The sequence below is a fragment of the Ovis aries genome, chromosome 15, assembly GCF_016772045.2.
Source record: "Ovis aries strain OAR_USU_Benz2616 breed Rambouillet chromosome 15, ARS-UI_Ramb_v3.0, whole genome shotgun sequence".
NCBI classification, from domain to species: Eukaryota; Metazoa; Chordata; class Mammalia; order Artiodactyla; family Bovidae; genus Ovis; species Ovis aries.
Genome location: NC_056068.1, coordinates 24,147,324 through 24,266,369, shown reverse-complemented (window position 1 = coordinate 24,266,369; position 119,046 = coordinate 24,147,324). Strand labels below are relative to the sequence as shown.

Below are 119,046 nucleotides of genomic sequence, written 5' to 3'. Positions count from 1 at the left end.
CTCAAAAATATATGGTAACTGAATGAATTCATGAGTGATAAGACAGGGAAAGTTTTACAGTTGGGCAATACTGTGGAAAGAGCATTGGAATTAGAGAGAACCAGGTTCAAACTCTGAACCTACTCCTTCTCATGTGCCCTAGGGCAGGTAATGTGACCTCTCTCAGCTTTAGTTTTTCTCACTAAGAAAAACAAAGATGAATAGCTCCACTCTTCAGTGCAATGGTGAAGACAACAGGTTATGTGTATGCAAGACCATACACATAGATCAGTGGATTAAAAATAGTAGCAACTTTTATGATTATTATTTGGTAACATGGACCACTCAAACTCAGAAGGTTATGGAGAACATTATCAAAAAGAATGGACAGTTCTCTCTTAGGATTATCTGATAACTGTCCTGCCTAGAGGCAAACGGATGGATAGACAAAGATGTAAGTTGCTTGCCTGCCCTGGCATCCTAGGATTCTGGATTCCCATTGCCTCTGAAATGTGGTTGTTACCTGATGTCTGGGAGAGCCAGGGGTGTGTGTGTGCTAAGTCGCTTCAGTCATGTCCGACTCTTTGCGACCCCATGGACTGTGGCCCACCAGGCTCCTCTGTCTGTGGGATTCTCCAGGCAAGAGTACTGGAGTGGGTTGCCATGCCCTTCTCTGGGGGATCTTCCTGACCCAGGGATCAAACCTGCAGCCTTTGAGTCTCCTGCATTGGCAGGCGGGTTCTTTACCACTAGCACCAGGTACTGAAGCATAAGAGAAACAGACGTCACATGGTCTTCCAGGAGAGGTGGGGTCTGCACCCACTCCCTTCTCTCCTCCTCTCTCTCACTTTCTTTCTCACAGATACATAAAGACAGTCCCGCAGGACCACACCCAACCCAACAGACACTCTGTGGCCAGTGCAGCTTCTGGTAAGGGCTACGGGTCCTCTTAGATGCCAGAACATATTTTTCTTCTGAAGTTACTAGACAAGTAATCCCTTAGAGGGCAGAGAACATGTCATCTCCCTTAAAAAATACCTCGTTGGCATCCTGCATAGAGAAGATGCTTAGTAAGCACTTTCCTGATGACAAAGATGGGGAGCAGGGTCTTTCAACCCAGCAGCAGGCAACATGGGAGACTGTGGCAGGATGGGGTACACGCTGGGTTGTGTGAAGGCAATGATACACGAGGCCTTGCTCCTTGGCGACAACTCTAGGACCACAAGTGTTTTCCTTTTTCTTTTCTAAAAATTTATTTTATTGGCTGAGCCAGGTCTTAGTTGCAGCACACAGGATAATGGATGGTCATTGCAGCATTCAGGAGCTTTAACTGTGGCATGTGGGATCCAGTTCACTGACCAGGAATCGAACCCAGGGTGCCTGCATTGGGAGTGCAGAGTCTTAGCCACTGGACCACCAGGGAAGTTCCCCACAAGTATTTTGCCACATGAGTGACCACTGGCACCAAAGCCAACCAAATGAGTGTGACACCTCACATTCACCAGCACAGCTTCTCTTTCTCACTCGCGCCTTCTCTTGTTCTCTTGATCTCTAACTCCATTGTGCCTCTTCTTCTCCCTTCGTGTTCCTTCCAGCCTGTAACTTTGGTGTCACCCACTCACTCAGTCCCGCTGATGGTTTGTGAGATGAGGTCTGACTTGAGAATCCCTCAGAGCCGAGGGCAAGTGAGAGGCAGCCTCCTGCATCGAGTGTGGATGGGGGCTCGGATGCCAGCAATATTCCGCATCCCCAGCCCTCCAGCAGCAATGCTTGCGGGCGTCTTCTCTGTGACAAGGTGACGCTTGTCTGTCATGTCCTATAATCTCATTAAATACAACACCTGGAAACCGTATGTCTTCTTCCCATCTTCCAGACTAGGAAAGTGAGTCTCAGACAAGGGAAATGAGTTAAGACAGTGGTTGGAGCTTCAGCGAGTACCGGCGTCACTTGGAGGGCTTGTTAAAACTCGGGTGGCGGGACTCCAGCTTAAGTTTCTGACCCAGTGGGTCTGGAGTGGGGTCTGTGGACTGGTTGGTGTTTCAGGAGGTTCCTAAGCGATGCAGATGCTGCTGCTCAGGCACCAGCGTTTGAAGACCATTGATTTCCTGGGTCATGGCCGGGAGGCAGCAGGCCCGGGATTGAAACCTATGGCTTCAATCCCAAGGGTGTCCTTTCCTGTCCACCTCAGCTGGCTTTTCTCTGCCCATTGTCTGGGTAGGATCTCCATCAGCACCCTGAGATCGCTCTACCTGAGAGTCAAGTAGACCAGCTGGGCCACCATAAATATACAAGGCTCCCGGGGAATGGGGTGAAGCAAAAGCAAGCTCCGGTGAAAGCCAGAAGGTGTTCGGGCAGGACATGGCCCCGGTCGTGGTCCTGGCCCACTGGCCCCTGAGGCTTCTTTTACAGGGTGTTCTGTGAGTCAGTTTCCACTGCCAGTATCAGGCTGGGTGGGGAGCCCAGGCCCGCCAGAGCCAACAGCAGCCTGGGCAAGCAGGCGGGGTGGTTTTAAACTGCTACTGTATTCAACTGTTAGCTACGCTCTTCCACTGGCTGAGTGATGGAGAAGGGGGAGGCGGGCAGGGCCCAGAATGAGCTGTGAGAAGTTGTATTTCTCTCCATTTGGGGCTCACTGGGGATTCCACACAGAGCAGCGCCTTGGGGCTCAGCCCTGGAGTTTATGTCAACCCCTGTGCTTGATGGGTTCGAGGTTCGTGCCTCGCGGTTAGTGGGACCCAGGAGGCTGGGGAACCCAGCTGCTTCCCGCACGCGTCTTGTCATTCCTGCAGGCAGGGATTGACTTTGACCTTTGTGGGTCCCGAAATAGAAGTCACAGCTAGTATGAGGCACCATAAAGCTTCTTGGCAGCCACACGCTGTCACCCAGCTCTTCAAGGCCTCGTCCTAGCAGAGGATATACAAAAGGGCTGCCTGGAGGCAGAGGGATGGCCACAGAGATCTCTGCAGACACTGCCAGCTGGAAACCCCAAGGCCTTTGTGTCTCCTGCCTCTAAGGTGAGGGCAAGTGTCATTACGCCTGAGATCAGGGCGTAATCCAGACGCCCATCCATCTCAGCCTCTGCTTTCCCTCCCATAAGCCTCCAACAGGAATCCAGGCCCACTCCTGCCTCAGAGCAATGTCGCTCAGCAGAACATGGAGAATACCAGACTGAGGAAACCTCATCCCTAGAAAATGATAGTCACGATCATCATTGCTGTCACTCATTCGCAGCACGCTAAGTGCTGGCTGCTGTTCACATATTGACTCATCTAACTGACTTAGTAAACGATGATGTGGGTACGGTTATTATCACCATTTTACAGATGGGAAAACTGAGGCACTGAGGGGTTGAGTAACTTGGCCGAGACCACAGGGTCAGAGAGTGAGTGAACCTGGATTTGAACCTAGGTGGTTTGGCTCCAAGATCCGGACCCTTGGCCTCTCCTTTACCCTGCAGCCTCACCTCCACTCCTGCCAACCACTGCGGCTGCCTAGACTGGCCTCAGAACTCCAGATCCCAGGCCCTCCAGTTATGCAGCCCTGACCGCCGGTGTTCACGCGGCACAGAGAGATATGTGACTTTGTAGGAAATGAAACGGTGGGGAAATAATAGTGGGGACAGAGGGCTCTTAGGAGGCCCAGGGAGCAGAGGCTGTGGGTGGAACAGAAATCAGCAGGACTTGGGGTCAGAAGACCTTACTCCTCAACCTGCTGCCTGAGTGGCCATAGCAAGTGCTTTAGACCGTGACCCCCAAATTCATATGCTGAAGCCTAGCTTGCTTTTTGGAAGCGGGGCCTTCAGGAGGTAATTAGATGGTAGAGGGTGGAGACCTCATGAATGGGACTAGCGCCCTTATAAGAAGAAGCATGAGACACGGCCCCTCTCTTGGCCCTGTGAGGACACTGAGAAAGCAGCTCTCTACAAGCCAGGAAGCAGGCTCTCTTCAGACATGTGTCTGCAGATGACTTGATCTTGAACTTCCCAAGCTTCCAGAACTCTGAAAAATGACTTATTGTTGTTGAAACCACCCAGTCTATGCTAGCTCTGTTATAGCAGCTCGCACAGTAACAGAGAGTTACTTAATCCCTTTGGGTATCAGTTTCCTTATACATAAAATGAAGAAAACTCTGTTACGTGGCAGAATAATGCCCCTCCCACCAAAGTCATATGTTGAATTCTTAATCCCTAGGAGAAGGAAATGGCAACCCACTCCAGTGTTCTTGCCTGGAGAATCCCAGAGACGGCGGAGCCTGGTGGCCTGCTATCTATGGGGTCGCACAGAGTCGGACACGACTGAAGTGACTTAGCAGCAGCAGCAGCAGCAGCAGTACCTCAGAATGTTACTTTACTTGATGGGTTTGTAAATGGGGGCCTTTAAAGAGATAATTATAGTAAAATGAGCCCTAAGCCGGTATGATGGTATCTTTATATGAAGAGAGATTAAGACACGGAGATGCAGAGGGAGGAGCATGTGAAGACATAGGGAGGAGAACTCGCCATCCGTAAGCCAAGTTCAGAGGCCTCAGAAGAAATCAGCCTTGCTGACATCTTGACCTTGAACTTCTAGTCTCCAGAACTGTAAATAAGCTGCAGTTGTTTGGGTCATCCTATCTGTGGCACTTGGTTCTGGCAACTCTAGCAAACAAACACAGCTCTAGCAAAAACATAAAAACACCTCATGGAGGTGCTGGGCAACCTGGACGGCAGACCGGAAGTGAAGTCTCTTGCCACAGTTAAGTGCCTAGGCCAGGAGCTGTAAGAAAGGAGATCAGGTATGAAAACAGAAAAAGAAAAACCCATCTTTGTCTGGAGGCATCAGGAATGGGAGATTCAGGATGCTGGGCAAGGAGCAATCCAGGAAGCAGAGGAACAGGGGCATTGCTGGACATGGAAGGCCTGGATTCCATAGAAGCCGACCAAAAAGGACGTATTTTTCTAGGGCCAGAGAGGGATCAGTTGGTGGATCAGCTTCATTCATTCATTCATTCATTCATTCGTCTAACCATTACTGAAGGTCTGCAGTAAGTGGGCACCCAGCCTACCCTGAGAGCATCAGGGAAAGCTCCCAGGGGACAGCGGCTCCTGATCTGAATCCGAAAGAACGAGAAGGAGGAAGCCAGATGAAAGAAGTGGGTGACAACTGTGTCCACGTTAGGTTTGGACTGAGAGGAAGACCAGGTGCAGACCCCACTTGGGTAGGCAAATCAAACAGAGTGTCCCTACTTATCAGCTAGGAAGGAAGTCAGGACGCACGGCAGAGACACCAAAAGCCTTCCATAGGACAGTGGCCCAGAGTTACAGGGGAGGGACTGTGTAAATAAGGTTCCATTGGATTTTCTGGAAGCCTGTCTCCTTCTAGACAAGTATATATCTCTAGGTTTCATGGGTTTGAAATGTGGAAGTTTGGAAGAGCTCTCTTTGAGAAAAATAATGCAATTATAAATACATGATCGGAGAAGGCAATGGCACCCCACTCCAGTACTCTTGCCTGGAAAATCCCATGGACAGAGGGGCCTGCTGGGCTGCAGTCCATGGGGTTGCTAGGAGTTGGACACGACTGAGGGACTTCACTTTCACTTTTCACTTTCATGCATCGGAGAAGGAAATGGCAACCCACTCCAGCGTTCTTGCCTGGAGAATCCCAGGGACGGGGGAGCCTGGTGGGCTGCCCTCTATGGGGTCACACAGAGTCTGACACGACTGAAGCGACTTAGTAGTAGTAGTATAAATACATGATTAAGTGCACAGTGAATATTAGAATGAAAAAAATCAGAGGAAAGTATGCATTTTAAAAAGTTAGCATATTAAGCAAATATTAATCTTTGCCTGGTTCTTGTGCGAAAGTGAAGTCCTGGAATTCAGCTTCCAGTAAGTCACATATCCGTATCTAGACCCAAGACTAGAGCATCGGCTTGTAACCTACACAGCATTCTCACAGGAGATTCCCTTTGCCTGGACCAAGTGCCTCTCAAACAGTGGCTACTACATGTACATAGTACATTGAGGCACAATCTACACTTGATTCAGATTCTCCGGCATAGCCTGGTCATGTGTATTCCTGGGCTCTGTGCATGGAACTGGAACATGGAACTAGCAGGCCCCGAATGAGCTAGCAAGCTTTAGACCTGCAGGGCATTTGGGGAAGTTTGTGCAAAGACCTAGGGAGGTGGTAGCACAGACTTTTGAAGGACAACCTGGGCAAAGAGGTAAGAGAAGTTATGACAAAGTAGCGGAGGGGTTAATTGTAAAGGATTTTGAATAAATACTAAAGAGTTTTAATTTTATCCTGAAGACAATGGGAAGTTATTGAAGAAAGCTAAACATGTAAAGTGAAGTGAAGTCGCTCAGTCGTGTCCGACTCTTTGCAACCCCGTGGACTGTAGCCTACCATGCTCCTCTGTCCATAGGATTTTCCAGGCAAGAGTACTGGAGTGGGTTGCCATTTCCTTCTCCATGTAAAACATGTAAAAAACATACTCAAATTATGTTTTGGGAAAATGACTCAGAAAGTCTTATGGAAGGTCAAGGAAGTAATCAAAGTTCTCCAGATAACTCTCCTTCTATCTATAAACTATTTCTGTGTAAAGAGGTGTATCTTAAAGTGTTGGTTGATAGGATTAGAGAGGCTGAGAACTTCTAACATCTACAGTTGCCATGCTGGGGATCCAGAAGAGTCAGTGTGTAGATCTGATTGGAAAGCCAGCAGGCTTGCGATCCAGGAAGAGCTGATGTTTCAGTCTGAGTTCTGAAGACCAGACAAAACAATATCCCAGCTCATGCACTCAGGCAGGAGGAGTTCCCCTTTACCCATGGAAGTGTCAGCCTTTTGGTCTATTCAAACCTTCAACTGATTGGAGGAAGCTCACCCACAGTAGGGAACGCAATCCACTTTACTCAAATGAAAGTGGAGAGTGAAAAAATTGACTTAAAGCTCAACATTCAGAGAACGAAGATTATGGCATCTGGTCCCATCACTTCATGGGAAATAGATGGGGAAACAGAGGAAACAGTGGTAGACTTTATATTTTGGGGCTCCAAAATCACTGCAGATGGTGATTGCAGCCATGAAATTAAAAGACGCTTACTCCTTGGAAGAAAAGTTATGACCAACCTAGATAGCATATTGAAAAGCAGAGACTACTTTGCCAACAAAGGTCCGTCTAGTCAAGCTATGGTTTTTCCAGTGGTCATGTATGGATGTGAGAGTTGGACTGTGAGGAAAGCTGAGCATTGAAGAATTGATGCTTTTGAACTGTGTTGTTGGAGAAGACTCTTGAGAGTTCCTTGGACTGCAAGGAGATCCAACCAGTCCATTCTGAAGATCAGTCCTGGGTGTTCTTTGGAAGGAATGATGCTAAAGCTGAAACTCCAGTACTTTGGCCACCCCATGCGAAGAGTTGATTCATTGGAAAAGACTCTGATGCTGGGAGGGATTGGGGGCAGAAGGAAAAGGGGATGACAGAGGATGAGACGGCTGGATGGCATCATGGACTCAATGGACGTGAGTCTGAGTGAACTCCGGGAGTTGGTGGTGGACAGGGAGGCCTGGTGTGCTGCGATTCATGGGGTCGCAAAGAGTCGGATGTGACTGAGTGACTGAACTGAACTGACTAAACAATTCAAAAGTTAATCTCATCCAGAAGCACCTTCACAGACACATCCAGAATAGTATTTGCCCAAATGTATAGGTACTCTGTGATCCAGTTCACTGGCACATGACAGTGGCTTGGATGAGAACAGTGGCTACAGCAATACAGAGGAAATTACGGATCAGAAAACTGTTAACAAGTTGAATGGGATTTGGTGGCCAGTTGGTTTTGAAAGATGGAGGAGAGGGTCTGTGATAACACCTGGGTATTGGTTTGGGGAGACTAAGTGAAAGGTAGTTCTGTTTACTGTGATAATGTCATCTGGTTGTCCCTTAGCTTCACCAGTTCATGGGGACAAACGCTATCACATTAACAGGATAATTATCAATTTCCCTAACTCAAAGCCCCACCTACAGATGGTTGCAAAGTTTTCCCAAAGAACTCCTGGCCTCTTAAAAAGTCTGACCCACATTCATGAATCCATCTGAGTCACTAGACATGGGCGCTACCTCTGCAGGACAGAGATCCATTGTGCCTGCCCTCTCATTGGCACCAGCAGCCTCATGGAGCTCTGCCCAGGTACGCAGAAGCTGTAGGGGGTTCACATCCATGTGGCCACCTGCTGGGAGGTCAGAGGAGAGAGCTCCTTCCCCTTCGGCGATGAGATTGTCATAGACCATACAGCTTTCACAGGGAGATTCTTTTTTTTTTAAAAAAAAAAAAAAGGACTTCGTGGCAGATTTATTCATAGCTCAGAGTGGATAAAGCCCAACGTTCATCACCAGAAGAATGGAGAAGCAAATCATGGCGTATCCTTCCAATGGAATACAATGTTTTACATACAAAAGTACACATTGCGGGGTGTCCCTGGTAGTCTAGTGGTTAAGATTCCAGGCTTTCACTGCCATGGCCTGGGTTCAATCCCTGGTCAGAGGTCTGAGATCCTGTGAGCTGTGTGGTGCTAGTGGCATAAGGGAAAAAAGTGCAAGCTGCCGACACACGTGATGCTATAGATTACAGTCACATATGGTATGTGGACTGAAAGAGTCAGACAGCTCATATTGTATGATTCCATTCATAGAATTTCAAGGGCAGGCAAAACTAATCTATGGTTCTAGAAATCAGAATAGCAGTCACCTGCGTCAGAGGGGGCAAACAGGTGGATAGGAGAGAGGGACTTTTCTGGGATGCTAGAAAAGGTCTGTGTATCTCAGTCTGGTTGGTGATTACATGGGTAAAAATTCAAGCTGTGCCTGAAGATTAAAGAATTTTACGTACTTCATGTATGTTATACCCTGAGAAAAATAACAATGTCACCCTTGAAGCCCTTGTTCCCCAGGAACATACCTACCATCCCCTAGCTTCTGGGGGCTCCTCCAAACCAGCTGCCCTGCATCACCCAGATCAGTACCTAGATCACTCCCTTCCTATGACCACTGGGCACTTTTGGCAGATGTCCCACTTTTGACATCATACTAGGTGTCTCCATATGTGGTGAATTCTCTCCCAGAGGCCCAGAAGTTCTTCTAATTTGGCGTCTGCTAGCTGCCCTCAACCTCTCACCCCGCCCCACCCCACTGCGCCTGACACGCCTCTATGTGGCTGGAATCCAAATGTGGGTGGATTCTCTGTCCACACACACAAGCGGTCCTCAACCGAGTGGGTCAGTGCACGGAGGGAGAGGCTCAAAGACACGAGTCTTGTTCAAATCTTAGGGTGGTACTTTTAGGATCTGGACTTTTTGTTTGCTTGCTTGCTTTGTTGTGCTTGTTTACCCTTTGATTTTGCTTTGGGATCCGTAGATGTGGGGGCTCGAGGTGACCACAATCCTCATTCTGTGTTACCACCACCAAATCTGCATACAATCTCACTCTTATTTATTTCTTCCCCTTAATTCCATACCTAGAGTGACCGTTTATCACACAAGCAAGAACACTTTCGAGAGAGACTTTAAACACTTAAAGAGAGACTTTAATAATCATTATGCTGGGACCTCAGGGGTAAATCAGGATGGCTGCAGGCAAACCAGGACATGTGGTCTATGCTTATTCCTGTGTCCATTCTTGTATGCCTCTAACAACCATTCTATTTTGTTTAGTTTATGTTTTGCTTTGGTATGTTTCTATACAATTGTGTATTTTTGTTTTGTGAGCAGGCGTCTTTAATGTACATAACTGATACTTTGCGATAGATCTATTTCTGTTTCTTACCTTTTTCACTGAGCACCGTTCATGTCTACCTCGACGCTGTTGCTTCTAGTGAATGCAATAATCCTCTGTGTCGTGCGGCCTCCACAGGTACCCATGCACACACCTGGTGGTGGACGCCCACGTGCCCAACCTCACCCCACCACAGGACACACCGTCATGATTCCCCTCATTCAGGAAACCTCAAGGGCTGCTGGGAGAATTACTTTGGGATCTCAGGAACAGAATTGCCAGGTTGTTATTTAAGTAAGTAATACCAGATTGCTTTCCAAAATTTGCCTGGCTCCTCGTGACTGACGTACATGTTTCAGCTCCAGCCCAGCTGGGACGCCCCTGGGGAGAGAAGGCTGAGAACAGAAACCAAAGAAGCACCAGAATTTGGGGAGTGAGCAGAGGGGGTGGATATGATGGTGAAGACTGTGACTGAAGTGGTCACAGAGGAAGGAGGGAAAGCAGAAAATGAGATGGGGAGTCATGGTGACGCCGTGGCATGGTGGCCTGGAACGCTGGCTCTGAGGGCAGACATGCTTGCCTTTGACCTCAGCTCAGCCACCAACTGGTTATACAACTTTGGTTTTCTCATATGCACTCACCCTTGGTTTCCCCACAAGTCAACTGGGTACGACAAGTCCCTGCTTGGACAGGTTGTAACTTAGCTCTGTATCTGGCACATAAGCATCCAGGAGACGCTAGGAATGTGATCTTCTAACAGTTTCTCATCCGAGCACTTTTCAGAGTTTGTGGCTATGTTGTCATTTGTAGGATTATTTGACTAATATCTGTATCTTCCACCAAGTTGTATGCTGCCTTGGGACTGGAGCCCTGTCTATTTGATGATGACTTTATCGTTAGTACCACAGTAGCTGGTGGGGTTTCCCCAGTGGGTCAGCAGTAAAGAATCCACCTGCCAATGCAGGGGACGCAGGTTCAATCCCTGGGTTGGGAAGATCTCCTGGATGAGGAAATGGCAAGCCAGTCCAGTATTTGTCCCTGGAAAACTCCATGAACAGAGGAGTCTGGTGGGCTACAGTCTATGGAGTCGCAAAGAGCTGGACGTGGCTGAGTGACAGTCAACAACAGACAGTGCCTGGCACAGAGGAGACAGGACAGAGATTTATTGCATCAATGACCTGATGTAAGTAGAATACGGAGGTTAATCACTGGTTGTGGTAAGTGCCATGAAGGAAAAGACATCATGAATACTGGAGAATAATTGGACTAAGGGAAGAACACAGATAGGGTAAGGAAATCTCCTCTGCGGAGATGACATGAGCTGAGGGAGACAGGCAGAGAATGGATGGTCCACCTGGGGAGTTGAGGGAAGAGCATTTGAGGCCAAAGGTCTCAAAGCATGCTCAAAGGTCCTGAGGCAGGTCAGGGCTTGCCATGTGTTCTGAAGTCAGTGAGGGATCTTTTCCAAGCCAGACTTCAGCAATACGTGAACCGTGAACTCCCTGATGTTCAAGCTGGTTTTAGAAAAGGCAGAGGAACCAGAGATCAAATTGCCAACATCCGCTGGATCATGGAAAAGAAAGAGAGTTCCAGAAAAACATCTCTTTCTGCTTTATTGACTATGCCAAAGACTTTGACTGTGTAGATCACAATCAACTGTGGAAAATTCTGAGAGAGACTGGAATACCAGACCACCTAACCTGTCTCTTGAGAAACCTGTATGCAGGTCAGGAAGCAACAGTTAGAACTGGACATGGAACAACAGACTGGTTCCAAATAGGAAAAGGAGTACATCAAGGCTGTATATTGTCACCATGTTTATTTAACTTATATGCAGAGTACATCATGAGAAACACTGGACTGGAAGAAACACAACTGGAATCAAGATTGCTGGGAGAAATATCAATAACCTCACATATAGAGATGACACCACCCTTTATGGCAGAAAGTGAAGAGGAACTAAAAAGCCTCTTGATAAAAGTGAAAGAGGAGAGTGAAGATGTTGGCTTAAAGCTCAAGATTCAGAAAACGAAGATCATGGCATCTGGTCCCATCACTTCATGGGAAATAGATGGGGAAACAGTGGAAACAGTGTCAGACTTTATTTTGGGGGCTCCAAAATCACTGCAGATGGTGACTGCAGCCATGAAATTAAAAGATGCTTACTCCTTGGAAGAAAAGTTATGACCAACCTGGATAGTATATTCAAAAGCAGAGACATTACTTTGCTGACTAAGGTCCATCTAGTCAAGGCTATGGTTTTCCAGTGGTCACGTATGGATGTGAGAGTTGGACTGTGAAGAAGGCTGAGCGCCGAAGAACTGATGCTTTTGAACTGTGGTGTTGGAGTCCCTTGGACTGCAAGGAGATCCAACCAGTCCATTCTGAAGGAGATCAGCCCTGGGATTTCTTTGGAAGGAATGATGCTAAAGCTGAAACTCCAGTACTTTGGCCACCTCATGCGAAGAGTTGACTCACTGGAAAAGACTCTGATGCTGGGAGGGATTGGGGGCAGGAGGAGAAGGGGACAATAGAGGATGAAATGGCTGGATGGCATCACGGACTCGATGGACGTGAGTGTGAGTGAACTCCGGAAGTTGGTGATGGACAGAGAGGCCTGGCGTGCTGCGATTCATGGGGTCGCAAAGAGTCAGACACGACTGAGCGACTGAACTGAACTGAACATTGAGTGAGCACGCAGAGAAGTTAGGAAACCGTTGCCATGGAAAGATTATGATGACTTGTAGGGTGAATAGATGAAAAAGAGTGGGTGTGGTTTGGGTGCATTTTGGAAGTGGAAGATGATGAGTGATCAGGTATAGGGCAGGAGGAAAATACATATATTAAGGTTGACTTGAGCAATTGTGTGACTGGTAGTGTCAGTTACTGGGACTAGAAAACCTGGAGGAAATAGGATTAGTGGTGGAGTGGGAAACTGAGAATATGAAGCTTATATCTCAACATACTAAACTTGAGATAACTTCAGATCACCAAAGGGAAATAGTGAAAAATCAGTTAGAGAAATCTGGGGAGAGGCTCTGATTTATTTGGAGTCATCAGCCAATGAGATGGCATTTAAAGTCATGGGAGAGACCTCCCTGGTGGTCCAGTGGTTAAGATTCTGTGCTTCCAAGGCAGGGGTCGCAGGCTCCTTCCCAGGTCGGAAAACTAAGATCCCACATGCTGCGAGGCTTGACCAAAAAGTTAAAATTAATAAAATAAAACAAATTTATGGGAGAGGATTGAATAAACTCCAAAAGGAATAAAGTATCAATGGAGATGGTACGAACGCCCTACGCAAAGCCTTGGGCCTCCAGCATTCAGAGGCTGGTGGAGGAGCTAGCGAAGCAGACTGAGCAGGCGTGCTGAGCGACACCAGAGAACCGGAGCAGGTGATGTCATGAAAGGCAAGAGGAGGGGATGGGCAGTTGGCAGGCTGCTGAGAAGCCAAGGAGGAAGGGGAGAGGGAACAGCGGCCTTTGGAGTTGGCGCCTTGAAGGCTGACAATAGGTTTTGCAGCATGCGGGACCTTTAGTTCCTCGACCAGGTGGAGTCTTAACCACTGAACTGCCAGAGAAGTCCCTGAAATAAGGTTTTCCAGTTCAGTTCAGTTCAGTCGCTCAGTCACGTCCAACTGTTTGTGACCCCATGAATCACAGCACACCAAGCCTCCCTGTCCATCACCAACTCCCGGACTTCACTCAAACTCATGTCCATCGAGTCGGTGATGCCATCCAGCCATCTCATCCTCTGTCGTCCCCTTCTCTTCCTGCCCCCAATCCCTCCCACCATCAAGGTCTTTTCCAATGAGTCAACTCTTCACATCAGGTGGCCAAAGTATTGGAGTTTCACCTTCAGCATCAGTCCTTCCAAAGAACACCCAGGACTGATCTCCTTTAGGATGGACTGGTTGGATCTCCTTGCAGTCCAAGGGACTCTCAAGAGTCTTCTCCAACACCACAGTTCAGAAGCATCAATTCTTCGGCGCTCAGCTTTCTTCAAAGTCCAACTCTCACATCTATACATGACCACTGGAAAAACCGTAGCCTTGACTAGACGGACCTTTGTTGGCAAAGTAATGTCTCTGCTTTGCAATATGCTATCTAGGTTGGTCATAATTTTCCTTCCAAGGAGTAAGCGTCTTTTAATTTCATGGCTGCGATCACCATCTGCAGTGATTTTGGAGCCCCCCCAAATAAAGTCTGACACTGTTTCCACTGTTTCCCCATCTTTTTGCCATGAAGTGATGGGACCAGATGCCATGATCTTTATTTTCTGAATGTTGAGCTTTAAGTCAATTGTTTCACTCTCCTCTTTCACTTTCATCAAGAGGCTCTTTAGTTCTTCTTCACTTTCTGCCATAAGGGTGGTGTCATCTGCATATCTGAGGTTGTTGATATTTCTCCCAGCAATCTTGATTCCAGCTTGTGCTTCTTCCAGTCCAGCGTTTCTCATGATGTACTCTGCATAGAAGTTAAATAAGCAGGGTGACAATATACAGCCTTGACGTACTCCTTTTCCTATTTGGAACCAGTCTGTTGTTCCATGTCCAGTTCTAACTGTTGCTTCCTGACCTGCATACAGGTTTCTCAAGAGGCAGGTCAGGTGGTCTGGTATTCCCATCTCTTTCAGAATTTTCCGCAGTTTCTTGTGATCCACACAGTCAAAGGCTTTGGCATAGTCAATAACGCACAAATAGATATTTCCTGGAACTCTCTTGCTTTTTCCAAGATCCAGCAGATGTTGGCAATTTGATCTCTGGTTCCTCTACCTTTTCCAAAACCAGCTTGAGCATCTGGAAGTTCACGATTCACGTACTGCTGAAGCCTGGCTTGGAGAATTTTGAGCATTACTTTACTAGCGTGTGAGATGAGTGCAATTGTGTGGCAGTTTGAACATTCTTTGGTATTGCCTTTCTTTGGGATTGGAATGAAAACTGACCTTTTCTAGTCCTGTGGCCACTGCTGAGTTTTCCCAATTTGCTGGCATATTGAGTACAGCACTTTCACAGCATCATATTTCAGGATTTGAAATAGCTCAACTGGAATTCCATCACCTCCACTAGCTTTGTTCGTAGTGATGCTACCTAAGGCCCACTTGACTTCACATTCCAGGATGTCTGGCTATAGGTGAGTGATCACACCATCATGATTATCTGGGTCATGAAGGTCTTTTTTGTACAGTTCTTCTGTGTATTCTTGCCACCTCTTCTTAATATCTTCTTCTGTTAGGTCCATACAATTTCTGTCCTTTATTGAGCCCATCTGTGCATGAAATGTTCCGTTGGTATCTCTACTTTTCTTGAAGAGATCTCTAGTTCCCATTCTATTGTTTTCCTCTATTTCTTTGCATTGATTGCTGAAGAAGGCTTTCTTATCTCTCCTTGCTCTTCTTTGGAACTCTGCATTCAGATGCTTATATCTTTCCTTTTCTCCTTTGCTTTTCACTTCTCTTTTCACAGCTATTTGTAAGGCCTCCTCAGACAGCCATTTTGCTTTTTTGCATTTCTTTTCCATGGGGATGGTCTTGATCCCTGTCTCCTGTACAGTGTCACGAACCTCCATCCATAAGTTCATCAGGCTATCAGTTCATCTGTCTATCAGATCTAGTCCCTTAAATCTATTTCTCACTGCCACTGTATAATCATAAGGGATTTGATTTAGGTCATACCTGAATGGTCTAGTGGTTTTCCCCACTTTCTTCAATATCAGTCTGAATTTGGCAATAAGGAGTTCATGATCTGAGCCACAGTCAGCTCCCGGTCTTGTTTTTGCTGACTGTATAGAGCTTCTCCATCTTTGGCTGCAAAGAATATAATCAATCTGATTTTGGTGTTGACCATCTGGTGATGTCCATGTGTAGAGTCTTCTCTTGTGTTGTTGGAAGAGGGTGTTTGCTATGACCAGTGCATTTTCTTGGCAAAACTCTATTAGCCTTTGCCCTGCTTCATTCCATACTCCATGGCCAAATTTGCCTGTTACTCCAGGTGTTTCTTGACTTCCTACTTTTGCATTCCAGTCCCCTATAATGAAAAGGACATCTTTTTTGAGCGTTAGTTCTAAAAGGTCTTGTAGGTCCTCATAGAACCATTCAACTTCAGCTTCTTCAGTGTTACTGGTTTGGGCATAGGCTTGGATTACCATGATATTGAATGGTTTGCCTTGGAAACGAACAGAGATCATTCTGTCATTTTTGAGATTGCATCCAAGTACTGCATTTCGGACTCTTTTGTTGACCGTGATGGCTACTCCATTTCTTCTAAGGGATTCCTGCCCACAGTAGTAGATATAATGGTCATCTGAGTTAAATTCACCCATTCTGGTCCATTTTAGTTCACCGATTCCTAGAATGTGGATGTTCACTCTTGCCATCTCCTATTTGACCACTTCCAATTTGCCTTGATTCATGGACCTGACATTCCAGGTTCCTATGCAATACTGCTCTTTACAGCATCAGACCTTGCTTCTGTCACCAGTCACATCCACAACTGGGTATTGTTTTTACTTTGGCTCCATCCCTTCATTCTTTCTGGAGTTATTTCTCCACTGATCTCCAGTAGCATATTGGGCACCTAATGACCTGGGGCGTTCCTCTTTTGGTATCCTATCATTTTGCCTTTTCATACTGTTCATGGGGTTCTCAAGGCAAGAATACTGAAGTGGTTTGCCATTCCCTTCTCCAGTGGACCACATTCTGTCAGACCTCTCCACCATGACCCTCCCATCTTGGATGGCCCCACACGGCATGGCTTAGTTTCACTGAGTTAGACAAGGCTGTGGTCCATGTGATCAGATTGACTAGTTTTTTGTGATTATGGTTTCAGTGTGTCTGCCCTCTGATGCCCTCTTGCAACACATACCTTCTTGCTTGGGTTTCTCTTACCTTGGACGTTGGGTACTCTTCATGGCTGCTCCAGAAAGTGCAACCGCTGCTCTTTACCTTGGACGAGGGGTATCTCCTCACTGCCGCCTCTCCTGACCTTGAAGGTGGAGTAGCTCCTCTTGGCCCTCTTGTGCCTGCGCAGCCGCAGCTCCTTGGACGTGGGGTTTCTCCTCTCGGCCGCCATTTTTTAAAAAAAAAACGAAACAAAACAAAAACAGGTTTATTGAGATACCGTTCACGTGCCACAGAAATTGTCCCATTTTCAGTATACAGTTCAGATTTTTCCAACAGTCACAGAATCGAGCAGCCACCACCATGATCTAATTTTCGAACTCTTCCCTCACACCTGTTAGCAGTTGCTTTTCTTTCCCCTTCCCAATCCTACTTCTCCTACCCCCTACCCAATCCTAACTCCAAGCAGCGACTAACCTACTTTCTGTCTATAGATTTGTCCGTCTGGATATTTCATGGAAATAGAATAAAACAAATGCAGTCTTTGTTTGTTTTGCTTAGTGGAACGTTTCCAAGTTTCACCTATGTCACAGCATGTGTCAATACTTACTCCCTTTTTTTTGGCCGCCCCATGAAGCATATGGGATCTTAGTTCCCTGACCAGGGATCGAACCAGTGCCCTCTGCAGGGGAAGCACAGTGGTCTTAACCACTGGACCACCAGGGAAGTCCTCCATACATCATTCCTTTTATGACTAACATTCATATTATCCGCTTGTATGGATATGCCACCTTTACTGATCATGCATCGGTTGGTTGAAATTTGGGTTGTTTCCACTTTTTAGCTATTATAAATAAGGCTGCTGTGAACATTGTGTACTAATTTTGCTAAGAACATATATTTTCATCTCTCTTGGGTATATACCTAGGGTGGAATTTCTAGGTCATGTTAAACCTAAGTCATACTATGTTTAACATGTTGAGAAGCTTCCAAACAGTTTTCCAAAGTGGCTTCCAAACCGTTTTATATCCTCACCAATACTGTCTGAGGGCTCTCATTTAGTCACATCCTCACCATAACTTGCTACTGTCTTTCTTTCATTTTAGCCATCCTGGTGGAGGTAACATGGCATTTCATTGCGGCTTTTTGAACATTTGTTTTATTGACGTATAGCTGATTTATTGTTGCTGTTCATTTGCCCAGTCATGTCCCATTCTCTGCGACCCCACGGACTGCAGCACACCGGGCCTCCCTGTGCCTCACCATATCCTGGAGTTGGCCCAAGTTCGTGTTCATTGCATAGGTGATGTCGTCCAGCCATCTCATCCTCTCACACCCTCTTCTCCTCTGCCCTCAATCTTTCCCAGCATCAAGGACCTTTCCAATGAGTCATCTGTTTGCATCAGATGACCGAAATACTGGAGCTTCAGCTTCAGCATCAGTCCTTCCAGTGAATATTCAGGGTTGATCTCCCTTAAGATTGACTGGTTGCTCTTGCTGTCCAAGGGACTTTCAGGGCTCTTCTCCAGCACCACAGTTCAAAGTTGATTTATAATGCTGTGTTAATTTCTGCTCTACAGCAAAATGATTCAGCTATACTTGTATGTATACATTTTTCTTCATATTTTTTCCATTATGATTTATCACAGGATATTGACTATAGTTCCCTGTGCCATACAGTAGACTCTTGTTGTTTATCCATCCTGCATATAATATAGGTTTGCTTTTGCTAACCCCAAAGTTCCAATCCACTCCTCCCCTCCCCCTTGGCAACCACAAAGATCCGTCTTTAACCATTTGCTTTGCACTGTCATCGTTGTCATAAACCAAGTATCCATATATATTTGTGTTTATTTCTGGAGTTTCTATTTTGTTCCGTTAGTCTATGTACCTATGGTTGCCCTAATCTGTCTTTATTACTGTAATTATGTAAGAAATCTTAGGAAATAAAAACAGTATTGGAAATCTTCCAATTTTGTTATTCTTGTAAGATTTTCTTCACCTTTAGCATTTTTTACAAGTGCATTAAAATATAATCAGATAATAAAAGGATAGGGACGTCCCTGGTGATCCCTTAACACTCTGTTGCTGCCAGTGCAGGGGGCGCAGGTTCAGTTCCCAGCTGGGGAACTCAGATCCCACATGCCGTGCAGCTCAGCCAGAAAATGTTTTAAAAAGTAAAATAAAAATAATAAAAGGATAATTAGTCTGCTGTGGATTGAATTATGCCCTCCGCCAATTATATGTAGAAGTTCTAACTCCCAGTGCCTCAGAATCTGACCGTATTTAGAAATAGAGTCTTTGCAGATGTAATCAGGTTAAGATAGGGTGACGCTGGAGTAGGGTGCGCCAGTATGTTGGGTGGGGTTCTATTCCAATATGAACAGGGTTCTTATAAGAAGAGGAGAAAGGAGACACACAGAAAGAGATGGTCATGTGGCAATGGAGGCAGAGACTAGAGTGATGCGGTGGCAAGTCAAGGGATACGAAAGGGCGATGACCACCACCAGAAGCTAGGAAGGGTAAGACAGGAGTCTCCTCTATGGGTTTCAGAGGAGCATGGACCTGCTGACACCTTGATTTCCAACTTCCAGCCTCCAGACTGCGAGACAGTAAATTCTGCTGTTTTAAGCCACCCAGTTTGTGAGATTTTGGTAAAGCAGCCCCAGGAAACTAATACAAAGATGTTATAACAAACAATTTTATTCTAATACATTCAAAAATTTACATGAAATAGACAAATACCTAGGGAAACACACTTGGAAGATTGACTAAAAACGAAATAAATATTTTGAAATCTTCATATCCATTAAAGAAATTGAATCTATAACTTAAAAAACTTTTCTCCACACACAAAAAACTATAGCCCTATAGCCCCAGATGACTTCACTAGGGATTTTACCAAACTTTCAAAGATGCAATTTTAAACCCTTGGTAATGTAGAGAATTGGCCAACATCATAAATAGATGTTATAAGATCCCAGGGGAAAATGATGGAAACTTAGCATTTTTTCAGTGAAAATGGGATGGCAAAGAGAGGATGGATAGAAGAGATTTTAGGGAGAAAAGGCAGAATCAACAGAATTTGTGGATGTTCTAGACGTGAAGGAAAGATGCTGGACTGACATCCTTGCTCAGGTGTCCTCCATGGACATCTGAGTCAACAGTTGTAATATTCACTGAAATATTACAGAGAATATGGAAGAGAATATTACAGAGAAATATTCAGAGAATATGGAAGGCACAGCTGAAGGAGGGGGTTGGTAGGGATTCAAATTTGACCCACTGGGTTTGAGGGGAATGTTCGAGGATGAATGTTAGCTAGAAACTGGATATGTAGTTTAGGAGTGCAGTGTGGCTTGGAGGATACAGCGTTAGGAGCCCACTGTGTGATATTTGAAGCTGTGAGCGTGGCTGAGATCTCCCCAGGAAGGAGTGTTATCCGGAGAAGAGGTTAAGGACAGCAGCCTGAGGAATATAAAGACCTAACAGTTGTCAGTCCAGAAACTATTGCAATTAAAAACAAAGCCAGGACTTCCCAGGTGGTGCAGTGGATACTAATCCACCTGCCAGTGTAGGGGACGTGGGTTCAGTCCTGGGCTGGGGAGATCCCACATGCCACGGGGCAACTGAGCCCCAGCACCACAGCTTCTGAGCCCGTGCTCTAGAGCCTGTGCTCTGCAAGAGGAGACGCTGCAATGAGACCCTGCGTGCCACAACTAGAGAGCAACCACCGCTCACCACAACTGGAGAAAGCCCGCGTGCAGCAGCGAAGACCCAGAGCCACCAAAACTAAATAAATAAAATGTAAAAGGCCAGAAACAAAACAAAAAGCCCTCTCCAACTAGGTGGAATGATTAAGAAAAAATGCAGTTATGTATAACGCATAACAAGTGGTCTCAAGATAGGGTTGGTGGATAGATGGAAAGACCTGGATTCATTTCCTAGGGCTGTCATTTAAAAATCGCACCCATTGGATGGCTCCAAAGAATAGAAACTTATTGTCTACAGTTCTGGAGGCTAGAAGTCCAAAATCAGTTGTCAGCAGGCCCACGTTCCCACTGAGGCCACGGGAGAGACTCCAGTCTCTGCCTCCATCGCCACGTGGCCATCTTCTTTCCGTGTCTCCTCTTCCTACAAGGATACCAGTCAGATTGGATCAAGGGCGCATCCTGCTTGAGTATGACCTTAGCTAGCTACGTCTGCAGCCCAGGACAGAGCCTTTCCATCTTTCTGCCCTGCCTTTCTCAACCTACTGGCTTGGCTTGAGTCTGCTTTTCTCACGATCAAACCTGTCAACGACAGTCCCAGGCCCCACCTCCAGCACAATAGTCAGTTCCTAGAATTGGCTGGTTTTCCTGGAATCCAGGTAACTGGGTGAGTGGTAAGAGGGGGCAGTGGATTTTGATTTACTGCTGAGCAGTGAAAACAGGTTTACCGAGACAGAACTCAGAGTTCCGAGCTCAAGTTCAAACCTAGCCACATCCTGAGCTCTGAGTTACAGATAAGAGGTCGTGACTGCGGGGGAAGGCTTAGTACATCCTCATGTATTTGCTGGTCCGCACATCTGTCTCCCCATATGTTAAGATGCGCCTATGGGCCATCCCTTTCCACCTACTTCTCTCTCTGCACATTTATTGTAGAGCTTCACGTACACGCATAGCGATCTAGAGGCAAGTCCACGTTCTGGCGTTTATTAGTGGAAGACCTCTCTTGGCCCCCATTGTCACAGTCGTGAAACAGAGATAGCAATTGCACCTCTCACAGGATTGTTGTGAGACTTGAGATCATTGTATAAATAAAAACGGGCATATGGAACTGTTATTATGGCTACACTCTCTCTACACATCACATCGTCGGGCCAACTGACCGCTGATTCCCAAGTGTTGGATGAGTACAGTTTTAAAGGTATATTTATATTGTATGATTCCATCTATATGACCTTCTGGAAAAGGCAAAACTATGGACGCATTAAAATATCAGTGATTGCCAGGGCTTGTGGAGGGATGGGGGTGCGGGGAAGGAACAGGCAGAGCGCTGAGGGTTTTTAGGACAGTGAATCTACTCTGTAGGACATTTAGTGATGGATACATCTGTCCAAACCCATAGAAGGTGCAACAGCAAGAGGGAAGCCTGATGCAAACTACGTGCTGTGGGCATGGGATGTGCCAGTGTGAGTTCATCATTTGTAACAAACATAACAATCTGATGGGGGTTGTTGATCATGGGGAGGGCTACGTAAGGAGGTGGTTAGAGGGGTACATGGAAAATCTGTGCTTTTCACTTAATTTCATCATGAATCTAAAACTGCTCTAAAATGTCTTAAAAAAAAGTATATTTATAGCCTTCAACTTATACCCACCTACATGCGTCTATACCTAGAGAAACACTTGCTTCTAGCATTGCATATAAACATACACACAGCTTTCCACTTGTCTACCTGTCTTCCCAGGAGCTACTGCATAAACAAGAGGTTCTGCACAGAATCTCCATCGGCGACACTGATATATACAACTTTCTCTCCTTATGCAAATGCGAGGTGTGCCAGTCCTGGGCCTCTGAGAATCAGATGCCCATGTGGGATTAAATGTGCAACATTTTACTAAGAGGAATGCCTGTGATGGGGTCTGGAGAGGGAGACAGGGAAGGCAAAGAGAGCTGTCAGACTGCTTGGTGGGAAGTCTGGTCTGAAGTGAAAGAGAGAGAAGGAACAAGGGAAGGAGTCTTCCTGGACTGCCATGCAGTGAAGAAAAGCTGTGGCGAGGCTGTCGGGGAGTCCTATAGCTGATTGTTCATCAGAGGGGTCCCCGTCTCCCAGAAACAGGTCCTTCTTAGCATCCCTGCCAGGATCAGCGCCTGGTCTGGAGCAGTCCTTGGGAGGTGTGGCCTCAACACCAGCCTCCTCCTCCCCTCACCCACCCCTGGGGATTTCAGAGCTGCATCTGGAGCCCTTGATCAATTACCCTCGGTGCAGCCCAGGGACAGGGCATTCTCACGGCCGCCCTAGGAGGTGCCATTTATTTTTGTAGTTGATCCAAACACTCCAGAATTTAAAACAAAACAAAACAAAAAACAGATTAAACAGTTCAAACGTGGAGAATTCACCTGGGGACAGTATCAGCTGTGTGGTCCTCTCTGCCACCACGGCTTTTCTAGTTGGAGTCTCTGCTCAGAGAGGCTCTTCAGGCTGGCCTCCAGAGGGCCAGGGCTGTCCAAGAACTAGGTGTGCGCTCTGCTCCAGGCGTGCCTTGGGGAGCTGTGACTGAGCTGCCTGTGCTGCTTCCTGGCTGCCTTCAGGGAGGATTCCTCACTCAGGGCAGAGGCCAGGACACCCTTGGCTGGTTTCTTCCAGGACCCAAACCTCAGATCAGGAACAGGGGGAATGGGTAGCATCCCCTAAGAGATCCCATCATGTCTCCCGCTCCCTGGGGTCCGTGCCCTCCTTTGAGGCCACTGCCCATCCAGCCCTGATTAGAGGACAAGGGACCAGGGCGGGCCAACCAGGCCAGTGACGTGGTGAACCACCTTGCGTCCAAGGCTGGGTCCCACTGATGAAGGTGCAGAGCCGCAGAGGCCCAAGCCCAGTACTGTACAGATGAAAGTCTTATTTATGTGAAAGATATATCTACAGAGGGAGCAATAAACTGCAAAGCAAAGTATGAAGGTTTGCAGCAAATGCTGTAAAGTTTTATATTCCTGAAAACTAGGGATAAAAGATATAACCATTTAAAGCAAAGTGGATGAAAGGGGCTTCCATGCGATTGTAAAGCATCCTTATAATAGTTAATTGCTAGTTTCTTATTACAGCGGAGAGAGTCAAAATAACCTTTAAAATAGCCGTTGTTGGAAAGTGAGAGGGAGAGGGGTCAAGGACAGGAGGGAGTGCTCTGTCAGAAAGAGGGTTGGGGCCCTAAGTGGTCTCAGGGGAAGGACCACTATCATTCCTGCAAGGCGGTCCTGCCCCCAGTACTAAGGGACTGGTCGCTGCTCACTCACTGCTGCAGAGAACTTGAGTCATTTCGCCACCCTGTACCACAGCATGCTTTTCAGAAGGGAAAGAGTGCATAGTGACCTCCCGGGTCCTCCCAGCTCCAGCACTGTCCACCAGTGCCCCCATATTCCAGGCACTGTGTTAGGAAGGTGGAGGGAGGAAGGCTAAGATCCTGAGAATGGTGGCGATCACTGCCATTCCCATGTAATATGCTGTGGAACAGGGGTATGCAAGGGTGTTATGGACACTCAGAACTCTCAGAGAAGATGGCATCTGAGCTGCATCTTGGGTTGGGTAGGGACTTGCCAGAATGACATCCTAGCGGGGGGACTAGCATGTGTAAAAGGCCCAGGATCAGAGCTTCCTGAGTGGTTCTTGAGGTCTGTGTAACTGCTCCTTCTGTGGTTGTACAGCCACCCCATAGACTGGGGCCCAACAGCAGACCTTCGGGGTTGGCTCTCTCACCTCCACCCCCTTTTCCCACCTGTTCCCTGACATCAGGCCCCTTCAGGGTGCTACTGCTTAAATGTGGGCTGGCCCCAGGGGATTTCTGCTTTACTCCCAAACTCTTGGGGAAGCCCCAGGGAAGTGTCAGGAAGCTAGGGAAAGGCCCAAATCCATTTTCCCCTTTAGCAATACAATTGCCCTTTCTCTCTACTCTGCGGGAGGGCATATGGGTTTCCTCCTCCGCAAAAGGGATTACTAACAAAAAATAAACTGTTAAGACAGTGGTCTGCCTTGGGATTCCTTGTCAATCCAGCCCCAACTTTCAACCCCAAGGGGCACATCTCCTGCTAGCAGTGCCCGCTCCACAGTGCACCCCACCCCCACGTTCAAGCTCAAGCATCTCTGAGGGGGAGGGACCCCAGGACCACGTCCTCTGGATAGTGGGGCAGGGAATGGGAGCCTCAGAGCCCCTCCCTGCCTGCCCTCCCACCCCCAGCACCACTTCCTGCTCCAGAATCAGCCCATCCTTCTTCCTGGGGGCAGGGGGGCAGAGGCCCAGGGAGGACTCCGTGCAGCTAGCTCTACTGAGGACCTGCGGCATTTGACCTGTGACCCCACAGGAAATCCTTCCAACCTCTGAGACCAACCTCAGGAGGGAAACCATGACCCCGGAATGGACAGAGGGCAGCGCGGAGGCCTCTCCTCCCCTCCCCCAGCCCACAATGGCTCAACTCTCGAAACTACAGGCATGGAGGCTCTCACAGCCAACCAGCCTGCTTAGGTCTCAGCCTTGGCAGGGGACCAGGGGACCAAGAAAAGGGGAGTAAGTTGCCTGCACGCCGCCTGCTCGGGACAGCCCATGTGTAATTATTAATGTCATGGTCTGTGCGCAGGTTGGAAAAGAATTCCCAGACATGAGGCAGAATAAGAGGAGAATAAAGTTTATTAGAGAGGGAGATGCTGTTAGAATATCGAGCTGGCTCAAGGGAGAGCCAAACCCTTTCACAGCCCAGTAGCCAATTTTTATAGCTTCAAGACAGAGACAATTCCTATTGGAACAGTGGCATTAAGTGGTGGTTAGGATGCTATAGGGTGGGCATATTACCTAATATGGGGTCAGGGAACTGGCTGGTTTAGATCCGAGACTCATGGCAACAGTTGCTATGGGGCTTGGTCAGTTCCAGAGACTTTATCCTGTGACCTTGGTACAGGACTCCACATCGTGACCTTGATACGCGTGCTGTGCTTAGTCGCTCAGTCGTGTCCAACTCTTTGTGACCCCATGGACGGTAGCCCACCAGAGGCTCCATAATTAATTGTGCTTCCATTTCCAGTACAGAAACACTCTGGTCTGGCTGGTAATTACAAGATCATCCTGGCGGAAGGGGACTCACATGGAATCCACATCACCAACCCCTTCATTCATTCGAATACTGAGCTCCCGCCCTGAGCCTGGCACAGGTCTGGTCCTGGAGACACAGAGCTGAGTAACAGGCAGACAGTCCTGATCTCGGGTGCCCTCAGCCTGCAACAGCTTGGAGCCGGGCTTGGGTTTCCAGTTGGAGATTGAGGCCCAGTTAACGGCAGTGAAAGCACCAGATCCCAGCCCCTAGACCAGTGGTCAGTGACAAGGGCCTGGCCCTTTGGCTTTGCAAAAGAGAATTTCCACAAAGATAGAAAGTAGTGAAGCAGGCAAAGTATTTATTAAGAGGAAAAAAGAGTACAGTACCTGTGGATAGGCACACAGGCAGACTCAGACGGAGAGTCCCTGAGTCGCGCCCTAGTGATAGTTTAAATCACTTACATTAGGCATTTCTTCTGGTTTTTCTTTGGCCAATCATTTTGATTTCCCTGGGTCACAGTCCATATTTGGTATATCTCAGGATCCTTCCAATTGTGTGCGCCCATCTCTTAGCCAAGATGGAGCCCACAGCTAAAGTCTGTGGGTAGCTCACCTTTCACCTCTAAGGAGCCTTTCCGCACATGTGTGGTCAGAGAGGTCTCCTGACTTTGAGAATGAGAAATATGTGGTCTGGGCAGGGCCCAGCCTCCTCCCTTAGTTGTCTTGCTGTTCTCACCTTGGAGTTTCTCGTCATAGGGAACGAATCTCCAATTGCTTTACCCTAGGGGGGCCCACCTGCCTTCTGCCTGAGTCCCGGCTACGGGAGCGCACAGATTTTGGCTGCTGCAGCCCCAAACCAACTACGGCACAGCGTGGGGGTGCTGGGGGAAAGCGCGTCATTCTCTTCATTCCCTGCCTCCCGATTCCCCAGTGGTGTTCTGGCTGCCTGGTTCTCTCTTTCACCTTACTTCCTGCTCCTTACCCCAACTGGCATCGGAGGGGAAGAGTAGATTAGAGAAGGGGTTGCGGATAAGGGCTCCCCTTTGCACACCAGGTGTCTCTTTCTCCAACCATAGCTCATTCACTCTTTTGCCCACTAAATGCCAAGCATGGACAATGTGCCAGCCCTGTGTGAGTGGTGAACAAAATGAGAGATAACCTGCCTTGGGCATCTAATGGGCTGGGAGTCAGGATAAATGCTAAAGAAATCACCCGACAATAAATAAATGAATCACAGTCCTGGAGAGAGTAAAGAAACAGGGTGGGTGTTGAAATTTGAGACATGCTGAATGAGGCCAAAGCAGCGAGAGGAACACATCGCTCACCTTCACGTGACTTTCGAAGAGGGGACTTCTCGTGGGAATTTGAAGCCCAGCGACACACCCATCTGGTGGCTAGATTCAAGATTCATGGGTGAGAGCAGAAAGATGAGTCCTTGGGTGGAAAGGGCAGGGGGTGGATACGCCAGCAAAGAGAAAAGGACAGAGCACAGAGCTGGCACCTCGGGCCGTGATGAAGGGTCACCTAGCGGAAAGGCACCATTTCCTGGACCCTAACCTCGGAAGGTCCTCCAGGGGTTGTTCTACCCATCCGCCTTGCCTGTACTACCGTCTCAAAGAGGGTGAATCAGGAGAAGGATGTGTTTGTCTCTATGAAAGTCTTAGTAGGGAGGTGATTTTTCACCCCATGCTATGTTTAACATCTTTTGCCTCCAGAAGCCCTAAGGTGACAACCTTGGTGGTCCAATGGTTAAGACTTCCCCTTCCAATGATGGGGGTGTAGGTTCGATTCCTGGTCGGGAAACTAAGATCCCACTTTTCTCGGCCATAAAACCAAAACATAAAACAGAAACAATATTGTAACAGATTCAATAAAGACTTTAAAAATGGCAGAATGATGCCCCTCTCCCCAGATAACTTCTCCCTAACACCCAGAACCTGTGATTATGTTGCATTACAAGTCAAAGGGTCTTTGCAGATGTGATTAATTTAAAGATCTTGAGGGTGGGACTTAATTCTGGATCATCTGGGTGAGCCCACCAGATTCACAAAGGTCATTATAAGTGAAGAGGGAGGTAAAACAGAGAGAGACACGTAAGAAAGAGAGATCTGAAAGATATTATACTCCTGGCTTTGAGACGGGGGGAAGGGGCCATCAGACAAGGAATAGAGGCAACCTCTAGACTACAGAAAAGGCAAGGAAACACAGTGTCTCCTGGAACTTCCAGCAAGAGCAGAGCCCTGCCAATCCACTTTGGACTGCAAGATAAGGAATTTGTGTTTTCAAATTGGCAATTTGTTATTTGCAAAACAGAAACAGCGATACAGACATGGAGAATAACTGTATTGACACCAAGTGGAGGAAACGGAGTGGGATGAATTTGGAGATGGGGGCTGACATATATACACTATTAGATAACTAACGGGAACCTATGGTACAGCTCAGGGAACTCTAGTGCTCTGTGGCGACCTAAATGGAAAGGAAATCCAAAAAAGAAGAGATATATGTACATGCGTAGGGGATCCACTTTGCTGTACAGCAGAAACTAACAGCATTGTAAAGCAACTATATTACAATAAAAATTAATTTTAAAAAGAATCAACAGGGGAAATGAATGAATAAATTGGTAATTTGTTACAGCAGCAGCGGCAGACTAATACATACAGCCAGCACGCTGCAAGAGCAAAAGGTTGTGGTTGTTGCCCTGGGATGGGCGAAGAAATCATGCCATTAACTCTGCTCAGGACCAACATCAGCTCTGGTCCTCACCCCAGAGGCACTGGATGAGTGTCTCCCAGGACGCACCTTCTCTAACTACTGACCTCCACCCCCACCCACACCTTCCCGGCTCCTGCTCTGGGCAGCCCCTTCCCAGGACCATCGAGGATCATCTCAAAGCGTGTGTCATGTGGGCTGGAATTGGGGCCCTAGAGACACCGGCAGCAGAGAAACGTGGGGAGTCTTCCATGGACCTGTGTGTGTACCGGTTTTAGCTAAAACGGCTCCTTTCACCATTAGGCATTGATATCTTCATCACACAAGCAGAAAGGGGGAAATAAACTAGGTGTGCAGCTTGGTGTGGGCTCGAGGCCCGAGTACGGAAACAAAAGAGGCTGCCGCGGAGGGATCAGCATGGGCACAGCCTCTGCCCAGAGTCAAAACAGGGCACCGAGCTCTCTGAAACATGATCCTTGGTGCTGGCCAAAAGGAAGGGGCTTGCCTTGAGAAGAGGGGACTCAGAGACTCCCGAGGGGGTGGGGCATTTGGGGGGAAGCGGGGTGAGGTGAGGGCAAAAAGTGCTTCGTAGGCCCCTCCATAGAACTTCTGGACTTTGCCGCCACCTTGTGGACAGAGTCTAGAAGGACAGGGTTATGGCTGCCCTTGGCTGAAGTCTCACGCCAGGCCCTTAGGATGGTACTTCTTCCTGAGCTTTGAATCGGGGGTTCTTCAGGGCACATGGAAATGAATCCTACGCTCCTATGATTCCGAATGTCATGCTTATGGTGTGTCCTTCTGCCAAGAATCTATTTTTGCAGACAGGGACACAGGAGGTGGAATTGAAGGGAAGAGATCCAACTCGAATCAGGATAATCCACCCAAGCGTTGCCCAGTAGCCACAGGCTTTCCCGGAGAACTTGAAGCTGTGGTTTTACGAAGGAACTCTGTACAAAGGAGCCTGGGAGTGCTCAAGGGCAGGGCAGAGGGGGTAACAGTAGGAGAAAAAGGGACAGGAAGGAACAGGACATAGAGATGTGGGTTCAGCCTGATGTGGACAGAGCTGGCCTTATAGGGAGCGAGTGACCAGCTCACTTTCTCCTGCCCATTTCTAAAACGGAGACAAGGAAATGGGAGAAGTTCTCACCCATTCAGAATGTGATGTGAGCAGATCGAGGAAGGGTCCATATGCCACTCAACATCCCTGTACTCCAGCCTCACGACCTCCCTAGGCTTTTGCACCAAGCTGGGAGTGTGAAAATCAGCTTTCTCCACAGACCCTATGAGCTGGTACTAATGTGTACCCATTTTTCAGATGAGAAGATTGAGGCACGGAGGACTGAAGTGCTTGTCCAAGGTTTCACAGTGAGCATGTGATGGGGCCAAAATTCCACTGTGGGGGAGTCCACTCCACACAGCATGCTCATACTGTACCAAGTAAATATACTGCAAAAGGAATTGGGTGACCACACTTCTGGTGTCCTAGCTCTGGGTCTCTCCCAACTTGAGCTCTGGCAGGAGAATGATGCGGTTTTCTCCATGGTTTGCCCCTTCCCAACCTAGATAAAGGTCTCTCTTCAAAGGCTTCTAGGAAACGAGGTTCCATTCTTCCCTTTCAGACTCCCAGTCTCATGCACGTCAGGAATATGGCTCTCAGGAGGTTTCTCCTGCAGTCTAACCTTCACCCATCTTCCTTCAGGTCAAGTCCAGATAGAAGGTCTCAGATAGGAGAGAGAGAGCGTGTGGACAGGCTTCTGTCTCAGAGAAGGGTATTCTTGGTCTCTAAAAGCAGGGTTTAATTCTCTACCAGTGACAGTCAAGGCCAGCCAATCACAGGCCTTAATGGGAGAGCTTAAATTATAGAGGACCAAGTTAGACGAAAGAAAAAAAAATCAACAAAACCCACCCAACTCCCAGCCCCTGGTACTGCAGCTGATAGGTAATTATCTGCTGTTTGTGTGCGCTGTTTGGGCTCCAGCCCTAACTGCTCGGGATGGACAGTGTGGGGACCAGGCCACTGGGCTGGTGTCAGGCCAAGCCAATTGAGAGGGGCCCCGGCCAGACCCTTCTCGACGTCATCCCCCCCTCCCACCCCTCTACGCCCCTCCAATCAGGGGAGAAGCTGCCCTCTCTTGCCCAACACCCTCCCTGCAAACCCCGGGAGGAGAGAGGGAGTGATTAGCATGGGGCATTGTCCCCAGATAATGGGCCCCAGCTGCCGCTTGCAAGAAGAGACAAAGCGCCCGGCCGCTCCACAAGCATTATCCCCTCGTTAAATCTCTGTTATTAGATTAGATTCAAAATGTATTGATTCAGAGTCTGGCAGGGGGGAGGGGGCGCGGAGGACGGCGATGTGGCTGTGGAGTGCGGAACCACACCTCTCCGAGGGCGCGCCCTCCCCCTCCCCCTCCCCGCAGCAGGCAACTCTCCTTCCCGGTCTCTGAGCGGAATCTCCCCTAAGCCCAAACCCTGACTCTGAGTTCTGCTGCTCGCCTGGACCCTCGCCAGAGCTGCGGAATGTCCACTCTTGCGGGGTGGGGGGGCGGGGTGCGGGGGCTGGGGTCGTGGAGCGCAGATAAACCCGCCGCTCGGGACAGGCAGCCTCGCTGAGATGCAGGCGGTGAGCTCCACAGCTGGGAGCCCTATGCAGGGCTGGGTCGCCCAGGCTGGGCGCTTTCAAGTCCTTTAAGGCAGTCTTCTGAGTAGAAATGACAGGTTTGGGAAGCAGTGCGGATAGGAAAGGAGGTGAGAACTGGGACTGTTCGTAGATGAGTGGAGAAGGCTTCAGAAGAGTGGAGATGAGCTATAGAGAACCTGTCTGGTCAAGGCTATGGTTTTCCCAGTGGCCATGTATGGATGTGAGAGTTGGACTGTAAAGAAAGCTGAGCGCCCAAGAACTGATGCTTTTGAACTGTGGTGTTGAAGGAGACTTTTGAGAGTCCCTTGCACTGCAAGGAGATCCAACCAGTCCATCCTAAAGGAAATCAGTCCTGAATATTCATTGAAAGGACTGATGCTGAAGCTGAAACTCCAATACTTTGGCCACCTGATTCAGAGAACTGACTCATTTGAAAAGAGTTACTGGGAAAGATTGAAGGCAGGAGAAGGGGATAACAGAGGATGAGATGGTTGGATGGCATCACTGACTCAATGGACGTGAGTTTGAGTAATCTCCGGGAGTTGATGATGGCCAGGGAGGCCTGGCGTGCTACAGTCCATGGGGTTGCAGAGTGGGGCACAACTGAGCAACTGAACTGAATAGAACTGGGCTCTTCTCAGAAGCACTTGTTTTTAAAGACTTGGGTGGAGAATGAGAAATATCATATGATATCAAATATCATATGATATCACTTATATGTGGAATCTAGAAAGAAATGATACAAATGAACTTATTTATAAAACAGAAACAGACTCACAGACTTAAGAGAAGGAACATTGAGGTTACCAGGGGAAGAGACAGTTAGGGATTTGGGGACGGACATGTACATGCTGCTATATTTAAAAATGGATAAACACCAGGGACCTACTGAATAGCACAGGGAACTCTGCTCAATGTTATGCGGTAGCCAATGGCACCCCACTCCAGTACGTCCTGGCAAATCCCATGGACGGAGGAGCCTGGTGGGCTGCCATCCATGGGGTCGCAAAGAGTCGGACACGACTGAGCGACTACACTTTCACGTTTCACTTTCATGCGTTGGAGAAGGAAATGGCAACCCACTCCAGTGTTCTTGCTTGGAGAATCCCAGGGGTGGCAGAGCCTGGTGGGCTGCCTTCTATGGGGTCGCACAGAGTCAGACATGACTGAAGTGACTTAGCAGCAGCAGCAGCCTGGATGGGAGAAGAGTTTGGGGGAGAATGGATACATGCATATGTATGGCTGAGTCCCTTTGCTGTCCACCTGAAACTATCACACCATTGTTGACTACACTGCAATATAAAATTAAAAGTTTAAAAAAAGACAATTGGCTTAAATAAGAAAAAAATAAATTAAAAATAAAAATAGAAAGATAAAAGACATGGGTAGTTTCTGGTTTTCTCTCTCTGCCTAGGACAGAAAAAGAGGGAAGGAGCAGAAGTGGCTGAGGAAGGAAAAAAAGGAAGTTCTGGAAGAGACAGAGGTGGAGGGAGATTCCACGTGTTCTCATATCCCAGGCAGGGTAAAGGCCTGCTTGGGCGGCACCCAAGATCGATACTGATGGACAGGAGTGAGTAAACCAGGGGCTTCTCGGCCCCGGGCCTCAGTTTCCCATCCCTGGGCAGCACAGCCTGGTTGCTGGATCGATGAGCTGATTGGCTGTGGCCAGTGGAGCCGACGATGTTACACGTGGCGGCTCATTCTCTAGGTGGTTAATTGGCTGCCTCAATGCTGGGCTCTGTTGCTCCATTGATTGTGGGTGGAAAGTGGGGAGGGGGAGATGGGGAATCAATAGGTTGATGAGTGTCTTACTAGCTGTTTGGTTGGACACTTTGTCAATAGCCACCCACTTACTGATCAGCGGTGCATGGACAGTGCCAGACCATCCAGCTTGCTTTCTCTCTCTCTCTGGCCTGAGACATGAGACCCATGACTGGCCCATGACTGTATGACTTGGCCCAGCAAGTCCAAGTGGAAAGTGCAGTGGAACAGCTTTGATCCCAAGATCAGGCTCCCAAGCATAGGCTGCCAGGATCATCCTGAGAAAGTCAGGATAAACAGGATAAGCAGGATCAAGATAAACATCTTTAGCCCAGTCTTTGCTCAGCAGAAGGCAACTATTGTGTGCTTGTGGGTGTGCTTAGTCGGTCAGTCATGTCCCACTCTTTGCCACCCCTTGGACTGTAGCCCACCAGGCTTCTCTGCCCATGGAATTCTCCAGGCAAGAATATTGGAGCGGGTCGTCATTTCCTCCTGCAGGGGATCTTCCTGACCCAGGGATCCAACCAGCGTCTCTTAAGTCTCCTGCATTGGCAGGCGGATTCTTAACCCCTGCGCCACCGGGAAGCCCATTGTGAATGGGAGCCATTCTCCAGCCCCGCAGTCTCCTGTTTTTTTTTTTTTTTTCCTGGAAAACCTACGCATCAACAGAACAAAGTAAAATCCTTTACTAATATCAACAGCACATATGTCTGAGGTGGAAGCAGCAAATGAAACTCATCCCAGCTTATATTAGGAACCAGCAACCAGTTAGATAATATTTCATGAGTTTCTTCTGCTGGGGAAGCTGGGTGAGAAGCAGCTCCAGAAATCTAAACCAGACAAGCCTGCTTTCTCAGCCTCTAGGCTTTTTCAGGCAGGAAGTTCTCAAGGCTCTGCCTTCCATCCAGCCTCCTTGGATGGTCTGAAAATTGGAGATGCAAGAGCTTGGGGTCAAGGGAAGGTGTCGGCTAAGGTATTCTGCAATGAACCCCTTATAGTTGGGCAGCTTGGAGTAGCTCAGCCTAGATATTTTAAGAAGTCCTTTTCATTTAGCCTGGAAGACTTCAGTTCCTAAGAGACAGGCAGCCCAAGACAGGGAGACTGATAAGAGTGGAATGAGAAAGGAAGAACCAGAGAAAGTCTCAGGCAAACACAGCAGACTCTAAGCCATCATTCTTAGTGGGTTCTAGCATTCCTCTCCTCTGAATACTTGTTAGGTGGAGGGAGTGATGGAGTTTGGATGTTCCTTGTGCACGCCTGCATGCTCAGCTGCTTCAGTCGTGTCCACCACTTTGCGAGTAGCCCGCCAGGCTCCTTGGTCCATGGGATTCTCCAGGCAAGAATACTGGAGTGGGTTACCATGCCCTTCTCCAGGGGATCTTCCTCACCCAGTGATCGAACCTGTGTCTTCTGCATTACAGGCAGTTTCTTTACAGCTGAGCCACTGAGGAAGCCTGTGATGTTCCTTAGCGTATCTTTAAACCCTGATGTGTGAGACAGGGGCCAGGATCTGTTATGCAAGATTGCAGACCATGCCTTGGACTCTCCCTCGCTCGTGGTCCTGCTTTCTGGTGGCTATGCCAGGGGCTGGCTGCTAAGAGTTCCCAAAGGACCCAGGTAAGTGCAAGACTTAGCATTCTCTGCTTTCAAACACCAAACCGGTGGGTGCTGGCCGTGGTGCTGATGTTCTTGCTAAAGGAGGGCGGGCTCCCAGCTTCCCCAAGAGGCCATGAGCCCACAATAATAACAGGACTATGTAGACCCATCCATCATCTTTCCAGGGGATTACAGAACTGAGCATCGTTCTCCCCACCTCCCCACTGCTAAGTGTTCCTGGTTCTGATCCTCACACCTTGAATCCCACCTCCAATTGTCTCCTTCAGAACAGCCACCATTTGGTCACCTCTTAATTCCTTGGGCCAGAAAGCACCAAACATCTGAAACCACAGATAATTCCCCAACCTCATTACCACCGGTAACTTCAGACCTCATCTTCCATCTGCTCGGATGCTGACAAAGGGTCAATAAGAGAGTTTAGGGATTCATCACATTTTATTATCTCCTTCATCTGATGGGTGTTCAGGGAAGTGGCCACTGGTGAGCAGGGAGACCTTAGGGTTGGATGAACCTAATGCAGAGTAATGAGGCCCAGGTGGCAGAGAGCTGGCTTACCTTCCACCTCAAAACAAGGCTGAGGGGGTGAGCAGAATTCCAAATTGCCAGTTCAGGGAAATGCCCGTGGGGAAACTGAGGCTTGATGTTTAGACAGAGTGAAGTCAGGCCATGTGTGTGTTTCTTCTGATCCAAGAGTGTGTTTTAAAGCCATAATGGGCCTGTAGGGGAGTGGATGAGCATGGAAGAATCTTAGACACCAAGTTTGGGGGAGGGAGAGTGAAGGCCCTGGTTTGGGACTGCTGAGATGCATTGGCACTGGAAACAGGCAGGAACTGTATATGTGCTTTGAGAACATCACTGGTGCCCCTCGGCTCTGAAATTCCCCCATTCGCACCCTAACAAGCGCCATCACCCCCCACTCCCCCCGTGGCTGGGCGCTGGGCTGGACCCACTCGGGAATACTGCCAAATGGACCAGAGTGTGACCAGGGTGACGCTGTAGGCCAGCACCGCCAGCAGGTAGATGCGGAAGAGCAGCCGGTCCAGCACGGAGCCCACACGCAGCCAGTCCCGGGCCACCTCTCGGCTCCCCTCCCGCTTTTCCAGGAAGTGCCGGATCGAGGTTAGCTCCTGCAGCAGCCCGCGCACCGCCAGCGAGGCCTCCCGAGGCGGCGGGGGAGGGCTGCCTCTGCCCCTCGGGGTCTTCTCCAAGTCCCGGGGTCCGCCCAGATGGCTGCAGTGGTTTCCCATGTCTAGAAGAAGGACAGAGCATTGGCAAAGGAGGGAGGCCCAGCAGGCTCGTGTGAACACTGGCCTTTACACTTCTAAGGCCTCGGACATTTTTACAGTGTATGATTTCAGACCTAAAGGGTACGGAGAGTAACTTACATCTTTGGGTACCCACCGTCCAACTTAAGCAAATAAAGAAAGCCAATGCAGTTGAAGACCACTGTCTGTCCTTCTTCCTCAGTCACGGCCTTCATCCCTCCCCAGGTCAGCAAGACCGTGAATTCGATGTTTATCCTTCTTGCACGCATTTTTTTTTTAACCCAAGGGATTTCCCCAGCCATTTGATATCCGTTATATCATTTGAGAGCTTCCCTGGTGGCTCAGATGGTAAAGCGTCTGCCTGCAATGCGGGAGACCCGGGTTCAATTCCTGGGTCAGGAAGATCCCTTGGAGAAGGAAATGGCAATCCACTCCAGCACTCTTGCCTGGAAAATCCCATGGACGGAGGAACCTGATAGGCTACAATCTATGGGGTCGCCAAAGAGTCGGACACGACTGAGTGAACCTCCTGGCAGCCCCATGGAGAGGCAGACTTAGAGTGATTACTAACCACACTCTTCACATTAAGATGTGAAAGCTCAGAGAGGTTAAATGACTAGCCTGCGGTGACAGAGCCAGAGCATCATTTATCGGTGAGGCCACCGAGGTCCAGGTATCCGGACTCCAAATCCACTGCTTTGTCCACTACATCATATCACCTCCCTGCACTCCTCTCCATGACTTTGAATCCTTCTGGACCAGAAAATACACCTTCGGATCACTGCCTTCACCAGGCGAGCAGTAGGATTAGGCATTAGTTTATCGCACAAGCTCATGATGAGATGGTCTTAGGTTAACCAAACATCTACAAAAAGCCAGGCCCCAGCCAGGAGGAGGACTCAAAGGAGGGGAGAAAGGTGGAGGGTTTAAAACACCAGCTTGGAATCAGATGAGCCTGGGTTCAAATCATGCCTTCGCCAGGTCCTGGCTCTGTGACTTAGGGCAAGCTGTTTGGCTCTCTAGGCTTCTGTTCCCTCATTTGAAAAATGGAAATGAGGATCCTATTGGGTCACGGTGAGAATGACCTGTGATAATGCACAGAAAATGCTTTGCACACACCTGGTAAAGTGCTCAAGAAATCAACAAACCAATCACTACCACCACCACCGACAGAAGCATGAGGAACTTAGGATCCCTCTGTCCCTTGTCTCTCTGCCTCACAGGTGTTTGAAATGCTAAAGGGCCAGGTCTTTGGCTGATTCTAATGAGACAGTGTTAGGAACCAGGCTGCAGTGTTGAACTACAGGAGGGTAGTTGTCCCATGAGTGCCTGTTGTTGTCACTGTTTAGTTGCTAAGTCATGTCTAACTCTTTTGGTACCCGAGGGACTGTAGCCCACCAGCCTCCTCTGCAGACCCCATGGACTATGCCAGGTAAGAATACTGGAGTGGGTTGCCATGTCCTTCTCCAGAGAGTCTTCCCGACCCAGGGATCAGACTCGCATCTCCTGCATTGCAGGTAGATTCTTCACTGCTGAGCCACCAGGAAAGCTCTATAAGTGCCTGGGGCATCCACTTGACCTCCTTTGGGATCCATCTCAGGCGAGGTCACCCTCAGCCCAGAGGTCTTAAGTCCTGACACGCTCAGTCTCTGGGACTCCTAAACCCTCTTCCCCTCCAACCAGGCTGCTGCTGCTGTTGCTGTTAAGTCGTGTCAGTCGTGTCCGACTCTACGCAACCCCATAGACGGCAGCCCACCAGGCTCCCCTGTCCCTGGGGTTCTCCAGGCAAGAACACTGGAGTAGGTTGCCATTTCCTTCTCCAATGCATAAAAGTGAAAAGTGAAAGTGAAGTCGCTCAGTTGTGTCTGACTCTTAGCGACTCCATGGACTGCAGCCTACCAGGCTCCTCCATCCATGGGACTTTCCAGGCAAGAGTACTGGAGTGGGTCACCAGTGCCTTCTCCACCCAGGCTGATGAGTGAATACAAAGTGAGGAAGGGGTTTGATTGATGCCTTTGGCTGAAGTCTGCCATGAATTCTCTGTGCAGGACGGTACCCAGTTCACAGCCCTGCCCAGGCTCTCTGGCCCGGTGACCCCTCCAGAGCCTCCCCCACAGCCAAGTCCCTGCCTCCAGGTCAGAAGTTCCCCTCCACGTGGGACTCTCCCATTCCTGTCTCACCTGAGCAGTCATCGGTCTTGGTGGCTTGGGAGGTGGCTGGGGGCCTCCGGGCCGTCGACTGCTCCTCTAGGCAGAGGAGCAGGGTGACTCTCTCAAGAACCAGGTGGCGCAGCCAGGCGGGCACTGGCTGCTGCAGGTCCTGTTTGTGTACCAGCCGCACGATGAGGATCGTCTCGGCCAAGCTGATCACCAGGAGGGCCATGCACACGACGAAGTAGACACCTATGTGCCCCGGGACGGGGCGGGGCGGGCGACACACACGGGAGGTAGGAGAGGCACGGGCCCCTCGGCCCCGGGGAGCTCTCCCCCAGGAGCCGGCCTTACCGATGAGCGGCGTGCCGATGGCCGTGGCGGGCAGCGTGTCGGACACGATGATCAGGAAGACCGAATACCCCAGGAGGAGTGTGATCTTGAAGGAAACTCTCTCACCGCTGTCCGGAGGCAGGTAGAAGCCCACGATGTCCACGACCATGAGGAAGATACTGGGCAGAAGCAGGCTGACCGCATAGAAGAGGGGCCGTCGGCGGATGACCACCTGGATCGAGAGAGGAGCTCAGGCGAGTCGGGGCAGACAGGTTCTGGGCCCAGGAACCCCCCTCCCCATCCCAGATCCTCTTGCTTCATGGAGCTTTCAGCCTGGACTGCTGAAAGATGTAGACAAACCCCAGATAGTGTCTCTGGATCAAAGCTTGTGGCTGTTCAGGGCAAGTTAAGAGACAAGGCAGCTGTTTCCCCAACCACTTTGTTGAGGCTGCAGGGCACCCTGGCGTTGGGAAAGGGCCATGGAGGTTTTTCCCCATATGCCTCCTGAAGTATGCCGGGATGTGCCCCACTCACATAGAACTTCATCTCTGCGTAGCTGTCACTGCTTTCTATGCTGAACTCCTGAAACTGGGTCAGCACCCCCAGCAGCTCCCACTCGCCCTGGTTCATGAAGACGCTCCTGTCGAACTTCACCTTCTCAGGCAGGCGCCACAGGGAGATGTTGATGTCCTGGACTGAGACAGGAGAAACAGGGCAGTTTTGGAGCCCAGGCCAGGGGCATGCCAGGCCCTGTAAGGGTGGGGCAGCACCCACAGGGCATGGCTCAAGTCTCTAGCTCGTAATCTTCAGCCTGTTTCTTGGCTGTAAGGTGAGGTCATAGTGCACCCTGTACCTGTCTGTGCAGTGGGACTGTACAGAGGGGACAGGTCTTGGATGGAGACACAGCAAAATGCAAACAGCCAGGCAAACTATTTATTAGAATGCCTTCTCCTCTTTCTGTCTCTGTCTCCCTCTCCCTCTCCCTCTCTCTGTCTCCCTCTCTCTCTCTCTCTCTCTCTCTCTCTCTCACACACACACACACACACACACACACACACACACACACACACACACACACACACACTCATACCTTCAAGCACTCCTCTAGGTTACCTGTTAGACTTTCTCACGTAGGCAATGAGCAAGAGGCAGCTTTCCTCATCTTTGCCTTGACAGAGCTGGCTGCCTTCATATTTATTTATTTATGCAGCTACGTCGTGTCTTTGTTTTGGCATGTGAGAGAGCTTACATATGGTTGTGGCATGCAGGATCTAGTTCCCTGATCAGGGATCAAACCCAGGCCTCCTGCTTTGGGAGTGTGAAGTCTTAGCCACTGGCCCACCAGAGAAGTCCCTGAGCTGCCTGTCTTTAAAGGTGAATCAGGAAAATAAGCAAAATCCTCCCTTACAGAATAGCAGTTACACCGCTCCGCATCTATACTAGCGAAACAGATATACATGCGCAGCAGAAGACAGCAGTATCCGTTGCAGCAAAATACTGCAAACGATCTAAATTCCCACCAATCAGGGAAATGCTTAATAAAGTTTATGCAGTCCAAACCATGAACTCATCTACAGCAGTCAACATTGATGAGGAAGAGCTAAACCTGCGCTACCTGGAAAAATGCCCCAGACTGGTTGTTAAGTAAAAAGACTCAGGTACAAACATATTGGAACACAAAATATTTTACATTTATGTAAAATAAAAATCCATAAAACAATGTCTGTACACTTTCCATAGATGTGTATGTATGTGTATGTATTCAAAGGCTGGAGAAGGTTCTGGAAGAACATATTATATAAAATATATATCAGTATATCTATGTATATCATGATACTGATAAAAATTAAGTCTCGGTGTAGGGAGTTGTTGGTAAGAGTTCGGGGTTGAGTATAGAGGTCAAAAGTCAAAGATTATTTGCAATTATGACTTTTGTTCAAGGGAGTTACGTATTATGTTTGTCATTTACAATTAATAAAATCAGGATAGCACTGGAGGATGCCTTTATGCAGTAGAGGGATGCTCACTTCACTAGACTTTGAAGGCACCTAGGGTGCGTCCACTCAGTGGAAGTTTGCCAGGCATCTTCCTTTGTGCTAGGCACTGCCCTGGGGAGCTAGTCATGGCCAGAAATCCTGTCCCTGCCCTCTCTAAGTTTCCATCTGGTGGAGGAGTAGACGTTGAAATAAGTCTTTACAAATGAACAGAAGTAGAGAGAAAACAGGAGCCTATAACATTGGGTGATGGAGGTGCCTTGTTTGGGGGACAGATGGGGGTATACTGAGTAACTGACATGGACACTATGATTAGAAGTTGCGTGGAGGGACTTTGGGCTTCTCTGTGGTTCAGATGGTAAAGAATCTACCTGTAATGCAGGAGACCTGGGTTCAATCCCTGGACTGGGCAGATCCTCTGGAGAAAGGAATGGACAGAAGGGAATGGTTCCCTACTCCAGGACTCTTGCCTGGAGAATTCCATGGACAGAGGAGCCTGGTGGGCTGCAGTTCATGGGATTGCAAAGAGTCGGACTCGACTGAGCGACTACACTTTCACTTTCTTTCACTGAGGGACTTCACTGGAGGTCCAGTGGTTACAACACCAGGCTTCCAATGCAGGGGCCGTGAGTTCCATCCCTAGTCGGGGAACCATCCCTAGTCCTGCCGCAGGTGTCAGAGGGCAGGAGTGGCGCCAGAAGGAGAAAAGGAAAGGGAGGGGCAAGGGGTCCCAGGAGAAGCAGCAGCATGTGAGTAAGGGAAAAACAAGGGGTGCTGGGGCCGGGAAGGCAGGCAGCTGGGCTGGGCACTGAGTAGCAGGGGAAGCCGGAGTGGTGTCTGCGCAGAGGACTGGATCATGTCTCAGGAGTGCTGGTGAAACACTGAGCGTTTTACGTAGATAGAGACATGATCAGATCTGCATGACTTTTCAATTAAAAAGACGGGGGGGGGGAGGGGGGCCACACACATGGGGTATTATTTCCCCAATAAGGGATGGAACCTGAGTTCCCTGCATTGGAAGCTCTGGGCTTTAACCACTGGACTGCCAGGGAAGTCTCCAGATTTGCGTTTGCATAAGATCTCTCTGGGATGTCAGAAGGTCTCTGAGCAGTTCGGCAGGGGAAGAGATGCAGAGAGGGTCCAGACAACAGGACAGCCTGGCAGTTTTGTCTGGGCTCGGCGTGTCCAAGCTTCTTATCTTAGGCTTCCTTACCTGCCATCGCCAAGGCCACTTTTCAAGCAGTTAAAGAGCATTTCTCCTTTATTCTCCTGGCAACCTAACCACAAAATGCAAGCCAGGAGTCCATGGACCTCAAAGCCCCAGAGCATAAGGAGAACACCTAGCTGTCCCCCACGTGCTACCCACCCGGCCTAGGCAGAGCTCAGCTCCCAGGATCGACAGCCTGGTGGCAACAGGCAGGCTTGGTGGCAGAGCAGACCCTTGGGTTCCATCCCTAGGAATCCTTGAAATGAAAACAATCATTTCCAGGGGTAGGGGGTGAGGACAGAACTGGAGAAATCATTGAGAAGAATTAGGGCAAGTAACGAAGTCCTGTAAGAGCTCATTCCACTCTCTTTGGGCAGACCCCAGGCCAAGCTCCCCCAAGGGAGCCCTGGAGCTAAGCCTGGGGTCCTGAGTCTGTGGCCTTCTGTGGCGTCAGGCTGAGAGACAAGAAGTCAAAGCCAAGGCTACTTCAGTGTTGAAAATGGAGATCCAGCCTGAAACTGGAGATCCTCAGTCCCTCCAGCCTCAGCTCTGCAGGGAGTGAGGCTCTCAGTCAGCTGCCTCCCTGAATTGTGAGCGTCACCCCCTGGACATGGGCGATGCAGTGGGTACTGGGTGGAGGACAACTGGCCCCCACCACCTTCTCCTTCCATCTATCTCCCCAGCTATCTTCCTAGCCCTTGGATTCAGAAGCCCAGGCAGTGGAGCCTGAAGGATGGGGAGAAGGAATGTTGGCTGCTGGGAATAAAGGCTGGTGGGACCCACTTCATCCCCGGGTGCAATCTGTGCCCACGCAGGCACATGTGTGGCTTGAAAGTTTGAGTGTCTCCTGGCCCCAAGTCTCCTCTGCCAACCATCGCTGGCACTTTAGTCCTTTCAGAAATATTCCTGCCCCCTTTAAAAATACTGCTCCTAAAAAAAAAATAAATAAATAAAATAAATAAAATAAAAAATAAAAACACTGCTCCTCACTAGACTATTGTGACAATGTGGATTCTTTCACTGGCCTCCTTTCTCCCTGGAAAGGGATCCTTGGGTTAAGGAGAAGAACTAAGTTTCAGCATCAGACATAGAAAAAGGGGAGTTTTTAAAAGAAAAGAAAGGGAGAAAAAGATAAAGGGGAATGAGGGCCCCATGCAACTTTACCTCCATTTCTGCAGGTCTGGTGGAGCATCTCAAATGCAGCAGCAGTGATCTTGTCTCCTGCCCCCCTGCTGTCCCCAGCCCCCACGCCTCTGGCTGCCAAGCGTCCGATGACAGTACTCACAACTCATTGATAAGGATGTCTGGGACCCAGATGCTGTCTGTGGGGATGGACAGTTTGGTGATGTTGTCAAAGTCCTCTGGGTTCCACTGGAGAAACTCATCGGTCCAGTACTAGGGGAGGAGCAGAAACGATCACGGGTGACCCAGGCCATCATGGGCCAACTTCACCGCTCAGAGCCCAAGCAACAGGGTGGGGGGCATCTTCTTGGGAGAATCTGGGTGTCGGTGGCACCCAGGTTACTCAGTGGTACCCAAGAATCCCTTCCCCCCTGCACTCACACATCCCTACATGCGAATATATGCAACACAGACAGACGCAGCCTCTCCCTGGGGAAGGCATCCAGTCGTTTCTAACGTTATAAACCACCTAGCCATCAACTGACGTACGTGTGCTAAGTCACTTCAGTCATGTCCGACTCCTTGCAACCCTATGGACCGTAACCAACCATACTCCTCCGTCCATGGGGTTCTCCAGGCAAGAATACTGGAGTGGGTTGTCATTTTCTCTTAGACAAATCCCTTCTTGGGTCTTGATGTGCACACACATAGACAGGGATAATGGTGTGCACCTCACAGGGTAAGATATGGCTATTGTTAAACTTTGATCAATGCCTTCCCCACTATCTTGCCAGAATGACTGGTCTAAAATGTAAATGCCACCGTGTCGCTCCTTTGCCTCTGAGTCCTCCTTGTACCTTGCCTGAGCGGCGCCCATCAGAAGCTGGAGGAGCGGGGAAATGGCTGGGGATAGGAAGACTAAGTGATGGGATCATCCTGTTTCAATCACCCAGTTTGGGCATCATCCAATTTGGCTTTAATAGAGGGAAGAACTTTCTAGCAATTAGAGCTGTTTGAAAGCGAAGTGGCTGCCTTCTGAGCTGCCAGTCACCGAGGTGTTTGATCAGCAGAAGCGGGACAAACACTTGTTAGAGATGCTGTGAAAAACCTTGGAAACTAGAGGGGAGGTTGGGGGATTTCTCCTCTGCTTGATCTTTAAGCCGCCTCCCATTCCCAGTCCTGAGGTTAGAGGGGCCCAGATCCAGGAGACCCCAGATCTCATGAGCATGCCTCTCCCCTCCTCTCCTCTCCCCTTTCTTCCCTTCCTTCCCTTGCCCAAGACCTCTGAGACTCCCAGCTCCTCTGAGATAGAGCAGTGCCCTCAGGAAGGGTTGCCCGCCCCCCAGTCCCAGGAAATGGGGGTGGGGAGGGGCTGGTTGGCTCACCTGCCGATACCAGATGTAGGTGGTCAGGACCTGATTCTTCTCATCCTGTGGGAGGAATGGGAGCTCAGCAAAGGTGGCCCTGTGGGCTGGGAGCCCACCTTGCACACGTCAACCCCAGTAGGAGCTGCTGCTCTGTGTGCCTGATCCCTTGAGAATGAGGAAATGGGGTGGGGAAAGGGGCCAGCTGGGAAAAAATCGGCCTTTTACTAGGAGACACCTAGGAAGAAGTTCAAGGATTTCTTTTTTAACATATGTGTGTGTGTGTTCACACGTATATGTCTTCTAGTATCTTCTATTCTGTTGTGTATATTTCACATAAACATAAATAATAACATAATAAAAGATTAATAGAAGACATAATAACAACCGCAGAGAAGGCTGAGTGCCAAAGAATCGAGGCTTTTGGATTGTGATGCTGGAGAAGACTTCTGAGAGTCCCTTGGACTGCACGGAGATCAAAGAAGTCACTCTTAAAGGAAATCAACCCTAAATATTCACTGGAAGGACTGATGCTGAAGCTGAAACTCCAATACTTTGGCCACCTGATGCAAATAGCTGACTCATTGGAAAAGACCCCGATGCTGGGAAAGACTGAGGGCAGAAGGGCATGACAGAAGATGAGACGGTTGGATGGCATCACCGACTCAATGGACGTGAGTTTGAGCAAACTCTGAGAGGTGGTGAAGGACAGGGAAGCCTGGTGTGCTGCGGTCCATAGGGTTGCAAAGTCGGACACGACTTAGCTACTAAACATCATATATATGTATATCTGTACAGTTATATCTGTATGTACGTATCTACACCTATTTCCTACCTTAGCATGAAGTCAAAAGGTACAGACCCACATAAAATGAAAAATTCATCACTCTCCGTCCCTTTCATCCAATTCCCAATCTCCCTTCCTGAAACAGCCTGCTGACTCTAGTAGAGATGCCCAGAGAAGTCAGTTCTGCCCACCCTACCCCAGCGTAGCACCTGCATCTCTGCAGTTGCCTTCTTCTTTATCTCAGCCCAGCATCCAACGCCCTCTGCTGGGCAGTGCACCCCACCCCACTTCAGCAATTGATTAATTGCTTTATTTATGAGTAATTCTTCAACCATGATTTAGTAACACCCGCCATTTAGTAACACCAGGGACGTGTGTAGACAGTGAGGGTGTAGAGGTGAAAAGGATGGTCTGCACGCTCACCCAGCTCACCCCGGGAGGTGCAATGTGTGAAGAGCCACACGTATGCACAACCGTAGGGAGCGTAGGGTGTGGGAGAGGCAGCCATGCAGGTGACCCCAGTTTTCAGTTTGGGGAGCATCCTGAGCTGTGGTATCAGGGCTCAGGGGCTATGGGCACCCAGAAGCCCGCCATGGACTGGGTCTCACATGGTCTCCCACTCCGAAGGTCCACCCTGGAGCAGGGCAGTGGGGCCGGGCGCTCACCACGCTGAGGATGGCATAGACAATGACATCGATGGACACGGTGGTCGGTGTCCTCCAGTCCCGCACGGGCCGCACGCCCTTCTTGTAGTTGGCCAGCAGGTGATCTGACAGCCGCAGCAGAGCCGGCCTGGAGGCGTTGGGGGGCTGGGGGTCCCCCCTGTGCTCGGCTGGGAAGGACAGACAGCGCAGCCTGAGTCTGCGCCAGATCTCTGGCCCTGGTTTCAAAGTTAGTAAATGTGTCCCCACTTAATCCCACCTCCCAGAACTCCCAGATACCCCCACAGACTGAAATTCCCATCTCCAGAGCATTTTTTGCCTACAGAGGTTCCTGCCAAAACCCAAAGGTATTCATAAGGGTAGCCCCAGCCCCCGTTTATATAAGAAAGGAAGCTGGGCTGTGAGAGCAGGTGGCACGAGGCAGGTGAGGTCTCAAGTCAGCCAAGGATGAGAAGGGTTGAGAGAGTCGCTGCCCGTCCAGAGGAGGTGGGCCTCTGGGGCCTGGACGAGGGGCTCTGGGAGCCGAGGGAAGCTGGCCTTGGCAGGAGAGCCTAGAGAGTGTGGCCCCAAGTGCACAGATTCTAAGCCCAGCGGTCTGCAAAGTGTCAGCCTCCGCGGAGGTCAGAGCTCAGCGTCTGCACAGCTCACGGTCCCCAGGACCCCAGCCCTCAGCTGACGAGGAGAGAAGGGTGGGCACCCATCGAAAGTGGACATTCCCTCTCTGACCTGCAAAGCCCACCCCAGGGAGAGCCCTCCCCATCTCCACGCTCACGCGAACTCCCGAGGAGTCCTTGCCGGGCCTCCTCCTTAGTCTAGCTCTCTGGGATAGTTTGATGGGGTTGGGAAGAGGGCTGGTGTGGGATCTGGAGGAAGCCAGTAGAAACCAAGCTGCTCCCAGAGCCAGAGGCCTGCAAGGATAAAATCGTGAAACCCCACACCTAGGCCCTCGCCCCACTCTGTGGGGATTTCACAGAAGCGCCTCAGCTATCCCTCTGGGAAACAGTAAGAGCGTCTCCTGAAAGATGCCAGAAACACAAAGGGGAAAGATAGGGTGAGGAGGGGCACCCTGGAGGACACAGGGCACTGCTGGGGGCAGGTGGGTGGGGGCAGGGCCTTTCACAGCCCAGGGCCCTGCAGGCTGGGCTTTCCCTGGACAGAGCTGCCTCTTCTCCCACCTCATCTACCGTGTGCGCAATCCCTACAGCAAATCGTCCTGCAGGTTCCCTTCCTGCCCCTCCCCTGCCCCTCCCCCGCTCCCCAATAAACTTTCAGAAAAACAACAACAGCAGAGAGAGAGAGGAAGATGAGAGGATGTTTACTGAGCGTCCCCTTTGGGAATAATACCAATGAGCATATTGTTCATTTCAGTATCAGCCCCCTGGGCTGGCTGTTACCAGAGCCCACATTACAGATAAAGATGCCCAAGGCTCAGACAGGCGAGTACTGTGCCCTGCAGGTAAGGGAGCTGGGATTCAGACCCAGGTCCCTGTGTGTCTTCACTGCACCAGCAACAGCCCAGGTCTTATCGTCTGGGATTCTGACCAGACTGGGCGCCTCAGACCTCAGGGCCAAGGACCAGTGCTGGGAGAGACAGAGCTCCCCCTCAACCAGAGAAGCCCCAGACCACAGTCTTAACTCACAGCCCGGGACTGCTCGTCCCACTGAGCTACCCTCAACGACACGAGGAAAACCATCGTGCCCCTAAGCCCCTCAATGCTGTGCATTTAAGTACATCCTAACTGTGCCCGCCCTGGCTTCAACGAGCTCTGGCCTTAGAGAAAACCTTCCCATGAGGGCTGGGGGTGGGGGATGAATATTGTCTGCAACAAAGGAAATGGATTCTTTTGTGGCTAAAACTCCTTGTATCCCAGGGAGGCAGGAAAGGATGGGTGAGGGAATGCAGAGAGAAGTTTGGTGCTATCTGAGCTGAGCCCTGGAAGGAAATTTTCTAGACAACCAAGGCCCAGAGAGCTCGTGCAATGAAAGCAGAGAAGTCCGGGAAGATGACATCTGTCCTGGTCTCTACTGCTGCAGACCTGTGTGACCCTGGGTAAAATTTACCCACCCTGGACCGCAGCATTCCCGTTTATAACAAGAGAGAGGGGATCAAGAGAGCTCCAACTTCCCTTACAGCTGCCCTTTGATGAGTCTGGGGGCCGAGCAAGGAGGAGAGGAGCCCGCTAAGCATTTCCCACCCAGCAGGCTGTGCCACGCCTCACTCTGTGAGCTCTGCTCTCACTCTTCGCTCCAGAAGCCCAACTTTCTAGCTGTATCCCAGGGGCGTGGAAATCCCCTCTTGCCCACATGCAGTAAGGTCCCTGACTTTCCTGTTGCCTCACCCGCTCCAAAACCCTCCTTCCTTCAAATTTTGGAGGCGCTAAGCATCCCCTGCTTCGCCTCTGTCCGCTGCCGCCCAGGTGCTACGTGCTGTCCCGCCGTGTCCTTACCTTCTCCCCGTGGTGCCAGCAGCGTGGGCAGAAGCAAGCCGAGCAGCGCCCGTGGCACCCAGGGCAGCATAGTCGCTTCTCTCGGAGCAGCCTTCAGGGTGAGCGCTCCGGAGGACCAGCCTGCCCGCTGCGCTCCACCAGCCTCATATCAGCCAGCCTCCCGTACCTCCTGAGGCTGCAGCCTTACGCTGCCCCTGGCCACCAGGGCTGGGAAGCCGCCAAGTTTTCCTGCAATCAATCCTTCCGCTGGATCAGGTTTCAGGGCGGGGGAGGGAAGGGGAGGAAGCCGGCCAGGCTGATGTCACGGGGCCAATGGAGCTTAGTTCTCCCGTTCAGCCAGGTGGCCTGGCCAAGTTCCCCAAGGAGTAACTCAGGGACAGAGGGCTGCAGGAGCCCCTGGAGCAAGGGGGCAGCCTGCCTGTTGAGAGGTGCTCTGGGCTGCTGCCTTCACTTATACCCCTCGCTCGCATTGAGCCGGGGCATTTCTGGTGGCTCGGCTGTAAAGAATCCACCTACAATGCAGGAGACCGGGGTTCAATCCCTGAGTCCAGAAGATCCCCTGGAGGAGAGCATGGCAACCCACTCCAGTATTCTTGCCTGGGAAATCCCATGGACAGAGAAGCCTGGTGGGCTACAGTCCATAGGGTCGCACAGAGTCGGACAGGACTGAAGTGACTTAGCAGCGCAGCATTGAACTGGGGCAGAATGGGTTGAGGCAGAAAAAGCAGGAGGACCATGCTCTTCCTCCACAGGTGACACCGTTTCCCCAGCTAAACAGGTGACTGCGCATCATCAGTAAAGAGCAAATACACATTTAACTGCTCACCAGACACACCTAACCATTGCCCCTAAATGTCCCATTCTGTGTCCTTGGGGCTCCCTGTATGAATCCGTGAGGCGCCCCCCCCACTTCCCTGTTTCTTGCCCCAAGTCCTGGCCTGTGTGGCCTGGGGGCCCATGCCTTCCACCGAGCCAGGCGCTCCCTGGAGACAGAGCCGGGAAGGTAGGGGCATCAAACACTAAACTTATCCTACAAGGGGCAGTGCCGAAGCAGGAGGGAAAATACGGCAAGAGGAAGATGAAAAGAAGCAGAAGGTAAACCTGTAGAGAAGACCTGGAGAAGAAGGGGGAAAAGGAAGGAGAAAAGGAAAAGATGGGAAAATTTGTAGGAAACAGAAGGAAGAGGAAAATAGAATTAAAAGGCAAGAAGGAGGGGGACAAAAAGAGGACAAGAAAAAAAGAAGGAGGAGGAGGAATCAGACGCAGCAGGAAGATGCTGAGCCCTGAGCCCGGGGGGCCTGAGTGTGGCTGTTCCTTTTGGAATGGGACCCTGGCTCGTGGCGGGGTGGTGGATCACCTCGGGACAGTGAGGAAGCCTGGAGACCCCGTCCCATGAGCCCGCATTGCTGCAGTGAGCTCCTGGGACCCTCTGAGACTGCCCGATTGTGTTGGGGGCGGGGGAGAGCATGTCATGGGCACAGTGTGTGCATTTGAAAATTAGCTTCTTAGGTAACAGGATTAGAGCGAGCTGGGCAGGCCACAGCCTTCGATGGAGATGTATTGCCCGTGCGTCTCTCTCTGATGGAGCAGCAATCAGGTTTCCCCTGAAGAAATTTCCTATTAATGGATTTGATGGTGCACCAGACAAAGGGAGTTGGAGCCGTGGCCAGTGGCGGGGTGTAAATTGCCTCCGATGAAACTGTGGAGTCACTTTTGCCCCTTTTAAACAAGATAAGAATTAGTGCGAGGCCTTGATGAACTCTCCTTGGCCAGGGGGATGAGGGAAAAGCAGAGGCCTGGCTAATTTGATTCCTGAGCTCTGCCTGTAGACGGCCAGGCTCCTCCGAGGGAGCGGAGGCAGACACGCAGATGGCAGCCGGCCAGCGTGGGTCATGAAAAGCTCGGAGGCTGCAGGGCCCAAAGCCCCAGGCTTCCTTTGAGTCCGGCAGCTCCAGGTGCCGTGGGAAGGAGGACTGTTTGCACACGTGTCTGAAGCTTCCTACCCTTTGTGGTGCTGTTTCATGACATACCCTGATCTCTTTTCTTGCTCTCATTTTCCAGGTTCAAACACTCCAGAGCCCAGAGCGCCTCCAGGACTTGCCTCAACCCCTAAAGCTAGTTACGGATGGAGCTGAGATTCTCCAGAATCCTGGCTCCAGCTTTTCCCATTACAGCTGCATGTTTCCCATCTTCCCCAGTAGATTTTTTACTGGTCTGTAAAACTTTTACCACCAAAGAGCCTGATCTTTTAACGCCTATAAACCTATAAGAATTCTGCAACCCACCATAACATCTGGCCCCATTAGGGGCCCACCTGCTAGAGAAGGGCTGGGGGAACCGTGTGGCTTCTCACCATCATCCTAAGTGGGAGATACAGCTTCTTACTCCCCGTAGCCTGAGGAGAGGGATTCAGGAAGCCCCGCGGTTGGTTGGACACTCAGGTTTGGCACTTGCTCACCGAGTCCCTACGAGACCCACCCCTCTCTCCTCTGGGGGAGCACTGAAACGAGCGGGAACCCTATGGGCCTTGCCCGCCACGTCTTCAGCCTATGTTTTGACTGTGAAAAAGCTTCAGCCGGAGAATAAATTTAATCAAAAAAGCGAGAAAATGCAGAAACAGGGGAAAATAGTCCAACAAGACTAAGTAGTCATAGCTTAGTCGTTAAGCATCGTCAGTGACCTTTAGTTCCTCCTCGAGGGCTATAGCTGCTGAACAACAATAACAAGGGCTACAGAGGATGATCTGAGCCATATCCCTGAGCTGTCTTATAGATACTGAAACCCCCACTAGCTGGAAGAAGTTAACTGCACGATGACCAGACTGTTAGCTGTACTGCCACAGCTCTGAGAACTGGCCTCAGGGAAATGGGAACAGACAGACCCTGGAACTGAAGATTAACTGTACTTAAAACAATCAAGATGACATGGGTCAGACTACCGATGACCAATTTCAAGATGACTGTCAGAGCTGGCTGTGCGGTTTCTACATGTAGCCCCCACCCCAGCCTATAAAAACTCTTGCCCATTGGTTGTGGTGGTTGGGGTGGGGTGGTCAGCCTTTGAACAGAAGTCTGCCCTTCTCCCCAGGTGCCACATCCAAAATAAAGCAAATTTGCCTCTCCACCAGTCTTGCCTCTTTATCGGCTTTCGAGCAGTGAACAGCTGGATCCCATTTTTGGTTATAGCATGGGGGCAGCCTTTCTGCTACCCAGTTCTGGGGGCCTGACACACTTTGGCATGGAGGCTGGGCCACTTAGGGGTTGTGTGCTCATGAGAAGGGGGGGAAGATGCCTGCCTCAGTTTCCCTAGTCCCCCTGCCCAAAGAGGCAGCAGTGGCCTTTATAGGGAGGAGAGTAGAGGAATCGTATCCTCAGACACTGAAGGGTCTCTTCTGTCTTGATCTTTCTCTCTTTGATGTTCCATCCCCTCCCACCGTGACCTGTTCCCTAGTAAGGACCCGGTCTGATCCTTGGAATGGCCTGGGCCTGGCCGCCACCAACAATACCTGCTATTTATCAAGCATTCTATGTGCTAGGCACTTTATCATATTTAATCCTTACTTCCTGTGAAGAAGATATTACTCCCATACTGCAGGTGAGGAAACTGAGGCACAGAGAAGTTAAGCAACCTTATATAGCGATTAAGTGGAGAGTGTGGTATTAAGTCTTATAGACTCAAAAGCCTGAGCGTTTAACCACCTGCTTGCACAGGGTCCCAGAGCATCTCTGAGATCCAGGCTGATGGGACTCTGGCTCCAATCCCTGTAATGGATGAGGGTCCTCATTCTTACCTTGATGAGTTTTGTTGAAAAGCTAAGCTCCAGAGTCTACTAATTAAAGATATTTTTTATTGAGAAGTATCATAAGAATATATGATGACTTAATGGACTGTGAAGTGTACCATTTTCCCCACTACAAAATAGATTCAGAAATATCACACTCTACCATTCAGGTCCCGGCAAAGCCCATTTCTGCAAATGTCAGGTATGGGCTGCACAGTGAATGTGGGACCAGTGACTTCTGCAGTCCCTCCTCACGGTATGAATGTGATGCTAGAGAATTTTACATATACATCGTTTTAGTTATTTTGGCTGTGCTGGGTCTTCCTTGCTGCTCCGGCTTTTCTCCGGGTGTGGCGAGCCGGGGCTACTGTCTAGTTGCGGTGTGTGGGTTTCTCATTGTGGTGGCTTCTCCTGGTGTGGAGCATGGGCTCTGGGGCTTGTGGGGCTCCGTAGTTGGGGCACACGGTCTCAGTACCTGCAGCTCCCTAGCTCTGGAGCACAAGCTCCACAGTTGTGGTGCGTGGGCTTAGCTGCTCTGCAGCACGGGGGATCTTCCCGGATCAGGGATTGAACCCATGTCTCCTGCATTGGCAGGCAGATTCTTTACCACTGAGCCTCCCAGGAAGCCCAGTGCTAGAGTTTTTAAATTTATTTTGACTTATTTATTTGGTCAAGCCACATGGCATGGGGGAGTTTAGTTCCCTGACCAGGGGTCAAACCTGTGCCCCCTTCAGTAGAAGCACAGATTCATAACCACTGGACCTCCAGGGAAGTCTCTAGAATTCTTAGAGCCTAATATTATTCTGTGGAGGATGGGCACATGGGAGTGAGGCTTCATTAGAGGATGCGGTTATTACTTGGGTCCTGCCACCTGGGGAAGAGGCTTTTTATAGCCCTCCAATAAGACAGGGTGGAGATACTGAAGTAAATGACACACTGGGGATTTTTTCTGTCTTGAGAGGTGGCCGCTGATATTTGCCACCTTCCACATGCAGACGGGCAAGAAATAGGAATGAAGAAACCAGGCAAGGGGCTGATGAAGTTTAGCGTCTCTCTGGGACTCTGTGAAACTACCACGGGACACCAGGTCTGGGAGCACTGAGCACCCTACGCCCCACAGCAGAGTGTCTCAGCTTTCACGCACCCCTCTGCTCACCTCCCTCACCCCTTCCCTTAATATGCATGCATCTGGGATTCCAGGCTTCACGCACCCCTCTGCTCACCTCCCTCATCCCTTCCCTTAATACGCACTCATCTGGGATTCCAGGCTTCACGCACCCCTCTGCTCACCTCCCTCACCCCTTCCCTTAATACGCACTCATCTGGGATTCCAGGCTTCACGCACCCCCCTGCTCACCTCCCTCACCCCTTCCCCTAATATGCACTCATCTGGGATTCCAGGCTTCACGCACCCCCCTGCTCACCTCCCTCATCCCTTCCCTTAATACGCACTCATCTGGGATTCCAGGCTTCACGCACCCCCCTGCTCACCTCCCTCACCCCTTCCCTTAATACGCACTCATCTGGGATTCCAGGCTTCACGCACCCCCCTGCTCACCTCCCTCACCCCTTCCCCTAATACGCACTCATCTGGGATTCCAGGCTTCACGCACCCCCCCTGCTCACCTCCCTCACCCCTTCCCCTAATACGCACTCATCTGGGATTCCTCCAAGAAGGAAGGCACTTTGCTCCGTGTGCGTGGTGGCAGCAGCAATGGCCTGAGAAGGAAGCACCCAGTGCAGTTGAAGCCCAAGGGACCACAATGGACTGCTTGAGTCCCCTGCCTGGAGATCCCTCTGCTTCTCATCTTCGGAGATCAGTGACTCGTTTTCACAAGGGAGCTGGTAACCCTTCCCACAAGCCATGGCCGGGGAGTGGGTCGTGGGTGTGAGAAACAGCAGAGCAGGCAGGGTCAACTGGCACAGAAGGATGGAGGTCTCACTCAAGTCCTTGTGAGGATCCAAGAGGGGGATGGCCCAGCCTCTTGAATATGTCTCCTTCCTAAAGATGAAACTTTGCCACTTCTCCTCTCCCCAAACCTCCATCAAATTCCAGCCTTTTCACTTCCTTGAGATCAACGCTTGTCTTCTTGTCTTCTGTACCCGCCACCCCCCGCCCCCCGGCAAATAAAGTCAGTTCTAGGGTGGTCTCCAGGGTAGAAGGCCATCCTGAAAAGGGCATCTAGGATTAGCAACCTGGTAGCAAGGGCAAGCCTTAATGGGGATGGTGATGGGTCATTAGTCCAGCTGGCCACCCCAGAACCAGACCTGGGGACAGAGGCTTAAGTTCGGCTTCAATTTCCCTCTAACTCAAAAGAAGGAATAATTCCAGGGAGGAAGGAACCAGAGAGCACATCTTATTCCTAGTGAATGGCCATTCATCCATCTGGCCACCCCAGAGCTGGACCTGGGAACAAAAGATGGTTTGGCTTAAACTTCTCCCTTATTTGAATTCCTATCCAGGTAGGAATTTGATAGGAGTGGCCAGGAGTGGCCTTTTTATCCATGCCTTTGTTTTGGGAAAATTGGAGTCTTAATATGTTGTTATTAGTATTTTCTGAGAAATTTTCAAAGAAATCTCGCAAACCCCTTAGGGATTCCGAAACTTAGTTTCTTTCAATATCTTAACTTTAATTGCACTTTGTACAGTTGGTATCATTTCCTTCCATCCTGTAGAAATGAGTTGCATCTCTAGCCATCCTCTCCATTGTTTCTGAGAGGTGGTGAGAACACAGTGGTCATTTCCGGACTCTTCCAGAGAAAAGAAAGCAGAGGCAGAGAATACCAGCCTTTGTACCACACTGCATGGATCACAACGCACTTTCACACACAATCTCATTCCCTTTGAAACGCACTCGATCTCTCTGAAGTAGGTGACATTATCCCCATTTAATAAATGGAGAACTACCATACCAAGATATTTAGTAATTTGTCCAAGATCACTCAGCTAATAGGCAGCCAGTCCTGCTTGGGAACCTAAGCCAAGCTAGGGTGACGCTCTTGAAAAATGGATGCTGTCTTGTACCTTTTCTACTGAGATAAGAAGCAAAGAAAGAACCCCAATACACTGTAATGCTTGTCGCCTCTTGGGCAAGCAGAATGTGGATCTAGAAATAGGATAGGCTGGGTGGGCTGGTAGGTTTTTCTGTATCTACCTGTTGTGCCGTTAAATTTTGTACTATGTAAATATATTACCTATTAAAAATGTGGTTTTACAAAGAAGCTATGGGAAGAACGGAACATAAGCTGGGTAGTCGTGGCTCCATCATAACCTCTCTGTGTGACCTTGGGTAAGCCAGCTAAACCGTCTATACTTCAGTTTCAGCGCCTGTCAATGAGGATAAGGAATAATCGTCCTGACTGCTACATTCACCAGTCTATCGAGTTCACAGGCTTTTCTTATTGGAGTATAGTTGCTTTACAATGTTGCATTAGTTTCTGCTGTGCAGCTGAGGGAATCAGCCACACGCATACATGTATCCCCTCTTCCTTGGATTTCCTTCCCAGTTAGATCCCCACTGAGCACTGAGTAGAGTTCCCTGGGTTATAGAGAAGGTCCTCATTAGCTATCTATTTTATACACAGTAGTGTGTACATGTCATTCCCAACCGCCCAACCCATCCCACTCCCCCTTCCCCGGCCTTGGTTCTGTATGAATGTGACTCTGTTTCTGCTTTGCAAATAAGTTCATCTATACAGGTTTTCTAGATTCCACATATATGCATTAATTCATAATATTTTTCTCTCTCTGACTTACTTCGCTGTATGCGACAGTCTCTAGATCCATCCACCTCTCTGCAAATGACACAACTGTGCTCCTTCTTATGGCTGAGCAAAATTTCAGTGCATCTATGTACCACAAGTTCTGTATCCACTCCTCTCTTGATGGACATTTAGTTGCTTCCATGTCCACACAGGACTCTTTTGGAGAATAACAGAGTTCAGTAACTGTTAATCTGGAATGGGAAAGGCAGTATCAGCATCACCTGGCTGAAACTGTGCCTGCCTCCTCTTCCAGATATTCTGATACCTCCTCCCCCTTCCCCATTACACAATCAGGAAAACCATAATTTATAACCAGTCTGAGTTAGAAAAACCACGGATGCTGAAGGCAGGCTAATCTTGAGCTCAGATGTCGGTTGTTCAGCTGACTAGTTGTATGAACCTGGCCAAGATACCTAATCCTCATTTTTCTCATATCTAACTTAGGCACAACCATACTTATCCTCATAGGTGGTTGTGAGCATTAAACGAGATGGTGGATGTAAAGCGTGTCACACACTGCCCAGGACCTAGTATGTACTCAAAAGCTGCAGAGTTTCCTTCTCATTACAAATAAAAGGGATCAATAGAATTAATAGCCACCATCCATTCTACTCTCTGTTTATATGAGTTCAACTTTTTAAAAAAGATGATTCTACCTATAGGTGACACCATAGAGTATTTATCTTTCTCTTATGGCTTATTTCACTACACATGATGGTTTCAAGTTCATCCATGCTGTCACAAATGGCAGGATTTCCTCATTTACGGGTGAACAATAAATACTCCGTGTGTCTATATGCCTCATACTGGTTCCATGTTGGCTGTTTCCATATCTTGGTTATTAGACATGGGAGTGGAGATATCTTTCTGAGGGTCTGATTTCGTTTTCTTTGGATACATAACCCAGAAGTGGGATTGCCAGATCTTACCACGTGTGTGTGCGTGCTAAGTCATTCAGTCATGTCTAACTCTGCGACCCTACGGACCGTAGCCGACCAGGCCCCTCTCTCCATGGGATTCTCCAGGCAAGATCCTGGAGTGGGTTGCCATGCGCTCCTCCAGGGGATCTTCCCGACCCAGGGATCAAAGCTGCGTCTCTCAGCCCTCCTGCATTGGCCGGCAGGTTCTTTACCACTAGTGCCGCCTGGGAAGCCCCAGATCTTACCGTTCAGTGCAGTTCAGTTCAGTCGCTCAGTCACGTCCAACTCTTTGCGACCCCATAGACTGCAGCTCACCAGGCTTCCCTGTCCATCACCAGTTCCCGGAGCTCACTCAAACTCGTGTCCACTGAGTCAGTGATGCCATCCAACCATCTCATCCTCTGTCGACCCCTTCTCCTCCTGCCCTCAATCTTTCCCAGCATCAGGGTCTTCTCAAATGAGTCAGCTCTTCGCATCAGGTGGCCAGAGTGTTGGAATTTCAGCTTCAGCATCACTCCTTCCAATGAATATTCAGGACTGATATCCTTTAGGATGGACTGGCTGGATCTCCTTGCTGTCCAAGGTTTACCATAGTTGTTTTAATTTTTTTTCCCCCATGGACTATAGCAGGCCAGGCTTCCCTGTCCTTCACCGTCTCCCAGAGCTTGCTCAATCTCATGTTCATTGAGTCAGTGGTGCCATGGACATGAGTTTGAGCAAGCTGTCCTAATTTTTAAAAGAACCTCCATAATGTTTTCTATAGTGACTGTAACAGTGTACAAGCGTTCCCTTCTCTCTACATCCTCACCAACACTTCATTCTTATCTTTTGATAGTAGCCATCTTAACAGGTATGTTGTGAAGTGATGTCTCATTGTGGTTTGATTTGCATTTCCTTGATGGTTAGTCAGGTTGAGCACCTTCTCATGGACCTATTAGCCATCTTCTTTTGAAAAATGTCCACTCAAGACCTTTCCCCATTTTTCATCAGATTGTTTGTTGTTTTACCAAGTTCTATCTGTTTCTCACATTTTAGATGTGAATCCCTTATCAGATATGAGGCTTGCAGATATTCTCTCCCATTTCATTTTGTTGTTTCCTTTGCTGTGCAGAATATTTTTACTTTGATGTAGTCCCACTTGTTCATTTCTGCTTTTGTTAATTGTGCTTTTGGTGTCATATCAAAAAAAAAAAAAAATCAAGACCAAGACCAACGTCCAGGAGCTTTTGCCCTGGGAGTTTTATGATTTCAAGCCTTATACTTAAGTCTTTAATTTTAGGTTAATTTTTGTGAGTGGTATGAGATAGGAGTCCAATTTCAACCTTTTGCATGTAAGTATCCAGTTTTCCCAACACCATTTATTGAAGATACTGTCTTTTACAGGTGCTTCCCAGGTGACTGACTTCCCAGGTGGCCCAGCAGTAAAGAACACACCTTCCAATGCAGGAGACCTGGGTTTGATCCCTGGGTCAGGAGGATCCCCTGGAGGAGGAAATGGCAACCCACTCCAGTATTCTTGCCTGGGAAATCCCACTGACAGAGGAGCCCGGCAGGCTACAGTCTATGGGGTCACAAAAAGTTGGACATGACTGAGCAACTAAATTACAGTCCTTTACAGGCAGAGATTTTTTCCCCATCTGTTCTGTTGGCTGTTGAATTTCCAGAACCTGGAGGGCTGCCTGTAACATAGTAGGTGCTCAATAAATATTTGTTGGGTGAATGAGTGAATGGCATTAGCAGAAGGGAAGAAAAGTGGGACTATCTAGGAAACCCCTCCAGTGCTCGTCAGCCCTCCTGGCCTTCTTGGATGGGAGGGTGGGGCCTGCCAGCTGAGGCAGGAGTGTGTCACCAGCCCTGGAGCTGGGGTCTTGGCGGCCCCCTCTGGTTCTGGGGATGTTCTGTGCAGACTGTCACGGTCTAGCTGTTGCCATGACTCTGGTCTGCTCCTCCCTTGGACACATGGGACTCAGCTGGCTACTGAGCAACTTGTATTGACACAATAATGCATTTCTTGGAATGGAGAATGATTTGGTACCCCTGAGCTGCCATTACCTGGAAGAAGGAAACACTCTGGGCCCCAGAGCCTGGAGTCCTGTGTGAGAACGCAGAGAGGTGGACAGTGGGGCGAGGCCAGGCCCAGAGCAACCCCAGCCTCAGCCCCGACAAGGGGAGGCAGTGAGGCCTTGAAGCAAACTCGGTTAAGGAACATTCAGCCCACAGCACCCGGTGAAGAGGTATGGCCCACCAAGAAGCCTGCATGCCCCCTGCTTCAGAGGCCACCATCTTATTCACCTCGGTGCTCATGGGAGAGCAGTCTAACCCTCAGACCAAAGCAAGACTCTCAACACAACCCAACAGCCTCAACCTGCCTTTGTACCACCGTCTTCCAGAGTGGCAGATACCTGAGAAAATTCCCTTGGGCCTTAAAAACCATCTAATCCAGCCTCCATCCAGCACCCAAATCTCTATAACATCTCCAGCAAATGGTCTTCCAGCCTTTGCTTGAAGACACCCAGTGAGCAGAGCCCATCGCATTTTTGCAGAAGCCTTCCTTCTCTTGTCTCCCAGATCTGTTTCGCAAAACATTCCACCCATTCAGTGCCTTCCTTTGGGACTACTCAGAGGAAGCCGAATTCCATTTCAAGGTCAGAGTCGTCCCATCATCACGCCATCTCTAGGCCCCTCCCCTCACTTCTTTCAGCAGTGTAGAGCAGGAAGGACCCAGCACAGGGAGGGCTGAGGCCGTGCGTGACCCAGCTTAGAGTCTGCAGCGCTGTGCCATGCCGTGTGCCTGGGGCCCCATGCGTACCTGACAGTGTCCCTTGAATAAGTGGATGAGGCAAAGAATTGGTGCAAGTGTCTAAATGTAAGAGCAAGGAAATGCATCTTAGCAAGAATGTGACGTCAGCAAGGCCAACAATCGTTCACACCAGAACTAGTGCTAGTTCAGGACTTTCAGTCTTATCAGAGAGACCCCAGCAAGGCCCCAACCGGTCCACCCTGAGGCTCTACTGCCCACTTGGCACAATAAGGGCTTAATCTTACCTGCTTGGTGACCAATATTTTCACTCAATAGTTGGATCTGATTGATATACATTGACTTATGCTTTGTTCTGTCTCCACTGAGTTACATTGAAGCTGGGTTTGCAGCTGAAGCAAAACAGTACAGTGCCTACACAGGCTCTAAATGCAGTCACCACAGAGGTTGCCTCCACGGCTGCGGGTGCCTGATTGATTGCATGACTGTGCAGTGAAGCAAGACTGCCTCTCCTGGTTTGCCTCCACTTTGCCTTGCCAACCCATCTCACATCCTCCACGTGGCAAACTGAATAATGGCCCCCAAGATACTCAGCGATTAATCCCTGAATCTTTTGAATGTTACTTTATATGGCAAAGGAAGTTTGCAGGTATGATTAAAGATCTTGAGAGGGTGAGAGTCTCCTAGATCATCCCAGTCTGCCTCAAATGTAATTACAAGTGTCCTTGTAAGAGGGAGGCAGAAGGAGACGTGATGACAGGAAAGGAGGAGGCCGTGTGATGTCAGAGGCAGAAACCAGAGTGGTGAGCCTTGAAGGAGGAGGAAAGGGATGCAAGCTGAGGAATGCAGGCAGCCATAAGAAGCTGAAAAAGGCGAGGAAACAGATCCCTCCCTCAGAGCCTCTAGAGGAGCCAGTCCTGCCCAGACACCTTGACTTTAACCCTGTGAAACTGATTCTGGATTTCTGACCTCCAGAGCTGTAAGAGCACATACCTGCATGGTCTTAAGCCACTAAATTTTTGGTAACGTGTTACAACAGCCATAGGAAACTACTACAGGTCAGTCCACAGGCAGTTTCCCTTCACAACCACTAGCACAGGTATGTTTTCTCACGACACATAGAACCTCAGACTCTCACAGACTCATGTTTGGGCAGGAGGATGCTGCAATGTCCTGGGTGATGGCAGCCCAGATAGCATTGTGTTGCTCCCAGTTGATCCATCTCATCCCTTATCTCTCCTCCTCTGGAGCTTTCCAAATGCTGTCCAAAGGTTTTGCTGCTCTGGAGCAGCGTCCCTGAGAAGACCTTCTCCATCTTCCTGCTTTGAGTATCTAATTAGTCCTAAATGAAGAGTCTTCCAAAAATGTACAGCACTTTGCACATTTGATGATATAATCACATTTATATGCTTGCTGTTGCTGGTGATCGTCAGCCTGGAGACTTTCCTCCCCTCTGGGTCCCCATAGGTGATTTCAGGCACATAGAGAGCATAGCATGTCCCCTCATTTCCTGGGAACCTTCCAAATTCTAAAGCTCCACTTGTCATTTCACCAAACCAAGGTTGAGCGGACCAGCCCCTGAGTATTGATTCCCCCATGGACACAGATCACTATGAGGCAGGGTTCCCAGGACAGGGCTCTTTATACAGTAGTCAGCACAACAGTCCTGAAAGGTAGAATTATTATTCCCTCCTTACAGGTGAGGAAACTGAGGTTCAGGATACTGTGGAATGTGATTAGAAACCAGATATGGTGACCATTCATACTATGATCCAAATATTCCAACTGTCTCCTTTTCTGGGCACTTGGAAGAACCAATGAGTCAGTTCTTCCCATCAGGTGGCCAAAGTATTGAAGCTTCAGCATCAGGCTTTCCAATGAGTGTTCGGGACTCATTTCCTTTAGGATGGACTGGTTGGATCTCCTTGCAGTCCAAGGGACTCTCAAGAGTCTTCTCCAACACCACAGTTTGAAAACATCAAGTCTTTGGCGCTCAGCCTTTTTAATGGTCCAACTCTCACATCCATACATGAGTACTAGAAAAACCATAGCTTTAACTATACAGACCTTTATAGGCAAAGTAATGTCTCTGCTTTTTAATACACTGTTTAGGTTTGTCACAGCTTTTCTTCCAGGGAGCGTCTTTTAATTTCATGGCTGCAGTCACCATCCACAATTTGAGTGACCTCCCCCTCAAACACACACACACACACATACCCTCTACTGTTCAAAAGAAGCGGTGCAGGTGACTGCAAACCTACATAGGAAAAAGCCGGAGCTCTGCTCAGTGGCCTTCAGTCTCCAAGTTCAGGGAGCAGGGAGAAGCGGCTGATAGACAACAGGGCAGAGGGGCTAGGGGAGACAGGCCAAATGATCAAAAGGATCAGCAGGCTGTTGGGAGCCCTAAAGGCCTGGATTGCAGTCCCAGAGCCATCTCCTGCAGCCCCAGAAGCAGTGCCCCATAAAACCGAATGGGTGTTTGAAGCCAGAGAAAGTCTGGGAGACAAGAGAGCTCTCATCTCTCCCGGGACTGGGCCGGAGACATGGTGGCGCGAGGCGCGGGTGGGGAGACAGAGCGTCGCCTCCACTTAAGTGCCTCCTCCCAGCACTGGCACCTCTGGAAGGCAGGCAGTGAGGGGGCAACGGTGGCACGGCGTACCCTCTCACCTGGGTTCTTCTTCTCCCCAACCCCAATACCCAGAGCTTTGATCAGGGGTGGCAGCAAAGCTCTTGTCCCCTGCAGCTTGCCAGGCGGCCTTCTGGGGAAACTGGAGCGCAGATTAGCGTCCTCATCCTGAACTCCCAGTGCGCATGCTCCGTGCAGGCTTGCGCTACACGCCCGCACCCACGCTCGCCTCTCAGGGGTGCCGCCACCGGATGTTCTGATGCGCCAAATTCTGGGGAGTGGCGAGGATGTGGGTGAACAACCTTGCTACCTGCGTCAGAAGGCCAGTCCCTTAGAGGAAGCCCGTCCCATGAGGGAAGGGATTCACACTATGGAGGAGCATGGAGACACGGTGACCTGGCTGGCGGGAGGGCTCAGGAGTTTGCTGCACTGAGTTTGCTCCAGCTCAAGTGTGCTCTGGAGGAAAAGGGGGACGCCTGATGGCTGGTGCTGGCAGACTGGTTCTCCAAAAACGAGGATGTCTGCTGTCAGGGGAAGGAGGACAGTGGCAGGGGCTTCACTCCCCTCTCCCTTTGGACGGCACACACAGAGCCATCTCCGCCATCTGCCCACAGCCTATAATTCAGCCACCCAGCTGCACTGCTCTGATTGTGGGGAGGGCAGATTACCGAGTGGAGCGCGATGATTGGCAGGTGCCCGGGGCCCCAGCTGTCCTGGTAGCAAAAACAGGCTCCACGTGACACTGTACAGCCCGAGAAGGCCCAGCTCCCAGGACTCCCGTGCGTCTCCTTCCCAAAACGCAGACTGGCCCGCTTTGCCTTCATCGTTCTTTAGACCCAGGCTTCTCCAGCTGTCGAGTGCAAGTGAATGGTCCAGGATCTGGTTAGAATTCAGATCCCAGTTTAGAGCCTAAGATTTTGTATTTCTAGCTCGTTTCCCCATGCCCCTGCTGCTGCTGATCCAGGTACCACGTTTTGAGTAGGAAGCCTTTAGAGTTTACACAGCTTTTTTATGTATATGATCTCTGGGCTCACCTAACAACGCTGTGGAAAGATGGTGATACTATTTATTAATTGCTATCATTCTCAGTGCCTCCAATGCACAGCACTGAGCTCAGCACTTCATAAACCCTACCTCAGTCCTCACAGCACCTCAGCAAAAGAGTTCTTTCTCAGAATTTGCAGATGAGAAAAAAACTGACATTTTGAGATAATCCATAACCTACCCAGAATCATAAACCCCATGAGGGGTAGAATTAGAATTCAAATTCCCATCTTCTAATGCTGGGTCCCTCCTCTAATTATATATAATGTTGGCAAGTTTAAGCTTCTTTTAAAAACTAATGGTCAAGGATGTAAGCTCTGGAGCCAGTGTGCCTGTGTTTAGCAGAGATCCCGAGTCTGGACCCAACTCAGATTTCAATGCTAGCTTTGTTACTTGCTGGCCTGGTGGCTCAGACAGTAGAGAATCAGCCTGCAGTGCAGCAGAGCTGGGTTCGACCCCTTGGTTGGGAAGATTCCCTGGAGAAGGGAAAGGCTACCCATTCCAGTATTCTTACCTAGAGAATTCCACGGACAGAGGAGCCTGGTGGACCATAATCCATGGAGTAACAGAGTTGAACACAGCTGAGTGACTAACACTTTCACTTTTCACTTTTTTTCTTTGTTAACTTGCTACCTGGGTGATTTTAGGCAACCTACTTAACCACTCTATTCCTGTTTCCTTCACTGAAATGGGGATGATAATCCTAGTTACTATGAGGATTATGTAGTCAGCTTTCTGTCTCTGTGGGTGTGGAACCTGCAGAAATGGAGGGCTGACTAAGAATCTTGAGTATTTACAGAGTTTGGTATCCATGGGAGGGGTCCGGAAGCCAATCCTTTTTAGATACCATGGGACAGCTGTATATACCATGATACCTCATATATATGTATAATCTTTGTAATAACCATAGTATTATCTATCTATTGTTGACCTTAAACAAATAGTTACTTCTTCAGCAGTGATGGACTTATTCAGGATCAGCAAAGAATTGCAATCTGGGGTCTGCAACCATGGCGAGTGCAAATCCCATGCAGCAAGGAGAAAAGAACTCTTTCATAGAGCGGAAGAGGAAGCTGCAGGGGCTATAGTGAGCAGAGAGTCCACTTCGGGAACTGAGAAGTCTAAGCAGAGTGGCTTTTCATTGGTTGAGCTCTTGCCAGGCTAGAAGAGAATGATCTTCCTTCTTCCTGTTGGACTCTGCTGTCATCTCGGGTGTGAGAACTCCCCCTTCTGACCTCCCTATTTTAATTGAGGTTCCTGTTTATTAATGTTTATATTATCTATCTAAAGAGATTACAGAGAGAGAGCACTTAGAGAAGTATCTGGCACTGAAATCAGTGATATTAATTACTTGCAAAATGGCAATATGGATACTAAGGATAAAAATTATCATTTAATCATGGCCTTAGCTTGTGTCAGACACTTTTCTAAGCATATTAATGTAGTAACTAATTTAATTCTCGTAATAACCCTATAATCTAGGCATAATATTCATCATACTGTATTGAAGAGAAAACTGAGGCCCAGAGCTTTCATGACTTGCCCCAAATCACACAGCTAATAAGTGATGGAGCTGGAATTTGAACCCATTGGGGTTCACACAACACATCTTGACAGTGATTGTTTCCAGTGTGCCAGGCACTGAAAATACAGCAGTGAACACAATAAGCCCCCTGCTCTCCCAGGACTGACATGCTAGGGGTCCTAGAATAATACCCGCTGAGCACTCAGCATAGTAATTGGCACGTGGCAGAATTAGCTCTGCTTGCTCTCGTCCTCTTTTCTTGCCTGTGGCAGACATCACTAATTGATCACAGCACAGCTGTGATTCTTCCCCGCAGAGCTGGCCTGTGGCCCAAAATTTGTCTCAAGACAGCCCTCCAGGCAGCCTCTGCCTAACCCTCAGGTCTGCACTGAGACCAGAGCTATGCGAATCCTGAGTGACTGTGCCGCAGTGGGACAAATGAGCGTTTCTGCCCCCAGAGCCCGTGGTGTCAGCACCGGGAGGAGGCAGTTAGGACAGAGATAGACAGGGAGGCGCTTATGGGGAAGAGCAGAGAAGCCAAGATTGACCAGGGTGGGGGGTAAAAAGAATGGCCCACAGCCCTCAATCCCTGGTTCTTGGCCTGGAGCTCTCCAAAGAGGGTGAGCAGGGTGACAAGGGTGGACTCTGATCAAGGGCTGGTCATCTACCTGAGGTCTGTCCCTCGTGGCACCAATTAGGACTGAAAATCCAACAAGGCTCAAGTGGGCCCCGGGTCTTGGGAGCCTGGTCAGCACCTCCTCCTGGTGCTGACACCACGGGCTTTGGGGGCAGAAACGCTCATTTGTCCCACCGCAGCACAGTGACTCAGAACTGTGCTAGGCTCGGGGAGAAGTAGAAGGCGAGGCAAGGGGTGAGTAAGGGGCTCCCCCACCCAGGCTCTGGCGTCTGTTGCCTGCCACCCAGCCCGCCCACTGCCCAGCAGTCGCTTCCCAGCCAGCAGAAAGCCGGGCTGCAATCCCCACTTTATGGTCTCTGCTAAATGAAGCACGAACTTAACTACATCACCCCTCTCCAACCCTGATAGGATGGGGAGGGGCTGGAGTGGCATGCTGGGCTGCTTCAGCCCCTAATCTAATCACCGGTGTGGGTCATTTCAATTCCACACACCGGAGTGCGCTGGGGGCATGGCAGCTCATAAAAGCCTCCATGCTGGTGCTCAGCTAATTGTGAAGTGCTTACTGTCTTACAGGTGAATAACTCAGGACTGAGAGCTTCCAGCTGCTGAGATGGCATGTGAGCCGGGAAATGGGACAGGGAGAAGCCTGGGATGGGCCCTGTGGCAGGGAGAGAGGCATCGCCTTCTTGGAGGGGACACAGTAAGTTGGGTCTCTGCCCTGGGGTGACCACTCACCACCTGGGAGTTGGCAGAGAAGCTCTTTACCTTAAACTCGAAGACCTGAAGTTTTCTGGAACCTGAGAACCACAGACTAGGGTAAAAATTTAAACACTGCCCCTTTCTACTAACCTTGCCTTTAGATATATAATTAGATCCCTGAGAAGTGAGAGGGCCTGGGAGCCCTTAGGGCTGTACCCAGGGGAAGGCTGATGCCTTCGGGGGCAGCTTTGTACTGGTGGCTCACAGGGCCACTCTTTGGTTCACTTGAGGACCTAAACCATCCAGCTTCAAGCTGACCCCTGGGAGACTGGCTGAGTCATGAAGATCTAAGAGACCAAGGGCTCAGCATCCTTAACTACAGGGCTCCTCTCCTGTAGGACAACTGAGGGGAGAGGTGGGGATGTCCTGGGGGAAAAGTGAGACCCCTGTGGAGGCTGTGGGAGATCATAGCAGAAACCCTTGCAAGTTCTCCTGAGATAGAATGGCAAATGGAGGGCTGCCTGCCTAGCCAGGGGCTGTGCTCCACCAACTCTTTATTCTAGACATCAGTGAAGTCTCCAAGAGCTGGAGCTGTGATTTCTTGGTGAGTGCTGAAAAGACTTGAGATTCTGGGAAACAGCAGATGGTAGGAGCAATCACAGCTGGGAAAATCCCATTCTTGTTCTGTTCCTCAGTTTCCTTCCTCTGTGAACCAGGAATCATGAGATTGATAAGCACTTGGAGAGGCTGAGCCAACAATGCTTTGGAAGTAAGGGCTGTTGGTGCCCTGTCTTCCTCCCATTGCAGAGGGGCCCTCTTCCAGGAGCGGGGCTCTAGTGCCATTTGCTAATGACGGCTTTGCTTCCGGATGCTGACCTGACCCAGGGCTTAGCGTGTGTCCCCGGCTGCCATGTTGCGATCAGGGCCACTTGGCAATTGGACAGAGGAGATCCACACACTGGGGCCACACTCAGCATCCATCCAGGCTTCACTCCCGAAGGGCTTTTTCTTAGAGGCTGACTTTGAGAACCTGGGAGTTATTCCCTGGGCAGGGGAAGCCAAGGGAACTGCGTGGGAAATAGGAAATCCCTTGGGCAGTACCCCCCCTCCCACCAACCCGAGTTGCCCACAAGGAGGTATATAGTGGCTTCAGTCCTTGGCCTTTGGATTCTGGAACAAGGACACTTCTGTGGAATCCAGCCTATAACTGTATTCTGATAGAGATTGCTAGAACAGAACCTCATGCTGAAGACTCAAGATTGGAATCCATCTGCTGATAGCAGGCAAGCCTTTTTATTTCATAATATATGACTTAGCTTTCAAAGTGTGCTTAAGTACATTGCCTCATTGTCATCCTCAAAATTCTGTGATATGGGCAGAATAAATATACGCAGTTCTGATGTCAAACAGGGTAGGCTGAAGCTCGGAGAGGTCATTCTCAAGGTCCCCTGGCTAGGTAGTGATGGAGCCAGGAGCAAAGTCAGGTGCTTTCTCCAAGACAGGTGGAAAGGATGGAGACCCCATAGTGGGGACTTACTGCAAACCTTTGCCTCCTCTAATAACCAAGGAAGTGAAGAGAGATTTAGGGATCAATTCAGAGGCTAACTGAGCAGGTCAAGGCAGAGGAGGCCAGGAATAGGAAGTAGGAATCGAGGAGAGAAACAGGTGGAGGTTTGCATGGACACTTCCTGTTCACAAACTTCTTCTGCTCCTCATTTCATTAACAGCAGCAGTGGAATTTCATGGACAATTGGCGTTGAGCACTAACTGGGAGGTAATGAGAGAGGGAGGAGGCAGGTAAAGGCTGTTTGAATTTAAATTCTCTTTCTTCTGGGGGATGGGGGGCAGATTTTTTTTTAAGGCAATTTCAGTGCTGGAAAAAGTTGCAAGCAAACAGGAGTCCTCTGTAAGCAGTGTTGGGAGTGATGCCTGTCTCTCAGTCCCTCTGTGTTCTACCCACCAGCTCCTAGTGGCTGTTCTGAGTGAGGGATGCCGAGGGCCTGGGTGTCTGACCCTTGGCAGATTCAGTCCCTCAGACTTGCGGAAACAAACTAGAAATCTGTCCTCCATCAGTGGTGAGCTAGAATGTGTATCTCTGCCATAGTTACGGCAGAATTACCATGAAAAAAAAAATACTATGGACCTGGGCCAAGATGGGAATGAGTTAGAAATAGAAAAGATTTCTGTTCTAGGAGTGTGTGATTGATCTGACAAGTGATGCATGCACACACACACACACACGCGCACACACACACACACTAGGCCATGAAATATCCAAGGAGAGGAGGATGAGATTAGGTACATCTAAAGTTAGAGGAGAGGGGACAGAGTCATGGGGCAATCAGGTGGGAAGGGTGGGAGAAGGAGGCTGGAGTTTGAGCAGCATCTTCACACAGGGACATACAGATGGATGAAACAGAAGACTAGAAGTACAGGCTTGGGTGGCAGTAAACCCTTTCCTGAGGAGGCTGGCAGGCAGGCTGGCTTGGCTAGATTGACGACTGTAATAAAAAACAACAAGAGGGACTGGCTGTCCGGTGATTAAGACTCCATGCATCCACTGCAGGGGGGCATGTGTTTGATCCCTAGTTGGGGAACAAAGATCCCACGTGCCATGTGATGTGGCCAAAAAATAATAAAAATTATTAAAAAAAAAAAAAAAGGCAATGAGAAACGAAGAAAGTCAAACATTGTGGAAGGCTTGAGTTCTAATCTTAGTGTTCAGGTTATGAGGTCATAGGAAATGGCATAAGATCGGTTCATCAATCCAGAATTGACTACTGAGGAGACTGAACCAGAAATTGGTTAGTTACCCAAGTGCAAGGTGATCAGGGCTCGTCTATCTAGACAAGAGGCTGTGGGCACAGATGGGAAGCTAAGGGGCCATCAAGACTCTGATGGCTAATTTTAAGTGTCACCTTACCTGGCCAACTGATATTTGTTCAAAGCTTATTCTTAATGTTTGTTTGAAGGTGTATCTTAGATGTTTAAAGTCTTAAACCAGTAGACTTGGAGTAAAACAGATTAACCATCTGAATGTGGGTGGGCATCATCCAGTCACTTGAAAGCCTTATAGAAAAAGACCAACCTCCCCAGAAGCAGAGAGAATCCTGCTAGAAGACCAGCTTGGGACTCCAACTGCAATTCTTGCTTGGGTCTCTAGCCTGCCAGAATACCTGCTGGATTATGGACCTGGCAAGTCTCCACAGTCAAGTGAGGGTTATGGGCTGAACTGTGTCTCACTCAGATCCATGTGTTGAAGTCCTAATTCCCAGCACCTCACAAATGGGTGTGCATATAGAAAAAAGGGGCTTTTAAAGTAGTTAGGATTAAGTGAGTTCCTTAGGGTGGGCCACTCCAATATGACTGGTGTCCTTAGAAGAAGAGGAAGCTTGGACACATTTGTGCACACACAGGAAGAAAGACCAGATGGGAACCCAGGGAGAAGGCAGCCACCTACAAGCCCAGGAAGAGGCCTCAGAAGACACTAAGCCTGTCAACACCTCGACCTTGGACTTCTAGCCTCCAGAAGTGTGAGAAAATCCATCTGTTTAAGCTCCCACGGGTCTGTGGTATTTTGCTATGACAGTTAGAGCAGGCTAATGCAAGGATAGTGGATTATAAACTTCCTGAAACTCCCAAGGGCCATGCATTAAGCTTGTCCCCCCAGCTCAGCGCCTCACGCATAGTGTGTGTTTATGAGATGTGCTAGGTCTGGATCCCTTCCAATAGGAACGCACAGGGGAGATGGGCTCCCCTGGGATGGTGGGAACCAGAGCTCTGGGAGACAGACATGGCTCCAGGATACAGAACTTTGTGTTCTGGTTGGAACAAGGTTCTTCAGAAAGCAAGTCAAGTGAAGAATGATCTGAAATGGACTTATTCTGTATTCTCTGGTATGCCTAACATAATGCCTGGGGCTTCGTGGCCACTCAATACAAGTTTCGCTGAATGACTAACTGAATAAGTAACCACGACAGGACTGGAGATGGAGTGCATTCTTAACACCTTTTAAAAACCAGTTTAAACATACACGTATGTTTGCATGTGCTTAGAAATTTTTTGAAAGAGGCTGCTAATGGTGGTCCCTTCTGGGGAGTGAACTGGGTAAGAAGCCAGGCTTACTTTTCCCTGGATACGTCACACTGTTTATGCATTTTCATCATGAGCGTATTACTCCTGGGTCATTCAATAGCTCATTAGATGTGTGTTCTGGGGGCTGGAGAGCTTTTTAACTCACCGTTCCTCTCCTTCCAATATTCCCCGAAAAACTGTTCAGCCTTCCCCAAGTGCCAGGAGAGCCCATGGATGGACACTAGCAACCCTGGGTCTTCCTAGCCACTCCACGACACCCAGAGGGAGCTCAGGGTGACGGCATAGAGCCCCAGCAGAACAAGGTAGCTATGGAAGAGCAGGCGGTCAAAGCGCTGCAGGAGGGCCAGCCACCCAAGCTCCTGTCGGTCCACCTGCTCCTGGGTTTGGAAGTAGCTGCCGATGGATCGAAGCTGGGACCAGACTTCCATCAGGGTCCCTGATGGGGCCTGGTACTCTTGACAGACGGAGGACTCTGCGTGAGAGGAAGATACTGTAGGTGAGCCAGGAGACACCATAGCTCCCCCTGCCTTTCCACTGAAGCCAATGGCCTTATCCTTCAAGGAAGGTTGAGGGCAAGTGGCCAGTGGGCTGGAAGATTGGGGATTCTCTCCCTACCCACTGAGGGGAGGCAAGGCCGTGCTGAAGGAGCCCTGGAGAACACGGCAAGCAGGATGATGAGTCTAGGTTACATCCTTCTGGGAGATTTTTCTGAGGTAGCACAGCCCTTGTTGACTTAGAGCCTTAGGGCAGGAATGGTTCTTCTTTAAACTGAGGTATAATTGATATGTATCATCATATTAGTTTCAAGCATACAACATAATGATTCAATACTTGTATATATTGTGAGATGATCACCATGATAAGCCTAGGTAATACCCATCATCTCACACAGTTACAGATTTTTGTTCTTGCAATGAGAACTTTTGGACTATAGTGTCTTGTTGATTTTCAAGAATGCAGTAAAGTTAATGGGAAGTTGCTGTATAACAGGGAGCTCAACCTGGTGCTCTGTGACAACCTAGAGGAGTGGGATGGGGTGGGAGGTGGGAGGGAGGTTCGAGAGGGAGGGGGCATGTGTGTACTTATGGCTGATTCACATTGTTGTATGGCAGAAACCAACACAGCATTGTAAAGCAATTATTCTCCTTAAAAATAAATGATTTTAAAAAGCACAGTAAAAATAGGTACCACTTCATGCCTTTGCATGTCATCCTTGCCCAGGGGCCATACTCATCTTTGTATTACTCCCGTTCTAGTGTAAGTTCTGCCAAAGGGGGCACTGGGATGACCTGTACATTTCTGCACATTTGGCAACTAGAACCCAAATGTATACAAACTATTTGTGCACGTGTGTGTGTGTGCGTGTGTGTGCAGGCATTCTGCTATTCTGAGGTCGGTGGCTCCAAACTGGTAAATAAAACTAGCTAAGGGGACTGAGGGGCTGATCTCTAGGCTAACATGAGGCTTTCCATAGAGCCAGCAGAAGACTGTCTTGTCTCCACAGAGTTGATGTAAAATGCAGGGCAGAGGCTAAGAAGCAGATGTTTCCATTTTTTCACACAGTGATGCTTGGCCTACTGCTCCACCTGTGGGCACTGGGGCTGAGTGATCAAGTGAGACAAACAGGGACCTCAAGGCTTCTCACAAACCTGCTACCCCAGCAAGCTGGGCCCTGGGATCCATTCGAGGCTGGTCGGTTTCTGTGTCCCCTCGAAGACACAGGAGGGTCTGCTCCTGCTGGCTGCACTGCTCATCATAGAGGAATTTGACCAGCAGGATGGACTTGGATAAGCTGAGAACCAAGAAGGCCATGCAGACCGTGAAGAAGACCCCTGAGGGAAGGAGACAGTGGAGGTGGGGTTAGCAGGAGTCTCTGGGCCCCTTGCTTCCCTGTCTGAAAGGCAACATCAGATCTTGGACAGAAGTAATGCCAGACAGGCACCTGGACTCCCCGGTGGTCCAGTTGTTAAGAATCCACCTGCCAATGCAGGGGACATGGGTTCCATCCCTCGTCTGGGATGATCCTACATGCCCTGGGGCAACTAAGCTCAGCGAAGCAGCTACTGGACCCATCAGCCTAGAGCCTGCGCTCTGCAGCTAGGGAGTAGCCCCTGTTCCCCTCAACTAAAGAAAGCCTATGTGCAGCAATGAATGTCCAGCACAGTGAAAAATAAATGAATAATTTTTTTAAAGGCCTGGTGACCCCGGGGCTGCTCACCAATCAGAGGGGTGCTCCCTGCACTCCTTGGCACCTCGTCAGACATGTTGACCCTGAAGACGGTATAGCCCACCAGCACGCTGGTCTTGAACAGAATCCTGGCTTGGCAGGTGGGCGGGAGGTAGAAGCTGCCCAGGTCCACGAGCATCAGGAAGATGCTGGGGATCAGCAGGCTCACCACGTAGACCAGAGGGTGCCTGCGAATCACCACCTGGGCAGGGACAAGCAGTCTGTTGACAAGAGGATCCAAGCCAAGGGACTAGCCAAGAACACTGCCGTCCCAGCATTTTTACATAATATGAAAAGTCTACATAATTTATTTTTATTTTTTAAAAACTGATTTATTTAGCCGTGTCGGGTCTTAGCTGCAGCACATGTGATCTTTTTTACATCATGCGTGATCTTTCACTGTAGCACACAAAGTCTCTAGTTGTGGTGTATAGGGTCAGTATTTGCAGCCCACTGGTTCCAGAGAGCACAGGTTCAGTAGTTGAGGTGCATGTGGGATCTTAGTTCCTCCACCAGGGACTGAACCTGTGTCCCCTGCATTACAAGGCAGATTCTTGACCACTGGCCCATCAGGGGAGTCCCTCTATGTTGTTTGGAAACAGAAGGTTATTTTGTGGTTTAGAAAATAGCGGGGTGGGGTGATCCTTTAAGCTCTTTTGCATAACTAATATGGATAATATTATTCATAATTATAAGAAGAAGAAGTCACCATTCATTTAGCACCTGCTGTGTGCCAGGCACTGGACTAAGCGTTTCATATGATTTGTCTTCTTTAGTCCTCACTGCAACTCTGGGGGCTGAGTATTTTTTGGGGGGTGGGGGGGCTGAGTATTATAACCTCCATTTTAACCCAGAGACAGAGGATCCTAGAGACTAAATGGCTTGTCCAAATTCACATAGCTGGAGAGTGAGAAACTCTTTTCAAATCAGGTCTCACACCCAAAATCTTTCTTCTTAAACCACTTAGTTTGCAAAATATGACACTGGTTTTGGTTTAGTCTCTCTTCTTACTTGGAATTCACACACTTTAGTGCCTGTGTGTGTGTGTCAGGGACTGGCTAGGAGCAGATGGCACAGTGAAACTAGGAGGGCTGAGGCGGGCTTGACAAGAGGTGGGCGGGACATACAGCGATCACAGGAGGAGGGCAGGCCCCCAGGGACTGGGGCACTGGCTGAGCTGTTCCTACCTGTAGGCCTGAAGGGGCCCAGGGCCGGCAATGTGGTTGAACCTGAGGGGAGAGGAGGCTGGGGGGACCCGTGGCATCCTCTTAGGAGCCTGGCCCGCGGGTGGAGGCTCCTTGGAGCAGGGAGAAATGGAAAGATAAACTTGTCACTCGGTCTCCCCCTCCCTCCAACCTCCACTGCTCCCCCTGCCTGCTGCTCCCAAACTGGACCAGGGCTCCCATCTCTGCAGGCCACAGTCCAGCCTCCAAGAGCAAAAGTAGCTGTGAAGTGGGGCAACCGCAGAGATCCACCAGGGCCCACAGCATGGCTGGGCAGAGAGCTGGTCCGGTAGCCGGGATTTTTATTTTTTAATTAATTAATTAATTTCTTGACTGTGCTGGGTTTTCGTTGCTGCCCACAGGCTTTCTGTAGTTGCGGCGAGCGTGGGCTCCTCTCCAGTCGCGCTGTGCGGGCTTCTCGTTGCAGAGCACAGGTTCTAGGGTGAGTGAGCTTCGTTAGTTGCAGCCTGCGGGCTCTAGAGCGCAGGCTCAGTGGTTGTGGTGCAGGGGCTCAGTTGCCCTGTGGCATGTGGGATCTTCCTAGGCAAGGAAACAAGCCTGTGTCCCCTGCATGGGCAGGTGGATTCTTAACCACTGGGCCGTGAGAGAAGTCTTATAGCTGAGAATTTAAGTCTCATAACATTACAGTGAGAGCCACTGGCATTTTGTTATACCCAGCTTCTCTGGGATGGTCATAGGACGTGTCTATAATGAACACAAAACCTATTCTCATCCTTCCTGGAGAGAAACAGGATATGACAGGGCTGCTGTCCCCATCAGACTGTGGACCCTTTGAGGGTGAGAATAGCAATTTTTAATCCCTCATGGGGGCAAAAATAATGCCTATTTTATGACAGAGGATGGGATGGTTGGATGGCATCATCGACTCGATGGACATGGGTTTGAGCGAGCTCTGGGAGTTGGTGATGGACAGGGAAGACTGGCGTGCTGCAGTCCATGGGGTCACAAAGAGTCGGACATGACGGAGCGGCTGTACTGAACTGATCAGTAGCTCAGTGGTAAAGAATCACCTGCCCATGCAGGAAACGTGGGTTTGATCCTGGATTTGGGAAGATCCCCTAAAGGAAATGGCAACCCAGTCCAGTATTCTTGGCTGGAGAACCCAATGGACAGAGGAGCCTGGCGGGCTATAGTCCATGGGGTCAGAGAGAGTTGGACATGACTCCGGAACTACACACACACACACACACACACACACACATTCAATAAATGTTCACTAAACAAATGAATATTCTGGGCCCTGTGCTGCTAGATATGAAAAAAAAAAAAAAGTTTGAAACCTCCCATTTCTCTGATTCACCAAACAACTGAATGATTTCTGCATGTCAGAAAGTGTGCTAGACCCTTTTTCACATGGAATGTGAGTTATTTAATACTCAGTGTGAGTTTGTTGGCAGGTAGTACGGCATCCTACTCTATAGATTTCTGAAAATAAGGTTCAGCCCCGTAAGTAAGCTGAGTAAGTGGGATGTGCCCATGCACCTTCTGGTTCCAAGCTCTGCGCTCTTTCCCAGACAGCCTCCTCTCAGTTTGATCAGACCTCTAAGCTGAATTCAGGGTCTTCTCTCTCACCTTGGCCTCCCTGCCTGGAAAAGAATTACTTCTAGACGGAGTAGAAGGTGGTGGGGGAGGAGCCTGGCTGGGTGAGATGAGATGTCACCTTGCTGGTGGGAGTCAGGGCTCCTCAGCCTTTGGGTCCGGAAGCATATCCTGACTCAGTGGAGCTCAGTAGACCAGGGCCATTTGGCCAATTGTAGTCTGACTGTGGTCTTCCGCATTAAACGTAATTGCCTGCAAACATCTAAACCAGAGTGACACTCACTGTTTTGCCATCATTTGGTTGAAATACATCTTTACCAAAGTGCAGTCAACAAGAAAAACCATGAACTGTCAAAACCCTGCATCTCTTTCCTTGCTTTGTCGTGCTGTGACAGGCGTGGCCGCGGTAGGTGGGGTGGGGAGAAGGGAGTTCAGGGCCAGAGTCCACATGAGGTCTTGTGTTGTGGGCCCCACCTGGGCTGTGGGATGGGGGGCGACCAAGTCTGCTGTCTCTGGAGGGTAGAAGCAAGAAGACCCCCTGAGACTTCACGGTGGACGTTACATAAAGGAGATGAAGAGAATAAGAATGCTACCCAAAAGAAAAGCACAAGCAGGCATGTTTGGTTAAGCAGAGAGAGCCCAGACTTAGAGTCAAAGAACAGCAGAGGCCCTGAGCCCCTCCGTTCCATGTGCCGGTTTAAGGGACTCTGGATGGCATCAAACCTCTCCAAGCCTTGATTTTCTCCCTGTTTTTAAAAAACAGTTTACTTTTGCCTCGCCAAGCATCTTGGGTACAATTGAGATCAGCTGCTGTACTCTTTAAATAAAGTTCCCACGTAAATAGCACATGCTGAGACGATTCCTCTCCACCCAGAGGCTGATGCTGAGAGTGAATAGAAATCTGGGTCAGAACCAAAGAGGAGCAGTGTGGCTCCTTAGGGTCCCTGGTTCCCAAGAAAGTGCAATTTCACCGAACCTCAATGGCAAGCCACTCCGGTGTTCTTGCCTGGAGAATCCCAGGGATGGGAGAGCCTGGTGGGCTGCCGTCTCTGGGGTCGCACAGAGTCGGACACAACTGATGTGACTTAGCAGCAGCAGCAGCAGCGTGTTCCGCAAGGTGTCAGGGAAGAGGCATGGCAAGAACTGAGAGGCTGGGAGGCAGGCTGGCTTCATGCAGTCATAGGGAGTCCTGCACTTAGAAGGGCCCCATGCTTGGCTTGGTGTAATTTTGATGTTCTAATAATTTTTAAGCAAGGAACCCTGCATTTCCACTTTGCATGAAGCCCCACAAATTTATGTAGTCAGTCTCAATGTGAGGATATTCCTCACTGGATATCGAAAGTAGCTGAAAGAAGAAAGGAAACAGGTAGGTACAAGGGTAGACAATTAGCTTGGGCTGTGAGATAAAGCAGAAAGTTCTCCAACTCAAAAAATTGTATAAGTTATAAGCTGACATAAAATCGTAAACTTAGGCCTTCCAAAACCACTTCATCCATTCTTCTGCCTTTTAGCAAGGATGAGCCAGTTCTTAAGATGGATCAAACAGTACCTGTAGTTTTGCTTTCCTTCAAGAACAAAGGACCCACCTTTTTCTTTAGGATGATTTGGGGGCAATACTACCTATGGACTAGTCTACTTTTCTCTACAAGCCCAGTGCAGCCTAAAGAAACTCTAATTTTATCCCACAGTTTTGAGAAATGTTTTGTTCCCATGATCTCATTTGATCCTCAAAGCCCTTTATGCTCATGTTCAAGAAACATGAATTGAGCATGAACAGAGGTCAGGCACAATCCTAAATATTAGAGTTAGAACTGCTGACAGGACAGGTCCCCGCTCGTGCCCCTGACTCCTGACCCCATGTCTTATGGGATCAGGAACCAGATTCTGACAGTTAGATGTTTCACAGGCCTGCAGACGGAAGTTTGCCCCAGAATGGACCATACCCAGAGTCTATGCTTGATTTGATGATAACATTTGGGACTTTCTGAGTTTATATTTAGATGATATTTTCATCTTAGAGGGCTTCCCTGGTGGGTCAGACTGTAAAGAATCTGCCTGCAATGCAGGAGACCCAGGCTTGATCCTTGGATCAGGAAGATCCCCAGGAGGAGGGAATGGCTACCCACTCTAGCATTCATGCCTGGAAAATCCCATAAACAGAGGAGCCTAGCAGGCTGCACTCCATGGGGTCACAAAGAGTCAGACATAACTGAGTGACTAACACTTCACTACTTTTTGGTCTTAGAATCAGTACTGAAATGGGTTAAGATATTTGGGATGTTGGGATAGGGTGGCTATATTCTGCATGTGGGACAGATATGAATTTGGGGGAGTCAAAAGGTGGCAGACTCTATTGGGTTGAATGCTGTTGTTTATCACCAGTTCTGTCCAGCTGTTTTGTGACCCCCATGGACTACAGCCTGCCAGGTTCCTCTGTCCATGGGATTTTCCAGGCAAGAATATTGGAATGGGTTGCCATTTCCTTCTCAAGGGGATCTTTCCAACCCAGGCATGGAACCTGTGTCTCCTGCACTGGCAAGTTGATTCTTTGCCACTGAGCCTCCTCAGAAGCTCCACTGGGTTGAATAATGCTCCCCAAAATTCATGTCCTTCCAGAAGCTCAGAATACAGCCTTATTTGGAAATGAGATCATTGCAAATGAAATTAGTTAAGATGAGGTCTTACAGAATAGAGTGAGCCCTTAAGCCAATATGCCTGGTGTCCCTGTAAGAAGAGAAGAGACATACAAAGGATAATACCTTTGTAAGCATGTGAAGATGGAGGCAGGCATTGGAATGACGCATCCTACAAGCCCAGGGAAGCCAAGATTGTTAGCAACCACCAAAAGTTAAAGGAGAAGCAAGAAGCAGACTGTCCCTCAGAGTGCCCAGAAGGAACCAACCCTGCCTACATTTTGCTTACAGGCTTCTGACCTCCAGAACTACGAGAGAAGAAAGTTCTATTGTCTTAAAGTGGTACTTTGTTATGGCAACCTGAAGAAACTAATCAGGTGGGGACTTCCCTGGTGGCCCAGTGGTTAAGAGGCCAGGCTCCCAATGCAGGGGGCCCAGGTTCGATCCCTGGTCAGGAAACTAGATCTGGCATGCTGTAACTAAAGGATCCTGCCTGCTGCAACTAAGATCTGGTGCAGCCAAATAAATAAAATAAATAAATAATTTTTTAAAAAAATGGGTACAGGCGACTTGGCCAGTAACACACAGTGGGAAAATGTCACAAAATGGACTGGAACATACTGCTTCTCTTTAGCTGTGTGTCAGTCAAGTCCTGGTTCCACCAGTCACCTGTTATCCTTGGTAAATTGCTTAAGTTCTCTGCACCCCAATTCAACCACTTGTAAAAATGTGGATATGTGGAGTCCTCATCTTGTAGAGATGTAAGGATTAAACACAGAAACTTTTAAAATGGTGCCTAATACAGACTCAGTGCTTGGTTTTTGTGGTCGCTGTTATCATGCCTCCTTGGGCAGATTTTGAGGCCCATGATAGGAACCTAGAGTCTTGTTTTATTCATGCTGGTGTCCTTGGTGCTTAGCAATGAGCTTGGCACAGGATAAGAACTCAAAAGAGGTGTGTCGAGTTGTATTAGAGTCTGCTAATAATGGTTCTTTTAGTTCCAATGGGTAAGAGAGTGGAGTGAGCCCAAAGTGGGGCTCCCCTCTTGAAGTCTGTCTTCTGGGGGCCACTTCTCTGCAGCTCATGTCAGAGGCAGTGACCCCCATATGCCAGCGGAATGGTACATCACCAGCTCGGCAAGACACTGCTCTCTGCAGAACTGCCCCTACCTAGAGCCCATCATTTCTAATGGACTAAAGGAGCTGGTGCCTTTAAATTCCACAGAAAGGGAAGAAAAAGCACTTTAGTTTCAGTCCGTGTTCTCCATTAGACACCCTTCAGGTGTTAGCAATATTATGCCACAATTTCATTATCCATTAAAGCCAGGTAATAATAAGTACACAAAGGTATTTGGAGCCTATTGATGTTAATGAAAGAGATCAATCTAATTCAGAATGTGTGTGTGGAGAGCTCCTTGGAGATGGAATAGGCCCCAAGGTTAGCCTCTAATTGCCTCCTTGATGATAGACCCCACCAGTACTCAATTTTGCATGACCGTCTTTATGACATAGTTGGAATTTTGACGCCCAGACTCACGCTTCATACAGAAGCCCATTTCCCTCCTCTCCCAAGCCCCTCCCAACATTCCCAATTCAGAAAGAACGGGAAAGTTGCTGCCATTTAAGTAAGATCCTTGTGCAAGGGTGAGAGCTTCTTGGATCTAGACCATGGGTTGAGTTGGTTTAGCAGAAAGTCCTGATTCACCCTGGAGGGTTTCTAGGGGTCCAAATTCTCTCTTTCTCTCTTTGTCTCTCTGGAGTGACCTGTAGAGCTTGGAAGGATCTTCTATCAAGTTTATGACCTTCATTCAATCGATATCTCAACAAAATTAATCTACTCTAATCTAGAAAGGAAAATTACATCTGAAAAATAGGATATATGAGGCATATTCCTTCCACAAATGCCCCTCTTCATTTTTCTAGGAGTCTCCTATAGGTCTCCCAATTCCTGCTCACATGAGCATATCCGGGAGCGGATATCTGGGGTCAGGGCTCACTATAGTTCCCACAACTGTCTGCCAGTTTGCATCCAATGCATGCATGCTAAGTCACTTCAGTTGTGTCCAACTCTTTGCAACCCCATGAACTGTAGCTTGCAGACTCCTATGTCCAAGGATACTGGAGTGTGTTGCCATGCCCTCCTCCAGGGGATCTTCCTGACTCAGGGATCAAACTGGGCTCTCTTATGTCTTGTGCCTTGGCAGACGGCTTCTTTACCACTAGCACCACTTGGGAAGCCCTTGCATCCAACAAGAGTTCTCAAGTATCGTTTCTACCTCCCCATACTTCTACCATCATTCTTTAGAAAACAGAAAAGAAACAAAACAGTGCCAGACACGGGCTTCCCCGGTGGCTCAGTGGTAAAGAATCCGCCTGCCAATGCAGGAGACACAGGTTTGATCCCCAGTCTGGGAAGATCCCACGTGCCCCAGAGTAACCAAGCCCATTCACCACAACTATTGGAGCTGTGCTCTAGAGCCGGTGAACTGCAACTTCGGAAGCCCGAGCACTCTGGAGCCTGAGCTCCACAAGAGAAGCCCCAGCAATGAGAAGCCTGAGCGCACACCAACCAGAGAGTGGCAGCCATGCAGCAGCGAAGACTCAGCACAGCCGTGAATAAATAGATAAAATAACTTAAAAAAAGGCACTGCCGTACAGAAATTGAATGCTCATCCTGTTTCTGGGAACCAGCGTCTCCAACAGTGTACTGAAGGAAGCCTCCCCTCCCGTGGCCGCTGGCTCGGGCACCAGGCTGCACACAGCGTCTGTGCCTCTGCTCTGGGCTCCCTGTGGAATGCAGCCTGACTCCAAGGTGTCAGCGGTGCTCTCTGATCAACAATACACATCCTGGAGCCACAGACAGATGGCGCGTTAGCAGGAACCAGCGGGCACCCGAAGCATTTGATTCAGTGTCAGCAGCAGCGTGTACATCAGGGCCAGGCGGAACATGCATTTAGATCTTTGTTCCTCCTTCTGCCGTCACCCTGCTTATTTAACTTCTATGCAGAGGACATCATGAGAAACACTGGGCTGGAAGAAGCACAAGCTGGAATCAAGATTGCCGGGAGAAATAGCAATAACCTCAGATATGCAGATGACACCACCCTTACGGCAGAAAGTGAAGAGGAACTCGAAAGCCTCTTGATGAAAGTGAAAGAGGAGAGTGAAAAAGTTGGCTTAAAGCTCAACATTCAGAAAACGAAGATCATGGCATCTGGTCCCATCCCTTCATGGCAAATAGATGGGGAAACAGTGGAAACAGTGTCAGACTTTATTTTGGGGGGCTCCAAAATCACTGCAGATGGTGACTGCAGCCCTGAAATTAAAAGACGCTTACTCCTTGGAAAGAAAGTTATGACCAACCTAGATAGCATATTGAAAAGCAGAGACGTTACTTTGCCAACAAAGGTCCCTCTAGTCAAGGCTATGATTTTTCCAGTGGTCATGTATGGATGTGAGAGTTGGACTGTGAAGAAGGCTGAGCACCGAAGAATTGATGCTTTTGAACTGTGGTGTTGGAGAAGACTCTTGAGGGTCCCTTGGACTGCAAGGAGATCCAACCAGTCCATTCTGAAGGAGATCAGCCCTGGGATTTCTTTGGAGGGAATGATGCTGAAGCTGAAACTCCAGTACTTTGGCCACCTGATGCGAAGAGTTGACTCATTGGAAAAGACTGATGCTGGGAGGGATTGGGGGCAGGAGGAGAAGGAGAAGACAGAGGATGAGATGGCTGGATGGCATCACTGACTCGATGGACGTGAGTTTGAGTGAACTCCGGGAGATGGTGATGAACAGGGAGGCGTGGCGTGCTGCGATTCATGGGGTCGGAAAGAGTCGGACACGAATGAGCGACTGAACTGAACTGAACTGAACTCTACTGTATCTGTCCCCAGCCCCGTGCTGGGCAGCCAGGATGGAGACACAGCAGGTGATTAGATTAAGAGGAAGCTGGCCTTTTGCTGTCAGGACTCTGGCGGGTCCAATGTGGGCAGGAAACTGGGCTCTGAATTTCACATCATTGCCTAACGGTTGTTGAAGGAGACCAAGGTGATTTGACTACTCAGTTCAGGGCTGGATATCTGGCATGGAGCAACGAAGAGAACACTAGCCATCACTATGCACGTAGCGGGAACAGGGGAGTCATAGAGGCTGGGAGAGGTCAAGAGGGCGAAGTACTGACCTGGAGAGTCACTCAGTCTACTTTGTCTTCCAGAGTTGCACAACTGTTCCTGAGTTCGGCTCCCTGCCTCACTAAGCACGATCGGCGACTCTTCTCAGGATTCTGCTCCCGAGGGCCAGGGTGGAAGGCAACCCCCCACCCACCCAAACAACCCACTGTAGCCCGCACGGCAACAGAACCCTGGGAAAAGCTCCCAGAGCAAGAAATCGGTTCACTGCCCTCTCTGGCTGCCCTCTGCGGAAACACTGAATGGAGAAGCAGCATGGCGGGGAAGATAGCAAAGAAACGCGGACCTGTTCCCTGTGATTCAGGGAAGCCTCTCCTCTCTTTAACAATATTTTATGCCTGTGCTCATCATATTTAAAATGGAGCTAGGACACAGAAAAACTTGACCGCCATTGAGAAGACGATATTTAGGGTAGAGGGTGACATGTAACTACACATAGCGGCTGCGCTATGGAGAGATGGGGAGCGAGTGTGTGCACACGCACTCCCACACTCCGGCTTGCCTGCCCCTTCTCCCGTCTTTGTCTCTTCCGTGCAGTGTAGGTAATGGTGTGTGCAGCCTTCTCCGGAGTGCTTGGTAGGTGACTGTGTTCCACCTTGCACGTGCTACTCCCTCACATTTCCCTTTAATGCTCTCCATTATTCGGGCTGCATTAATAATGTTTGCAGGCTGATATCTTTAAAATTAATGAGGTGTTTACTCTGAGCCAAGAAACTCATTGAAATTAAAAAAGCTTTCTTTTCCACCGCCCCCCCTCCCTTTCCCTCGGTAAAAAAGTGGACAAACAAGCCACAATGTAAGCTTTGCTAAAAAACCAAGTAGAAGAGGCAAGGACTCAAGCCCTACCGCAAGCAAGGTGTGAATTGGGGTTAGCTGGTGCCCAGCATTATACATCAGTCAGGTTCAAATCACAGCTGTATTTAAGAGGCCTTGTTTTAACAAGTGCTTTACTAGAAAACTGCATACCACACCTTCTAACCAATGGAGGGTTTCTGTGCCCTCAATAATTGCTTATTTCACCACCACCATCCTCCTTAGCAGGTAATTATCCATTGTAACCATAGCACCTTAGTGTAGTCTAATTTTTTCCTTCTTATTCAAAAGGTTTGTTTCTAGGAGAATTCAGCTGTACTTAATCCTGACCTGTCTGTAGCCTCTAGCTTTCAGTCAGATTACCTGGTCTGAAGGACCCTCCCACCCCCCAGCTACCACCATCACTAGCTGACTTTGTGCAGAAAAACAGGGTTGAACACTAATGACAAGTCTACTGGCTGCAGAAACTTGCTGCAGACCACATGTCAGGATGGTTTGTCAGGAGGGAAGGAGGAACGGTGCCCCTGGACTGCAAAGCAGCAGGCTTTACTGTCCTGCTCCCACTGCCCCCTCCAGGCAACAGTGGACACATTTCCCCAGGAACAATGCAGCCACAAGCATTCCTGGTGGCGCATCTGAGAAGCCTGGGTTCTTATCAGGTCTGTGCTGAGCAGTTGTACTTCTCAGATCTGGAAACCACCAGCAGTCTCTGAGGATCCTGCTGGTGACAGGTTAGCTAATCCCTCAAGAAACTTAAGTTAATAATATGATAATTTTATGCATTTGCATCTGGAATAATTAATAATTTACTTAATGTCACACAGGACATTCATACTGAAGCGACGTTTTTCTCCTAATTTTGGTTGCTGTGTGTGGGTTTCTTCTTTCTTTCTTTTTGCTTCTCAGTAGCAATTAGAAGTGAGAATGTTATATGTGCTGAAAGGCGTGAGGACTCCTGCTGCAGTGGCTGGTTCGGGGCTCTGTGTCTGAAAACCATCCTCTTTATGTTCATGTATGTAACCGCTCCAGCAGGAGTCCAGGATCTAAGGCTGAACCTCTGGGCTCAGATGCAAATGGATGTCTGGAGCCATCCCAATCAGCTGTGCTTAGGTGATACGAATGAGAAGATGCAGGAGAGCAGAGATTGCCCAGCCTGATAGGGGAGGCGAAAGACTGCAGAGAAGTTAGGCAACAGGGACAGGAAGAGGGGTGGAACCTACATTGAACTGAATCTGTGCAAAATCTCCAGCGCTGTTCTGCAGGATGCGGTAGGTTGAGGACACAGAAAGAAGTTCCCACTCACTGTCATTCAAAAATGCCTTTTGGTCATGTGTAATGTCTTCTGTGCTTCTCAGGAAGGCCAGGTCTACATCTTCCACTGAAAATAACAGAAACAGTTGATTTCCCATAGAAACAGGCACCAAAGACAACCCACTTTTCTAATTCCCAATTAAAACCCTTCCTTTTAATTCTTGCTCCCATATGGACAGTCTTGCTGAGATGGGGTTCAATATACCATTTTGAATTAGGGGTAATGATGAGGAACAAAAACTTTCTGGTTGTGAAAAGAAAGCAGCTATGAACTGAGGGTTTGCACTCCATTGTCTGTAGAATGAGAATTCTGTAACGCTCTCAATGGCAATGGAGGCCTAATATTGTGTTTTCAAACCAACAGAAGCAAAGGGCCCTATCTCTGGGCGCAGTACTGTGGTTAGTCTGAATTGCACCAGGAGCCAAATAACGGCAAGATTTTAGATTTATAAAAAGCCAGTTATGTGCAAAAATAAAATCAATTGAGGGGCCACATAACATAATTTCACCTTTGTGTGCCCACCCAGCACAAGTGCGTTTGCCCACTAAGCAGACTACACTTCTCATGACTTACCTGTGTGCAGAATGCTACTGAAGGTTAGGCTGCAATTCTGGACATCAAATGGAAAAGCATATGTCTCCAAATTGCATGCAGAGACCACCTGGATGGGCTTGGAGTGTTTAATGGTCCCAGATGAGTTCACATAGACATAGGGAAGGTCAGGTGATCTTTCGATGTCCACACTGTGTGAGACAGAAGAGATCTTGTTGTTACAGAGTGAGCTTTCATCATTTTAATACGTAAACAGAACTGATTATGAGATGGTAGTGACCATATATCATCCCAGGCTAGCCCAGAAGTGCAAAGACTGAATCACATTGTCCATGAGACAGTCATCTGGCAAACGTCGGTTCAGTGATGACAGCCTCATGGGCCAACTCACTTGCTACTGTCAAAACACAGATATAATCCAAGGGCAACATCAAGCATTAGCAATCAAATCTTTATCTTAAAGGGCTTCCCAGGTGGTGCTATGGCAACACACTCCAGTATTCTTGCCTAGATAATCCCATGTACAGAGGGGCCTGGTGGGCTGCTGTCCATAGGGTCACACAGAGTCGGACACGACTGAAGCAACTTAGCATGTATGCATGCGTTGGAGAAGGAAATGGCAACCCACTCCAGTATTCTTGCCTGGAGAATCCCATGGACAGAAGAGCCTGGTGGGCTGCTGTCTATGGGGTGACACAGAATTGGGCACGACTGAAGCGACTTAGCAGCAGCAGCAGCAATCAAATCTTTATCTTAAAGGGCTTCCCAGGTGGCGCTATTGGTAAAGAGCCTGCTTGCCAATGCAGGAGATGGAAGAGATGCAGATTCAGTCTCCAGGTTGGGAAGATCCCCTGGAGGAGGGCATGGCAACCCACTCCAGTACTCTTGCATGGAGAATTCCATGGACAGAGGAGCCTGGTGGGCTACAGTCCATGGGATTGCAAAGAGTTGGACACGACTGAAGGGACTTAGCATGCACGCACACACTGTATCTTAAATGATGTCAACTCATGGTTTTGATACTGCTAACCTGAATGCTCCCAACAATGCAGCTCCTCTTCAAGTTGAGAAACAAAGAATAGTAACAATGTCTGAAAGGAAGCAGCAGCTGGCTTGAGTATTCTAAGCAGTCTACAGCCCACACAAACAACCCAACACACTTACTACTCATTTATGATGATATCAGGGGCCCAGATGGCACTTAGAGGTAGAGAGATCTCTCTAATCTCATCAAACATGCTGGAGTTCCAGGATAAAAACTCATCATCCCAAACCTGTAGCCAAAAAGAAAATGTCACAAAGAGGCAATGTCAGCCCCATCAAAGAACTGAGGAGGAATTTGAATGAATAACTCAATTGATCAGCCTGTTGCTACTATCTGTTAGGGGAGAGGATTTCTCATCCAATTCCTAAAGATGTTTGCCCTAATCAGAAACAACGGCCATATGTCTTACTCAGATTCTAATAAATCAGGCCTGCTGCAGATGTAAGGAACTTTAAAAGGAAAGATAATATCTATTACTGGGACTTCCCTGGCAATCCAGCGGCTAAGACTTAGAGCTTTCACTGCAGGGGGCATGAGTTTGATCCTTGGTCAGGGAAATAAGATCCCACATGCCACATGGTGTAGCCAAAAAAAGAAAAAAACAAAGATAATATCTATTCTTTCAAATAATTACATTTTTCAGCAGATCAATTTCAGGAGTCCAACATGCATAGAAGGAAAAAAAAATAATCATTTACCTCACGATACCATATGCTTGTCTTTAATTTTTGATTCTGTGTATCCTGCAAAGCAAAGATTAAATACACACCAAATCTTAGAGAGTCAGTAAATCAAAGCCCAATTCAACAGTATGACAATTTAGGGGAAGAAAATTGCATCCAAGTAAATAATGTTGATTTTAAAAACATTACCTTGACTCTTTAGGATCTGAGTAGTCCCAGTTATTTATTACATACACCTGTTGCTATAAGCTTTACTGCATTATCTATGACAAAATGATGCTTTAACTGCACTTGACATGTTAAATGATTTGCTAATCTCTTTCCTACTTTAATAGTTACTCTGCCATTAATCAGACTAAAAGATGATATATAGTTATAGACAATTCTGGACTAAAAACATGAGACCAAGCTCTTATCTGTAATTAAGATGTTATTCCTAATCTTTGAATGAGTATTATTAATATTTCAATTGCCATTGGCAGCCTTTCCTGTTGTTACCTTATGTTTGGATTTCTCTGCTTATAAAACAGACTGAATGAGCTTAATCCAAGTGAGGTATATTTTTGCTGATATAAATAGATGTGATTTCCCCATTCTACAATGAATCAGCAATTAAAAAGGCAAAGGCCCCCCAAAACAAAAAAAAATCCTCATCATTAAATTTTTTTCATATTGAATCTAATAAAAACAAAAACAAAAACATGCTATAGTTACTATGTTCTTAGGGATTAAAAGAAAAGGAATATTTCATATCACATTCAAACATTAACTCAAAATGGATCATAAACCTAAACGTAAGAGCTAAAACTACAAATCTCTTAGAACAAAACATAGGAGTAAATATTCATGACTTTGAATTAGGCAATAATTTCTTAGATAAGACACCATAAGCACAAGCAACAAAACAAGAAGTAAATGGGACTTCATCAGAATTTAAAACTATTGTGCTTTAAAGTCAAATGACAGGAAGTCGATGACAATCCACAGTGTGGGAGAAAATACTTGCAAATCACATAGCTAGTAAGGGGTTTGTATCTAGAATATATAAAGAACTCTTATAGCTCAACAATAAAGATAAGTAATCAAAATTTAATGAGCATCAAAGAACATAATATAGTGAGAAGGAAACTCATGGAATGTGAGAAAATATTTGTGAATCATATAGCTGATAAAGGGTTATTATCCCGAATATTAAAGAACTTTTACAACTCAAAACCAAAATCCTTATTTAAGAATGGACAAAAGACTTGAACAGACATTTGTCCAAAGTAGATATTCAAATGGCAATAAACACAGGAAAATACGCTCAGCATCATAGCTATGGACCAAACTGTGTTCTTCCAAAATTCATATATGGCTGTATTTGGAGACAGGACTTTCAGGAGATAACTAAGGTAAAATGAGGTCACAAGGGTGGGCCCTCTTCCAAGAGGCTTGGTGGCCTTAGAAAAAGAGGAAGAGAGAATGATCTCTTTCTCCTCCATATGAAGACACAGTGAGAAGGCAGCCATCTGCAAGCTGGAAAGACAACTTTTACTAGGAACCAAATTGGCCAGAACTTTGATCTTGAACTTTCCAGATTCCCAAACTGTGAGAAATAAATTTCTGTTGTTTCAGTCACCATGTCTATGATATTTGTTATGGCAGTCAGAGTTAGAGCTGGCTTATATAATCTCTAATCACTACGGAAATACAAATCAAAATCCACAATGAAATGCCATTTCACTCTCATTAGGATGGCTACTTTGTTTTTTAAGCAGAAAATAAGTGTTGGTGAGGGCAATTGGAATTCTTGTGCACTATTGTTGGGAGCGTAAAATGGTGCAGCTGCTATGGAGAACAGTGTGCCATTCGTAAAAACTTAAAATAGAACTACTACATGGTCCAGCAATTCCACTCGTTGGCGTTTACCCAAAAGAACTGGAAACAAGAACTAGGACAGATATTTGCACATCCGTGTTCACGGCAGCACTAGTCACAGTTGCCAAGGGATGGAAGCAACACAAGTGTCCATCAGTGGAGGGATGAATGAACAAAATGTAGTGCATACATACAATGGAATATTACTCCGTCTTTAAAAGAAAGGAAATTCTGACAGATGCTACACTGTGGATGAACTTGAAGTCTTTATGCTAAGTCACAAAGTAAGCCAGTCACAGAAGGACAACGGGATTCCAGCATACACTAAGTCTAGGTACTTAAACCAGTCAAATTCAGAGAGACAGAAAGTAGAATGATGGTTGCCAGGGGCTGGGAAACGGGGAGTTAGTGTTTAATGGGTAGAGAGTTTCAGTTTTGGAAGATGAAGAGTTCTGGAGATGGACGTGGTGATGATTGCACAACAATGAGCATGTACTTAGTGCCATTGAACTGCACACTTAAAAAAATGGTTAAGATGGTAAATTTTATATTATGTGTATTTTACCACAACAAAAATAATTATTTAGGGACTTCTCTAGCAGTCTAGTGATTGAGACTCCGAACTTCCAATGCAGGAGGTATGGGTTTGAATGATCAGGGAACTAAGATCCCACATGCTGTGTGGCCAAAAAAATTTTTTTAAATGACTACTCAATATTCTGCAATAACCTGAATGGGAAAAGCATCTGAAAAAGAATAGGTATGTATACGTATAACTGAATCATTTTGCTGTATACCTGAAATGAATACAATATTATAAATCAACTATATTCCAATACAAATTTGAAAAAAAAAATGAGCAAAGGACTTGAATAGATATTTCTCCAAAAGAAATCTACAAATGTGGCCAATTAGCACTTGAAAAGATGCTCAACATCATTAGTTATTAATTAGGGAAATGCAAATCAAAACCACAATGAGATACCACTCTACCCCACTAGGATGAAGAAAATTAAAATAACAAGTGTTAGGAAGAATGTTGAAAATTGGAGCCTCATACATTATTAGTGGGATTTTAAACTTGTGCAGCCACTTTGCAAAACAGTATGGTAGTTCCTTAAAATGTTAAATATAGAGTTAACATATGACCTAGCAATTCCACTCCTAAGTGAATAATCAAGAGACTTGAAAACAAGTCTACACACTTAAAAAAAACCTGTACAGAAAAAAAAAAAAGCAAACCTGTACAGGAATGTTCACAGCAGTTAAAAAGTAAAAATAAGCCAATGCCCATCAGCTGATGAATGGATAAACAAAATTAGTATATATCCATTCAATAGAATATTTTCCAGCACTAAAAAGTAATGAAATATGATATATGCTACAATATAGATGAACCTTGAAGACATTATGCTAAATGAAAGAATTCAGTCACAAGAGGCCATTTATTGTAAGATACCATTTATATGAAATGTCTAGAATAGGCAGCTCTATAGAGGTAAAAATTAGATTAGTGTTTGCCTAGGGCTGGTGGGGATGGGATGCAGGATGTGACTGCTAACTGTATGAAGGCTCTTTTTGAAGTGATAAAATGCTCTGAAATTAGATATTGGTGATGGTTGCACAACTCTGTGAATATACTGCTGCTGCTACTGCTGCTAAGTTGCTTCAGTCATGTCCGACTCTGTGCGACCCCATAGACGGCAGCCCACCAGGCTCCCCCGTCCCTGGGATTCTCCAGGCAAGAACACTGGAGTGGGTTGCCATTTCCTTCTCCAGTGCATGAAAGTGAAAATTCAAAGTGAAGTCGCTCAGTCGTGCCCAACTCTAGCGACCCCATGGACTGCAGCCCATCAGGCTCCTCCGTCCATGGGATTTTCCAGGCAAAAGTACTGGAGTGGGGTGCAATTGCCTTCTCTGGTGAATACACTAAAACCACTGAATTGTATACTTTAAATAGATGAATTTTGTAGTTAGGTTATACATCAATAGAGTTGCCATTTAAAAAATGTATTAATAGAGAAAAAGGAAACTGTTTTGTTGTTGTTTACTTTTTTAAATTTAAATTTATTTATTTTAATTGGAAGCTAATTACTCTACAATATTGTATTGGTTTTGCCACACATCAACATGAATCCGCCACGGGTGTACACGTGTTCCCCATCCTGAACCCTCCTCCAGGAGGGAGGAGGGAGGAGCCCTCCCTGTACCATCCCTCTGGGTCATCCCAGTGCACCAGCCCCAAGCATCCTGTATCCTGCATCTAACCTAGACTGGCGATTCGTTTCTTATATGAATATATAATATACATGTTTCAATGCCATTCTCCCAAATCATCCCACCCTCTCCCTCTCCCAGAGTCCAAAAGACTGTTCTATACATCTGTGTCTCTTTTGCTATCTCACATATAGGGTTATTGTTACCACCTTTTTAAATTCCATATATATGCGTTAGTATACTGTATTGGTGTTTTTCTTTCTGGCTTACTTCACTCTGTATAATCGGCTCCAGTTTCATCCACCTCATTAGAACTGATTCAAATGTATTCTTTCTAAAGGCTGAGTAATACTCCATTGTGTATATGTACCACAGCTTTCTTATCCATTCATCTGCTGATGAGCATCTAGGTTGCTTCCATGTCCTGGCTATTATAAACAGTGCTGTTATGAACATTGGGGTACACATGTCTCTTTCAATTCTGGTTTCCTCAGTGTGTATGCCCAGCATTGGGATTGCTGGGTCATAAAGCAGTTCTATTTCCAGTCTTTTAAGGAATCTCCACACCGTTGAAAACATTTCCAGGGAATGTATAAGTAAGAAGGCTGATACAGACTACAGATAAATCCATTTCTTCCCATGGGCTTCCCTGATAGCTCAGTTGGTAAAGAATCTGCCTGCAATGCAGGAGACCCCAGTTCGATTCCTGGGTCAGGTAGATTCCCTGGAGACGGGATAGGGTACCTATTCCAGTATTCTTGGGCTTCCCTTGTGCTGGTAAAGAAGTCCCCTGCAATGCAGGAAACCTGAGTTTGATCCCTAGGCTGGGAAGATCCCCTGGAGAAGGGAAAGGCTACCCACTCCAGTATTCTGGCCTGGAGAATTCCATGAACTGTATGGGGTCGCAAAGAGTTGGACACAACTGAGCAACTTTTTCACTTTTACAATCCATCATTAAAAGTTGCATTGTTCAAAGAGAATAGAGATATAAAAAATCCAAGATGAAAATATGTAAAATAAAATGTGAAACGCTCCTCCTGTTGATTTTGGTTCAAAGGTAAAGAGTCATTTAAGTAACATTTGTACTTCTGTAATATTAAGTATAATACCAGTTTCAGTAAAACAATGGAGCGGGGGAGTTATGGCATGAAAGCAAATAAACAGGTCCATTTTCTTCCCTAGAACAAGATACATAAATTAAATTAATTTTCCAGGGAATTATCCAACCACATCAAAGATATATGATGTTTGTGCATAGGGTCAAGACTACCACTGTCCTCAGTCCAGGTTGGGTGGGGCTAGGGAGGTGCTATTGATATTTGCTCTTTGGAGGGGGTGCACCTGGAAGTGTGCAATACTCAAGACTATACAGGTGTCCACAGGGGGTGGCATAGTTTGAAAGAGAAACAATAAAATTTTAAAGTTCCCCTTTTCTGGAATCAAGAAAGCAAGTTGTTATTGCATAAATATTTCTAGGTACCTTTAGAAAAAAAGGATGGTTCACAAATACAGTAACCCCGTTATAGTTGTTCAACAAAGGCTAGCCTGAGTGTACTTCCTCTACAGATTTTTGTGAATCTCAAACAGATACTTGGGAAAAGCAGGTTTTAAAATGGTATACACTTGTCCTTCAGTATCCATGGGGGATTGGCTCCAGAGGCTCCAAAACCTTCTTGGTTATCAAAATCTACAGATACTCAAGTTCCTTATGTATAAAATGGAGAGGTATTTGCATAGAACCTACACACAGTCTCCTGTATACTTTATGTCATCTCTGTGCTGTAATTGCTTATTTGCTTTGGTTGTGTCTGACTCTTTGAGACCCCATGGGCTGTATCTCACCAGGCTCCTCTGTCCATGAGATTCTCCAGGCAAGAATACTGGCAGGGGTTGCCATGCCCTCCTTCAGGGCATCTTCCTGACCCAGAGACTGAACCCACATCTCTTGCGTCTCGCGCTCTGGCGGATGGGTTCTTTACCACTAGCACCACCTGGGAAGCCCAAATCATCTCTAGAATACTCATAATTACCCAATACAATATAAATGCCATGTAAATAGTTGTCAGTGCATGGCAGGCAAATTCAAGTTTTATTTGTTGGAACTTTCTGGAATTTAAAAAATATGTATATTTTTGGTCTAATGGTTAGGACTCCATGCTTTCACTTTGGAGGACCCACGTTCAATCCCTGTCAGGGAACTAAGATCCCACAAGCTGCTGGGTATGGCTAAATAAATAAAAAAAAATATTTTCGATGCAGAGTTGGTTCAATCCGCAAATATCTGCAGTCCTCCAGGACTGATTGTACAAAGTGAAAACACTGAATTCACAGCATTTCCCTAAGAAACAGCTTGGAAGAGGGACAGAGGGGACTCCCAACCAATATCAGCTCTGTGGGGCTCAGGGCAGGGAGCTTACCTGTGGCCAAAGAATCAAAACATAAAACAGGAGCAACACTGAAATAAATTCAATAAAGACTTAAAAAAATAAGGCCTCTAGTGAGAGCTCCAGGTTGGGCTCACCTCTTTCTTCCAAGTTTCACTGGCTGAGACAGCCTGCGATAGATCATGTCTCACCCATGAAAGCACAAAAAGAATCCATTCTAGGCTTAGTTGCTTCCCAGGTGGCTCAGTGGTAAAGAATCCTCTTGCTAATCCAGGAGACACATTTGATCCCTGGGTCGGGAGGATCCCCTGGAGGAGAAAAATGGCAACCCACTTCAGTATTCTTGCCAAGGGAGTCTCAAAGAGTTGGACACAGAATGAGTGTCTGAGGGTATATAGGCTTAGTTCCAGTCAACGAGGGTCCCCTTGTCGTAGGGAGAAAAGGCCCGGAGTGTAGTTTCCATTACCAAATAATACAGCTTTTCACTACTCTCTCCTAACAAATACACCTTTACATCTACAAAGTGTCCAGACCAGTTTCTTCCCCACTGTGTATCTTGCTGACTCAGTCACGTGGCTGGAGAGGAAGGTCTCTATATCCTAATGTTTCCTTTCCACTGTCATTATATCCAGTTTGGTTCTTATTAACTGCCATGTTGATGCTTTTGCTTGTTTCTCTCTTCCTGCCCATTCCTTTCTCACGTTATACATAATAATAGCGTTAAGGATTTTTTTCCTAACATCTTAGAGGGGGTGTCTGGGAGGACTGGTTATTCAGCCCTAAAGAACACAATGTCAAAAAGAAGTTTGAGGCTAAAACTGAAGTCGTTTTTTTATTTTTTTTCATCAAGAGAAACAAGTTTCTCAATGCCAGCTGGTGAACATAATTGGTTCTCTGGTGGCATTATTCACAGCTTTTCCCTCTGTGTATCTCTCTCTCTCTTTTTTTTTTTTCTTTAGATACCTTCCATCCTGCTTGTTAAAAGCAAAGGATATTTCAGAGAATTGGAATTCATTAGTCTTCCTAACAGAGGGAGTCTATTTAGATCTAAATTGGTGGTTAGCAAATATACAGATAATTCCCGCACATTCTTATTTATCTTTCCCAGTTCTGAAGACTATAGAAACAGATGCCTCAACGTCTGGCTGGGAGGCTCTAGTCAATGGACTGGAATACAAAGGTATCTGTGATTCGGAATTGACAAAACTCAATAGAAACAAATGGAAACTCTTCACTGTTGAGTAGATTATCTCTATAATCAGATTTCCCTAAGGTACTCATAATACCCAGAAATTCTAAGACGAGACTGTAGTCTTTCATGTAAATAAAACAGGAGGCAAAACATTATAATGAAAGCGAGGTGCAGTGATGAAAGCTGGGCTGAAAGCTCTTCACTCTAAACAAAAGTTGCCAGCAGTTCAGCTGCTGGCAGATGCATCCAGCAAGTTATCTATTCACATTGGGAATGTCCTTGTCTGAGCAGAATCTGTGAGCAATTTTCCCCAAGTTCTTCAAACCAGTCATGCTTCTGGAACGAACCTAAGGATCAGCCCACCTGAATGTAATATAGACATTTGCAAAGACTAAGTCATTCATAAAGATTCTGGAATTGAATTCACATATCCTAATTAACTGATCAGGCAAATATCTACACAGCTAGCTTTGAAGGAAGATGTGTGTGTGTGTATGTGTTTCTGTGTGTGTGTGTGAAGTCACTTCAGTCATTTCCAACTCTTTGCAACCCTATGGACTGTAGCCCACCAGGCTCCTCTGTCCATGGAATTCTCTAGGCAAGAATACTGGAGTGGGTTGCCATGCCCTTCTCCAGGGGATCTTCCTGACCCAGGGATTGAACTGGCATCTCTTATGTCTCCTGCCTTGGCAGGCAGGCTCTTTACCACTGAGCCACCTGGGAAGCCCGAAGTAAGATATATTGTCCTGAATACTGTGGTAAATAGGATCCTGAGTTTGAAAACCCTTCCCTCCAGTGGCTATTTTTAAATAATAATAATAATTATTATTATTATTACTGTTGATATAGGTTATGTTTAAATCTTTATTGAATTTGCTACAATATTGCTTCTGTTTTATGTCTTTTTTTGGCCACAAGGCACGTGGATCTTAGCTCCCCCAGGTATTGAACTGGCACCCCCTGCATTGGAAGGTGAAGTCTTAACCACTGGATCACCAGGGAAGTCCCTCAAGTAGCTATTAATACATTAGGGTATGAGACATTTGGGGCTTGCCAGATGGCTCAGTGGTAAAGAACCCGCTTGCCACGCAGGAGATGGTGGTTCAATCCCTGGGTTGATAAGATCCCCTGGAGAAGGAAATGGCAACCCACTCTAGTGTTCTTGCCTGGAAAATTCTGTGGACAGAGGAGCCTGGCAGGCTGCAGTTCATGGGGTCGCAAAGAGTTGGACACAACTCAGTGACTAAACCACAGCGGCATAATGTGTCATTTTAACAGTCAGCTATGTGCACGAAGAAATATACATGCTTCATTGTATTCAAAGGAAGGAGACATTGCTGCCAGATTGGAGAATTGAGTGAAATTTCTTTTAGGAGCTGAGATTTGAGGGCTATAATCTTTTGTAGATGGAGAATGATAAAGAAGACGCATTCAGTTGAGGAAACAGCAGAATGAACAGGATACAGGCCGGACCCAAGAAGTTCAGGTTCATTGTAACACTGAGTACACGTAGAAGATAAAGTCAAGACAGGAGATAGGGATGAAACTAGAGGGATAGAATGTAAGGTTTTACATAGTTCAGAAGACAAGTTTTCCATATCCAATAAAATGATATGTCTAACACATTCTTGTAAAATATAGTATATTTCACAACAGTGGAGTAAACCATTATCTTTGAAAAAATAATAGTGTTCTCCTTACCTATCATAATGGCTATGATTTGTTTTCTCTTATTAAGGTGGGAAGAGCTAGACCAAAAATTCAAATTCGATACCTTCAACTAGTTCAGACAAGTGAAACATTAAAAAAAAAACACTATTTCAAAAGATATTAATAATTCTCATCTCTTGATGTAACTGTCATGTAAGTGATCTAAAATTGTCAGTTGCCCTGAGGTACTGGGTAGGTAACAAGGAGTGGAGTGGCATGAATTGTATTGTTCTCGAAGCTTTGGCCTACAGGGCATTTCTTTGCACTCATGTGGACAGATTTGGATTTCAGATGTCATGCGGGCAACTAAGCATTGCGAGACCAGAAGCTCCAAGTTCACTGTCATTGATGTAGTGATGCATTAAGTACTTGCAGAGGCCTAGTGTTTTTATAGTTTACAGCAATGATAATCTCAAGCTTTAAGGGTGTCAAATTATTTGGTGAATGTTAACTAATTTACCCTTGTTTTCAGTAAGTCTTTTGGTGATTACTGTTTTTTTGTAATAAAGACTAAACTTCTAAAAAAAAAAAACCCTCAATTTGATATTGTTGTTCCAAGGGAAAATATTAATATAAAGACTTTACTCCTTTCCCTTATCTCCAAATAAGCCTGTAAAGGAAAGTTGGAGCAATTCTACTTTACCTTCATCAATATGAAGTTAGAAAGTAGAAGGATGAGGAGAGACCTAGAAACCTGTCTCCGTCTCTTACTCAAAGCTGATGTTATGCCCGTGTTGGAGTTTCATGTAACATGGTTCATATCATGTCTTTTTCAAATAATGCTTTTCCCATTGGACAATGTCCAATAAACAATACAGACATAATAACCTACTGACAACTAAATAGCAAGGACTAATGAAATATGCCAAAGCCTTTGTGGATCACAATAAACTGTGGAAAATTCTGAAAGAGATGGGAATACCAGACCACCTGACCTGCCTCTTGAGAAATCTGTATGCAGGTCAGGAAGCAACAGTTAGAACTGGACATGGAACAACAGACTGGTTCCAAATAGGAAAAGGAGTACGTCAAGGCAGTATATTGTCACCCTACTTATTTAACTTCTATGCAGAGTACATCATGAGAAACGCGGGGCTGGATGAAGCATAAGCTGGAATCAAGATTGCCGGGAGAAATATCAATAACCTCAGATATGCAGATGGCACCACCCTTATGGCAGAAAGTGAAGAGGAACTAAAAAGCCTCTTGATGAAGAAAGAGGAAAGTGAAAAAGTTGGCTTAAAGCTCAACATTCAGAAAACGAAGATCATGGCATCTGGTCCTATCACTTCATGGGAAATAGATGGGGAAACAGTGGAAAAACAGTGTCAGACTTTATTTTGGGGGGCTCTAAAATCACTGCAGATGGTGATTGCAGCCATGAAATTAAAAGACGCTTACTCCTTGGAAGGAAAGTTATGACCAACCTAGACAGCATATTGAAAAGTAGAGGTATAAGCTTGCAAACAAAGGTCCATATAGTCAAGGCTATGGTTTTTCCAGTGGTCATGTAAGGATGTGAGAGTTGGACTGTGAAGAAAGCTGAGCATCGAAGAATTGATGCTTTTGAATTGTGGTGTTGGAGAAGACTCTTGAGAGTCCCTTGGACTGCAAGGACATCCAACCAGTCCATCCCAAAGGGGATCAGTCCTGGGTGTTCATTGGAAGGACTGATGCTAAAGCTGAAACTCCAATACTTTGGCTACCTCATGCGAAGAGTTGACTCATTGGAAAAGACTCTGATGCTGGGAGGGATTGGGGGCAGGAGGAGAAGGGGATGACAGAGGATGAGATGGCTGGATGGCATCACCGACTCGACGGACATGAGTCTGAGTAAACTCCAGGAGTTGGTGATGGACAGGGAGGCCTGGCGTGCTGCGATTCATGGGGTCGCAAAGAGTTGGACATGACTGAGCGACTGAACTAAACTAAGCATCTCTTAAGTAGGTGACGATGCAGTCCCAGAAAATTGTCTCTAAAATTCTAGATCAACATCAAAATAGAAAAGAGATTTAAAGGAGTTTTCTATTGGAGCATTGTGTAAGACTACATTGTGGAGAGTAAGAGTGGGCATTTTCTGCCATTTGATTAAAAAGTATTTTCTAGGATCCTGGATATAGTGCTTTTACTAGTGTGAGTGGGAAAGTAAAGCTGAGTAAAGTGAAACTGTTTGCTAAACGGGGGATTTTGTGTGTGTACTCCATTTAAATGCACCTGCTTATGAGGAACTAATGAGTAGGGGTTTATCTAAGCTAGAGAAAAATTATGCTAAAATAATTTACATCAGATAAAAAATAATTTGAACCGTGGTATAATTTATACTTTTATTTTAAACTATTTTCCATCAATTTCAATACCTGAATCTCAGTCAAAAAATCAGAGTCTGTAATTCATAGCATAGCACTCAAATATTAACGTGGAAAACTACCTCCATTAGAATAAATTAAAGAGAAATTATTGAATTATTTTAACAAAGTACATTAAAATAATAACATTGTATAGTAGGATACATTATGTATGCAAATGTAAAGGGAAAAGGTATGTGGAATTTTACTGTTGTAAGCTTTCTATATTTTATATGAACTATAATAACGTTAATTCTAAGCACATTATATTAAGTTAATGATGGCTATGGAAACCCCTAAAATAACATCTAAAAATAATACACAGAGGGACTGCAAAAAAGTCAATTTGATTTTAGAGGAACTAAAATCAAATATTAAAAAATATTTAGTTTATCCCAAATAAGGCAGGATAAGAGGAGCAGAAAACAGATGAGACAGCTAGAAAACAAATAGCAAGATGGTATTCATAAATGGACAAAACACTTCAGTTAACATGCACAGAGTGGCAGGTTAAAACAGCAGTACCCGGGAACTCAGCAACAACAAGGAGTGAATGATTGGTATACACAGCGACCTGGGTGATCCTGCAGGGAATTATACTGAATGAAAGAAGGCAACCTCAAAGGTAACATACTATATGGTTCCACTTATATAATAGTCTTCAAATAACACAATTATAAAGATGGAGAAGAGATTTATTGGTTGCCAGGATTTGTCAGAAGAAAGGATTGTGTCTATAAGTGAGCAGTATCAGGGAACCCTGTGGTGAAGATTGTGTAGATCGATGCGGTGGTGGTGGAGGTCACACAAAGCTACACGTGTAATAAAATTACAGAGAAACACACACACACAAATACACATACACACAAGTATATGTAATCTAGAGAAATCAGAATAAGCACCAATGTCAATTTTCTAGTATTGCTGCTATACCAAATTTATGCAAGATAAATACAGGGGGCATTGGGTGAAGGTTGAACAGAACCTCTCTATAAATTGACTTGCAACTTTCAATAAATTTATAATTATTTTAAAATAAAAAGTTGGAGAAAAGCAACACCAAACTACTTGCTCTCTCTAAGAAATGACTTTGAAAACAATGCCACAGATACTGAAAATAAAAGGAAGGCAAAATATATACCATGCAAAAAAATAAACATTAAAAAAAAACTTCAAGAAAAAAAGTATTACCAGAGGTAAAAAAGGGTATTTCATAATGGTAAAAGGTTCTATTTGTCAAGAAGACATATAATCTTAAATGTATATGCATCTAATAACACGACAGAGAAAGAGACAAACCACAATTATAGCTGGGGATTTTTATACACCTCTCCGTGAATTAATAGAACAACAACAAAAAAAATCGAAGTTGTAAGAATCCTTAGCAATACTATAAACATGTTTATTGAATTTATATTTATAGAACAGTGTACCCTTCTATTCAACATTGGACTAAAGGTTTGAGCCAGTGCAATAAGCAATGAAAGAAAAGGCATACAAATTGGAAAGAAAGAAGTACAACTTTCATTATCTACAGGCAACATGATCTTCTACATAGGAAATGTGAAAAAATCTACAAAAAGGCTCAAAAATTAATGTAATGGCAGGGTCAAGGCCAATATATATAGATCATTTCTATTTTGTATGCTAGTGAGAAAGAGAAACCTAAAATTAAAATACCATTTATGATAGCATCAAAAATGTGCATTAGGGATTAAATTTAACCAAATATGTACAAAACCAAAAAATGCTAAACATTACACAAAGAATTAAAGAGCTAAACAAATGGAGAGAGACAGTGTTGTCATGGATTAGACGTTAATATTTTGACTCTCCTTTAATTGATCTATAGATTTCATGTAACCTCAATAAAAAATGTCAGTCTTAAAAATGGAAATGAGTGAACTAATTCTTAAGTGTGTATGGAAATGTGAAGTACCTTGAAGAGTCAAAACAATTTTAAAACAGAAAATTATGTTTGGAAGACTCACACCACCTGATTTCAAGACTCCTGTAATGCGTAATAATTGACACAATATATTGATGTAAGGAGAAATATATTGACTAGCTGGACAGAATAGAATCCGGAAACTGTACAAAGAACTCTTGCAACTCAATAATAAGATAGCGAACAACCCTATTTTTTTTTTAAAGTAAAAGATTTGAAAAAAGGGTAAAAGATCTGAGTGAATACTTCATTTTAAAAGATAGATAGTTGACAAATAAGCACACAGAAGGATGTTCAACATCATAAGCCTTTAGTGAAATGAGTTTAAAACCACATTGAGATACCCACAAACCTAACAGAATGGCTAACATTTACAGAGATTGACAATATCAAGTGTGGAAATCATGTGGAGGAACTGAAACTCTCATAATCTGCAGGTGGAATGCACAATGATACAGCCACTGCGGAAAGCAGTTTGACAGTTCCTTGTAAAGTTAAAATTGCCTTATACAACTCAACAATCCCACTCTCAAGTATTTATCCAAAAGAAGTAGAAACATATGCAAATATTTATAGTGATTTTATTCAAAATTGCTCGAACTCAGAAATAACTCACATGTCCCACCACTGGCAAATACATAAATGAACCGCAGTACATTTGCACACTGGAGTACTACTACTGATCCGTGCAACGACACAACATGGATGGATCTCAGAGGCATTATTCTAAGTGAAAGAAGCCAAAAAACAAAGAGGAAAATACAATATGATTCCATTTATATGAGAAAGGCAAAAACATAGGAAGCAAAATAAAATCTGTGGTTGCCAGAGACTGGGGTTAGCAGAGGAAGGGACTGGCTTTAAAAAAGATGAGTTTCAGTCTGTATAATATATATCTCAAATTTTAAAATGCATCAAAAGTTCATAGGACGCAGTTAAATTAGTGTTTGGAGGAAAACTTATAACTTTAAATGCTAAAATTAGGAATGAAAATAGGTTTAAACTCAACAAGACAACTTTCCATTTTAAGAAACTAGACAAAGAAGGACAAATTAAGTGCACAGTAAGCAGAAGAAAGGAAATAAACATAAGAGTAGATAGAAGTGAAATAGAAACTGAAAGGAAAATTCAAAAGCAACATTTGGTTCTTTAAAGAAATAAATTGATAAACAATTTGGCGATACTGGTCAAGAGAAATAAGAAAAAACACAAATTATTAATATGAGGAATGAAAGAGGTAGCATCACTGATGATCCTTTGGACATTAAAAGAATTAAAAGGGAATATTATGAAAAAATAAATTTGCAACTCTGATAAAACAGACAAATTCCTTGAAAATTATAAATTCCAAAAGTGACACAAGAATAGAAAATTTGAAAAAACTGTATATTGTTAGTGAAATTGAATTTATATTTAAAAACCTTCCCACAAAGAAAACTCTAGCCCTAGATGGTTTTACTGGTGAATTCTATCAAACATTAGGGAAAAAAAATTATCTGTATTATACAATTCCTTCAGGAAATTGAGGAGGGAACACTTTTCATCTGGTTTTATAAAACCAACACCAAAAGCAGACAACTACATTACAAGAAATAAAACCATAGCCCAATAGTCCTCATTAACATAGATGCAACCTATCATAAGTAGGAATTCAAATCCAGAAATATATAAAAAGGTTTACATGTCAGGATCAAGTAGAGTTTATTCTAGGAATGCAGGAGTGGTTTACCATTTGAAAATCAATCAAAAATAATTTACCATATTAACTGCATAAAACAAAAATCATATGACCATTCAAATTGATTGAGAAAAATACTGGTGTAATTCATAACATTCATGATTTTAAAAATATCTCTCAGTGTACAAAAATAGCAGGGGACTTCTTCAACTTGATAAAGATCATTTATGAAAAATCTAGAGCTAACACCATATTTAACAGTGAAAGATTTTTCCCTGAGGATGGAACAGATACAGATATGTGCTCTCGTCACACCCATTAACACTGGTAGAGGTCTTGGACAATGCAATAAGACAAGATAAGAAGAATAAAGAGCACACAGATTAAAAAAGGAAGCAGTAAAACTATTTGCAAATGAAATGACTGCATATATAGAAAATATTAATTTTAAAAGAACTACTGGAATTAGTAAGTGAATTTTGCAAAGTCCCAGGATACAGTCAACATACAAAATTAATCCAGTTTCTTTATAATAGCAACAAATAAATAGAACATTTAAAGTTTTAAGTAATATTTATAACAGCATAAAAAATACTATGGAATAAGTTTAATAGAAACATGTATGACACTTCTATGTTAAAAATAATACACTGCTGAAGACACAAATAAATGGAGAGAAATACCATATTCAACAATTGGAAAACTCAATATTGTTAAAATATCAATTCTCCCGTAAAATTTCTCTGTGGATCTCACAGCATTCCAAACAAACTCCTAGCAGGTTTTTTTTTAAGTAAAATGTGATAAGAATGAATATAAAATTTGAATATGAAATTTATTTGGAAGTACAAAAGACCTAAGAAGTCAAACTATCTTAAGAATAAAGTTCAAGGACACATACTATCTGATTTCAAGATAACAAATAGTCTGACACTTCTCAGTTAACTTAATTTTCAGTCAAGATACCAAAGCAATCCAATGGAAAAAGGGAAACTTTTTAAAAAATGGTGCTGGAACAAATTCTTTCTAAATGCAAAACAAAACACAAAACCTTGACCTATACTTCACACCATTGTAAAAATTAATTCTCAACATGTCATAGAGTTAAATATAAGGAACTAAAAACCATAAATCTTCTGAAAGAAAATATAGGAAATGTTTTGAGGAACATGGAGTAGATTTCTTAAGACAATATCCAGAAGGCACTACCATAAATAAAGGAACTGGTAAAATTGGACTTCATTAAATTTTAAAATTTTGTTCCTCATAAGCTCCATTAGGCAAATGTGTAGGCAAGCCACAGCGGGAGAATAAACATTCACAATACATAGATGACACAGGACTTGTATTCAGAACATACAAGCAATTCCTATACATCTATAATAATAACAAAAGACAACAACCAACACTATAAAAAAAATAGGAAAAGACTTAAACAGATACTTCACAAGGAAAGATACACAAGTGGTCAATAAGCACATTAGAAAAGAGACCCTATTTATTAGTCATGGGATGTATAAAATAAACCACAGTGAAATAGTCCTACATGTTTACCATAGTGGCTAAAATTAAACAAAACCGATAATACCTGATGTTGGTGAAGATGTGGGGAAATGGGAACTCTCATAGCTGATGGGTGGGAGTTACAACGTACAATCACTTTCTAAAACAATCTGGCAGTTTCTCATTAAATATATATATCTATTCTATGAGAAGTGGTGGTTATTCCACTTCTAGGTTTTACCTATGTACAGCAAAATACTGTACAGAAATGTTCATAGCTTTATTCGTAATATACTAAAACTGGAAACAACTCAAATGCTTATCAACAGGAGAGTGGATAAACAAATCGTGGTATAGCCATAACCAAATACTACCTATCAGTAAAAAAGAAAAACTACTGTGTACAACATGAATGAACCTCAAAAAACATTTCAATATACGTTAGGTGCAGACAAATACTGTTTGATTCCACTTATATGAGGTACCTAGAACAGCCAAATTCAGAGAGCCAAAAGGTACATTGGTAGATGCTAGGGGCCAGGGGGTAGGGTGGGGTGGAGAAGGTATATGGGGAGTTAGTGCTTGATGCGGACAGAGTTCCAGTTTAGGAAGGTGAAAAATTTCAGAGATGGATGATGATGAAAGTTGCATAATAGTGTGAATGTCCTTAGTGCTACTGAACTGTATAGTTAAATATCATTAAAATAGTATGTTTTATATTACTGGGCTTGTACCACAATAAAAAATATTAAAAAATAAATAAACATAGGGAAAAAATTATGCTGAATGAAAAATCCAGACACAAAGTACATACAGCAAATTTTCATTCTTATAAAGTTCCAGAATTGGCAAAAATAATCTATGATGACAGATATCAGAACGGTGGTTTTCTCTGTGGATAGAGGGGATGGTGACTGGAAAAGAAATGGGGGATCTTTGTAAGGTGATGGAAATGTTTGATATATGGATAGGGATATGAATTGTGTGGGTGCATGCAATTATCAAAACTCATTGAACTGTACATTTAACATCTGTGCATTTCAGTATCTGTATATTATGTCTCAACTGGAAAAAGGTTTTGAAGAGTAAATTGGAAAAAAATTTTGAACTATGTTAACAAGCTCAGTAAAGTCTGATTTTAAAAGAAATCAAAGTAAATCTACAATCTATTAATATTGAAGACTTTGTAATTAAGAAAAAGGAGAAAGAAGGAGCAGAGATAATTATACAGTCTATCGTCTACTGAGGGTTAACTAAGATCTCTAGTAACTACATGCATTTTCTCATTTAATTCCCACAATAACCCATTTTTCAGCCATAGTAGGAAACACACGCTTTAATACATGAATCTTTCTACCACCCTTAGCAAATGTCTTAGGTATAAAGTCCCTTAAAAACTCAGGAAACCAAGACATTTTTTTTTCTCATTTTAAAATTGCAAGCAGTAAGTTGTAGAAATTGTTTCATAAACCTACTGTTACCACCAAGAAATGCGAACCACAGAAGATAATATCTATTACCATTTCTGGTTGCAGCAATACTCATAAAATATGTGTGTGACCTATGCCCACAATTCTGAAAGCATCTTAATTCTGTGAGATTCCTATTTCTAGACTATCTACCCCTCACAGTGTAAGTTGGGGGCTAGTTAGCATGATTAGGTACCCCAGGCTCACTGCTAAGATGAATCTAACACTAATTTCTCTATCGGCTCAATGAGAGTCTCAAGACAAAAAACTTCTCTTGCATAAATAGCGGGTAATTTTACAAAAGAATCATGGGACTAGGAGATGGTAGGATGGTCCTTACCACATCCAGCACGGCGTGAACTGACACGTCCAGGTATACGGTGGTGGCCTGGGTCCAGTTGTGAACTGGCCTTACTTCCTTCCGGTATGTCTGTAATAGCTGCTTAGTGAGATGATGCAGAGCAGGACTGCTGGAATGAGGCGTATCTATGGCCAGGATTCCTGAAAAAGAAAGCTATCACTGTGAGGGTGAAAATAAGAACTTTGCGTCTTTAGGAGACTTCAGACTGCCCAGGGCTCAGTCACTCCTGGAAGAATATAGTTTTTAGCTCACCCCAATCTGCTGACCAACTCATGGACATTTTGTCAGACACATTTAAAGGACGCTGATGATACAGAAAACAAATTTACAAGTGACCAAATGGGAAAGAGGGGGTTCGGATAAATTGGGAATTAGGGGTTAACAGATACACAGTATAAAAAATAGGTTAAAAAAAACTGAGGACCTACTATACAGCACAGGGAACTATATTCAACATCTTATCATAACTTACAATGGAAAAGAAACTGAAAAAGAACATATGTGTGTAAGTAAAAGTGTTCAGTCGTGTCCAACTCTTTACAGCTTCATGGACTGTAGTCTGCTAGGCTCCTCTGTCCATGGAATTTTCCAGCAAGAATACTGGAGTGGGTTGCTATTCCCTACTCCAGGAGATCTTCCCAACCCAGGGATCAAATCTCTTGTGTCCACTGCAGTGGTAGGTGGATTCTTTACCACTAGCGCCATCTGGGAAGCCCGTGTGTGTGTGTGTGTGTGTGTGTGTGTGTGTGTGTGTGTGTGTGTGTGTAAATGAGTCACTTTATTGCACGCCTGAACACTGTAAATCAACTATACGTCAATAAAGAATAAAAAAATTAAGTCAGCTGATGGCCTAAATGCCCAATTTAGGAGAAATCTCACTGTAAAGATAAATAAATCAACTCCATCTCTGAGGGTGCAAACTTGAGCTACGTTTCCATCTTTACAGCTATCTTGCATCTTGGACAGCATCCTTTCTTTATTCCTGTATCACCCCCTCCTGGTACATAGGAGAAAGCTTCTGATGCACTTCTTCCTCCTTGGATTTTTCTTTTGATTTTTCCATTTATAATTCAAAAATCACATAGAAAAACCCAAGCAGAAACATGGACAAACCACTTTAATCCAAAGAGCTGTGTGGATTTCTAAATAATGGACTCAAGGAAAATACAATTCATATTTTTCTCCTCAAAAATCGTATTTGTTCTCTCACTCAGTCTGTCTTAAAATGCACTTGTCAGAAAACGAGATCTTCATTTTGGGAAAATTCTCTGAGGTCCCAGGGAACAACCATTTCCTGTGACCGAGGAATCTTGATTTGCGGAGGAGCCGTGATGAGCATCGAGGCTGGAGAGGCCAGGGGAAAGGAAGTGAGAGAAATGAGCACCAGCAATTGGAAGCGACAGATCCGTGAGGGCTTTCTCGAAATTGCAAAAAGATATTTTGTTCACCAGCTTGGCCGGCCCCTGGGGGATTCAAAGCTTCCCTCAGTCATTGGACTGAAGCAAATTGCACACCCTCCCGCCACAGTGCAGGCGATCTCTATCTGTGGTGTCCTGCGCGTGAATTCACCGCGACTCTCAGCGGTTTTGATGGTTATTTTGATGAGCTGCTGAAGGTACGCAGGCTCCATCAGGAAACTGTAAATGAGGTACCTTCCCCCTGTGCGACGATCCTGTTTATACCCATCTCTTTATGAATGATACCGTGTCACTTGCCGCCACAGGCAGCAATTTCTATGATTTATCAATGCCAGTGTGACCAAAATGCTAACGACGGTGCTGGAGGGGACATCCAGACTCATTGTGGGCAGTGGAATATTCACTTTCATTACCATCCGAGCTGGGAATCTAATGAGCGTTTTAAACTCCCTAACTATTCATCCAACAAGAAGCCAGAAGAGGCAGCCACTCTTCAGGCGTCTGGGAACCAAGGTGGGTGGCTCACATCACGCATCGTCTTCAGCTTTTGTGAACTGCGATTGTCAAAGATGCGCTATGAATCTTTGTTTTGTTGTTGTTCACTGGCTAAGTTGTGTCTGGCTGTCTGTGACCTCATGGACTGCAGCACGCCAGGCTTGTCTGTCCTTCACTATCTCCTGGAGTTTGCTCAAACTCCTGTCCATTGAGTTGGTGATGCCATCCAACCATCTTATCTTCTGCTGCCCCCTTCTCCTTCAGTCTCTCTACTTGGGACTGTTTCTTGCTGGCTGACCCTATGGGAAAGAATTCTGGACCCCAAAGCAAAATTAGTCTGGTGTTTTTCCTGTGAATTTCACTTAGGGCAACTTCAGTTTTACCTCGCTTGGAATCTCCCAAGTCCCAGCTGGGAAAACACTGAAATGTGCGTGTTTCAATACAGGAAACCACCTGAGACAGAGTTAATAATTCTGAGAAATGAATGTTCTCTACACCCTCTGCTCATAGGGCCTCAAATTCCCCTCTGATATCTTTCCTGTGGATATAGGTCCCTAATGGATAAACATATTTTCAAGAAAGAGTCAAAGTCGTTGGGTAAAAAGGGAAAGTCCTGGAAGCTGGAAATAAGAACAAAAGAGCAACCAGGAGTGATAGAAAAATAAGCAAAGGGAAGCGTGCTTAAATAAACTACAGGGGGAAATAGTTCTTTGTTTAAAATGCAAAGAAATAATAAATTACATTTCTACTATGAATGCAAATTTGCCTGAGGAGAAAGATCAATTACAAGAGAGAGATTAAGGATTTAAGTGACCATTAATTAACAGTAAATTATGCCCCTTGAAAGCTAATGTGACATTCACACAAGCACTAAATGACTCACAGTTCAGTGATGTTTCAACAGACACTGATGGAAGCTATCAACAGACCCAGAAAAGATACCACTCTAGCACTGTCTCCTTTGCTAATGATCAGCATAAAATAATGTATTCATAAGATTTCTGAAAAGTAGAATGTGTTACGAACTGAGTTGTGAACCACTTCTAGGTGAAGAGAGGTTTTAAAAAGATGAGGATACAATAGAATTATTCCTTTGCTTTCCTTATTTCAGTGAGTTACATACATACCTATCTTAAAGTGTTCTGGGCACTTTGATGAAAAGAGCTGTTTCTGGTTTAATGAGTATACCACCTTTAGGACTATAAGAGACTAGAACTGCAGCAGGCTGGGACCTGGGACCTAGGGTCCTTCACTGTAGTGTTTGCACCTGGGCAAACATCTCCTGGAGAAACAGAATACAAAGAAGCTATAAGGGACTAAAAATAAGTATGTGCATGTGTAATTAGGGCAAGTTATGCACAAGATACAAAAACACCAAAATCCCAAATGCCACTTCTGAAGAGTGTTTACATACATGCCCCCTGCATACAACACTACCAAAGTGGTGGGCAAAATACCTAAGCCACGCCTCTGGCTCAATCATAGACCCACCCCTACCTTCATCCCATGTAAAGAGCCAGCTCAGCTCTGAGTGTGAGCTAGGGAACCTGTTAGTTGTATAACTTCTCCCTGCTGCAGCAGGGGCCCCAATAAAGACTTGCCTGAATTTCCTATCTAGTCTCTGATCAATTTCTATTGAACAATAGATAACAATACATATATCTGAGAGGTTACAATATATCTGAGAGGTTCCAAGGAAATAGTGGTTTAGGTGTGTGGTATTATTAAATACCTAATACTGATTAAATGCCTTGCTGTGTGCCAGGCACTGGGCTAGAGCCCTTTACGTACATTATCTCATTTAACTTCTACAAGAGCTTTGTGAGATAGGTACTCTACAACCCTGTTAGGACTCACTTACAGGTGAGGGACTCTAGGCTTGGTGAGGTTAGTACTGCTGAAGATCACACAGCTTGCAGGAGAAGAGGATGGAATTTAAACAAGGCGGATCTGGATCCAAAGGCCAGGCTCTTACTCTGATACTACAGCGACCTGGCTCCCTGAGAATACTGGGAACAACAGTGAGCAGCCCTTCAAAAGGAAGAGCTGCATATGCACACTACCATGTGTGAAACAGCCAGCCAGTGGGCACCTGCTGTAGAGCACAGGGAGCCCAGCTCCATGCTCTGTGATGACCGAGAGGGGTGGGGTGGTGCTGGGCGGGAAGACGAAGAGGGAGGGGATTTATGCATACACACGGCTGACTCACTCTGTTCTGCAGCAGAAACTGACACAGCCTTGTAAAGCAATTATACTCCAATAAAATAAATAAATAAATAAAAGAGTTGCATGGTGTACATTTTTGGAAAGAAACAGCTCATTGTTATTTTCTGTCTTTGTGTGTTTTCAGGTCAACAATATCTTACGCTTGCATTGCACCTGACGATTTCATAATGCTTTCTTATTTGGTCTTCATGAATATGCAAAATAAAAAGTTAACTTACAGGGAACCAGAATCTCTGAGAGGTACATGGACTCGCCCAGGGTCACATGGCTGGTGAGCAGTGTGGTAGGAGCACGTGGTTCTAATTCAGGCCCTCCTATCCTATTCCAGCACACTGCCTCTGGGTCCAGCTCTAAATTGGTGGTTTGTTAAGTGCTCTTATATTTATAAATCAACCTGATATTAACCCAGTAAAATTTCAAAGGGTAAATTCTCAGTATGATTTATGGTCAAGTGCTGACTATGAGACGCTATTAAAAGACTTTCTCTGCCACATTTAGAACAAAAATCAAGCGTAATACAAAACATTAAAAAGAGCAATCATTAAGAAGAATTTCTTCTATTTTCAAACCTTCATTTTTCTATTTTATCTTGCTTCGTTTAATGTTGACAATTATTTTCTGCTAAGAAACCCATTTGGCATTTAATGAAATTTCCTCTGTTTTCATTTTTATAATTAAGATATGCTTTTATCCTTTAAGTTCAACATCCAAGATTTTTAAACTTTAATGATAAGTGGCCATTTTTCTTCTCTATCCAATAAAAAAATCATTTCCAGCTGTTTGGCTACCAAATTCCTTCCTCATCTCTGTAATTGACTCATTCCACTTTCAGTTATATTTTAAAACATGGAAATTCAGATATGAGCTCTAGGAGAACCCTCAGGAACAAAGGGTGTTGGGAAACACTAGCATGAACATAAATTTTTGATCTGTGTATTTTTTTAGGAACCAATTGTATCCTAACTCAAATGGTTCAATACGGTAGCGTTAATACTGGCACCATGGAAGTTTAATTCCAGAAATGTAGGGGGGAATATATATATATATACACACACACACAACATATATGTATTAGTTTCTTAAGTATTTTTTTAGGGGAACTGTACATTCAAAACATGCAAGTTTCTACAGCTCATCTTTAGAGAAACACTCCACCTCTATACAGACTTTGTAGGACTGGATGTAAAACCCTAACACCAAAATGACACTCAGGTGTCTGTAGCTATGATGGATCCAAGGGACTCTCTGTGGGCTTCTAAAGACCAAGATTGTTTTGGAATAATAAAAATATACTCTTCAGACATACAAGTAAATCTGAAAAAGAATGCTCCAAACTCTCAACATCAATTGTTGTAAAGAGAGCTTGATTTCTGAGGAAGGAAAAATTTATCAAACAAACATTTATCAAACATTTCAGAGCATACTTTTAACTTTGTGGAAAGCCCCACTGTGTGGCCCTATGGATATACACACCTATAATTGTAGGAGCAAAGTCATAACAAAGTGTTGGTCTCCTTGTAGATTCACCGGACTGGCATTTTACAGATGGTAAATAAAAGCAAACACCTGTGAGGAGTTACATAGCACAACATAGAAAGGCTTGTCTCTAGGCTCTAGGCGTTAATATTCGATGCCTAGTAAAATCGCTAGCGTACTCACCTGAGGCAGCTGCCAGGACGAAGGGCCACAGAGCAGCCATTACACCTGCCAGTATTCCCCAGGCACGTCCTGAAGATGAGAAACACAACTTGCCTGCTGGATAGAATGTCACTCAGTCTTTCCTAAAAGAGCTCCTTTCTGCTCCATTCTTCTCTGTTTGCCGGTTTATGCCGTCCTTGCTGATGCTATTTTGTAAACACTGAAGGGGACCAAAGGCAATACCAATGCCACACAAATGTTTTGGAGTTGGTGCCATTGCAATACCCCTTAACTTCTCCATTTGGTTCTGCCCCAGGATCAGATCATGGCCAACATTTCAATTTCCCTGACAGGAGATAGCTAAGTGAATAATGTAATCTAAGAGGAGCCCCTAAGGAGGGGAAATTCCACACTAATATGATTTCCTTTACAGCCTTTACCTAAGGCAATGCTCTTGCTGACATTCAGGACACTAATTTCATTAATAATTGAGATCCAAATAGCTGTTCTAAATCAGACTTATGCAGAACATCTTCAGCATTTGACAATGATTATTGGACTCTTGAATTACACTAAGCTAATGGAAACCTGGTATCATCAAATGAACAGCAACTGCAAACAGTACAGTGGGAAGAGTGTGTTTTGTTTTTCCTAATCCCCTTTCATTAGAAGAAACATTGATTGTTTTTTTTTGATAAACAGAAATGCTTCTTAAATTCTCACTGCCCACAATTCAGAAAGTAACTACATAAGAGAGAATGTGTATAGGCTTATTAAAGATGAAACTACAAAAGTTTAATGTTCATAAAAAAGTTCTTTTTTCAGTTTCTGATTGAGCCCCACTCACTGTTAATTATTAAGGAAAAAGATACATCATTCCACATAAATTTATTTTCCATTAGTAGACTCCTAGATGCTCTAGAAACAAAAATTAAATTTCATACCATTTCCAGCATCTGTCTGCTTTTTACTCTAAATCAAATGTAGAGCCCACTGGCTTGAGATAAGTTTTCACGGAACAAATTGAGAGGAGAAATATATACCTGATCCCTGTTCTCCTAATTATGTGATCCCTTTGTTTAGAATCATGAAGCTCTCTCTCAGTGTACCCTGATTAGTTTCCCACTGCTGGTGAAAGAAGTTGCAAACACAGAAAGGGAGAAAACTAGGGTGAGTCCTGCAGTGTTGAGCTGGTTTTGGAAGTATCAGAGTGAGCTCTTGGTTTTCAACACATGTAGCTGAATACAGAAATAAATACAAATGTAAAGCTGCGTGTGTGCCTCTGTTCATAAATGCATATGTTCCTAGCTCTGTCCACTAGAGGGCCTGGGAGCAAGGACACCCCAACAGCAGTGAGCACGCCTAACACCCAGAACTTGGTCTCTAAATAGCACACCTACCTGCAAAGAAGAAATGGAGAAATGTGTGATTCGGGCCGGGACAGGAAAGTACAACATAAGAGTCTAGAACACCTCCTTGTCCCATAACGAAGTGCTAAAGAAATTATGGGAATGGGATACATGGACATGGCCAGCTTGAAGGGGCTCCCTCTGGCCCAATCTTTGATGATTTGAGCTTCAAAACCAACAATGATGGCAGAGAATTATAACCTACAAAACAGGATAACAAATATTCCACAAGTCTATCCTGATTTAAGTAAAGAGGTGAATGTGAGGAAGGGAAATATTTTCCTTTAAATTAGAATGCCAGCTAATAAATGTAGAAGAAAGAATGGAATCTTTGTAGTGATAACTAATTTACAGAAGAAACATCAATGGGTGATGAAAACCAGTTGGTGAAAGTTGGATGAGGAACAGGACATTGACATAAAACACTTATTAATTACAGAGATGTAAAAAAATCTACTAGTGGAGAAGCCTGGCAGACAACACCTCAATCAAATAATGAAAATTAGCATCACCAGTTATGAGCTGTGCACCAGGAGACAGGATCTGAGGAGATGCAACAGCCCTTGTCTTCATCCTGCCAAAAATTCATAACTTGAATGTATCCCGGAGGAAACTCCATATTGAGGGACATTCTACAAAACAGCAGGCATGCGATCTTCCAAAGAGTCAAGGTTATGAAAGTTAAAGACAGATTGAGAAACAGTACCAAACAAAAGGAGATTAAAGAGACCTGACAGTTCGATGCCATGTGTGGTTCTCGAGTGGATACTTTTGTTACAAAGAACATTTTGTTAGAAATTTTCAAAATAAAAAATTGGGGGAAAAAAAGAACATTTTGGGGTGAACTAGTGAAATTCAACAGGGTCTGTAGTGACATAGTGATGTTAATTTCCTGATTTTGATTGTACTGAGATTATGTAAATTAATGTCCTTGTTTCTAAGAATAACTCTCTAAGTACTCACAGGTGAAAGGTCACCATGTTTGCAAAGAACTCTCAAACGGCTAGCAGGGAGAGGGCAGTGAGTTATTTCTACTACACTTCTAATTTTGCTGTGCATTTGAACATATTTCAGAGAAAAAAAAAAAAAAAAAGGAAATGTAACCTAGCAGAGGAAACGGAATACAAAGTTAAGGAAAGTTTCAGAAATAACCTTGAGAGAAAGTGTTTGGTGCAGAGGTAAAGAATCTACCTGCAATGCAGGAGACTCGGGTTTGATCCCTGGCTTGGGAAGAGCCCCTGGAGGAGGAAATGACAACCCGCTCCAGTATTCTTGCCTGGACAATCCCATGGACAGAGTCTGGAGGGCTAGAGTCCACGGGGGTCACAAAAAGTAAGACACAAGTGAGAGACTGAGCAGGCACGCACAAGAGATAAGATCACCAAGGACTGGTCAGGGCCTCAAAGTCCCATCACTCTCCAGAAATGCTCTGAATTGTTGGTTTCCACCTAAGATGAATTAGCACAGGAGAAAGGCAAGCTGCATACATCAGTGCACATTGTCATGGGCAGGGAACACAGAAGCTTGCCTTTATGCAAAGGTTTAATTGAGACGGTAATCAACATTATCATCCTGCCACACACTGTAGGAAGCCACGGCTCTAAGTCAACCCCTCCGGGACATGCTTGTCCTCCCTTCTGTCTCGCCATCTCATATACCCATCTGTTACTGGAAGGCCATTGCTAATGATGTGTAATACAGGTACATTATGACCTTCATTAGCTAATTTAACAACAGTCTGGTGATCCTGCCTATTACAGCTTTTTATTGGCTGGTGAATTCTGCTGAGACAGGAAAGGTTTGTATGAGTGACTTATCTTCGAAGTAGTCTGCACCCAAATCCTTCCTGATCTTCCCTTGATCTCCCTGCTCTGCACCAGCAGATGGCTCAGAGCTTTCTTTTCCAACCTTACTGTCCCATCTGGGTTTAGTTTATATATTTTCAGTGCCTTTACACTTGGTGTCTGTCCCTTGCTCAGCCTTTAATTTCCCATGGAAACTGTCTCTTCTCACTGACTAAATTCAGCAGTTTTTACTCACCTTGTTTCTTACCACCCATCAGTCAAAGAATTTACTCTCCTTCAATTCAAATCAGTCACTCAGTCGTGTCTGACTCTGCGACCCCATGGACTGCAGCACGCCAGGTTTCCCGTCCATCACCATCTCCCAGAGCTTGCTGAAACTCATGTCCGTCGTGATGCCATCCAACCATTTCATCCTCTGTCATCCCCTTCTCCTCCTGTTTTCAATCTTTCCCAGCATCAGGGTCTTTTCCAATCAGTCATCTCTTCGCAAGAGGTGGCCAAAGTATTGGAGTTTTAGCTTCAGCATCAGTCCTTCCAATGAATATTCAGGACTGATTTCCTTTAGGACTGACTGGTTCGATCTCCTTGCATTTCAAGGGACTCTCAAGAATCTTCGCCAACACCACAGTTCAAAAACATCCTTAGACATATTTTTAGGGGGCTTCCCAGGCGGCTCAAGTGGTAAAGAATCTGCTTGCCAATGCAGGAGACACAGGTTTGATCCTTAGGTCGGGAAGATCCCCTGGAAGAGGAAATGGCAACTCACTCCAGTATTCTTGTCTGGAAAATGCACAGAGGAGCCTGGTGGGCTACAGTCCATGGGGTCACAAAGAGTCAGACACAGCTAAGCACACACACACAAGACATCTCTTTAGGAAGGATGAGTATAACGTGAACCCTATTCAGACACTTCAGACAAATCAGGGTATTAAAGTAAAAAAAGTGGAATTGTCAGGCGATATGCAGTAAGGCTTCTTAAATATCGCCTGGGAAAAAGAGACAATTTGAGGTTTAAATCTGCCATTCTCTAATAGCAGTTCAGACCAGGTCAATCATTAAGAGAGCACCTAGAAATATATTTATTTCAGAGGTCCCCTCTCCACATTCCCATGAGCCCTTGCACACTTTGTTTTCCATCACTTCCAAGTAAGATATGACACCCTTTAGATGGGCCAGTCTTTTGAAGAAGCAGGGGGAGACGGTTTATTATGCAAACATAATAAGGAAGTGTTTATTATGCAAACAGCAACTGAGTTATGTGTCCTTTAAGACTACTAAATAGTTTTTAATTACTGCTATATCAGTAAATCCCATAAATATGCAAATGCAATTAGTTCACAAAATAGGCCTTAAATATCTTTATTCCTCTCCAACAAAGTTCTTTGAAGTTAATCGCTAACTCTCTTTGTTCACTCCCTTGGCAGTCGTGCTAAAATTGACAGGAATTTTGACAGATGTACATATTCAGGGGGAACCAAATTTTCTGAGCACATCTGGCCAGGCTGGAGGAGGAAAGCAGAAATGGTCACTGAAGCCAAACTCAAATATTTAATGAGTAGAGTCCCATACGAAATTTCTTCTGCTCTGTAGCATTGTGCTCTGAAATAAATATCAAGGTAACCACTTGGGTTTCACTTCAAGTTCAAGGCTACATTCAACATTTGATTTTTCTCCTCGCACAGTTCAGTTCAGTTCAGTTGCTCAGTCGTGTCTGACTCTTTGCGACCCCATGAATCGCAGCACGCCAGGCCTCCCTGTGGATTTCATTTTTTTTTAATACTAATGTGCATTTTCTGGTCCCTAAAAATAAACAAAGACCCTGACCTTTTGTGGTTATGTGACATGGTTTTCTATGACAACATAGGAGCTAAGGTTCCAGACTTTGGAGTCAGACATACCTTATCTTGCCTCCCAACTCCATCATTTGTTAGCTGCTCATGGGCTTGGTCAAAGTGCTTTCTGCTGCTAAGCTTCATTCTTCATATCTATAAAAAGGGTATAATAGGCTCTCTTTAGTTTGCTATGGTTGCAAGAGAAATTACTACACACTTAGCAACTAAAAACAAAGCTCACTTGTGACCTCAAAGTTCTCTAGGTCAGAAGCCCAGGCACAGAAAGGAATAAAATTCTCTGCTCAGAACCTCACAAGGCAGAAATCATGGTGGTCTACTGAAACGGGCTGTTACTGCATCAAAAGGGCCAACAGTGAGGACTTCCCTAGTGGTCCAGTGGTTAGGACTCCATGCTCCCACTCCAGGGGCCATGGGTTCAATCCCTGGTTGGGGAACTAAGATCCTGCAAGCATCCAGAGTGACTGAAAAAAAAAAAAAAAAAGGATTGGGTGGAACTGTGTACATCCCTTCCAAGCTCTGCGTTCAGTGATATTAGTTAGTAGCTTGAAATCAGCCATGCTGGGAGCATTTGCCATATGGGAACCAGCAAACACTAAAACTCAGGGTCCCTCCCACCAGCTGGTTACTATACACCCACTAACACACTAGTGCCCAATAACCTCGAACTTACAAGGCTTCACAGACCCCTCCATTACAGCACTTATTCAAGTGTAGTATCATTCCTTGTTTACTCTCCTATCTCTTTCAGGATTCTGTGGAGTCCTTGTGGGCAGAGCACTGTGTCTTATTCATCTTTCTGTCTTCAGCACAGAGCTTGCTACCTAGTGAGTGCTCATGAAATGTTTGAGAAGGATGGAAAGAGGAGAGGGAGGAAGGAATTAATAAATAGAAAATAATTTTGGTTTATGCAAGAAAGATGATGCCAAGAAGGGCCTAGCTTTTCACAACCACATCCAATATGCTCTTCTTTCACTATCCATCTCATGAAGGATGGGGGAAAAAGATGATTTGGGTTTAGATCAAGATTGCTTTTATTTGGTTTGCTCCAGAACCTGCCAGCAAGACATGCAAAGGATAAACATGGGACACAAATGCAGGAAGCTCATGCTTCTCTTTGAATCTCTCAGAGGCGGCTTAAAATTCAGAGGTCTTGTGGTCATCAGGAGCGAGATGTCCCCCTGAAAGACAGAGGAACATGGAACTGTGCGCTTGCTGTTTCTGTGTATGCTCCCCACAAGAGCAGTTCCAGGAAACTGCTTAGGCTGCGCTGTCAGGCCAAGAGCCTCACTCAGTGTGCCCTGCTGGCCAGGCCTTATGCACAGGTCATGAGCCTCGAAGTCTTGCTGTGCCCACCCTGGGGAATCTCCTGTGACCTGTGGCTCACCACAGAGCCCAGGACTTTCTGTTTAGCTTCATTCAGGAGTGGAGAAGCCTGGAAATGGTCAATAACAGTGGCCAGTAAGATTTTTCTGGTTTGAGTCTAAATTTACGGATATTTCAGTCTCTGCTTTAGACTCAAGATGGGCAAGGGTTTTGATCTTCTAGAGCTTGTTTTACTTGTTCATTCATTCACTGTATGGAGAACTGCGGTAGACACTGGAGACCTAAAGACGAGAGGGTTCAAGGATCTTGGGGTGGAGGTAATAGATGAGAAACACCTAGACTACAATGAGATAAATGCCAGCAGACGGGTGAACTGGGCAAGATGGAATAAAAAGGGGACTTCTCTGGCGGTCCAGTAAAGACTCCATGCTTCCGCTGCAGGGGGCACAGGTTTGAGCCCTGATCAGGAAGCTAAGATCCCACATGCCGTTTGGTTCAGGGAGGGGTGGGTGGGGAGGATGGGGGAAGAGCCTGGATTTGGGGTAGGTGAGGAGAGGATTTTTCACAAATGGCATTTGTTCTGGGTGAAGATCACAGTCAGCTAGGGGAGGGGAGACCTTGGAGAGCAGAAGAAATAGCACATGAAAAGGCTGGAGAGTGAGATGAAAGAGCATGGTAGCACTAATAACACCATTTGTAGCGACTTCATGGACCAAGGGAGTATCATGCTAAGTGAAGTCTTCTTTCTCTGAAGACAGAGAAAGACAAATATCATATGATATTGCTTAAATGTGGAAGCTAAAAAAAAATGATACAAATGAACTTATTTACAAAACAGAAATAGACTCAGACATAGAAAACAAACTTATGGTTATCACAGGAGAAAGGAGGAAGAGGGATAAACTGGGAGTTTGGAACTGACATATACACACTGCTATACAGTCCTCTTTTTATTCCATCTTCCCCAGTTCACCCGTCTGCTGGCATTTATCTCATTGTATTCTAGTGGCAACCCACTCCAGTGTTCTTGCCTGGAGAATCCCAGGGACGGGAGAGCCTGGTGGGCTGCCATCTCTGGGATTGCACAGAGTCAGACACGACTGAAGTGACTTAGCAGCAGCATTCTAGGTGTTTCTTATCTATTACCTCTACCCCAAGATCCTTGAACCCTCTTATCTTATACAGCTAGTAGCAAAGAACCCACCTGTCAATGCAGGATCCGTAAGAGACATGGGTTTGAATCCCTGGGTGGGGAAGATCCTCTGGAGGAAGGCATGGCAATCCACTCTAGTATTCTTGCCTGGAAGAATCTCATGGACAGAGGAGCCTGGTGAGCTACAGTCCACAGGGTCGAAAAGAGTCGGACACAACTGAGCGACTAAGCACCCGCGCACACACGTATATAAAGTAGATAATAAGAACCTAGTATATAGCACGGGGAATCTGCTCAATACTCTGTAATAACCTATATGGGAAAAGAATCCTAAAGTATGTACATATGCCTGAAACTAACACAACACTGTAAATGAACTATACTCCAAACAAAAATTTTTTTTTAATTTTAAAAGAGAAGGAAAAAAAAAAAAGCACATACTTTTCAGGGGGCTGCAAGCCTCACTTTGTAAAACTAGGGGGCAGAGAATTCCAGATTCACATGAGTTGAGTGGATTAACAAGTTCGTGTTAAAAAGTGTCAAGGGGGAAAATAAAACAGAAAAGTGAAATATTGCATAAGTCGATGTTAAGTGCTGTTATTATAAAGCTGTCTCCAAATGGCCTGTAGCAATTATCCTGAAACTCACAACAGCTGTATTTGTCCCCTTTCTGCCACTGCTGAAATTTACACTGTCATTGCTCCAGGAGGAAGGCTTGGCACTAATAACAGGCTGGCTGACTATGGCTGGAGTGTGACAGACCTCTAGTTAGAGCCCTTGAAGACTGCAAAACGGAACGCTCTGAGAGCAAAGTGAGTGTGGTCAGAGCGCGCCCCCTTGTGGCAGCAGTCATAACTGCAGCCCCAGGAAACGCCAAGCTGTCTTCTATTTTATTACACGGTGCACTTTTCAGTGATTTTCAAGTCCCGTCTGGCCTCTATTCGTGTTACCACTCTTTTTCCTTTGTTCTGAATATCCCTCTTTATACCCCCCAACATCAACTCACACCAACCTATCTAATCTACTTCCACTCTGCTTACAAATGTCAACTAATCCCTCCCTGCTCGTTTACTTACTCTCCTTCCTCCAAACGCTTGGTTCCTGGGAATTTCCCAGTGACTCGGTGACTTCTTAAGGGGCTATTTCCCTACTCTGTTCCTAAGAGCAGGAGGAAGTAAAGCCCTGATGCTCTTTATCTGGAAGGTTATAAATAGTGTTACTGAATGCATATTAGCAACTGCCCTCCACTCTTTTCCAGCAGCATATTGGACACCTTCCCATCCAGGGGCTCATCTTTCGGTGTCCTATCTTTTCGTCTTTCATACTGTCCGTGGGGTTCTCGAGGCACGAATACTGGAGTGGTTTGCCACTCCCTCCTCCAGTGGACCACGTTTTGTCACAGCTCTTCGCTGTGAGCCGTCTGTCTTGGGGGGCCCTGCACAGTATAGCTCGCAGCTTCATTGAGTTATGCAACTCCCTTCACCACGACAAGACTGAGATCCATGAAGCAGGTAATATTACACAGAAAGAATACAATTACGTAAAGTTGGCTGTCTTAAATTGTTTTTTAT

At 46.3% G+C, this 119,046-nt stretch overlaps 2 protein-coding genes and 1 non-coding gene across 4 annotated transcripts; all 3 read right to left on the bottom strand.

Annotated features, from left to right (window-relative positions):
- Positions 1–34,498: 34,498 nt before the first annotated feature.
- On the bottom strand, positions 34,499–47,554 carry HTR3A (5-hydroxytryptamine receptor 3A). The gene is made up of 8 exons (XM_060399611.1): positions 47,405–47,554; positions 44,961–45,127; positions 43,530–43,574; positions 42,307–42,417; positions 38,356–38,613; positions 37,843–38,053; positions 37,519–37,740; positions 34,499–35,322 (listed from the first exon to the last, which is right to left on the bottom strand). The coding sequence occupies exons 1-8, from the start codon at positions 47,472–47,474 to the stop codon at positions 34,967–34,969; spliced, it is 1,440 nt and encodes a 479-aa protein (XP_060255594.1). The 5' UTR covers positions 47,475–47,554; the 3' UTR covers positions 34,499–34,966.
- Positions 47,555–66,420: 18,866 nt separating this feature from the next.
- On the bottom strand, positions 66,421–115,131 carry HTR3B (5-hydroxytryptamine receptor 3B). 2 transcript variants are annotated; one of them, XM_060399304.1, is made up of 10 exons: positions 115,045–115,131; positions 113,382–113,888; positions 104,135–104,295; positions 85,504–85,548; positions 84,925–85,034; positions 83,782–83,951; positions 83,117–83,274; positions 71,473–71,683; positions 70,904–71,086; positions 66,421–69,726 (listed from the first exon to the last, which is right to left on the bottom strand). In XM_060399304.1, the coding sequence occupies exons 2-10, from the start codon at positions 113,398–113,400 to the stop codon at positions 69,494–69,496; spliced, it is 1,290 nt and encodes a 429-aa protein (XP_060255287.1). In that variant the 5' UTR covers positions 113,401–113,888; positions 115,045–115,131; the 3' UTR covers positions 66,421–69,493. The 2 variants fall into 2 exon arrangements, with proteins under 2 accessions (XP_060255287.1, XP_004016606.3); XM_004016557.6 differs by lacking the exons at positions 113,382–113,888; positions 115,045–115,131 and adding an exon at positions 109,954–110,051.
- Positions 70,431–70,534, bottom strand: LOC114118620 (U6 spliceosomal RNA). The gene has a single exon (XR_003591858.2). It is a non-coding gene; the product is annotated as a U6 spliceosomal RNA (small nuclear RNA).
- Positions 115,132–119,046: the final 3,915 nt, after the last annotated feature.

Coding starts and splice junctions, on each gene's coding strand:
- HTR3A (XM_060399611.1), bottom strand. CDS start 47,474: ATGCTGCCCTGGGTGCCACGGGCGCTGCTCGGCTTGCTTCTGCCCACG. Junction 43,575..44,960: donor TCTATGCCATCCTCAGCGTG/GTGAGCGCCCGG, acceptor TTCCTCCCACAG/GATGAGAAGAATCAGGTCCT. Junction 42,418..43,529: donor CCTACATCTGGTATCGGCAG/GTGAGCCAACCA, acceptor CTCCTCCCCTAG/TACTGGACCGATGAGTTTCT.
- HTR3B (XM_004016557.6), bottom strand. CDS start 109,993: ATGGCTGCTCTGTGGCCCTTCGTCCTGGCAGCTGCCTCAG. Junction 85,549..104,134: donor TTCACGCCGTGCTGGATGTG/GTAAGGACCATC, acceptor TTTGCTTTGCAG/GATACACAGAATCAAAAATT. Junction 69,727..70,903: donor CCAGCTTGCTGGGGTAGCAG/GTTTGTGAGAAG, acceptor CCTCTCACGCAG/AGTCCTCCGTCTGTCAAGAG.